Source organism: Scophthalmus maximus, chromosome 20, assembly GCF_022379125.1.
Source record: "Scophthalmus maximus strain ysfricsl-2021 chromosome 20, ASM2237912v1, whole genome shotgun sequence".
NCBI classification, from domain to species: Eukaryota; Metazoa; Chordata; class Actinopteri; order Pleuronectiformes; family Scophthalmidae; genus Scophthalmus; species Scophthalmus maximus.
Genome location: NC_061534.1, coordinates 2,122,966 through 2,262,648, shown reverse-complemented (window position 1 = coordinate 2,262,648; position 139,683 = coordinate 2,122,966). Strand labels below are relative to the sequence as shown.

The following is a 139,683-nucleotide window of genomic DNA, read 5'->3' as shown; positions in this document are numbered from 1 at the left end:
TTCAAGACGTCCAGTTGCCTTATTTATATATCACTTAGAAAATACCACCAACTGGAGGACTGACGGTCCTCACAGACATTTTACCAAACATCTTGTTGATGCACTTCCTTCCTGATGAAGTAAATTCAGCGACTTTGAACCCGCTGTTGTTTACACTCACGTCTTCCAGCGCCTTCGCTGACGCATCGCTGCATTTCTTGGCGAGTTTCCACCGTGACTCAGTTACTGGATTAACAGTGAAACTATTGGTGTGGCAACGGTCAAAAACGCCACATCCAGTATCTATAAACGCCCCCCAAAAACTACAAGGGCGTAAGACTTGAGCGCCACAAGAACATGGAACCAAAAAAAAGAGATACTGAGAGGCAGAATCTTTCATTTTAAGCAAAATGTTCTAACAGAATTTTAACTCTCATCTCCCTCTTCCTCCTCCTCCAGGTTCTACCGGGGCGACTACCACATCGACGTGTGCATCAACGACTACCTGGACGTCTACTGTCCGCACTACGTGGGCCCGGTGGCCGACGAGCGCGCCGAGCGCTACGTCCTCTACATGGTGAACTACGACGGCTACAGCTCCTGCGATCACACGGCCAAGGGCTTCAAGCGCTGGGAGTGCAACCGGCCGCTGTCGCCCAACGGGCCGCTCAAGTTCTCCGAGAAGTTCCAGCTCTTCACCCCCTTCTCCCTGGGCTTCGAATTCCGTCCCGGCAGAGAGTACTATTACATCTGTGAGTACTGCACTTACCTCCCTGTGTTGAATACAGAATTCATTGTACTTTTCTGGGTGACCAGAGTGTTGCCTTGAATATTTGGCCCAATTTTTGGACTTGCCTGGAACGGCTGCTTGTGTAGGACTTTTGCCACATTACCCAATAAGCATCCATCTTGGTATCAGCACTGAAACTCAGGTATTACATCGGGACTGGTGAGAAAGAGACCGGCCACAACACCAAGCTCCACCGAGGACTTCACATCGGGAGGATGTCGATTTTAATTCCAGAAGCCTGCGAAAAGTCGGCAGCGGTGTTTGGGTTTTGTTTTGAAAGTCCTTGGAAAGGATGGCTGAGCCAAAACATGAGCCCGGGGGGAGCAAAACATCTACCGCTGACTGGCTGAGCTCAGTTTCCTCCTCCTCCTCCTCCTCCTCCTCGTGAGAAGACCTGGGAAAACAAGCAGCTGGGGAGTCGTGTTTTCATAAGTGAAGTCAGTGCCCTGCAGCGGCAGAAGAGGGGGACTGAATGAGATACAAGCAAGCTCCACGTTAGATTTCATTTTTTAGCTCAACGCTTGTGGTCAGAGGAACTCCATATTTAAAAAAACCCCCCAAAAAACGGGAACCAATAAGAAAGACAGCAGGTTGTCAGCAGAAGCAAAAGTACGACGTCAAGGCACCACTGATTAAACCTTCGACCAATGATTTCCCCTTTAAAAATAGTTCATAAGTTATAAAACAAAACTCTTCCTGAAAGATTGGATGATTTTATTCCACATTTCGTGCACGTTTTCTACCAAAACCTTTCAATCAGCGCAAATTAAATGAATCTGTGGGTTCTTAACAACTGACAACATTTTTGTCTTTGGCCTCGTTGATTTTAGATTTTTATTTTAGATGCGTGAAATGAGCATCTGGAATCACGAGATCAGCAAAATTGTCCTTGACCAAGTCTTTACATCTCTTCACGAGGTGTTTCTGCTGGATGTCTGTGTTCGTTGGCCGGTTGCTAACAACAACACTGTTGCATAAACTGTTCTGGGAAGTGATTCGTTGTTCGCCTTGTTGCTGTTGTTGTGACAAGTCTTTGGTTGCCGATAAGAGAAATCATAGATTGCCTGATTCCGCATTGTTTGTTCATTTGGCCAAGGTTTATTTGAAACTTAGTGAAGATAATGTTCTTGCTGACTTTCATGACGATTGATAATCGACAGAGAGATTTTTCCGCGCGGCTTTGAAGAGTTTCAGGCCACACGGACATTTCTCTGGCTGACTCAGATTCCTGACTCATCCATCAGATCATTGTTCTCCGAGGACAAGCTTTTTTCTTCTTTCTCTCCTGTGAGAAACACGGGATCCGAGCAGACAAAAGGACCAAAAACACCTGAGGGAACATACCGCGACCTTGTACTCATACAGATCAACATAATACCGGCATTTGTCCTCATTGTGGAGAGTTTTGTAGCTGAAAGATGAACTTGGTTTCAGGGGGAGATTTGTTCCTGCCTACGTCCCAATGCTCTGAGTTTAGATACTATATCACCTTGTGTGATAATATGTGGAATATATCAAATAACTCACATTTCTTGTGCGTCTGGCCACGTGGAACACGTCAAACCCAGTATTCTCTCGTCTTTTACCTCTGCTTTGGTCTCCACCGAGTCCTGGGTGAAATAAGTAGCTGTGAATTCCCCACATTGGCAAGTTGCTAACTTTCTCTAATGTTTATTGGAGCTTTTTTCATTCAAAAAAACTGTTTTCTATCACGGCTGAAAAACACTAAATCGGACCAAATTAGCCAATCGAAGCTTTGGACCAGAAAAAAAGAAAAGTGTGCGTCTAAAAGAGGCCGAAATAGTCCGTAGACTCGCAGGCAGCTGCAGGAGGTCATAATCCTCTATAGGTTCCTCGTTACTGTATGATCCCATATTAATAAGAAATGTTGGTTAATGCTGCTTTAAGCTGCTGAATGTTTTTCTTGCTCACTTTAATCCGTTGGCTCGTCATTAGACTTCGGTGACGGGATGTTTTCATCCCAGCTCCAAATCTCAAAAATAGAGATGATAAAAAGCGAGACTCTTACGTGTGAACCTGCCATGTCAGGTTTCTCTATTTTCTGTCATCCGTCATTCACTCATTCAAACTCTTGGAATCCTGGAGTGTTTATTGATGCAGTAAGGAAATACATGGAAAAACATATTTATCTCCCAGATGGATTCCCTTGTTTTTCTTCCCATCGGCATCATCCTGCAGATCCGTGAAACTCTTCCCCGCGCTACAGTAAACTACTCTGTGTTGTATCAGCTGCCGGTACAGTGTCAGTGTCGGATCACGTGTTAACAGTGTCTTTCTTTTATTAACGGCACCAACGATAGCTGATAGTTAATACCTGTGTTGTACACACACACACACACACACACACAACAATACGGTTGGGGGGGAATCTGTTAAGTGGCCTCGCAAATGACACAGAAGGGAAGTTCACGTCTGCTCGTCTCAGCGGAGACACACACTCCTTTGTCCTCCGTCCTGGTGATTGTCATTTGCCCCAGGCAGGGCAGCGGGGGGGGGGGGCACGTCAAATCATCAAATAGATGACACCTGCGGTCGGCTACGGGCCTGTCCGTCTCGCAGACAGACTGACACCCGAGGGGAAAAGCCCCGGTGTCGGATCAGTGCTGGCGGCTGGTCCTGGGAGGACAAAGGTCGCCGGCGCTGCGAGGCCTCTCGCGGCCTCGCCAGGGCGGCATGTTGTTCTAATAGAGCCGCGGTGGAGCAGGGGGGAGCCTGATCCTAATCTCGGGGGATAGAAATCCAATTTTCAGAGGAGACAGTTGAGAGTCTGGCCCTCTGTCTCCCCCTCGCAAAGCCCCTCTCGCGCGCCGCAAGCGCCCGGGTCCCCGGCCCCTCGTACAGCCGGCGCAGATTCACATGGCTAATGGCGTGAACCGTCGCCAGCGCCCGTTTTCCCCCCTTCGGCTCTTCTCACAGCTGAGGCCGAGACAACGAGAAACCTATCGTCGCGACAAGAACATCAGATCAGCGGGTATTAATATCACAGTGTGTCTGATTCACCTCGCAGTGACAGTAAAGCCCGGGCCTCACACGCCACGCCGGGCAACTCCCGCAGCACATGGCTGGACCTGTGCGAACGGGCCCGTCCGTCGACTCTGCGGCGTGCGACCTGGCGGCCCGAGTTAAAGCGACGCGAGCGGATCGAGTTGCAGTCGGAGCTGGAGTGACAGTCGCCGGTGAAGCGCGGCTGCGTGGCTCGGGGACAGAGAAGCCCAGACTCTGACCTCGGTGGGCGGACGGGAGCGAGCGGCACGAGGAGGGAAGAGAGAGACAGACGGATAATTCTGGGAATCAGAGAGAGAGAGAGAGAGAGGGTGAGAAAGTGAGCGATGAAGGATGAGAGGGAGGAAATTGTCAAAGAACAAAAAAAGGATCATAATAATAATAATAATAATAATAATAATAAAGGAAAGACAAAAAGAAAAAAGCTTCTGCAACCAGAACATTTCACTCGAGACGAGTCAAACATGCATCTCATGTGGGAGACGTCCCATGACCAGTAATCCCTCCGAAAATACCCAGAATGTATAGAGACCATGTGACATAACTGATATCACATCGTCTCACCGAAGGAAAACAAAGAGCGCCTGTGTTTTATTCCTCTGGAGGCTTTTTTTTCTCCACTTCTTCCCAGTGAACTTTTAATTCCACCTTTTACCATCTGAATACAAACACAGCTACTGTGACAGGTACAGTCGGTGCGTCATGTGTCTTTATGAGGCACAGATCTGGGCTCGTTTGACTCCTGGCTAGGAAACGTTCAGAGAGGACTCGGCTGTGTAAGTCCTACATTTTGAAATCAACTCAAAGTCCCATCATACCTGAAATTCGTTGGCGGTGGCTGATGAGTGTGATTTCAAATTTCTTTGGGCTCCGGTCGAATGTGAGGTTACTTTAAACCTCCAGACAACACCAGAGACGTTTCGAAACACTAACTGTGAACAGACGGAAACGCCAAGAATGACAGAGAGCGCACGAGGAGCGGAACATGAGAAGTTCAAACTGAACGCTCGTCGCCCCGTTTGCTCGCGCTGCAGAATCAGCCGTTGGCCTCGAGCTCCGGCTCCGGACGCCGTGGCGGTTTTACACCAGTTCCCATCTGTCAGCGTTCCTCTTCCTGTTGTGTTGAAGGAGAACCGGATGGAGAATTGTTCCAGAGGAGCCGAAAGAGAACGATGCCGCGCGTCGGCTGATCGGTGACACTGAGGAGTCGAAGCTCTGCTCATCGACATCTGACACTTATTATCTGGAATATTGGGAGGAAATATTCTCCGTACCTGCTAATGTGAAAACGTCCGTTCTCTTGGGGGGGGGGTTTTCAGTGTAAACTTCGTGGCAGGTTGTTTTTCTACCCGTGGAGCGAAATTTGTGTTTAGCCACATTTCACATTTTTCATTGGAATATCAATCACGTCAGCAGCCAGCGCTGACGAATGTCTATCAAAACTGTGTGTGTGTGTGTGTGTGTGTGTGTGTGTGCGTGTGCGTGTGTGCGTGTCACATACAAATTCACCTCTAGACAGTAATTTTTCTCGTCTCCAGGAAGCATTTTCTTCTTCCTAAATGGCTTTTATGACAGTGGCCGTGGAAAATGGCAAAATTCATCTATCGAGAATCAAGTGTGAAGCACCGTTTCTATGGTTTCCTGCAGTTTAGTTATTTCACTAATAGTTATGAAGATATTTGTGTCAGTGCTGCAATGATGAACTCACGAAGACCAGCAGAAAGTGAATCACCGTGGTGTTTTTGTGATGCCGGACATCTGCTCTAGTTCCACATCTCTGGACTCTGACGAAGCTGCTGATCCTCTTCTCCTTCCCTCCTTTTATATTGTTGTAAATATTTTATATATTTTGTGGTTTGGACCGTTTATAGACTTTTGTGGACGTCTCCCTGGACGACGGAGACGTTTTACGCTCCCTTGTAGCTTTTTTAATGATAAATGAGGTTATAATTTGACCAACCGATCATCAGGAGATCATTTGATAACCATTTTCCCACACTGGAGCTCTGGACAGGTGTGTCTTTCTATTTTTGCCTGTAATATTTAATATCAGTATAGTTAGAGAGAGAGATAGCGACAGAGTGGAGAGACAAAGAGAAAGACGCTGGGTGACGTCCAGTGGAGTTCAGAGACAGAGAGTTCCTCTGTCTGTCGGGCTGTGAGGTAAGTCACTCGACACCCGCTGACACAGACGGAAGCAGCGTGATTGACAACAGTTCCTCTCCCTCTGCCGGTGGATTCTCATCTCGTCTCGCAGCCGCCGCCGCCGCCGCACGGCATCTGATATAAAGCGAGCCTTTTTGAAACGGGAGACGAGTGGAAACACTGACATTTTTTACTTTTTTTTTACCCAGAATCCATCACGCGGGAGCGTCTGGGCAATAGAGGAGAGAGGAGAGAGTCCGTGGACACGGTCTGAGCACAGATGCACATTCTCAGGAAACCACAACCGCATACATGCACGTATACATACATACCCAAACACACACGAGGTTGTGTGTGCGTGTGTGTAGACGTGTGAGTGTGTGTGTGTGTGTGTGTAGACGTGTGAGAGACTTGGCAGGCAGCAGGAAAAGGTCAGAGTATCAATGCACATGAGGTTAGAGGAAAATCTATTGCTGGATGAAGATAAGGCGACGGAGAGAAAACATTTAAAAAAATGATCTTTTCAAAAAAGTGAAGAGAGAAGTTTGAAGTCATCGGTCACCGCTGGAGACAGCGTCCGCGACGCGGTCCCCGAGAACTACAGTGTACTTCAAAAGTAATTAGTGTTGTTAGCTCTGCAAAAACAATCACAGCAACTCCCCCAGAAACATTAATAAGTTGTTTTAATCTTCGCCGTTCACAATCAGGAAGCAGGGGAAATGAGATTTTGTAGGTGAGCAGGGCGGCGTGCAGGAACGGCCGCCCGTGGCCACATTAGACTTGTTAATGTGAGGGTGACATTGAGTGATTTCATATCATAAAACAAGGAGCACAAACGCTTTTTTTTACCTAGGGACAAGAGGGGGGGGAGGGGGAGCTGCGGGCGGCGAGAGAGACGAGGCCCCTTCAGACTGTGATTACAGGACTTAAGTGTGGAATCCCTCTGATGAAGAAACAATCGACCTTGTCGGATCGTACGCTGCGGCCGCTCGAGCCCATGATTATGAACGAAGGTGGATTTCAGAGGGTGAAGTGGTGAAGTGACTGTGAACGGAGAATGTGGAGTTGGTTTATGAAAAAACAAAAACAAAAACAGGACCAGACGCAAGTTGCACTGGAATCAGACTACGTGATGTTGTTGTATCTTTTGAGATGCAGATCAGGCTTCGGACTAAAGACACAAACAAGCTGTGATTGGTCCAGGTCCAACAAGTACCTACCTACCTACCTATACCGACTTACTTACCTTCCTACCTACCTCTACCTACCTACCTTTACCTACTTACTTACATTCCTACCTACATACCGATACGTACCTTCCTACCTATACCTACATATACCTACCTTCCTACCAATACCCACCTACATTCCTGCCTACCCCGACCTACCTACATGTACCTACCTTCCTACCTACCTCTACCTTCCTACCTATACCTACATATACCTACCTTCCTACCTACCCATAACTACCTTCCTACCTATACCCACCTACATTCCTACCTACCCCGACCTACCTACATATACCTACCTTCCTACCTACCTCTACCTTCCTACCTATACCTACATATACCTACCTTCCTACCCATACCTACCTACCTACCTATACCTACTATATATATATATATATATATATATATATATATATATATATATATATATTACAGTAACTACAAGGGCGCTGAGAGAATTCCTACTCCACCGAGACGAATGCCCTATCTCGTAAAAGAAAGTGAAAGTAATTTCCTGGAACCGCCCTGTTAATCCGGACCCGCTCCAAAATGTCACGGCTTCTACCCCAGGTCGTGTCCCACCCACTCCACAAAAGTTCATGGCATTTGGTTCAGGTGTTTTTGAGTTATCCTGATGACAGACAGACGGACAAACGACACTGACAACATAACCTCCTTGGGGAAAGTGATAAGACTACGTTCCGTCCAACAGCTGGACATCTTCAGTAGATGCTTATTAAAATTCATGCGGCAAATCCAGAAATCTTTACAGTAGACAAACGACAAAGGTGCCACCTGCTCACGATTGGAGCTTCAGTAATAAGTATAAAATAATTTTGATTGCAGCTGATAAAGTGCGATGCTGAGAGTATTAACTTTGGCCCTAGTTTGATTGGTACTGTGTATGTAAAACAATTGTATGTATTGTATGTATTTAAGTAAACATTGTGGAAGGGAAGTCCCGTTTCTCCTGAAGTGTAGTAAAAGCAGCAAAACAGTTTTGTTTCCAGTGACGACAGAATCCTCCCCATCTCTTTGTTGTTTGTGTCTGAAGACGCAGCTGTGGATTAGATGAGAAAATCATTGTGAAGTGAGACGCTGTACAGTTGGTGACGTGTTGTGCTGAACCCTGCCTGGTTTCCTCCACAGCCTCCATCACCGACGACAAGGGGAGGAGGAGCTGCCTCCGACTCAAAGTCTTCGTCAGGCCTCAAAGTGAGTCGCGCCTTGTTGTTGTGTCTGCCTCTTGTCAGCGTTTTCTCCTCTTTCCCTTTTTTGTGATCAGACTGCGGACGAGTGACGTTCGACTCCACTAATCTCCACATCTCCTCTTCTCTCTCTCTCTTTCCTCTTTGTTTCCCAAAAAGACAATTGTGTGAAAAGCTCCGGCAGCCCGCAGGAAGGGGTCGACTTTGACGACAGCAACCACAACAGCCTGGAACCCAGAGGTCGGTGGAAACATGATCAGAATACAATGGTGCTTGTGTGCACGTTGAAGACAAAACGTCTTTTTCTTCTCCTTTCCTTTTGATTTTCTTTCATTTTAACACATTATGATTGATGAATACTTTTTGAGGAGCATTTTTTAGAATTGAAAAATTGAATGGCCAAGGAAAAAATAATAATGGAAAAGAAAAAGAATGTGAACTTCACGTACGTCATCAGTTGATACTAAAGCTAGTGGGAAAAAGTTAAATCAACAAAAGGAAAATCAGTGTGCGGATTAATTCAGCCTGTAATGGTGCTGTTGACGGACGATATGGTTAATATACAAAAACTGAATACTTTGTATATAGTTACTGGAGCCTCAGCGCTAAAGTGGCCAATGTATTAGTCATATATGGCTATTATGTATATGTGTGTGAGCCATATGGCTAATACACATGTCTTTCCACGGCTTAGTCATCATCACCTGATCAAACTGATTTTTCTTCTGTCGCTAGTTTTTGTAAAACAATTTTTTATATTTCTCTCTTTGTGTTTTGGGCTTCTTTTTATATATACAACGCCTAGTTTTCTATTTTTCTTTTAGAATAAATTTAATTTAGCATTATGTAAACGTTGTGCGTTCAATTGAGGGCTGCCCATTTTCATATCAGTTGTAATATTAATGTTGCATCTGCTCAACAAACGTCGTTATTCGGTTTCCGCAAAACCAACTGACACGTGTTGCTGCTCCAGCCTCGTCGTGCATGTTCTCCTGTGCTCGTTTCCTCCTGTGCATGATGAACCGTCGTCCTCGCCGCCGCCGTCTCATTTCCTCTCGTGGATCGTAACCATCATCTCTGTCTTCACCCCCCCCCCTCAGACGGCATCAGTCACGAGTCTCCAGAACCGTCCCGGAGGGACGTCAACTCCGCCGGTCGGCGCCACACCCCGGTGCTCCTCCTCAGCTCCGCCCTCATTCTCCTCGCCGCCATCTTGTCTTTATAGCACCTGGTTCTGAGGAGTTTGCGCGCCCCCCCGCCCCCCCCCCCCCCCCCCCCCCCCCCCCTCCCCCACCCACCTCCTCCTCCTCCTCCTCCCCATGAATGGACTGTCCTGATTGGACCACAGGCCGCCCTTAACCCTTTCAACCCCTCCCCCCCTGAAGGAGCACTTTTTAAAAAAGAAAATGAAAAAAATGAAACAAAAATAAAAACCACTGACAGTTTCTCTCGGTGACACGAGAGAGAGGAAGGGACTTCGACGCCGGAGCCTTTCATGTTTTTTGGGACTTTGGAGAGTGATTCATGACTTTCCGGCGGGTGCTGACGGTCGACGCACCCCGAGGGGGAGGAGCCTCTTCACGTGTTCGCCTTTGCTTCTGCAGATATCACACACACACTCATTTGTGTTCAATTGAAGCACACACACACACACACACACACACACACACACACACGTGTACTTACAATGCTTTCAAACACAAACACACATTTAAACACTTAAATTCACAATCATGGAGCGAGCGGCAGAGAAGAAGCACAGCAGGATGCCTCAAAAGTTTACAGACGTTTAACTTTTTTTTTGTGTGTGTGTGTTCGGACACGTCACCTAACATCCCCCGGACCCCCCCAGATTCCCCCGGACCCCCCCCCGACCCCCGACCCGACATGTAACATGATTAAATCTCAAGTTTTTCTTCTGGGAGCGACGCATCACGATGCGGGAAAAAGGTCCAGCGTAGACAAAAAAAGGAAAACAAGAAGGATGTTGTTGCTAGGAGACTGTTGCCAAGGGGCAAGTGGAGTCGTGGAGACCGGCCTTTGATGACTTTACCTTCCTCTCAGGTTAAGAAAAAAAAGAAGAAGAAAAAAGGACTGCGGAGGAACCGGGAAAAAGATTTAAAAGAAAAAAAAGATTTAAAAGATTTAAAGAAGCACTCATCGTTTCAGTGTTTGGTTGCTTAGGGGCGAGGTCATGATTGATTAATGTATTTGTTTCTGTTTTTTTGATAAATCACGTAATTCAATTGTAGCAGCCAACACGGGTGTACAGTAAAATATTTGAACAGAGCGTAGAAGTGGATGTGGAGTTTTGCCAGGCAAAATGTATTTTCCTATTTATTGTGAAGTCCTTTCTTTCCCCTTTCTCTCTTCTGTGTTTTTTCTTTTTTTTTAGTCTGTAAGTTGTAGTAGAAAGGCAATAAATTTAAAAAAAAAACCAACAAACAACTACACTTATCCATTTAAAAGTTAGTTCATGTACAACTTTGTTTGCCACAATCATACAGAAACACGTGAGTACAGTTTATGTATCTGCTTGGATGGAGCGCTGACGATGGTTTTTAATTGTTTTGTTTTTTTAACAAACTCCACGAAGAAGAAGAAGAAGAAGAAAAAAAAAACAACGTCTGATGTGCTATCAGGGTGTAGAAGTGGTAGAATATTTGTGTTTTTCGGATTTTGTCATTTAATGAATGTCACAAACGTAGTTTTTACTATTACACTATTGCTTTTCTTTTTGTGAATCACTGTCATAACACAACTATTGTATATAGAGGCAACTTTCCTACAAAGTTCAGGGATGTGTCCGTGCTTAACATGAGGTTTAAAAAAAAAAAGAAAAAGAGAAAAGATCTTGGTCTTTGTTTCTTCTCCGATGGAGGGGACTTTCATTCGCACAAGTTTTCTGTGGCTGAAGATGTTTTTCAGTGACGGAGTTACAGAGCAGGTGGCAGCAGTGTGTGTGTGTGTGTGTGTGTGTGTGTGTGTGTGTGTGTGTGTGTGTGTGAGTGAGATGCGGTCACATTCTTTGATGTCGTGTAAAGTGGCGGCTGTACAGAACATACACCAGGGGCCGCCACCGCCGCCGCGTGCCGGTTATTTCTGGGATGAAAAAAAAAAGAGATGGACCACCAGGCGAGACGGGAGTAGACGGAGCGAGGTGTCCGGTTCTCGCCGGGGCAGAGTGAAACTGAGACCGAGGAGCTTTGTAGTGTCCCGCTGTCCGATCAATACTCATGTCCCCTCTTTCTTCTTCTTCTTCAAAAAGTAAAACGAGAAACCGCCGCCCTCACGCGCTCACTGCCAGATGAAACCAGATGAAACCAGATGAAACCAGATGAAACCAGATGAAACCAGCTGGAACGCGACCCGCGTCTGTAACCCGCCCATTCCACCGTGCAACGCAGTTTAGGGCCACCTCACGTGGGGGAACGTCTCAGATTTAGATCCAAATCATCTTTTCTGATGTAAGATATTGATATCAAAGTCATATTTGCAGTCATAAGTTACATTTTACCAGATAAAGTAATAATATAAGACGAGATTACGCTTTATTATCAGGAATGGTATGAAACATCTAACCAAACAACAAAGCAAATACATATAAACACTTATTGCATCACACGTTATGTGGAGAGTATAGTTTTAATTTTACAAAGAATACTAAAAGGCTATTATAAGAGCAGGAAAGGGAATAATGATAACAATAGTGATAATACAATAATAAAATTGTAATTCTCGATAGAAAGTCAAATATAAAGTAAGAGTATAAAGTCATGCATTTACAAAAAAAGTTACATTTTAAAGAAAGTATTGTAATTTTACAATAAAAAGTCATAATAATATAACAATAAATCTGTAATTTTATGATAAATAATATTCAACATCAGATTTGTATTTCCCTCGACAGTGGCCCTAACACTCACACACGAGCGAACCTGCCCGGTGTCAGGAAGGTCAAACCCCCGCGTACGGGACATATTTAACCCTGATGATGTCACCGTGATGTCATTACTGCCTCCTTCTTCTTTGGTTTTACAGACTTTAAAAAAAAAAAAAACAACTTCCTCCAGAGCCACAGGCGACATCATACTACATGTTACAGTACAACTAAGGTGATAAGATAAAATTCAAACAACTTTATTTATGACGATCTATTATTAACATGTGGAGGGTTGTCGCTGAGTTTATATGAACCTCCTGACACCTTTCAGCCTCCGTACGTGTTCAAGTCCACCGTCGCTGCAGACGTCAGTGTGGATACTGTGTATCCAACAATCGGCCTGTTGTAACATACAGTTTAGATACTTTCCCTTTTTTCACACCTCTTTGCAATAGAGCGCTTATAACTGACACATTCATGTTCTTAGCAAGGAGAGAAGAAGCCAACGTTTGATATAAGAAATGCTTTTGTTTTCGTTTTGTATGTCTTTTTATATGAAATAGAAAACAACAGGCGGGATCCTCACTGCCCCCTCGCACATATCCAACAAATCGAAAAGTCAAAGGGCCCGAAGAGAGAACAGATGGATCCGCGAGAGCTGGAAAAAAAATCTGTTTTCCCTCCTTTTATTTACATAAAGAAAGAAAAGAGAAAGAAGCTTAAAACAAAACAGCTTTTGCTCATCGCGCGGTCGCAGCCGAACTGTCCTCGGGCTGCGGCGCGCTCTTTGTTTTTCCCGGATCTCGCCGCGCAATCTTCCGAGCCACGCGTCGTCGATGTTCAAGCGAGGGGCGTTTGTCGTGTGTGAGCTTGTTCGGGGAAAAGTCTGGTGTTTTTTTGTTTTTTTTTAAGGTTTTCAAGTTGTTTTTTACGAGAAGGAGGAGGAGGGAGGGAGGGAGGGAGGGAGGGAGGAGGATTGTGGGTAATGTTCACCTGCGTTTTGGTGCCACGTAGCCTGAAGCTAACGCCACCGTGTCCCGTCTCCATCCTCTGTATCTTTGTAAAAAAAAAAGGGGATGTGCGCTTGTTTCTTCAGCCACATTATGTTTTATTGTTTCTCCATCCAACGAGACGCTGCACATTGTAGTACCTGTACCTTGTGCCTACCTGAGCCCCCCCCCCCCCCCCCCCCCCACTAGACTTTTCTACAACAAGGCCATTTTGTTTTCTTTGTACATACACGTGTTGGAGCAGCTTTGACTAACAAAAACAAAAAATTGATTTAATAAATATTCCTTTGTCGCTGTAATTATCGTGTCTGGGTTGTTTTTCATGTAACTGAGTGACAGTTTGTGGACATGGAGGAGGAGGAGCGAGCGCTGGATGTTTGTCTCGGTCGTCGCTCGGCGCATAATCACACAGACTCGCCGTCCGGGGGGAAGTGGGCGAACAGCTGCTCCTCTGTAATCTGGAGGTAATTCGCGAGGCTGAAAAAACAGAGAGCAGCTTCAATTAATCTTGCGGGGAATGTGCAGCGCTCTCGGGGCGGGACGCTCTGCCAAGAGAACCGCCGCCTCGCACGCTCTCGTGCTCCCCGTCCCGCTCTGCCTCTCCCGCCGTCCGCTTCAGTTCCTCCACTTCTTCTTTCTTTGGTCTCAGTCTTTCTCTCCTGCCTCCTTCCAAGGCCTCCTCAGACCCTCTTCTGGCTCGTGTAGGCGGACGAACTGAAGAAATGTTCAGGGGGAAAAGGACGGAGAGCGCTCCGTTCCTGCCGGTGCACCGCAGCTCCCGACCGTCTCCATCGACGGCAGCAGACCGCGCCTCGCTCTGCTGCCGTCGATGGAGACGGACTCCGAGAGGCGGAGGAAACCAAGCTTCTCCTCTCGGCGAAGGGCCCCGTGTGATGTCGCTCCTCCGCGAAGTTCGGGGCCGTCGCAAGCGACACAAGCGAGAAATAAAAATGCTGCAAAAGATCTCGCCGGCAGTTTTGGTTTTTTCATTCCGCCGAAAGGAATCCAGATGCAAAACGTCAGTTCGTCATTTTCCATAATGCAACCTGACGGTGTCGCTCAGCAGACCACAGATATGTACTTTGAACACCTTCCACTGTAGCGGCGGACAATATCTCAAGGCTGAGAAACCTGCACATTCCAAGAAATCCAACAGAAAACCCTCTCATAACAGAATTATCATTATTTTTCTATGACATAAGAAGCTAACATGTCCCTCAGCCTGGCTCCCCTCCTGGATGAATGTCTGTCGGGTCACGGTCAGGGTGAACACAGGAAAAACACACACACACACACACACACACACACCTGCGGCTCAGGAGGAACAGTGGGTCCTCCATCAAAACCAGGAGGACAATGGTCGGAACCCTGACTCCCACATGAAGTATCGTCCTTGGCAAGACGCTGAAAGAAGTGCTTTTGTGTGTGTGTGTGTGTGTGTGTGTGTGTGTGTGTGTGTGTGTGTGTGTGTGTGTGTGTGTGTGTGTGTGTGTGTGTCCATGAGCCGAGAGAAGTGCCACACAAATACATTCCGTTCCATTAACTATGTACACGAGGTCGTGGTGGTGAAGAAAAGCCGGTTCGTCTGCTTTGACTTCATCCCAGATGGTTTTGTCCTCGCAGCTCCACGGTGACGCCGACGTGGAGCTGCGAGGACAAACGATCCCGAGTTAAAGTTCAAGCTCTTCGTGAGTTTGTTGATTTCACCAGATCTGATGGCTGCGATGCCGAAGACCTCAGCGAGAGGTTTGCGAAGCGAGTGTTTTGTTGCGGCTGCAGATGTAGATGCTAGAAGCTAAATCTTTCTTTCTGAGAAAATTATTCATATGACACAAGATACAGGAAAAAAGAAAGAAATTCTGAAAGACAATATGATTTTCTCTCCGATGATTTGATTAAATATTTGAAAGTGAAATAAAACCGTGTGTTCAAGATAAGAAGTGCAGGGAAAGTTTTTTTTTCAAATCAAATATTTTTGATTCAATTCTGGAATTCTTTTGAATGACTTGTTTATTTTCATTTTTCACTTTCACAAATATTTTTTTTATATTTGAGGTCTTATTTTTTCAGTTGCAGATTCTATGTTTTTAGATTCAGATCTTTTTTTTCAGTGTTGAATTAAATTTTCACATTTCACTTTTTTTTCACTTTCAGACTTTTGGCACTTATTTTTTCGAAGTTCAAGATCGAACATTTTCTTTGAATTAACAAAACATATGGCCCCAATTTAGCTCCGTAACATAACAAATACCATCCGACAAGGATATGTGTGAGCAAGTTGTTTTGGCTGAAATCTGTGGAGAGTATCATCATCATCATCATCATCATCGTCATCATCATCATCATCATCATCACTACCATCTGACGTCAGACGCCTCACTGAAAGTGAAGCAGTCGCAGCCTCCTCACTACTGACCTCAGTGTGATGAAGAAAAACATTTTGAAAGCTGGTAAGTTTACACCAACACAAAAACACACTATTAAAATATACATTTTAAAAGTAACAAAAAATTTAATTTTCACACATGAAAAAAGTGATAAATGTTATTAGAGGATTCTGACCTTTTAATCTCTCGTCTCCTGTTGTTGTGCTATCAATGAATAATAACGCACCTGTACAGAAGAAGTTGTGGCTCCTCAGAGATTGTTTGCTCGTTTTTTTCCCAGCTCGCTCCATGTTGACGGATCGTGGACTGTGGGAATGTGAGGAACTGATAACTGCTCTCCTGGTATCTGTGTTGTGGGTCTGAGGGAAGAAGGGAAAAAAAACAGAATATGTCACTTCCACTTCCCTCCCTCCCTCTCTCTCTAAATCACTCTTCTCCTCTTCTCTGTGCAGGATGTAACCCGTGTTTCAGACGGAGGGATGTTTAAGATCTTATTGCCAGATTACGGAGGATAAAACCCAGGAGCCCGTTCGCAGTAGCAGGATTATCTGCGTATCTGCTGCTGAGAGATCAGGCATAAAGCTGCCGATTATCATGAGCGACATATTCTTTAAAACTAATCTGGCTACTTTTTATGAATGAAAGAAAACAGCTTTTATTTCCCGTGGTAGATATTTCTGTTCCCATAAAACAAAACCATAAAAACCATATAGTCCTTTCCAGAATGATGTCATTTGAACATGCATGTGTCCTCGGACATAGAAGGGAGAGTTGGTTACATGCGTGTGATCGTGCACAGGCTCACATGTAATCTTGGTTAGGCCATCACATTACAAAAATAAGTAACTATAATCAGATTTGAGAAAATATGTTATTAGATTATAGTTACGTTGGCAAAGATCACTTGATTAAAGTCCGATTACGTCTTAACCATATGGCAATTTTGTTAATGTTAATGTTAATACCAGCATATCTTTGTGAGGCTAATTTGTATACATTATACATATACATACATACATTATACTGTATACATTGCTCGACAACATGTTATACATTACATTACATTTATTTTTGGCATGATTTATAGATTATGACAGTTGGGTATTTATTCCTTTTTATTTACATTTAAAATGGAGCTTTAAATGAGTTACAAGAAATTTAAAACTATTTCGGTTTGTTTTTGTAAATGCCGAAGTTGCCGAATGCATTTTGTTTGCATTGAAAAAGTTTCAATGCAAACAACTCGAAATTTTTGCGGCCGCGTCCACTTTTTGGTATAAAGTGCAATATTCAAGTAATCCAAAAGTTTTCATATTAGAGGACATTATTTTTGTAATCCAATGGATTTACGTTAGTGATTACAATAATTGCCATGTACTTTGTGTTCAGTAACTGACCCTGATGGTGCATCAGAGAGCTCGGCGGGAGGCGCGAGCTGCTTCAGAAACCCGCCACCCTGAGAGAAAACCTCCGCAGCAGGAAGTGGAGTCTGCTGCTTCGCTGCCGTTTGGTCTGAGAGACGCGGAGATGAAGCGAAGACGAAGCAGCTGCGACGACCGCTTGGTGTTTTTTCCCCTGGAGATTCACAATGTGGCCGAAACAACGTGGACGCCGTCTGCTGTCCGTTTGGTCTGCGGCTGTTGTTCATGGTCCGGGCGGATTTCAGTTTTGTCCAACTCAGTGGCGACATGTTGAGGAGGAAGACCAGTTCCTCCTCCGACAACAATGCCCGTGCACAGAATTCAACCGATCGGCACAGACTCCTGACCTCAACCCTCATCCCACATCGTCTGGACGAGCTGGAACATGGACTGCGAGCCAGACCTTATCAGCCGACATCTGCCTTGTGGCCAAACAGGAGCAAATCCAAAATCCTCTGGAAGCCTTAAAGCTGCACACCGAAGACTTTATTCTATTTAACTTTAATGTAAAATGAAGAATCTCATCCATCGTCTACCGCTTTATCCATTTAAGGGTCGCGGGGGGGCTGGAGCCAATCCCAGCTGACACTGGACGAGAGGCGGGGTTCACCCTGGACAGGTCTCCAGCCTATCACAGGGCCACGTTCAGAGACAAACAACCATTCACTCTCACATTCACACCTACGGTCACTTTAGAGTCTCCAATGAACCTGACTCCATTCTCATGTCTCTGGACTGTGGGAGGAAGCAGGAGAACCCGGAGAGAACCCACGCACACACGGGGAGAACATGCAAACTCCACACAGAAAGGCCCTGGTTGGTTTGAACCGGGACTCGAACACAGAAGCTTCTCGCTGTGAGGCGAAGGTGCTGACCACTACGCCGCCGTGCAGCCCATAAATGAAGAATCTAAGACGTAAAAATAAATCAGGTGCCGCCTGCGATGAAGGGACGCGAGCAGCCGTAATGTAGATCTGTCCCATACAGGGTGACATGGTAAAAAAAGGTTGGGGATCATCCGATATACTGTACAGTGTGGTTGCAAGGTTTGGGTGTCCACACACTTTTGGCCTTCTTGAAAAATATTTGGCATCAGGAGCAAAAATGAGAGTTGAGGACAAGGATGTGAGGATCTCACTGAGTCCCGACGACCACCAACGCTGCGGAGCAAAGAGGAATGATTCTCTCGGTCAAACCTGAAACCACTTGACTCCGACCCGGGTCACGGGCATTATACTAAATGAATTACGCCCGTGGGGGAAACGCCAGCCTCTGCACACATGTGGCAGTGGCATCCGATCGTGACTGGTTCCAGGTTCACTCTCGCGATGAGTGTGACACGCAAACACTGGTTGTTGATGCTATATTGTTATAATTCGTACTTATTATTTGAATCCTTTTAACCTTGTTTTGTTTTGTACTCTTCTCATCCGTAACATCTTTGCTCCAACAGATGCTCCAACTCTCACGACCAACTCTGGCCTGACGCCGTTACAAAGGACCAGATCGACCGCTTCCCAAAACAGCGCCTCTACTGGTGACGGGAGGTACGACACAAACTGTGTATCGGCACTGACGTCGACATGAGATTGGAGACTGAGCTGAATATCCAGACTCAACAGAGTTTTCCACTTTCGCACCTTCTTATATCACAATTCCTCATTTTCCTGATTAATATTCTCGTCATCCTCCGAGCGTCGCACGCGGCTCGTGTTAATTCCGTCTCACGGGGAGAGCCTCCGCTGTAAGTCCCAAACTTTTATCCCACTCCTCTTTGATTCTCTTCCGCTGAAGGCTCGGGCAGATGGAATCGCTCGCCCTGGGCGTCGCCAGAGACGTAACATCAGCCGCCAGCCAAAGAATCGCGCCGCCGTCTTCGGCGACGGCGACCTTCGAGTGCAAAAAAAAAAAAAAACGACCCCAAGGACGAAACCCATTTCAGAAATCATCGCTGGGAATCACGTTGGCCGTGAGGGGGAAAAGGCCGTATTGCTCCAACTCCCCCGTGTTCCCATAATGGAGACCACACAATGGCACGCCGGCCAATTCTCTGCCGTGCTGTTAAAATGGAGCCCTATTCAGTTTTTATGTAGGCCATCTGTAAGTCTACTCAAACCTAAAAATAAAAGACGAGAGTGGAATAGAACACAATTCATTGCTCTCTGCTCTCTGCTCTCTCTCTCTCTCTCTCTCGCTCGCTCGCTGTGGATGGCTCCGAGCTGAATGGAGCTCTCTGAAAGGGAGAGCGAGCCCGAGCCAGAGAAAACACCGTGATTGACTCGCGCCGGGGTGAAAATGGGCTAAATCTATTATTCAGACAAACGCAGGACTGCGGGGTTGAAGCCCAGAAGAAGAATCAATACTGGCAAAAATGGCGTGGTGGCGCGGCGCGGGAGCAATCGCGATGAATCACTCGTCTCCCACAACAGAGCCCCCGGAATAATGTTATTCCGTCTGTCATCGATCTGATGATTATGTACGATGGCGTGCGAGAATAATTTGTTATGTTAAATCGCGGGCCCAGTTTCTGTACAAATGAAGCCGGCGTGGCGTCTCCATTATTTGTCGGAGCAGCTGATGATGAAGTGTTATTTCTTAAGCAGCAACTTAAAGTCGCCGTGACGTCACAGGTGACGTTTGATTCGGCAGATTTTACACGTGTCCGGAAGAAACAACAGAATTTGGGCGTCGAGTCAACATGGGGAGTCATGGCGACGGCCTGCCCTCTGTTGTCGAGGACGACTCCCACCGCCGGCTTCTTTCGTCCTGCGGATTTAAAGTCCTATCCAACTAATTTTTCCTCGCGGTCCGCTAGCCGCTAACCTTAAGACAGGTACCGACCCAAGGCATAAGCGAGCTAAGCGGCTGCTTAGGGGCCCCCTGGCCACCAGGGGGGGCCCCAATGTAACTATAGGCACGACACAGCCATGTCGCAAAAAAGGACACGCATGACCAATTTCAATGTTTTACCATAAACATTCACCTGCTAGCTAGCTGTCGAACAAGCCTCTGGTTCAGTCGAGGTATCTTCAGCTAATGTTAGCTAGCTAACCATTAGCTAAGAATATATATATAACGATAGCTAGCTTCCACTCGGTGCCACGACTCTGTTGAATTGAATTGATAACGGGTGTGTTCGATTTACAGAAGGTGTGCGAGCGATCAAGCATTGACAATAGTATTGGTGGGCGTTGGAGGGGCCCAAATCGAATTCTGCTGAGGGCCCCATATAGGCTAGGGCCGGCTCTGCCTTGAGAGACATGCTAGCTCGCTCACTGCCCCTTTAACTCGTGCATCGGACAGCGGGAGATGACTTCTTTGTTTTTAATCCTGTGACATTGTCGTTTTTTGACAAAACTTTAACAACAAGAGATAAACGGACAATTAAGACACAGGATCAAAACTGAGAAAATATATATTTTTTTATTTCATGGGGCCTTTAATGCAAAGTGCAACTCGACCATTTAGGTGGAAACAGAAGCCGAGATTCATCTTTGTTCAGCTGTCTTATGAAATGCTTTTTACCAGAATCAGTTTAGCACTTTATTGAGACTTCTTCCCACAAAGCGTTCGTGAGCGCTCACACACTTTCAAGAAACACACTGCCGCGTTGTTGAATCTCATGAACACGTTAAACACAATCCCACTTGACGGCGGCAATAAATGCGCGTGAGGAGATTTATGGAAGCGGAAAGAAACGTGCCACAAAACAAATTCATCCGGGCTGCGTAGATTTATCACACTATGTTTCGTGGCCCAAAAAAAAAAGTTATTGAAAGTTGATTTCCTTTTTTTTTTATGTACAGAAATGAAATAATATGTGAGTTATGTACATCAGGAACATGCCTCCTAACTCACGAGCACAGTTCCCCCGTTATAGCGAAGCTCCATCGCTCGTTTCTCATTTTCACCCAATCACAACTTGACGCGCTCGTCCCGAGCCAATCGCCCGCCAGCTGTCACCGTTTAAAAATGTTCCCTCTTGTCGTTTCAACACAGCGATCGCTGGAGGGGACGTCCCAACTGCAGGCTCCTGTCCTCATCATCGCCATCACCTCCGTATCTGAAGCTCCTACAATCACAGGACACTTTTACTCTCATTTGTTTATCCTCAATAAGTCTCTCGCTGAAATGATGTGAAAGGATCTGCGTACTGTTAGTGGCAGTACGGTGGTTCATGTGGCTGCAAGTCAGCGACGCCTGCAGCTGCATGTTACAGTAACTGTTACACGACAACATGAGGCCGGAGCACACATGGGACGACACGGAGCTGCAGGCGCTGCAGAGGCAGGTGTTGTCCCAGCCCGCGGCCTCCCGAGGCCACCTGGTGCTCAGGTACACACACACACACACACACACACACGCACACACACACACACACACACGCACACACACACACGCTGCGGTTGCTGTAATGTAGACACACACCTCGCAACAATGTCACCGTATGAGATCCCAGGGGCCAGCTCACAGACAGGGCGGCTCTACAACACACACTTACTCCAAACACACACACACACACACACACACACACACACACACAGACACACACAACTTGTCGCTGAGGAGTTAGTTGACCGCTGCCCCGGAGCAGATTTAGTAAAAAAAAGCGGTGCGAGGTAACTGGAACAGTCACTGGAGTTCTGTCGAAATCAAATCTGGAGCAGCTGATTGCAACTTTGGCAAATAGTCAATATTTCTTTCGACTTATTTTGCAAGGAGATGCTTCCGGAGTCGCTTGGTGACAGAAAACAAAACAAAACAAAACAAAAGCACAAGCAACAAAAAAACTGTCCCTTTTCTTTCTTTTTCTTTTTTCTTTCTAAGCATCTGTCACAAATCGTCAGGTCGCAGCCTTCAGAAAGTTTCCATGTACAAAGTCGGGTTTTTTTTTTCAAAAATCGCTGAGGTTTTTTAAACGTTCTTCACATGGAGACAATGAACATGACCCCACTTGAAAGCGAGACAATAAATGCGTGACAGTTTTATTATTTATGAAAGCAGCACATGGAAGTGGAGGCTGAGGGGCACAGAACAGAGCCGTGTCCGTTGTTCGTTAGCGAGACGGACACGGCTCTGGGACGGGACGCCCTGCGACGGGCCCTGGGACGGGATGCTCTGCGACGGGCCCTGGGACGGGATGCCCTGGGACGGGACGCCCTGGGACGGGACGCCCTGCGACGGGACGCCCTGGGACGGGACGCCCTGGGACGGGACGCCCTGCGACGGGACGCCCTGGGACGGGACGCCCTGGGACGGGACGCCCTGCAACGGGACGCCCTGCGACGGGCCCTGCGACGGGACGCGGCTCTGTGTTTCAGTTTAACTTCAAAGTGCCGGTTTACGGCCCCCTGCGCTTCACTGTCACGACTGTTCATCGCTCGGCCCAATAATGAGTTTCACAGAAGAAGAAGAAAGAAAAGAAAAATGTCCGCGAGCCAACGAGCTACAGCTAAACTACGCGCTGTCAGTGTTCGTGGTTCTCTCAACTGGGGGTGATCACACTGGGGAAGCGTTTGGCTCTCATGAACTTATTTTAAGAAAAAACCTGATTAATATGGTGATAGTGCTGTTTGATGTCATATGTACAGCTCAAATGATCATAGCATGAAAAAATCCGTCTGCAAGTTTTATGCTGCGCTTGACGATCAGTTGCGTCGCAGCAGAACGACCCGGGGGGGGGGCGAACGTTGAATTGGGGGTTTGGTCTGACTAAGAGCTCGCCCATGCGACCACGCACCGATTGGGCGGTACCACCGCTGTCAATCACGCCGTATCCACGCTCCAATTCTTTATCGTCTATTTGATTCTGACTTAAGCGCAATGTACGAAATGAACATCGCGCTGTACTGAGGTCGTTCTCTCACTGACCGCTATAGAAGCGACCAGCGGAGTCGCCCCCTGCTGGTGATCCCAGAGAAGACAGGAGCACTTCAGCATTGGCTTCACGTCCTGGACGTCTGCGTCACAGTCTCTGAGTGGGACTCGGCTTCTGTCCACAAGCAGCTTCATGAGGACATTCGTGATGGAGTGGTTGATTTAAAACCCACGAACATCAGGTCCGACGGTCCCTCTCCAGCGGGGGACGTAGGAACATTCTGGCGGGCGGGTTAAGTGTTCCGGCCTCGATGCATCATGAGTTTCAGCCGGTGTTATTGTTAACGCGGGGGACGGGGGAATTGACGACGGGCCTGAAGTACCATCGTCTCTCTGACGCAGACTGGATGTAAACGCTGCGTTTCAAACATGTGAAGTGTCTGCAAAGGTCACGGATGCCACAGGGGAGGGGAGGGGATTCTGACAAAGTCCCGTTTCAGGAAGCTGTACGAACGAGGACGTGATTCTTTACACTTTGCCTCTTGTCTTTTCCTGGCCTGAAAGTTCATTGAAAACCTCAGGAACAGTCGGGATGATTCTAACGTTTTAGAATCCATCACTTGTCTGATCCTTTGATTCGTACGTCTCTGAATGTGCAAACGTCACTGGTGACAAAGTGGTTTCGTCCGTGTGGTTTTTTCGAACAGAATAAGAGGAACCAGACATCAGTTTGGGGTCGTGTGTGTCGATACACGCTCAGGAGCGAGAAGCGCCGACCCCCCGACTCCTCCGCCGGCGCGTCGCGCTTCTGTTTTTTAAAAAAAAAACGGGCAATTACACGACCGCAGCTTTGGACGGTCGTGTTTGTTCTTCTGTTGAAGCCTCATTAGAACCAAAACGCTTGTTTGGACTTGTGCTTTTGAGAGAAAGTGGAAACACTTGGGGGGGAACTGCAGGACCGCGGCGAGTCCACAGGTCGGTCGAACGGCGGCTTCCCTCCGAACCAAACATCATGACACATTTGAACCTTCGCTGCCGCAGATTGGAAACATTATAAAGAGAATGTGTTGTTTTGTCGGTCTGAAGAGAAACAGTTCTGATTGAAGTTAAACGTCAGAATTGTTTAGCAAATTGTGTCCAAGACAACAACAGACGAATTGTTCTGAGACTGAAGACGTCTGAGCGAAATGTTTCCAATGAGAAGAGCAAAACAAATCTAATGCTGATTGAAATATTATTTTTAATCATTTCATTTTTGTCTTTTTGTTTCCAACCAACGCGGACGTTACCACAATGCGTCCCCCTTCCTCCGACCCCCAATTTTCTCATATATGAAAATATGTCGATGACGTACGCGTATTCATTCTCGTTGCCGTGACGTCCGGGCACACGTGCTGCTCGTATGCGGCGTCTGACCTGTTGCCGGCAGGCCGCTGTTTTTCAGTCCTTTTACCCCGGATCTCATAAAATACTCGTACAACACACACGTGTGCCGGAATCTGGAAGTTGTTCCTGTTTTTTTTACAGTGGACTTTACTGCCTCACATGGAGGCAGCTGAGCTTCCTGAACAGAAACAGTCCTCCGCCGCTCACAGCTGCTCGCCGCGCACAATGTGATGATCTACGGGACCGGATCCCGATCAGGGTCGAAGAGGAGACGCACCTCGCGCCGCAGGGCCAAGGCGTTGTGGAAACTGGATCTTGAGCTAATAGTTGGATTCAATCCAAGTGCCGTTCTCGTGCTCTGAGATCAACGATGGTACCGAAGTAAAAACGTCAAATGTGCAATTGTTTTAAAATCACTCGGATTGAATTAGTTTCGTTTTAGGGAGGAACTTCGAGGGGTTTTCAGTCAGTTGGTCCAGACTTAAATTTCACCGCAACTGTTTGATGGATTGCCATGGCAACAGGCAGTCGTGGTCCCCAGGGGATGAACCTTACCGGCTGTCCTCAAGTGCTTCATTAAGCAAAAATGCAAAAAAATTAAACAAAGGATCTGAATAAGTAAAGAAACGTACAGTAGGTTTGTAACTGCTCAGACGCGTTACTCGTGATCACATTAGGTAATTGTTGACAAAGATTTGTGTAAAATCAGCTGGTTCCAGACGAATTCAGTGGCAGAAAAAAAAAAAGCGCTGGGAAAATATTCTCACTCTTCATCGTCTTCCTGGATTAACGAGTATCTCAAATGAAAACCTCAGACACCATGTGGAAGGGGCTGGATATTCTCAGACGCTGTGGCCTCCGACTCACACACACACACACACACACACACACGAAAATAAAATAAAACCCACGAAACCCTGCAGACAGACAGGAGCTCGTTCAGCGCAGCCCTCAGCTGGTGTTTGGTCTTCGACATTCCTTCCTTTGTGGGCCGCAGTTTGAGTTCCCCTCCTCCTCCTCCTCCTCCTCCTCCTCCTCCTCCTCTGACACTTTGACATTCCTTCCCTTCCACAAGCCCTTTTTGTTCTTAATTATCTCGCCTGTTTCTCTTTTATTGCTTTGCCTAATTAGCATGGCTTTACAGCGAGCTGACACCTGGTTCTGTTTCCCATGATCCGGTACGGTACAGTACGGTACAGTACGGTACAGTACAGTACAGGTGCGGGACGCTGCCAGCAGGCCCGGCCCGGTGGAGCCGGCGGTGTGTGGTTGCGCGGTGGCTCGCAGACGTCCTGCTCACATGGTTTGACGGATGAATAACCGCCGTCCATTAGTCACACGGTGCCACTAAGAGGCACCACTCCCAGGGCCAGAGAGGTCGGAGGCGGACAGCCAATTATTACAAATGAAAAATGTGACTGCGCTTTAGAGAAAAGGAGTGGGGGGTTTTTTTGTTTTGGTTTTTTTAAGTTTGGACATTTGGCAGGTCCTTTTCTTGAATCATGGGAGATCCACAGACGTGTGCAGTTTTCTTCTCCATTGTTCAGTTTCCGCGTTTGACTCATTCGTGCGATTCGTTGGGAGGAACCATCAAATATCATCCGTCACTTTTCTGTTTTAAAAAGAGAGAGAGGATCCATTATTACATTTGAGCGCCTCTGGGGAGAATTTGGGAAATGTTCAACTTTGGCACCCCCTAGAGGACGTTTCCGAAAAGTAGTAGACCAGGACCAGAGGATTATTGCTTTCCTTTGTACACGTGCTGCGTTTTGGACGTGGGGCACTCGAGAGGATCTCCAGAAAGAATGGGGGTTGTTGGACTTGTTGCCGCAAATCCATATAGATATAGTTATACTGGATATATTTCTATGTATTTCTATATGCTATAAACTAGTTTCAGCGAGTCACATTCTCGATGTGATGAATCCGACTGCTGCGCTGAGGCTGTTCGTCAAAAGGCAAAGAGACGTGCGAACCAGGAATCTGTCTTTGTCCCACAAACTCGGGGAAGGTTGTTATGGAAACTATGGAAAAGTTCACTTGAAGGAGAAACAGGATTGATGTGAATGTACATCTCCTCTCTTCCCGAAAAGTCCTGACTCACCGTCGTCGGTGAAGTGCTTCACTGATCAAAACAAGCGCACGTCAGCCGGACGATGCGTTTGGCTCGGTGTGCGATGGAGCGGGGGGGGGGGGGGGCAGATGTTCCGAAGGAATGTTATGGAAATGTTTATAGGCCCTGTTTTCATTTGCCGTCGTATCTCGTGTCAAATCAAAGCGGCCGTCCGCCGCCGCGGCAGCAACGTTCCACCCCGCGGCGCCGTCGCTCCTCCGGGGACAGACGGACAGAGAGCGGAGATTTGTCTTGGCTTCCGACGTGTGGCGGAGAGAATCAGCCGCGTGTTGGAATAACAGCGTCCTGCAGGAGCGTACAGCAGAGTGCAGGCGCTTCTCCTCGGGAGTGAGGGAGCGCGGCCCGAGGCGTTCGAAAGGGAAGCTGGACAAAACGCGCCGCGTGCTGTCAGCCCTCTGGCAGTGAAGGGAGCACGTGGAAAGGGTCAAAGGTCAACCAATGCTTCGCCTCCCCTGCTGAACGGAGACACGTCCCACTCCAACGAAGAGCCTCAGGTACAGAGGGAGGGACATCTGAGGAGGACGTGCTCAGATCCTTTCATTTAAAAAGTAAAAGTTTAATATTTAAATGTAAAAATTTTATATTTCAATGTAAAAATTCAGTTTAGGATAAAGTAGTTTTTCAGTCAGAAATAAATGAGGATAGAAGAAGAAAAGACACTGAACCTCACGTCGCTTCATGTATGTTGAACCTCCTAGTTGTTAGTTTCTTTACACACTCAGATTTTTCGTATCATTTTTTTTCTGGATTGCAGAAATCGAGAATTTCTTCATGACAGAAATGCTGCTGTTACCAAAGTAAAAGGTCGTAATGTGCATATGTGACAGCATCGACACCATAAATATAACTATCACTTGCTCGAGTTTCCTTAATCAGACGGTGGATTCGCTGGCTCGTGCCAAAATGCCATCACGCCGTCCTTCGGCTCTCAGCCCAGTCGCGTGTCAGTGTCTTTTTATCGCGAAGCAATTTGTGACGTCTGCTGTTGAAAGAAAGTCGCTGCATGTAGATGAACTCGAGCCAGACTTTGATTGACAGCTTTCACACCCGGCTCAGCTAACTGGAACCAGAAATGGGGCGAAAGCCCCGAGGTTAATTAAACCTGAACGTTTCCTGATTGAACGAGAGTGACTTCTTCTTCTTCTTCTCCTCCTCCTCCTTTTTCTTCTTCTTCTCCTCCTCCTCCTTCTTATTCTTCTTCTTCTTCTTCTCCTCCTCCTCCTTCTTCTTCTCCTCCTTCTTCTTCTTCTTCTTCTTCTTCTCCTCCTCCTCCTTCTTCTTCTTCTTCTCCTCCTTCTTCTTCTTCTTCTTCTTCTCCTCCTCCTTCTTCTTCTTCTTCTTCTCCTCCTCCTTCTTCTTCTTCTTCTTCTCCTCCTCCTCCTTTTTCTTCTTCTTCTTCTCCTCCTCCTTCTCCTCCTCCTCCTTCTTCTTCTCCTCCTTCTTCTTCTTCTTCTTCTTCTTCTCCTCCTCCTTCTCCTCCTCCTCCTTCTTCTTCTCCTCCTTCTTCTTCTTCTTCTTCTTCTTCTCCTCCTCCTTCTTCTTCTTCGTGGCGCGTCGTCCTGAACCTGCGGCTCAGGAGTATAATCTCCACAGATCTGAATTGCCCCAGTTTCCCCTCTTGTCCCCACAATATGTAACTGCTAATGTAGAAGTGTATGTTCACCTCTGGTCTGGATCACAGACGTCTTTTTTTTTTTTTTAGTGGGACAGGACTTTGGAGGCTCACCAGCAGATCTGGTGTCAGTCTCCGGTCGCAGCGAACTCGACAGCAGTATCGAAAACGATGCGTCTGGCTCTTTGTCAAGACGACGACGCTGACGTAATGAGGTCTGAGCCGCTCTGAGTCGCCCCCCCCCCCGAGAGTTCCCCGGGTTGCCGAGCCTTCGGGGGGGCCAGCCGCGGGTCAGGCCTCACCTCACTTCGTGATTTATGTCCTTCTTTATCGGACGTAATGAGCGTTCTCACAATTAGCCGGAGACACGCTATCAGGGCGCAGCTACCGCGTCAGCGCTGACCCCTCGCAGACGCAGCGAGGAACCCGGGGGGGGGGTTCTGTTTCTGTTTTAATGGGCGGAAATCGCAGCTCCGCTCGCCGCAGCTCGTTACGCTCCCTCGCGAGAGCGGCTCTCACCTCATCGCCGCGGAGCGTCGGCTGCGACCTTTGAGGTTTTCAGTGGGCCGTCGACGATAGTGGTTTAAAAAAAAAAGGAAATGTGATCAGACCACGCCCCCAATTCCACGGCAAAACAAGATGGCGCCGGTCAAAATGCCAAACTCCAGGCTTCTGAAGGGCAGCTCACACACTGACGGGCTGAGGTCAAGGTGGTCGGCCTCTGTAGATCAACACAAGCCTGTTATTTATTTTTTTTCCTTTTAGTAGATTTCTGAAAAATCATGGCAACGTGATGAGATCTATGAAAGAGGAAAATAAGAAATATTTCTTATTGGAGGGAGAATTTTGGACCTAAGGGGTTCTTCTTGAGAAGTGTTTTCAGAAAGACGAGCGTGATCAGATCAGATATTTCACCGTAACATCCGTCTCGTACATAAGCTCCAGAGAAACAGGAAGAAAGAGGATGTATATATATTTACATATAGTGACAGTGTTTGTTCTTCTCCACTCAGAAGAACAAACACTGTCGTCGTTCATTTTAATAACTCGCACAAACTATAATTTGATCGTCACACTAACCAGTCGAGAACAGTGGTCTCAGTCACTCTGATCTCGACGTAAAGCCTCATTTACTGAACATCTCTCTCTCTCTCTCTCACTCTGTGGTAATTCAGTATGATAATAATGTTCCCGTTTCAAAATCCAAATCCCCGACAGAAGATCTGAAATATTAATGTTACAAAATGTGCCTCAGTTTAAACTGCGCGGCAGATGAAAACATGATGATGTTTGATGTCGCCACACAAAGGATTTTCAATTAATGTTTGCTGCCTGATGGGGAAACCCCCTACGTGGCACGGCGCCACCCGCCACCGCGATACGTCGGAGAACAATTTAGAAAACCGGTGACGAAGACTCGTAGCCAGTTTCACCTTTTTCACACTTTGCTAACAAGCCCGTTTGAAAGCGGTTATCGTTGCTCGGCTCTCTGTTCGCCGCCCGTCTTATTGTTTCCTCTGGGCTAATTGATATCTCTGAGCCTCGGGCTCCCAGCATGCATCACTGCATGTTGCCCACAGAGCCAGACTTCCTGGTAAATTGGGACTACAGAGGGACACACACATGATCGCAAACAAAGCACTCTAACTCACACACACACACACACACACACACACACTCTCTCTCTCACTCACACACACACTCTCTAACTCACACACACACACACACACACACACACACACACTCTCTAACTCACACACACACACACACACACACACACACACACACTCTCTAACTCACACACACACACACACACACACACACTCTCTAACTCACACACACACACACAAACACACACACACGCACACACACACACACACACTCTCTAACTCACACACACACACACAAACACACACACACACACACACACACAGGTCCTCTCTCTGAGAAAAACAACCCCTTGTTGAAAACAGCATGTTGCTTCTTCTTTTTTTTACAGTGTGTTGCTGTGTTGCTGTAGATGTTCATGGTCCCCAGAGGAAGATTCCTCTGAGCGTTAGCGTCACCTCGATAAAAAGTCCACGTCACCCAGGATGAATCCAAGAACAAGGCCCATGAACTTTTACAAACACAGTCATGCTCCCCAGAGGATGAACCACTGTGTTTTGATTTACTCTCCTAACACAGGGTTAAACTTTGCTGAGTATTCCTGCTTCCTGTTTGCCCTAGCAACTTGTTGTCAACCATCACTTTCTGGACAAACTCGTAACTCAACACCAAATAATATTTTGAACTTAAAAAATAATACATATGTGCATAAAACTTTATTGTACTCTTAATAGACTTTAGATTTTTTCCGATTTCAACAAGTGTGTCCTCGGCATCTGATTCATTTTTCATAAAAAATATTATATCACTTTTTTATTAGTCTTTCAGGCCTTGATTTTTTTTTTTTAACAGTGGCCTTAAATCGTACATGAGATGGTCTCTGATGATTTGAAAATTAAAAAGTATATTGCTTTACCCCGACATTTCATAACTATGTGAAAAATAATATTTTTCTCACGAATACATTCTGAATGCTGGAGAGCAATAAAAGAAAAAGAAACAACAAAAGAGAACCCAGGAGAACCGCCTCTTAATTGGCCTCTTACAAAGTAATTTGAGGTGGACATGAGTAATATTAACATGACGTGGATCTTTATGATGTTTGTGAGGAGTGTGTGTGTGTGTGTGTGTGTGTGTGTGTGTGTGTGTGTGTGTGTGTGTCCTCCAGTGACTCACTGCCTCCTCCAGGTTGACGTTAACCACAGTGCAGAAACTTGCTCTTTAAGGAATCGACCCGAGCTCAACCATCAATTACAGGTCAGTCACAGTCGGACGCGGCGCGGACGATATTTGGTCATAACTCAGTGGAGCGGGGGCCGCGCAGGCAGCGAAGCCCCCTCCTGAAGCATTTAGCCCCCGCTAATAATGATTTAATGGACGGGGCCTTGGACAAAGATAAACAGTAACCTCATTCCTGACAAGGGGGGAAGCTACTAATTACATCATGCAGGACAGGCAGCGAGGGGCAGGCGCTCTCTACAAGAGCAAATAACCGGGTGCATATGTCTTCCATATGGAGGGGGCCGAGCCCCCCCCCCCCGGGGGCTGCAGCTCCGCCCCTGGAAACGACACCACAGCAAAAACAACGACTTTGATCGTCATGAACAAGGAAAGAAAGAAAAAATGAAAGTGATGAACAACAAACTCGTCCGAGGCAGCTCATCCCAGCGCGCCCGTTGTGCACTTGACAATAAAAGTCCATGTCGCATCGGAGGCGCAACATTATGTGCGTTTTAAAATTCATAGCAGGGGGCGAAATAAGCACTTTGGTGTTAAAGGGTCGATGCGTGGAATCAATTCTCCCTCTTGAAAATTGTGGTGATTGTACTTTTCCTTCTGGAGTGACGGCTGCATTGTGCAGAGAGATAATCTCTCCGTGTGCTGAGAGAAGATTATTGTTGATTTGCACAGATGATGATGATGATGATGATGATGATGATGCAGTTAGTTAAGTTCTTCTGCTTCTCTCACCGGTTTCCGAGAGGTCATACATTAAATGTTTCAATTAGGAATAAAAATTGGAACCATTTTTTCTTAATTTGTAAAAGCAAACATGTGAACCTCAGCGCTGCGGTTTGGTCGTTTATTCTTTTTTTTGTGTTCAACATGTTTCTGACATTCACACCGGCCGGACTGAAATAACCTCTGAGCAACGACCTCACTGTAGAAACATTAAGAGCACTGCAGCGGATGAAATATTATATTTTGATGCGTATTTATATTCTTTTTTTAAATTGATTTTCTGACTTTGTAAAGTTTGCGTGAAATGTTTATTGCTGTCTAAGTTCATATAAAAAATGTTTTTACTTGGCAAGCTAGTTAGTTATTTGGTTAGCTAGCAAGTTAGTAAATTAGCTAGCTAGTTGGTTATTTGTTAGCTAGCAAGTTAGTAAGTTAGTTAGCTAGCAAGTTAGTTAGTTAGCTATCTAGTTGGTTATTTGGTTAGCTAGCAAGTTAGTAAGCTAGCAAGTTAGTTAGCTAGCTAGCTAGTTGGTTATTTGGTTAGCTAGCAAGCTAGTAAGTAAGTTAGCTAGTTAGTTAGTAAGCTAGCTAGTTGGTTATTTGGTTAGCTAGCTAGCTAACTAGTTAGTTAATTAGTTAGTTATTTGGTCAGCTAGCTAGTTATTTAGCTAGCTAGTTAGTTAATTCGTTAGTTATTTTTGCAGTTTTCTTTTTTGGGGTTCCTGAATTTAGATTTTTTGGGGGGGGGTTGTAATTTAGATGATTTGGTTGTATTTGTGTTTGTGTTATGTATTACGCTTTATCGTATCAAACGTCTGATGAATATTCTTGTCAATGATTTGTTTGAATGGTTTACCTTCTCTATGGTTTCATTTTTGCGGAAGCTTTTTTCTTTTTGCACCTCCTGGCCTCCATATTTTCCAAATAAAAAACCAATCTAAACTCAAGTGCACTTTAAAAGCACTGATTCAATTATCAACCAGGAAGCCAGCGCGCACGTAACCTTTTACCCAAAAATGCATCACTCTGTCCACATAGCCCCCCACGGAGAGTCTTTCATTACATGTGACATTTTGCATTCATCGCTGTAGCCGATGTGGTCTTCGTCATAATTACGGAGAACAAAACACGGTGAGTCGAGCGCCGGACTCCTGTGCCTTCGCTCACATTCCTGCTTAATCCTGTCATGTCGCAGTGTTTGCCTAACTAACACGATTTAGCCCCGTGTGCACTGGGCCAGGGCCTGAGTGGCATCTTGACTTATACCTTGTGCCTTCCTGGACATGGTCCCGGACAGTTGTGTCTTTCTGCAGTTTTGGGTAAGAGGGGACGTGGGCGCTGGCGTCCCCCCGGGTGATAATTAAAATCAGGGCTTCTAAAGTGTAGTTGATTTTAAAGGGGCTTTCGCAAAAATAAAACCATGTAAGCAGGATTACTATGGTAACAAAGAACCCGGGACACCAGGGAGGAGTCCGACTCGCTCTAGTAGCAGGACGCGAGGAGTATTGTCTTACAGCTTTTAGCCACCACCAGCGGCGGAGAAAGGAAGAAACAGGGATGTGTGTGTGTGTGTGTGTGGGGGGGGGGGGGGGGGGTCTAATGCTTTTTGAAATATTACTCTAAGTGGAATTAATTCCTGCCTGCTGAGCGCCTGGACATCCCAGGTGTTACTGTGAAAATACCATCTGGATCATTAATTGGGAGTTATTCCAGACGATTACTGATTCCCCGTCCGCTCTCTCCCTCTCGGCACGCATGTTGAGCTTCACAAATAAGACGCCGCCACCGGTGGGCCTCGCCCCGGGGAGCGGCTCAGCTCAGGTTCTCAGAGATGGGGGGTGAACATTGATTATCAACAGTTCAAGGTGGTTTTTACACACACACACACACACACACTGGCCGAGGATACGACGCCTCCCGAGTGAATGTAACAAACGGAGAAACAAATTAAAGCTCGTCGACTTCCCCAGACGGTGTAAAAAACCTGTTATTCTAATTAAGTTCCACGCGTCCACAAAGGTCCGTCCTCTCTCGCTGGAAATGAGTTCTTTATGCACCGTTAAAAAACCCGTCAACAACAAATTATGTTTATATTTGGAACATGAAATGATTATTAGGCTCCAGGTAATTGAAAAGTTAGAGGTGATAATAAGAATGTTTGCAGTCATTTTCCTTATTTTGGCCAGACGTTCTTTGCAGTGACGTCTTAGTCTTCGTCGCCCAACTTATTTTCAGAATTTAGCAAAATCTGCCAACTTCTGACACCGAGTTTGACGGCGTCGGACAGATGGTTTATTGTTTATATCACCGACAATATGGCTGTCAGGGGGAAATCTCTGGTGAACTACGTCGCTGTTTTTATATGTTGTAGCTTTGACTGTTTTCGCTTTTTTTTTTCCACCTGCTATAAAGTTTCACATCCGGAAAAAAACATCTCTGCATACGAAAAAAAATTTGGTTGGAAAAAAACCCCTTCAATCCATTTCACGTGCCAATGACACTGTTTTAATGTGTAAATTGCGAAAGTCGAAACTTTGAATCAATTGAATCAAACTTGATTCGATTTGAATGACGGACACTTATGGTGCGTTCACACCAAACGCGTGTGATCAGATTGCATAAGGATGCGAGTAGATGCTGATTTCGCTTTGCGCCATTTGTGTCACTCAAAATTCACGTCTCCCTGCGTCTTTGCATTGACTTTGTATTTAATCTCAAGGACGATTGAAAACACGTGAGTGACAAGTGGTAAAGTCGATATATGAGAGAGATTAAATAACGCTTCATATTCTAGCTGCACATATTTATACAGTGTAGTTAAAGGAAGAGTCGGTTCATCTCAGCGTCTGTTTCCCGTCTTCTCTGGTTTCTGCTGCATCGTGTTGTCAAAGGGTCGAAATTAAAAGTATCACAACTTTTTAAAATCGAATTAGCCGATTCATTTGCAAATGTAAACACTGGATAAAGGCCGTGAAATTAACTCCACGTGAACTCAAAGGGTTCCACTTTTGTCTGACCAATCAGGGACCTTCTCCCACTCGACTCGTCCCGGCTCCTTCGAGGGCCGGTGCCCAGTGATTAGAGGAGTCCTGCCCCTCGGCCCCCTGGGAACTCGGGGGCCAGGGCACCGGGCCCTCTGCACCTCTGACCCCCGTCACTTAACCGTCACCTCCGACCCCGGGGTCGAGGGAACAGGCAACCGCACTGTGGCGTTCCTGCCGCGGACGGTTTGAGGTTTTTCGTCGCGCTGTCGTCCAGACAAGGATCGGGTTCACTGTGAACTTCAGCTGGAGACCTTGACATTTGAAAAACATCAATCATACCAAACATTCAAAAGACGATTGTGGTGAATTTAGTGGAACATAAATGACAAATTGAAGGTCCCCCCCCCCCCCCCCCCCCTCATTTCCCTTCTTCTCCCGAGCTCCTTGAAATTTTGCGACAGGCGACGGGAGGACGGATGAACTGTCCTCCAACCAAAGTAGGGAGCGTGGAGGGTTACGGCGATCGTTCCACGATAATGAAGTAACGTCTTTAATGAACGAAGCAGCTGAGCTCTGACGGCTGCTGCTCTTTCTTCTGCGGTGTCACAGTGTGACTGGTGAGAACAAGAGGGAAAAAAACCAGTGAAGAAGAACGGAAAGGCTTTTCCTTTTTTTTTTGGATAATGTAGTTAATGAATATTTTTTAGAATTCGCTCATGATTCATTTTCATTCGTGATAAACAGCATCGCAGTCAGTTGTGGTTATGGGTGAGTTGCCCATAACCACAACTGGTTATGGGCAACTATAACCACTTGTGGTGTATCATTGAAACATATGATACGTCTGTTCCCTCAAGGCGTTTGATAGATTGGAACTTCCTGGAGGACGGAGGAGAAAAGAATTATAGAAATCATCTGAATGGAAAATAAATAGATATTATCGCTCAAGTTTCACTATTACCTAAAAACCTCCGGAAAACGACAGTTATTTTTGAACAGCTGATCCACATTTAGCACCGCTCAGAGGGGGAAAACTGTCAGATTGATCAAATCTCGCTTCGTCCCTTCCTCTCTTCAGAGGCTCGTTCGCGAAGTGGCTGAGAGAAAGTGGACGGAGCGTTTCACCGATCAATGCCACCAAGCGGCCGGCCGGTCGCTCCGGATCCCTCGGCGTCGCCGCCCGCTCCCCGTCCAGCACCGCGAGCGATGGTGACACCTGTAATTGGATTCACTCTTGAGGAGCAACGGCACGGGAGGGGGAACCGTCCGGCGGTGGGGGCGGGGGAATAAATGAGACAATTACACACAACGGTCAGAGCAACTCATATTCTTTATTCTGAAGTGGAGCAGAAGGAGAAGGAGCGGCGGGCGGAGGTGTTTCATTGGATTTGTCAGGCTGTTTTCTTTCTCTGCTCCCCCCCCCCATCCTCTCCTCTGTCTGTTCTATCCATCACACACACACACACACACACACACACACACACAAACAAACTCTAAATGATGGGTTTCTCCCTGCACCCCGGGGCTCACTCGACCCCTGCACCAGATTAAATCTGACACTCATGACCAGCTCTTGACGGGGGGAGAAAATACTGCGATTGAGGGGGGGGGTGGGGGGGGTTTAGTTGACGGAGGGTGGACGAGGTGATGGGGGGGGGGGGGGGGGGGGGGGTCAACGGTGAGTTTGGAGTGACAGACTAATTAGGGCTTTCCCGCTTGAAGCTTTATTTTCATATTTACTCCAGAGCATCAGAAGGCCAAACTGCACTCTGACCGGACCGGCTTGGATTACAACGTGCACACACACACACACACACACACACACACACACACACATGATGAAAACTTAAGCATAGCTGTTGCACAAAACTGACAAGCTGGCAAAGATAAGATTGACACTTCCTTATAACACTGGGAAACTGGCAAAGAACAGCTCCCTCTGCTGGTGGAGGGAGAGAAAAATGTTTTGAATCTACAGGACTCATCTCAAAATATATGACAATGTGCTCTATGACTGGTAGGCGTATTGAATATTCAAATTATAAGATGAAACGTAATCACACACGTGCACATTTTTTAGAAAAGCACAGTAAAAAGAAAATGACAGTATATCACATATTTCACAATCACAGACCTCAATGTGTGGAACTTGAAAACTGTGCCGTTTGTTTCGGCGTCACAAATATTGTGAATCGCTTCAAAGTTTGATTACTAAGAATTCTACAGAACCGATTTCCATGAAATTTTGTGGAGCGGCGTGGCATCACACAAGGAATGAACAATAGTATTTGGACTGGATTTCCATAACAGGGTGGATTTTTATTATTTCTTTGACAAAATGGCGAGAAATCGGGGGCGTCAGCCTCGGCAGAGGTTTGTGCTCTCTGGTTTTTATTGTTTCGTCATAAAGACGTCAAGCGAGTTCCTGACACTACATTCAGACGAACAACAGTGAAGTTGAACAAATTAAGCAATTAAAAGGGTTTTTAATTACAACATGGTTGAGATCGTGGAACGGTTTTTCGCTAAAAGAAACAGAATTGTCTTCCTCATTTGCTCCTGTCATATTCACTACGACCACTAGAGGTTGCTGAACTCTAAAAAAAAATAATGATTATGCATTAATAAGCTTATTGCAAAGACAAACTGTGTGTGTGTGTGTGTGTGTGTGTTTTACAGGAGGTCCCTGCAGTAGCCATATACGTGATGAATAGCTCGTGTCACAGTGCCCCCACCTAGTGCAGTTGTAAAACGCTCTGTGGGCAATCAACTCGGCAGCGGTCTCCCCTACCAATACTCCGACTGAATCACGCGGAGTAACACAATCTCACGCGGTGCAGAAAAAGAAAAAAAAAAGAGCAACGTGCGTCATGCGGGACCGTATATCACTCCACAAACACGCCGCGCGTATTCCGCGTGAGGCCGCGAGGCTGCAGCTGCGCAGGAAGCGGTGGTGAGTGAGCAAAAGTGCGACGCCGGGGAGTGGAACTGGAGACGAGGTCATTTGAATAGTACATCACTCGGAGGGAGAGAGAAAAAGAGGAACGAATCCCCGTGGAGAACGCTCACAAACGGGCACAAGACGAGGCGAAGGCGGCGGCGGCGGCGGCGGCGGCATCACGGCAGAAGATTGAATGTTCGACATGTTACTTTGCCGTGAATCGTGATACGTCCACTTCCTGTGTTGCAGCTTTGCCACTGATCTCTCCCCGAGGATAATTACGGCCTCCACAGTTTAGTTTTTTCTCCGGTGATTTCCTGCCCCGTGAAATTAGGCCTCGCCGGGCCCATTAATCATCCCATTACCACTGTCATGATCTCTATATATAGAAGCAGGTCTGGTGGAAGAGGAGGAGGAAGACGAAGAAGAAGAAGAAGTGGAGAACGAGAGACAACGGTGCCAACAACGACATCACAGCAGCAATCACACACTCGCCCGCCGCCGCTTGATAACAGAAGGTCAGTCGACCCGCGGGTTTGACAACAAGCTGCGTCGACCTTCGTCTTAAAGGGGCCATTAGGCGATTTTGGAGAAATATTGTTTGCTGTTAAATTTTTGACCGTACTGGTCGGGGTGCGAATCTGCAGCCTCGGGTATGGGAGCTAACCAGGCGTAGCTTCCGTCGCTAGCACGTACGTGTCACGTGGTGCGGTCCGCACCATATTTTTTTGTTTTCAATTTACACTCTGACGGGAAGAAAAAAAAGGATTTCTTTTCAGCACACAAACCAAACCGACAGCTAGCGGACTGCGAGGAAACATTCGCTGAAATTTGCAAAAGGTGTATTGCTACGATACAAGTAAATTTTTTTCTAAAGGCTGCAATTCACATCCTACTGTACATAGCAAAGGCGAGCTAATAGCTAGACACAACAGTCTACGGACACACAAGCTAAATGCTAATGTCGCCGTGCTAACACCCTCACAATGACAATAGCATGCTGAGATGCAAAGTTCATAAAACGTTTATGTTTTTGACCAAAAATCAAATCCATTGGAAAACATGAACGTCTATAAAATTTGTTCAGGGGAGTCTCTAGGATTCATCCTCTGGGGGCCATGGACGTTCCTATTAAATTCTCTATAAATCCAAACAATATCACCGAGATAATTCAGTCTCGATAAAAAATACGTTTGCTTTGCCGTTGGTCCTGCAGCCGTGATGACGCACGTTCAGACGAAGAACACGTGTGATAACATCTACAAAGTCTGCCGCTCTTATTTAGTTCTTTCTCTTTTGTCACACGACGCCGCTGTTATGAATAATGCAAAAGGAGCAATAAGTACTGTGTGAGAAGAGCCGCGGTGATAAAACCCGGAGGAGAAAACACATTACTCACAGAAGCACGACGACGGCCTCCGACGCCGACCTGGGGAAACGTTCTGACGCGACTCTCCTGAGCTTCCTCTCTCTCTCTCGTTGCTTTGCGGTTAATGATGAAACCCTCTCAGGCGTTCAGATTAAACATCGCCTCGTTTAAAAACGAGGGCCTTTTTCTTTCAGGAGACATGTTTCATGAGCGGTCATTAAAATTCAGTTGCACATGTACGACGAGGCCTCCAGAGACGTGCACGCGACACACCGGTAGCATTACATACGGCCGCGCTGTAGTCTGGGGGGGGGGGGGGGGGGCGGGGGGCTAACACTTAGCCTGATGTTTATTTGACAAGGCTGTCACCTCCTGGACGGACCCGTAAACACAGTTCACCTGCAGTTTTAAACAATGTCGACGCTCCAACGCGTTCATTTTCTATCTGGGAAACAAGCGTTCCGTTTTATCCCCCCCCCCCCCCCCCCCCCCAACTCGTTGTAGCACTAAAACAGCAGGGAAGCGTTTATTTTCAAAATGACTCTGACCTGTAGCTCTCTGTTGACTTTAGATTAAATAAGGTGGCGCAACAAAAAATGGCCTCTGAGACCGGAGCGTCATTATGTCGGTGGGAAATAACGGTGGGAAGTGATGAGGGTCGCGGCGGGGTCGTGACACGAGGAGTGGGCCCCCCCCCCCCCCCCCCCGGAGGCCTCCGCTCACGTACGAACCAAACAATATATTTCATCCGACTTCTGTTCCAAAACACACACACACACACACACACACACACACACACACACACACACACACATGTCCAATACGGGGACTCCTAAACAAGTCAAATCACTCCGCGCCGCTCGGGGCTCGTCTGTGAAATGTGTTTTCAATGTCTGCTGGAATTATTTTTTTTTCAAACTTCAACCGCCGGTTCTTAACGGAGACACAGCGCTGAATTAGAATGTTAAATGAAAGTCAGCGGCCCCGTCAGGCCACATCCACGCTGAGGGGGGGCGATGTGGCCTCGAAATTATCACACGACATTTATGACGATATAGGGAAAAGATTCTGAACAGCATTATATTGCAGCTTGCGGCATTTATTAGTGCAGACAAAATGAAGGCCGTTTTCCATCCTGCTTTTCCAACTAGCTGCTGTACGATATCATCACCTAATACCTCATGCTCTGACGATGCTTTTTTACGGAATCTGAGCAGCACACGATCCGACCGCAGCCCCGGAAACTCCCCTGATGTCATTTCAAACGTTTATTCCGATGAATACGGAATAGGGAAAAATGACAGCGATTAACAGTGATGTGTAAAAAAATGACGCGATCGCTGATCAGAGCATCACAAGAGGCGGAGGCACATCCCGTCCCGTCGCTGGATTCAAGAGGCAGCGGGAATATGAAAAACACGTGGCCGAAAAAACATCAGATGATCGGAAACAACCAGACTTATGCAGCTGAGATCATCTCCACCGCCGCGTCAGCACAGTCGGTCATACGAATTTACTAGACAACAAAAATGATGACAGTATGAATGAGGAGAATATGAACGAAATTTAAAATCATCAAATCCAATGTGTGTGTGTGTGTAAGTCATCAGTCAGTTATGTTCCATCTGCACTGATCCTGCTCCTCTCAGTTTGATTCCACATCTAACGTCGACCCCTAAACCTGCTCCGACCCCCGTTCCCCTCCTTCCCTCCCGTAGAATGTTATTCCTGCTCCCCACTCATCGTATCTGTGTCGCCTCTTCCTGCCGTGAAACTAACTCAAAACATGTTGTCCCTGTGATCCGGGCCACACTGTTATTTGTTCATTTAAACAGAGTGTTGGCTTTTTTTTTGGGGGGGGGGGGGGGGGGATCAGGTGTCGGGTCAGTCCCGTGAGTACGGAGGAGGGGAATTCCTGAGAGGAAAATAATGTGTCCATGTGAACGGCGGTCGAGTGTGTCAGCTGATGAGAAAGCATGTTTCCTGTCACGCGCAGACATAATAAACAGTGATTAAAGGTCTGAGGATGATGGTTACGGAACGAAATGAGGGGAAAACTCTAGCTCAACTTTGGAATATGAGATACACAGAGGGAGAGAAAAAACTTTCATCCTGCAGAAATACACAAGACTTGACCCCTGAAATAAAAAACTAAACATGGCAACGGACATTAAGATATTATATCTGCTATTAATCAAGGATATTAGTTGGAATGGCTTTTCCAGATGGGGCGAGAGGAAGTACTCCCATTACAGAGCCACGAAACAATATTCATGAAGAGGAAAACAAGTTTTTTTTTGCTTTGAGAAATGGAACGCAATGACATACTTAATGGCAATAATAATCCTCCACCATTATGTAGCCAATAAATAGGGAATAGTGGGATCACATCAAGAACTCGTGCCGTTGTGCATTGTGAAGCACGTTGTGACCTTGTGAGTGCCGTGGAAAATAAAGTTTCATTATTTTTTATTATTATTGTGTAATCACTCATAAAAACTGAATGACTGCATGTCAGTGAACTTCCTCCTCGCCGCCCCGGCGATGAGAAAATCAAATCAGCTGCTGATGCTGATGATCATATGGGGTCATAATTAAGGCGATGATGATGATGATGATGATGACATTGTCGTTGACGACCCGGCGGTTAATGACTCGGCGCCATTACAGTAGCGACGACGATGAGGGGGAAACTGAATTTGCGGTTAAACTGAATGCATGAGAATGAAATATGCATTTACATATTTAATCGGATGAAACACATGCTCCACAAGTCACCTGAACAGCTGATGCTGACATAACTGCATGGTGATGTAATACATGTAAAATGAATCAGAACAATTTGCAACAGCGTCTGACGATCCAAAAACAAAAGACCGGTGAGTGCTGCGGGATTCAAAAGGTTTAACCGTCATTGAATATGACGAGGTAAAGATGCAGTGTATGGAAAATATATATTTACTTGTTGCGTTTATTCAACAACAGCAACAAGCAACTTTCCACTCGATTACAACACGAGAGAATCACCTCCGGCGCATCCTTTCCTCGCCGGAGCCTCGGGGCCCCCGCCGGCGCTCCCGGTCCTGATTGATTCTCCAATAAGGAATGAGCAGCAGCAGCCCGGTACTTTGGGTAATTGTCAGATTTGTCACCCTCACGCGCCGGCGAGCGGCTTCTGTCATCTAATTGGACAGAGTTATCAGACGCTGAGCAGCGGCGGCGGAGCGGCGGTGATCCATATCCTGCTCTGCAGCGAGAATGAGGAGTCGTTAAGAGCGAGACAGAGAGACATTAAGAGCATCACACACACACACACACACATCAATTCACTCACATCCTCGTAAACACACACGCACACACACATTCAGTGTATCATGTTGATTTTAGTGTCAATATGTCTGATCGGATTTATGGCCGAGGTTCATTTACAGATCTGCACGTGGATAATCGTGCTCACCTGAAACTCAAACTAAAAGCAACACAACCAGTGTCACAAATATATCAACAAGTGTCAACAAAATGTATTAATTCTTTCAAATTTTGCAGGAAAATTGGACATATAGTCACCGGGTCGGTAAAATGAAGCCAATGCGAAAGTGTCCTGAAGCCTGTATTCTCTGTAATGACCAGCAGAGGGCGACTCGATGAGGAAAACGACTCGACTTCTCCCTTGATGTATAACGTCAGTAAACGTTTTTTCCTGAGGAGTTCACGGTTCAATCTCTAGTTTCAAGTATTCGTCGATACAACATTATATGTTCATTTTGTAGGTTATGGTACATTTAGAGTTTTTAAATAAACACAGCGTGATTGACAGCTAGTACCGTCCAATCTGTGCACGGTTGCAGGTGCAGTGGACGAGCTCTCAGTCAGGCCACACCCCCAATTCTACATGCGGTTGCATAAAAATCACCACGATGGCGCTGGTCAAAATGCGAAGGCTGTAGGCTTCAGAACAACAGATCCGTCACGGCGAGTCACCACTCGGTTCACACGTCTGCAACTATTTCATCGGATGCCACGATAATCCACCTGTGACAGGTGTGACGTATCAACCTGCTCATTTAAACAACTCACAGGTGTTTATTATGATGTGGAGCGTTTTTTAGAGCAAGAGACGGAAAGAAATCCAACACGTCCATGATCTGAAAGCCAGAGCCATATGCAGTATATATATAAACCATATGGTCGCGCCCACACACGCTGATGCTGTTCATGCTGCAATGCGTTCACAAAGCACATGAGGATAAAAGATTTTGAGGGTGGGCGGGTTGTTTTTTTATTTGTTAGAGTATACGTATCTGTTCTGGGCAACAAGTCCTTATTCTCCGAGCTTTCCGAACGTTCCCATACAACTGCAACCCGGGAAAACTCAATAGTTTGAAGGTTAAACGTTTAAAAGATGGGGAACTTCAGGCCTCATGGTAAGACGGTGCTATCTGGTCCGCGACGCGATCATTGAATACACCAACGCGTCCTTCAGGGTGGTCTCCCCTGCCCTCTCCCCTCCGGCTGTCAGGTCACGGTCAGGGGGAAGGGAAACTCACAAACACACGTCACGCGTCATCGCCGGCAAAGATCGTGGCGAGTGTCAGGAGCTAACGACGCACGTCCAATGTGTTTGTAAAGACAGGAGTTTAGCGCTAAAGCTGTACGGGTTCTCCCAAGTTCAGGTTGTGGGAATGTCACGGCGTCGTCCCCTGGAACACGCAGGACGTGTTGTTGCACAAAAAAAAAACATCAAGATTCTCCGTTGCGACGGTGAACGCGGACGGCGGGCGACTCTCTGAGGGATTCCTTGCGCGGCAAACATCAGATCTCTCAAACTTCGTACTGTAAAACTGCACAAAGACGCAGAGTGTGAGAGATTCCTCCTCGACGACGTGCGCGAGGAGGAGTAGGAGGAGGCGGCGGTGGCGGCGGCTACCTCGTTTGAGAACTTGATGATGAAAGACTTGAACTAATGTCCGCTTGTCCTCGCCAATAATTTACGACCCCCTGCAGCTGTGCAAATACCGGCGTCGAGCCACATCCCTCACGGCGGACGACGGCCCGAGCCTCCGCGTGATAATGACAGATCAGCGCTGGATAATTCATCCGAGGGCCCTCAGATATGCAATTACTCCGCCAGTCGCTCCGGATCCATCCGTCACGGCGGCCGGGCCGTTCGCCTGTAACAGGGCGGCGATGGAACACGAAGGACCTGTGTACGTCTTGTTGTCGTCTGTTCGGCGTTGAAAACAGGAAATACTCTTTGACCTCTGAACTCGACAACGAGGAGCCAGGCAGTGTGCCAGACTTTGTTCCAAAACACAATCAATCCATCGCAAAATAAAGAATAATCCTTCCCCACAGGCGTGTGGTGTCCAGGTCTCGTTGTTCTGTCAACACAACGCTCTGGGCTCCTGCCATCCGCCGAGATACAGGCGTGATTTGATTTACTGCGATCGGTCACTGGGTCCAACTGCAGAGGCCAAATATCTCGGTTTGGAACTAAATTCCAAGGGTTTTGGATAAAGAGCGGACATTAAGAAAAAAAAAAAAGATCCTCCCGCTGTAATAAGATAAGATTATTAATCAATATGTTTGCCAGAAGATTGGTTTCCTCCTCCTCCTCTGTTTGACAGAGATGTGGAAACAAACTGATGAAATCTGCCCTCGTTGACCAGATTCGAACCCCCAAGACTTTACGGTTTGTAGCCACACAAGCAAAGAAACTACATTTTAGAATAAAGTTGTTGTTTTTGGCAACAGTCTGACAAGATACTGTTGAACATCGTCCTCATAATCTAATTCATATCTTCTCTCCCTTCATGTGTTTGACGTCACCCCGTCCAACTTCATCACGATTCAGTTCAGTTGTCCCATATGGAGAGATAGACCTGCATGCATCAGTTATTAAAACTTAAAATATTATATATACTATCAAATAGCAGTATTGTAAATAAATAGATAAACAGTGAAACAACAAACAAATATGATTTAAAAAACTGGTAACTACAGAATGTAAAGTAATTACTTGATTGCAAATTAAGTGATTTTATTCGTCTCTATTTGTATCTAACTCTGATCTCGGGGCATCTCAACAAATCGTGAAAGCCCCAAAATAAAATTCACAGCGGCCTCTGGTGGTTGTAGTATGTATGACATGGGAAAAAAATATTTAGGTCCATGTAGGCGAGGCATCACGGCGGATGGATGGATCAACAAAAAGTTATCCTAATATAACCATGACAATAAAGGTCCCCTTCCGCAACTAAATGCTTATTATAATTTTTCAGTCCCAAAAAGAGCTTCTACGTTGTAGAAGGGATGGACAATCACGACTTGTTGAACATTCAGCAAGGGAAGAAAAAAGAATACCTATTATTTCTGGAGTCTGCAAGTCGTCGCTCCATTTCACAATATTAAAAAACTAGTTTTACAACCGAGGAGGATAAAGCCAGCGTCTTAATTTCAGTTTCGAAACTCAGAGCATCACAGTGTCAAAGGTTGAGAGGTCAGCTGAGCTGGAGGACGAAACACAGCTCATCAACGAGCACATCAGAGTTCATTTACTCCTGCGAAATCCCGCTCGGCAGCATCTTTTACAAGGCTCCCTCCGTATCCATTGGGGCACCGTTCGCCGGTAATACCTCCGCCAGAGTTATGACTCTAATCATGACTGTCATTCAGGGCCCGCCTTTCGACGTAATTGAGTCGTGAGAAATTAGCTAAAGGCTAATTTGTTTGATTATGCGTGAATTCGGGGGGATTACGGGGCTGAGTGATGACGGCTGGGTGGCAGGTTGGAAAATGAGCTTTAATTGTTTCACGGCGCGCGACAGCGGCGGCGGCGGGGCCCCGCTTGTGGATGATGTGTCCGTCACGGCCGCAGATCACCGCCGTCCGGCCCAAAACACTCGTAAAAATCCAACGGGTTGACTTTCATGGTTTGATGGCTGACGACGGACAGCAAATCAAGCCGCTGGCGAAATGCCAAAAAAACCCTCTCACGGGTCGTCAGCGGACATTCTGTGCACAAACGCGAGTGCGGTAACCGCGCCTACATGAGATGAGCCTCGTGTAGATGCGGGCGCAATGATTCATGGGGATGCCCGAGGCATTGTGTAGCATTAGCCTTCGTAACGGTGCCGTGCGTCCTTTACCCACAATGCCCCAGACATACGTCATCTCTTGCCGAGCCGGATGGTTGCCGGGGCAACCATCAACACACTCTACACCTCTTTTACACAAGACCGTCACCTGTATTTCCATTTGAGTCTCTGCACTCACACCCATACCTTTCACAACCGGCCTTGTTTGGTCCGGACCTTCCCACTTTTCAGTTTGGTACAAACCAAAATTGCAGGTGTGAAAGGTTCCTATAGGAAACACGGTCCGGACCACCGGACCAACATTTGGTACGACCAAAATTCACCCTTTTTTTCGTGACACTCAACAAGACAAGCAGTTTTTTGGATAGTTGGTACTTTCGGAGCGGTAACAGGAAGTTGAGGCAGCTAGCTAGACAACAGCAGTGTAGAAATGAGCCGCGGTAGCAGCTGGGGGAGAGGGACGCATACAAATTCCAAAATGTGTAACTTATGTTCTGAGAGGACGAGAGAGAGAGAGAGAGAGAGAGAGAGAGAGAGAGAGAGAGAGAGAGAGAGAGGGAGAGGATATGTGAGGACAGCAGAGCGGGAACGCTAGCTAGCAATGTAAGCTAACGTAGCTAATGTGGCTCCCCTGCTGGGGTTCGTTCCTTAAACTGAACATTAATTGAATGGATGTATGGAAATATCCAGTTAAAAGAACATTTCATAAGCAGAATATTATTTTAAAAATAACACACTTGGTTTATTTATAGAAACACAGTCCTTTCCAGTGACTTCGTGACCTCGGCCTCACCCACGTCTCCTCCCTCTGTATTGATTTACTGCGTCTCCGTGTTGAAACAAAGGTCTTTTCCCAACAAAACGTTATTAACATTAGTGCTGCGGGGCAACAAATTCATGATGGAACACATGACAGCGTTACAGGAGGAGCGAGATGATTTAGATTCATTCTTTTTCACCGCAAGGGAGAATTTACGAGACTCTGTCCAACTCAATTGAACTAGTCGTGACTCTGAGCCTGAGTGTTACGTATTTGTGCTCTTTATTTATGGATCCATAAATTTAATTTAGTAATAATACAAAAGACGACCATGAACAAAAAATTGGTGATTTACTTATCCCAAAGATTTTATCCCAATACGACCCTCCTGAAAAAACTGGATCAACTCAACATTAACTTATTGAAGTTGATTTTTTGGATTACAAGTTTATCACATCGAAACCAAATTAAGAGCTTCACGGTTGTCGGGCCACAACACGGTAAGAGAGCACAACGTGATGAGGTTGTACAGTAGATTCATATTTTCCGTTTCCTGTGACATTGGCAGATATTAAAAATCTGGCGGGAAAACGAGAAGAGCAGAGGAACCTACATTGAGGTTGTAAAGATTTAGTGATGATTTGTTTTTTAAACCAATATATTCTATATACTGCTGGACGAAGGTCCTTTCCCAGGTTTATCATGACCCCCTGACCTTTCAAATCAAATCTATACAAATAAATACAACTCAAAAGTATGTATTATTCTACATATATTATATATATTTTTCTGATTCCGTCTCCTTCCCCTCGTCTCTCCTGCCGCCTCTCTCTCCCGGGCGTGTGCACTGCACAGGGAAACACACTGGAAGTCATTTCAGAAAGAAATTAACACAGGAGTCAACTTTGCTCTAATACTCCCACACAGCAAATTGGATTCGTGCGCTCCACTGACTCCGAGTATCAGTGTGTTGCAGGACACAAAGCTTCACTGCAGCACGTCGGAAACACAGACTCCAGGGAAGAGACACGGCCAAACTCCTCAGACTGGAACAAGTGGTCGTATGTGGCCAAAGGTATGTGGACACCTGGACGTTACACTCATATGCTGTTATTAAAACATCTGAATCTGAAAACACTGGATTCAAATCTAATGCTATTACAGCCTCCGTACTTCTGGCTTTAGTCTTTCCACCAGATTTTCTCCAATTCATCCACAAAAGTTTCTGTGAGATGATTCCCAGTCGATGTTTCACGATTAAGATGTTAAATGAGGTTGGGTTCAGGACAATTAAGTAATTCCTCACCAAACTGGGAAAAACATTAATGTATAGTAAGGCAAAATTGAAATCTGTTTGAGAATTTTAAAATCTACAAAGCTATTTTCTGCCTTCACATAAACTGATATGAACTAGCAATTAAACACTTGCTTGAAATTGACTAATTGTTGTAGTCAAACACCAAATTCAAAATGCTCTTTGAACTTCTGTATTATTATTATTGGACAAATCCTATTCAATAACCTTTCAGACGTGGAGATAATTCAAAGACCTTTTTTAAGGCAAATAGTTGCAATATAACATTCAAACTCACAATGAAGAGGAAAATAAAATCAATGAGAATCAATGACATAAATAAATATAATAGACATTAATACATTGCCCCAAAATTAATATGAGAAATAAACCGATGGAAGAGAAAGTAATAAATCCAAAGCAAAAACTGGTTGTGTACCTGTTCATGACTTTTGTCTTTTAAAAAATGGCAGCTTCTTTATTTTTTAATTACATTATGATCTATATCTATTTGAAGATAAAAATGAATCAAACCAGATTGTTCACTTCATTGTAATGCAGGAGCGGCTGTTGACCACTAGGTGGAGATATGATGCTGCACTCGTCAGAATTATGGGAACATGTAGTGTCACCGTCACACCGCTGGAGGGCGCCAGACGATATAATTTAGATATGTTCAGTCACTGACGTAAGAGTGGGACGTCAGAGTTGCTCCTGAAGTTAAGATCTTCAAGGTAAATCTGACAGGTCATGAGATGATGATGATTTCTATCTGTATATAAAATCTATAAAATATAATTTTTCTTGAGTTATTGGCACTTTACCTCCTGAGGTCCATCAAACGTCTGTTTTTTACTGATGGATTAACTTATTTTTGCACATCTCATGTACATGATCTCTTGGAAAGTTTATATTTTAAAATTGTATTTGTTACTGTAAAGTATATTTTTCAAACTCAGCTCATTATTATTAAATTGTATTCATCACAGTAACGTTTATTCTGTTGTACTGAATTAGATATATATTCACCAACATTCAGTAACTCACTGCGTTGCAAAAACCTTGTCATGAAAAGAAGCTGTTGAAAAATTAAAAAAGTTATGCCAATATGGAAAGATGATCAAAATAACATTCTTGTTGGTTTAAATGTAATTTCGTCAAAACCGTAGAGTCATTTCCAACTAGGCTGCGGTTTGTCCTTTGATTTTGAAATGAACTAATTAGTTTGAGTTGGATATTGATCCTGCGAAGTGCATTGATTTACCTCATTGATTATTGTCATTGGAGAGAACCTGGCAGATCAAAATGTCCAGTTCTTTATTTAAAAAAAGAAAAAGTGATACCTAATATCATTGTTGGACAAATATGAGATTATTAGGAAACTGATATGTCTCCAAAACTATATGATATAATACGTATCAAAGTTGTCAAGAGAGAGAAAACAAATAATCATTTTAACACAAGACCTTGTCTAATCAATGATCGTCCTGAAGATGCCTCCTCCTACCTGTCCTGGCTAATTGTGTTAATGTCTGCCAGCCCCCCCACAGCCAATCAGAGAGCAGGGCTGTGTTGTCTCTGGGCAGATGAAGTGCCTGCTCCATATGGCAGACCTCTGGGACTCCTTTGTCTCTGTGACTGATGTGACTCACGTTAACTTTAAAGGCTTCCTCCTTCACTTAGAACCCCCCCCCCCCCCCCCCCCCCATCCCTCTGCTGCTGCAGGGTGGAGGTGGGGGTCAGCTCCATCATGATCAGGCAAAGTGTGCCTTTACGTTTTGTATCCCCCCCCCCCCCCCCCCCCCCCCCCCCCTGCAGCCCTGCACACTCGCAGCTCCAGACTTTGTTGTGTTTTTTTTCTCTCTTTCTGGTGAAAGGGGGCCGTCTCGAATGTCCCGTGCAGCAGCAGCAGCAGCAGCAGCAGCAGCAGCAGCAGCAGCAGCTGCTCCGGGACCCTCGCCATTCTCCTCTGCACAAAAGAGGAGGAGAGAGCGCCGGGGTCTCGGTGCACCTTTGTGGCCGGGGGGCCCCCTCCCCTCGGTTCGTCTCTTTCTCTTTGTGCCCCATTGATGAGCGTATAGGAGTGTTGGCTGTGGCTTTTGTCTGAGTTCTGTGTTTTCTGGGGGTGAGGGTGCTCAGAGGACGGGGGGGGGGGGGGGGCACATGTAGCCATCTGATCTGTTTCTGCAGCACACACACTCAAAGTTGTTGTGATTACTTTGGTCTCAGTTTAGACGATAATTTGCATGAAGAGCCCAAAAAGTCCTGAAAGATGAAGCCGCTTATCTTCACTGTGGCTGAGAAGCTGCTGCAAAAAGCTGAAAAGTGGATTTTGAGTTGAATTGTCTTTTGTCAAGTTGCTATTTTCAAGAATTAGATTTTTATGCCAACAGTTCATATTTGGCCATATTGGTAAAGACAACACACACACACACACACACACACACACACACATTGTTGTGGTTGTAGAGTCAGAACGAGGCCCTTGAGGGCCCCTTTCTGACTGGAGAAGCATAATAGTGTTTTGGCAACAGCTGGCAGTGTGTGTGCTCGCGTGTGTGTGTGCTCGCGTGTGTGTGTGCTCGCGCGTGTGTGTATGTGTGTGTGTGTGTGTGTGTGTGTGTTAGAGTGTGCTTTGTCTGCAACACAGATAAAATAACTTGACCATCACAGTATTTATTTATTTACAGTCTAGTCGCTTGTTGAGTTTAAAGATTAAATCTGATGCAAACAAACAAACTTTCACTTCTGACTGACGACGAATAAACTTGTAAACAAAGTGTGTCGGGTAAGAAAATAAATCAAAAGAGTTGATACACTAATTTCTTCTGGAGCAAAATGCTCATGCAGGATGAACATATGGATTTTGTTTGAAAACAAGAAAGTATTTAAATGAGGAAGGATTTGTTAAGTTCACAGTTCAGTGGACCAATCAGAGAGCAGGCTGCAGGTTGGTTCATGTTATTACTGATTAGATTCATTATGAGCAGAATCAGGCCTGACGGAGATCAGAGGCAGGAATTAGCATCAGCAGCAGCTGATGTGCGTATGTGTGTGTGTGTGTGTGTGTGTGTGTGTGTGTGTGTGTGTGTGTGTGTGTGTGTGTGTGTGTGTGTGTGCGTGTGCGTGTGCGTGTGAGTGTGTGTGTGTGTGTGTGTGTGTGTGTGTGCGTGTGAGTGTGTGTGTGTGTGTGTGTGTGTGTGAGTGTGTGAGTGTGTGTGTGTGCGTGTGTGTGCACGTGTGAGTGTGTGTGTGTGTGTGTGTGTGTGTGTGTGTGTGTGAGTGTGTGTGTGTGCGTGTGTGTGCACGTGTGTGTGTGTGTGCGTGTGTGTGCACGTGTGAGTGTGTGTGTGTGTGTGTGCTGACCCCCGAGCCCATCCTGACCTGCAGAACGACAGCAGCGGCAGCAGCAGCAGGGTTATGGTGATTATGCAGGACGACATTAGCATATAGTTAAAAAAAAGAAGTATATTTATATCTATATTAGCATAGTCATCAGACAGTGAGTTTGCAGACGTTCGCCTCTGAAACTCTTCTTCTTTAGTTATTATTAATATTAACAACATTGTTCCGACAAACGAAATTACAGGATATTCCTCAGATATAAAAATTTGAGTTTGACAGAACAAATGCTTTTATGGTTTTAGATACTTCGATTGGATGCTGTTATCGGGGATTGTTATGAATATGATTTTGACAATAATATTAAGTGACTATGTCGTAGTCGTTTTTTTTTTTTTTTAATCAAATGTGCCACAAACAAATAAATAGATAAATAAACAAACTAAATCTAGATTCATTTTAGCGTGAACGGCCATGGAGGAAAGTGATGCTTGTATCCTAGGCAACCTGTCCGACCAAAACGTCAACAAACTAAGAAGATAGAAGTCACACACGCGCACACCACACACACACACACACACCACACACACACACACACACCACACACACACACACACACACACACACCACAAACACACACACACACACACGCTCCTGCCTGCGGTCCGTCACTACCATCTGCTGCAGGTCTCCTGGTCACAGAAAAGGTTTCTGGGAGGAGCAGGAGGCTTCTTCTGTTGAAAGGACACTTGAGAGGCAGCATGTGGCTCTTTATGACCTGGGGGTTGAGTCCGAGGGCAACAAGGGGCTGATCAGGGTGACAGAGTTCAGAGAGACAGATATTAAAGTACATATATATATATATCTGTTAATACGTATAAAAGTGTTTTTACTTTTCTGTTTGTGAGCAGAAGAAACATCTGTGACCTTTAGAGACGTTCTGAGGTCTTTGGACAGACAGGCTAGCTGTGTCCCCCTGTCTCCAGTCTTGATGCTAAGCTAAGCTAACTGCCAGTCCTGACACAGGGGAGGGATGTGGATGCTTCTTGTCTCAGTGATGCAACAGTCTGATGGATTCATGGCTCGTCCTGCTGCTGCCGTCTGATCGCTGCAGGGGGACGGTGCTCTTAAGTCGGGATTTGCCTCTGAATGGATGAATGGCAGCAGGCTTGTGCCAGGCACAGGGTCACCCACACTCCTCCTCCTCCTCCCCCTCCTCATCTTCCTCCTCCCCCCTCTCTACCTTTCTCCTCGTCATTAAATTGCACAGCAGATGGAGCGAGCGATGGCTCGGTTGCTGTGGAGATTTAAAGTGCTGATTGTGTTTCGGCCTGGTCCTACTTTTTTTTTCTACCCTTCCTTTCTTTCTTTGACACGAAGGGTTCATGTGTGTGTGCGTGAGTGTGAGAGTGAGTGTGTGTGTGTGTGTGTGTGTGTGTGTGTGTCTCAGTGGGGGGGGGGGGGGGGGGGCTGCAGCAGCTGTTGCCTCCTCCTCAATAGCCGGCGGTGACATGCAACATGCAGCAGGTCTGAGTGAGTGACTGTGGAGTTTTAAATCCACGGACACAAAAGACTCTGAAGAAGCTTCTGAGTCATAAGTGAGAGACGGAAAAGAAAAGAAAAGACAACAGCAGCAGCGTGTGTCAGGAGCAAAAGATCAACGTATTCGCTCTGCGGCTTCAGTCCGGCTGACGCTTCTTGACTTTTGAAGAGATCAGGCTCAAGAAACACAAACTTCTGCTTCCGCTGACGGTGAATCACCGAGCTGCACAAAGTCAGAGAACATTTCACCAGCTCAGAGACATAAAAACTAAACTCGCTGTGCATCAGTCTGACCAGGAAGCTGAAAGAGAAGGAAACAGCTCACGAAACTGCTGCAGGAGCTGGATGCAGGAGTTCACGACTCTTATTTTGCTTTTCTGCAGGTCACAGCATCATTAGCATGATGCTACGTTGCGTGGTTCATCCACCTGGTGTGTGTGCGTGCACGTTCTGGATTTTTTTTTTCTGTGCAGGAGCCCTTGAGTCAGCATGAAGTGTGTGTGTGTGTGTGTGTGGATGTGAGAGCTGCGTCAAGCTAATGTCGACATGGACCAGACTTTGTGAACACTTAAAGACGTCGGGTGACATGTTGGGAAACACCAGCAGGCGACGAGCCACGAGCTACTTAGTCAAGTCAACTTCATTGTCAATTCCTGCAGTATTGTTCCAGACATACAGAGGAATTGAAAAAATGTTTATCTCGGACCCACGGTGCAATAAGTACGAAACCAAAAAAACTAAAACAGAAAATAAGAGTAATATTTACAATAAATAAATTCTAAATAGTGCAAAAGTAAGAGTAAGGCAAAACCACCCAGGATAGAAAAGCTAAAGAGATTGAAAGTGTGCAATAGATGCAACTAGTGTTGATTGTTGTCGCCTGTAGGTGGACGACGTCTGACATCGCCTGTAGGTGGACGACGTCGCCTGTAGGTGGACGACGTCTGACGTCGCCTGTAGGTGGACGACGTCGCCTGTAGATGGACGACGTCGCCTGTAGGTGGACAACGTCTGACATCGCCTGTAGGTGGACGACGTCGCCTGTAGGTGGACGACGTCTGATGTCGCCTGTAGATGGACGACGTCGCCTGTAGGTGGACAACGTCTGACATCGCCTGTAGGTGGACGACGTCTGACGTCGCCTGTAGGTGGACGACGTCTGACGTCGCCTGTAGGTGGACGACGTCGCCTGTAGGTGGACGACGTCGCCTGTAGGTGGACGACGTCTGACGTCGCCTGTAGGTGGACGACGTCAGACGTCGCCTGTAGGTGGACGACGTCTGACGTCGCCTGTAGGTGGACGACGTCGCCTGTAGGTGGACGACGTCTGACGTCGCCTGTAGGTGGACAACGTCTGACGTCGCCTGTAGGTGGACGACGTCTGACATCGCCTGTAGGTGGACGACGTCTGACGTCGCCTGTAGGTGGACAACGTCTGACGTCGCCTGTAGGTGGACAACGTCTGACGTCGCCTGTAGTTGGACGACGTCGCCTGTAGGTGGACGACGTCTGACGTCGCCTGTAGGTGGACGACGTCGCCTGTAGGTGGACGACGTCTGACGTCGCCTGTAGGTGGACGACGTCGCCTGTAGGTGGACGACGTCGCCTGTAGGTGGACGACGTCTGACGTCGCCTGTAGGTGGACGACGTCGCCTGTAGGTGGACGACGTCGCCTGTAGGTGGACGACGTCTGACGTCGCCTGTAGGTGGACGACGTCGGTTTCCTCGTGCGTGAAGAAGCATCGTCGCCCCTGAACATGAAATCAAAGCTTCGTTGTTGTCCGGGAGGGTTCACATCAAGGTTTTTCTAGCATAACTTACCAAACTCCCAACGCGGACGATTAAAGGTAAAAGTCTGAGGAGATTCTGAACGGTGAAACACGTCGGCCTCACCTGAACCGCGGATCCGTCAGCCGCCCGTTGCCTGGTCGGACCACTGAGATCTACTTTCTTTTAATTCTGGTTTCTGGGCATTTCTGAGTCAGAGAGACGGAGAGTCGGAGAGTCGGAGAGACGGAGAGACGGAGAGTCAGAGAGTCGGAGAGACGGAGAGACGGAGAGTCAGAGAGTCAGAGAGTCAGAGAGTCAGAGAGTCAGAGAGTCGGAGAGTCAGAGAGACGGAGAGTCGGAGAGACAGAGAGTCAGAGAGTCAGAGAGTCAGAGAGTCGGAGAGTCAGAGAGACGGAGAGTCGGAGAGACAGAGAGTCGGAGAGTCAGAGAGTCAGAGAGTCAGAGAGTCAGAGAGTCAGAGAGTCAGAGAGACGGAGAGTCGGAGAGACGGAGAGTCAGAGAGTCACAGAGTCGGAGAGACGGAGAGTCAGAGAGTCGGAGAGACGGAGAGTCAGAGAGTCACAGAGTCGGAGAGACGGAGAGTCAGAGAGTCGGAGAGACGGAGAGTCGGAGAGTCAGAGAGTCACAGAGTCGGAGAGACGGAGAGTCAGAGAGTCGGAGAGACGGAGAGTCAGAGAGTCACAGAGTCGGAGAGACGGAGAGTCAGAGAGTCGGAGAGACGGAGAGTCAGAGAGTCACAGAGTCGGAGAGACGGAGAGTCAGAGAGTCAGAGAGTCAGAGAGACGGAGAGACGGAGAGACGGAGAGACAGAGAGTCAGAGAGTCAGAGAGTCAGAGAGTCAGAGAGTCGGAGAGACGGAGAGTCAGAGAGTCAGAGAGTCAGAGAGTCACAGAGTCGGAGAGACGGAGAGTCAGAGAGTCGGAGAGACGGAGAGTCAGAGAGTCACAGAGTCGGAGAGACGGAGAGTCAGAGAGTCGGAGAGACGGAGAGTCAGAGAGTCGGAGAGACGGAGAGTCAGAGAGTCAGAGAGACGGAGAGTCAGAGAGTCAGAGAGTCAGAGAGTCAGAGAGTCAGAGAGTCAGAGAGACGGAGAGACGGAGAGACGGAGAGACAGAGAGTCAGAGAGTCAGAGAGTCAGAGAGTCAGAGAGTCGGAGAGTCAGAGAGTCAGAGAGTCAGAGAGTCAGAGAGACGGAGAGACGGAGAGACGGAGAGACAGAGAGTCAGAGAGTCAGAGAGTCAGAGAGTCAGAGAGTCAGAGAGTCGGAGAGTCGGAGAGACGGAGAGTCGGAGAGTCAGAGAGTCAGAGAGTCAGAGAGTCAGAGAGTCAGAGAGTCAGAGAGTCACAGAGTCAGAGAGACGGAGAGACGGAGAGTCGGAGAGACAGAGAGTCAGAGAGTCAGAGAGTCAGAGAGTCAGAGAGACGGAGAGACGGAGAGACGGAGAGTCAGAGAGTCGGAGAGTCAGAGAGACGGAGAGACGGAGAGACGGAGAGTCAGAGAGTCAGAGAGTCAGAGAGTCAGAGAGACGGAGAGACGGAGAGTCAGAGAGTCAGAGAGTCAGAGAGACGGAGAGTCAGAGAGACGGAGAGACGGAGAGACAGAGAGACGAACCCGACAGGATGAAGTGAAACGTGAGTTGAAAAGGTCAAAGAACAGTCGGAGAGCAGAACTTCCTTCAAATCTTTTTATTTATCGGCTTTAAATCCCACAAGAGAATCAAACACGTGGTGAACGAGTTGTTTCATTCGACAGAGAGAAAACAAACAGTGAAACCTTCAGGAAGTTTCATGTTTTCAGTTTTAGCTTCTTTTTTCATTATTATTTTTCAGTTTTCAACAATCAATCAATCAATTCTTTCTTTTTTTTCATTTAAAAAATTATTTTTTTCTCCAAGTTAAACATCCAAAGTGAAACCTTTAGACACTTTCTTTTTTCACTATTTTTTTTTTTTTGTCATTGTTAAATTTCTAAAGTGAAACCTTTAGAGAATTATAAGACAATTCTGGAAAGTGGGAAACATTTCCGCTGATGATGGCAACGTTGTCGTGGTGTTGCTCAGCGAAGAGGACGCCGTTTGAAAAAGTCTCTTTTCATCCGGCGCCTCCTCCTCCGCACCGCTTCTTCTCCTGCTGCGCGTGCGTCAACGATGCGTCGCTCCTGCTCTCCGGGGGCTGAACCCGCGGGACGCAGGGAGCGTCGCTTCTCCTTCCTCTCCAGACCTCATCCGCACAAAGAATGAGGGTCGACGAGTCGCCCCCCGTGGCATGCCCGACCTCGTTCACATAAAGAATGAGAGTCATCTTGGCATGGACGGGACGAGAGGCGACGGTTCACGGGAGGGGCCCCCCTCCTCCTCCGGGAGGGGGCGGCCCCGGCGCCGTGCAGCCTGGACGGGGAATCCTCCTCAGGAGCGTCCAGGGATGAGCAGAAACAAGCCTCGTCCTGTTCGTCAGGATGAGTTACATTTCCAGATGAGAAGCTGCGCAGCATCTCGAGCGTAAGAGAGGAGCCGAGTCCCGGCGGGTCAGCGGCCGGGGAGGCTGACCTCCGGGAGGCTGACCTCCGGGACCCAGTCGTTCAGACGGCGGCTCTCCTCACAGAACAGGTGCAGCTTCTCCAGAGCGGGGTCCTCCCACGAGCCGTCGGCCGGGTTCTGTTCACACAGGAGGGAAGACGAGTTAGTCTCACGTGTACATTTGAAAACACGCACATTGACAACGAGCGGGACGAAGGGACGCGTCCGGTGCTCCGAGCTCCGCGTACCGTGATGAGGACGCAGTGCGCGTCTTCCAGCTGCTTGTCGTCGCCGACGATCTGGGCCAGACGCTGCACGTCGCTGACGCGCACGATGCTGATGTCGTTGTCGAAGCAGAACGACTGGATGAGGGTGAAGTGGATCTGCAGCGCGATGTCGCACTCGAACCGCCCGTCCGTGGCCAGCACGCAGAAGGACACGCTGTCCGGGTCACTGTGGAGACAAGGAGGGACACTTCCTGTTAGCTGCTGTTCTTTGCGCACCGGTCAGTTTCGGTCAGGGTTGAGTTACCAGAGAACTTGCCAAAGTCAAAAGGGCACTTACTCAGTCATGATCTTGGCGCTCTCGTAGACGCCGACGGTGAGCCGCTCCTCGCTCCGGGCGCAGAGCAGCGCTTCCGTCAGAGGTTTTCCAGGAGACTGCATGGTTCAGCTGAGGCGGTCCGATGTCAACACACTGAGGCCGAGAGGAGAGGAGTTTGGTTTGTGCTGCTTCCAGCAATCTGACAGCCTTTTATACTGCAGACCCCCGGCACGCGCTCACTCCCTGATTGGCTGTCGAGGGGAGGGGGGGCACAGTGGCCACAACAGGCCCGCAGCCTGCCCCCCCCCCCACCCTCAGGGACGCGTGCCTATAGAAAAGTCTTAGAGAGTCGGGGGCAGCTCAGGTTGAAAGGATCAGATGTAGAAACTCTCTGACCCTTTACATGATTGTCCTGAGCGCACAGGGGGAATGGAGCCACACAGGAAGACGACTCCGGCGACTCCGGAGGGTTCACATGGAACACGCAAACCGTGTCACACGTGCTGCTGTAGTTGTTGTTGTTGTTATTGATTTCCATTCGTTTCGGTACGAAAATCTATTATTAGACTTTTGAGAATCACGTCGCTGTGAACGTCAAATGTGAATTCAGGTTTTGTCAAATCACATTTCTCTGTTGCTTCAGTTTCTTCCGTCAAGACTTTTTTTTTTAAAAAGTCTTGTGCTTGAATTTTGTTACAGTTCAATCAGTCGATTCAATGATCAATAACTATCGAGAATGACAGTGAGCGATGACAGTCAATAACTTCTCCCAAGTGGATCCCAAAGTCGCTGCACTCGTGTAACAGTGGACTTCACATCTGTATTAATGTTGGTGCAAATTTAAATGGCGGTTATGGATTTATACTTTGCAGACCTTTGAGTCAATCTGCATCTCCTCATAAAAAAGATAAAGACTCGGTTCAACACAGTTCGAACAAGAGTTGATTGAGAGTCTGCTGATGGTGAGTGTGTTGGAGAACACAATTTGAACTCTGACCTTAAATCTTGAAACATATATATACTAATAAAGAATACACAAAATGTCAAAAGACATCACTTGTTCTCTGCTTTGTGCTTTTACCTTTAAATCCTTCAGAATAAAAGTCTGACTTCAACACTGATCCTCTGAGTGGCCAGGTTAAGATGTAAGTTGGTCAAAGTTTGACATTTTGCTCTTGCGACCTGCAAAAATCGACTTTTGATATTTCATTACATCTCTATTGTTTTTGCCCCCTTTTTTGGGAGTTCATTAAAAAAGTGATATTTGACCTCGGAATGTCCAAAACTATGATAAATAGAAATATATTTGTAGTTAAAAACCTCGTACAAACATCCCTTAAATGTCTCTTGGCGAATTTTTGCAGAGGTCCACTTTTCCGGAGCCTCTTATCAGAGACATAGAAATAAATGCTGCATGATCAAGTTTGGAAACTGCAGTATTTATTACTATAACACTAATACGTTTTATTGACGTGTGCCTGGGAGTTGCTCCTGTTCAGATATTGACATTTCTAAATGCCCTACATGTCACGTATAGACTTTTTATTTGAGCTCTTGCCCAGTGTCACTGTCTGAACTCCTGTTTTCTTTTGTGTTCTTGTGTAGATGTGCTCAATGTGGCACGCGCCGCTGCTTTGCATGCGTAAAGACGCCCGGTGCCGGACTGGAGGCGCGTGGCATCTGGAGATGACTGCGCGCTTTATCTGTCCCGTCTGCATCTTCTTTTATTTATCTCCATGGCAACAAGAGAGAGAGAGATACCATCTGCCCCCCGAGGGGAAGGTGAAGGGAGGCAGCCGGGACAAAGGGGGGCCAGGCAGGCAGCACCTGCTGCAGCCAAGAGGGCTGCACCTTTATTCTTTTTTTTTTTCATTCCAATATGATTTTTTAAGTTTTGTGGCCAAACAAAAATCCGAATGCAGAAGTTTTGCGAAATCACACTTTGAGTTATAGAGTGTGTTTCTGCTTTAAAGCTATAAAACACTTATTTGACTCACGAAAAGGCAGATTTACCAATGAAACACTCGCCTATTTTCTCCAGATTTAGCTCGCGGCCCAATTATCTGCGCAACTTCGGTCTGATCCAGCAGCTTTGCGACACTTCCATCCTCACAAAAGAGGGTTTTAGCGCTTTATTGCAGATTCGCCGCAGGTCACCGGCGAAGCAGCTTTAACCCACCGACACCTGTCGCGCGCTGCCTCCGTCTGGCAGATGTGCTCCGGCAACAATGGGGTCGGTATCGATTTGCACGCGCCTGCCCTGTGGCCACGCATGCAAGCCGATCCGAGTCTCCATCAGCTGGATGCAGATCGGACTCCTCGCCCTCCTCCTCCCTTCACGTCCAGCTGATGGTGTTGATGAATTTACAGCACGCAGATCAGAAATAAACAAATGGTCCTGTTGCTGCAACACTGGGCAGATAAGGGACAACAAAACACACACTTTCTTTCTACATTCACACACACAAGTTGTTTACAACCCAAACCCGAAGTGATTCTGATCTGCAGTTAGACTTTGGAGGATAACACTTTGAAAGTTTAGACCATATACTCTCTCTCTCTCCTCTTAGGCATTCAAATGTAATCAAAACTCAGACAACAGACCGTCGGATGTGGAGACTCGCTGACAAAGGAGCGGCGCGCCCTCGGGTCGGGGTTGACCCGGGTTTAGGTCTCCTCCCTCCCTCCCTCCCTCCCTCCTCCTCATAGCGACAGTTCTCCATCTGCCGCTCTGCCTTTCCACAGAACAATGGGGCTGCCGAATCAATCACCGCCAACCTGTGTCTCCTGCACTCCAGACCCTCTCCCCACCCTCTCCACCTCTCCTCGCCCCCACCTCCTCTGTTTACGCAGCAGTCAGTGGCAGCAGGTCTGACCCGATGCAAACTGTGTTCGGGATTATTGTGCAGCTTAATTAAAAAAAACAGAATAAGCAGGAAGCATGCTGGGGGAGAAACTGTCCCCGTTTAGTGAAATTAGACTCGTGCGTAAAAGGCTCTGTTGCGCGTAAAAGTGACCGGGAATCAAGAGAGAGATCTCCAACTATTCTGATTATTGATAAATCGGTTCAAGTAGTGTTTATGGGGAAAAAAGATTCTCTGATTTCAGCTTCTTCAATGTGAATATTTCAGTTTTTTCTTTGCTCCTCTGTGACAGTAAACTGAATATATTTGGTGTGTGGGGAAAGACGATCGACATTTTTCACTATTTTATGGACCAAACAACATAAAATAGATTAATCGATGAGATTAATCGAGGGTAAAAAAATCGTTATAGTTGCAGCACTAACTGAACACAGTGCAAAAAAACAAAACAAATGCTCACAAACTAGGGGAAACCTGCATGATGATGAGGAATCAACAGGAAGTTGCCAGAAACTGGATTAAGCATTTTGTGCAACAAACTTTCTTTTTTCTTCCAACAGAATTCCGTCCTCGTGGCCCCTGAACTCCCCCAAATTAAAACAAAAAAAACGCGAGCAAGGATTTTGTGGACAGCTGATGATGTGCACGTGGGGGCCCAGCAAGTGCAGATTGCGCAGCAGCACGCACAGCGTTCTGGCACGCGCTGCTCATTTGCATTTGTATGGTGGAGGGGAGGGGGGGGGGGGGTGGACCTTGATAATAGAGGGGCTTCTGTGCGCACAATAGAGGCCGTTTTATGGGCAGAGCCTCCCCATATCACAGATGGCATCATCCCCACCTGCCCTTTCTCCCTGCTGCTGCTCGGGGGGAGGAGGGGAGGGGGCTTCACACTTTCTCCATGTTGTTGCTACAAAACTATATCAACAAAAGTCCAAAATGCAATAAAAAATATTGAGAGTTTGTAGATTTTTTTCTGAAATAGTTACTTTATTTCGACAAAAGCATGTTTGTGCTTTCGAACAACTCAAATATCTGCATGTAAAACGCGGAATAACTTTAAAACTTCATATTTTTTGCATGCAAAAAAACAGAACTATATATATATATATATATATATATATATATATATATATATATATATATATATATATACATAAAGGAGTTCTTATACTAAAGTAAAATAACTTTTAGAGATCTTTATTTATGCACCTGCTGTGTTTTCTTTCATTGAAGCAAAAGTGCTGCAAAGTGAACCAACTTATTATTATGATTGTTTTTAAGAAGCTATTTTTAGTTTCAGGCCATGCAGCCTGCAGCCTGCTGCTGCTCAGAGAGGAGGAGGTGGAGGGGGGGGGTGGCACGATGACCCCCATCAATCTGCCACGAGCCGGAGTGTGACAATGGACATTATCATACCAATACACCATTCAGGCCGCAGCCAATCAGGGCGCAGCGCTTTCACTGCGCCGCACGAGCTGCGGGGTATAAAGCAGAGGGAGGCTGCCGAGTTCAAATCACTCTGCTTCTTCTTCGGACTTGGCTCCCTACGACCCAAACCCTCTCTAAACTCCCTTTGAGGAATATCTCATCGTCTTCCTCTTCATCATCATGACTCTCGAGGAGGTTCTGATCCAGAAGCCCGCCGAGCGCGCTCAGTGCAGCGGCAAAGCCCTGGAGGAGGTGCTGGTGTCCGCCAAGGACAACGACGCGCTCACCGTGGGCGTGTACGAGTGCGCCAAAGTTATGAACCTGTAAGTTTGAGACTCGGCCGAAGAGAGAGAGAGAGAGAGAGAGAGAGAGAGAAAGTTGACGACATGTTTCAAAGAAATTCAGATTCATCGACTTGTGTTTTTGTGGATGAAAATCTCATGCTTCTCGTGTCCCTCCTTGTCTCCACAGTGACCCGGACAGCGTGTCCTTCTGCGTGCTGGCCACGGACGAGCAGTTCGAGTGCGACATCGCGCTGCAGATCCACTTCACCCTCATCCAGTCGTTCTGCTTCGACAACGACATCAGCATCGTGCGCGTCAGCGACGTGCAGCGTCTGGCCCAGATCGTCGGCGACGACAAGCAGCTGGAAGACGCGCACTGCGTCCTCATCACGGTACGCGGAGCTCGGAGCACCGGACGCGTCCCTTCGTCCCGCTCGTTGTCAATGTGCGTGTTTTCAAATGTACACGTGAGACTAACTCGTCTTCCCTCCTGTGTGAACAGAACCCGGCCGACGGCTCGTGGGAGGACCCCGCTCTGGAGAAGCTGCACCTGTTCTGTGAGGAGAGCCGCCGTCTGAACGACTGGGTCCCGGAGGTCAGCCTCCCGGAGGTCAGCCTCCCCGGCCGCTGACCCGCCGGGACTCGGCTCCTCTCTTACGCTCGAGATGCTGCGCAGCTTCTCATCTGGAAATGTAACTCATCCTGACGAACAGGACGAGGCTTGTTTCTGCTCATCCCTGGACGCTCCTGAGGAGGATTCCCCGTCCAGGCTGCACGGCGCCGGGGCCGCCCCCTCCCGGAGGAGGAGGGGGGCCCCTCCCGTGAACCGTCGCCTCTCGTCCCGTCCATGCCAAGATGACTCTCATTCTTTATGTGAACGAGGTCGGGCATGCCACGGGGGGCGACTCGTCGACCCTCATTCTTTGTGCGGATGAGGTCTGGAGAGGAAGGAGAAGCGACGCTCCCTGCGTCCCGCGGGTTCAGCCCCCGGAGAGCAGGAGCGACGCATCGTTGACGCACGCGCAGCAGGAGAAGAAGCGGTGCGGAGGAGGAGGCGCCGGATGAAAAGAGACTTTTTCAAACGGCGTCCTCTTCGCTGAGCAACACCACGACAACGTTGCCATCATCAGCGGAAATGTTTCCCACTTTCCAGAATTGTCTTATAATTCTCTAAAGGTTTCACTTTAGAAATTTAACAATGACAAAAAAAAAAAATACTGAAAAAAGAAAGTGTCTAAAGGTTTCACTTTGGATGTTTAACTTGGAGAAAAAAATAATTTTTAAATGAAAAAAAAGAAAGAATATTTGAAGAAAAAAAAAGTCTTTTCTCTAAAGGTTTCACTTTAGAAAAATTACTAAGATAATGTTTTGAAAAGAAAAAGAAAAGAAAGATTTGTGAGATGATCTTATTGAGGATTCATTGTATAATGGAGACGTCAATGTTTAAGATGATGAATATTTTCTGCTCCTCTTGGATCAATGTTGGAAACAAACTAATTTATATTTTTAACACTTTGGAAAATTGTAAAAGAGAGAAAAATGATGCTTAATAAACGACAAAAAAATCATATATTTTTTCGGTGTTATGTTTTTCACTTTCTCTCACGTGTGTGTGTTTGTGTGTGTGTGTGTTTGGATGGAGGAGGGAGGGGGGATGAGGAGAGGGGGCGGGGTTATGAGTCCTAACAAAAGTTATACACTCTGCAGAATTTGCATGCAGGGCGCTACCGCCTGTCATCTGCTCTGTGTGGAGACACGCACACACACAAAAAAGAAAACGCCCCCTCCTCCCCCTGCAGAAGCTCATCTGCATGTGTATGGGCGCGGGGCCGCGGGGCACAATGGCGGAGCTCCGGGGGCCTGTCAGCTCCAGCGGTCCGCACAAGAGGGCCCATTGTCTGCGGCCCGCAGATGTCCCCTCCGCGGCCACGCCGCGCCATCTGCCGCTCCCTGCAGGTGGGGGTCGGCCAGGGCAGGGGGGAGGAGGGGAGGGATGGAGGAGTTGGGTCCGGACTGGTTTGGGCCGGTTGCGCAGGGCCCCGAGTATCATCTGGTGTCCCGCCTGCAGCTGCTGCTGCTGTCGGGTCCATTGTTTACCAGCAGGCACTTAGTGAAACTTTGGCAAACAGGCCACAGAGACGCGAGACGAGCAGCAGCAGCTGCAGCATCTGCAGCAGCATCGACCACCTACTCGTCACTCAGAAGGGGAAAAGAAAGGCATGAGCGCAATATTATATTTTGCATGAAAGAGTTTATGCAAGAGGGAAAATAAAGATCACTAATGTTTTGTTTGGTTTTATAGGAATTTTAGCTGCAAGAACTTTTTGCATAATCCCCCCCCCAACATTTTTATAGAATGGTTGTCAACTTAAAGGGGCAGTAAGCGATTCTAAAGCGATACACGTTTTGTAAAAAATCTGCGAATATTTCCTCACCGTCTGTTAGCTGTCGGTTCTGCCCAGGTTTTCCGGCTCAGGCCAGGCTCTGTAAATCGAAAACAAAACGAATGGTGCCGACCGCACCGCTCAACACTGCGAGTGCAGTTGGTAAACATCGCTCGTCGACACGTTAAGAGATGGCCTTCTGCCTTCTGCCCCTTTAAGGGGTTAGGACCTCCACTTGAATATTCAAAGGAGTAACATAACATAAATAATATAAATGTTAACGAATATTTTTTTTCTTCTGAATAGGAAAATCACTTGCTGATGACTTGCGTCCAAAAATGCACAGAGGAAAAAACCTTCACTGGGAGGACACAAGTCACTTTGTCGTTTTATTTTTAAGGGATCACAAAAAAAAAACCTAGAAAAACATAACAAGCAGAGTAGCGGCCACAGAATATACAGTATGTCCCTGCTGCAGTAGTTAAGACAAGTTTTACAAGATTAAAATTAAAACTATTACTGTTGTTTTCCTTTCATCAGGCACTTTCTCACTCGGTGGCTCAGACTATCACAACAAGTTGCATTGGAAGCAAAAAAACAAATACATGAAATTGTGAGGAAGAAAAAAACTGCACGGTAATGTACATAATGTAAAAAAAAAATCACTGGTTCCTTGTCGGTATAAAAGAAATGTGTATAAAAAGCGTCTCTGACAGACTGTCATGACAGAACGCAGAGCTTGGAGGTGTGTCTGAGGCCCCTGTAGGCCCGGAGCCCCTCCCTTTTGGGGTCCCTCACCACCCCTCGCACCACCGGGGAACAGTCGCAGCCCCTCCTCTTCTGGGCTCGGTGCAGCAGGATGCGGTACACCCCGGTGACGGGGTTGCGGCTGTTTTTGGGCTGATGGTTCTGCAGGCGCTCCGTGGTGAAGCCGAGCTCCTCCAGCGAGCTCCTGACCTCCTCCTTCTCCTCCTCCTCCTCCAGGTCCCAGCTCTCCGAGCCCAGCAGGCTCTGCAGCGGGTTCGCCGGCTCGTGACGCACCAGCGACCAGGGGAACTCCACCGGCAGGAGCCAATCGCAGCCCATCATCTGGTCGACGGCGTAGCGCTCGGCGGGCACCGTCTTCAAGATGCCCCTGATGAGCCTCTGGCAGGGGCCGGCCACCCAGGGGGGGATGGCGTAAGCGGCGTCGATGATGCAGCGCCGCAGCTTGCCCATGGTTTCGGCGCGGAACGGCATGGTGCCGGTCACCATGAAGAAGAGCAGCACGCCCATGGCCCACACGTCCACCGGGGGCCCCAGGTAGCACTCGTCTCGGAAGAGCTCCGGGGCGGCGTAGGGCGGCGAGCCGCAGAAGGTGTCGAGGGCGTCGTTGCGGTTCGAGACCCGCGTGCTGAAGCCAAAGTCGGCCACCTTCACGCAGCCGCCGCTGGTGAACAGGACGTTCTCCGCCTTCAGGTCCCGGTGGATGATGTTGATGTTGTGCTGCAGAGCAAAAGCAATCAGTTTTAAATTTTGAAATATTCAAACAGATCTGAGGATTGGCAATGATCAAGACATGTCAGGACTTTAACATCTGGGTATATATATATATATATATATATAAATGTAAAAACAAAATGTCCCCACTAACAATGTACTTGATGGCAGAGAGGATCTGGGCGAAGGTGATCTTGCTGGTGTTGTCGTTGAACTTGCCCTCGTTGCAGATGCGGTTGTGGAGGTCCCCGCCTCCCGCGTACTCCAGCACCAGGTAGAGGCGGCTGGGCGTCTCCACCACCTCGTACAGACGCACCACGTTGGGGTGCTGCAGCTGCTCCATGCTGCTGATCTCCCTGGAGAGCAGCCGCTGGGCCTGGGCGTCCAGCTTCGTCTTGTCCAGGACCTTCAGGGCCACTTTGTCTGAGAGGGGGGACGGGTGGGGAGACGTTAGACAACAGCAGTAGTTGGTTCAAGTTTCTTAAATGCAAGGATTTATTATTTCTTCTGTATCTTCTGTTCTGAAGATGCCACGTTCAGCCTCTGTAGCCTGTACCAGTTGTGTTCTGGTGGAGTCTAATAGAAGCAGGTTCAGGCTGGTTTGCATCTCAGTTCTAGGCTCAACAACAACAAAGACCATCGGTTTCTTTTGCTATTCGTCGTCATGGTTTGCCACCATAGTTTCAGGCACAGCAGCAGGAATCCTTAAGGTGTGTGAGGTAGACAGAAGTACTCTCTGTTGTTGTTTTTTTACCTTTAGTCAGAGCGTGGAAGGCCAGTTTGACCCTGGAGAAGGTCCCGTAACCGATCTCCCCCCGGACCTTGTAGAAGCCCACCCTGCGGCCGATGATCAGCTCCTTGATGGTCTTCTCGTCCTTGCACATGTCCGTGCTGAGCTTCTGCAGCGGCGTGGGGCACGACGGCGCCTCGGCCTCCTCGTCATCGGAGGGGGCGACGGAGCTGTCCGTCAGGCTGTAGTGGCTGTGGTGGAACTTTGGGCTCGGCACCTGGTACTGGCCCCCGGGCATTTCTGTCGCAGGCTGCGAGACGAGAACACGATCATTGTACTGCAACTTTCACATTACATTACATTCATCTAGCAGATGCTTTTGTCCAAAGCGACTTAAAATAAGTGCTTTCAACCATGAAGATATTACCTTGAAGATACTACCCAAAAAGTATTAAACTTTCTCTAATAACCGCCTGACGTGTTATTCTTCCAACGTTTCACTGAAACCTGACTATGTCAACAAATTGAAATTCTCATGCAAAATATATTGGAATGAAAAAGCTTAAATGGCTGGAGGAATTTGACAAAATACATAAAAAAAGACAAGATTCTCGTGTCCTTACCGAGTTCCCAAATCGGCGCTCTTCATCAAACCGTTGCCATGGAGTCCATCGCGAGCAAGAAGACGCTTCTTTTGGCCCAACAGGAGCCAGAAATATGTATTTTCTTCATCCTCACATCTGACAAATCAATTCACACAGTCTTTTCCCACAGAGCAGGAACTCCGTCGTGCTTCCTCTCTCTCAGACGACTGTACTCTGATGGCGAGGAACACACAGGAGGGGAGGGGGAGGGGGGAGGGAGACGCTATGTTCCAGTCATGAGGCAAGTGGACAGGCTTCCCATGTCTTTCAACTTCTCCTCCTCCTCAGGGACAAAGGACGAAGGATTACAGTGGTGTCATGGACACTAATCCCGTTTTAATTAAGGGCTCTCTCTTGATCCCTGCAAATGGTTAACATCAGGTCACGGGTTGGAAGGAAATGAGACCAGACACGTGCAACACGAGGACGAATGTGCATGTGCACCTATTAGCATCTGCAGCATATCTGCAGTCAGTGTGAGCGGGACGCGTCGGGCTGCAGGTGAATACAGGACAGAACACACTGAGAGAAAATGTCTTGCCTTGTTTCGTAGCTCGGCTTGATCTCTCTTGATCTTGGCTTCTGTGAAGATTGACGTGTTATGCAACGGTGTTATCTAATGTTCCCAGAGAGATTAGCTCGCTGTCCGCCCTCCGACGCAGGCGGGGCAATGACAGATAAAGAGATTAGAAAAGCAGGAGGTCATCGCTTCTTCATGCAGGTGTGTCGACCCTGCGAGCAGCAGTGGCGGCGGACGGACGGATGGAGGGAGCGACGATCGCAGGACAACGAGGACAACGTTTACTCTGAATTGTATTTCTTCTATAATAAAATGAATAATAATAATGGTAAAAATTTGATTTGGTTAAAAACAAAAAACCCTAACCACAGTGCAGGAAGTGACGAGATTCAAGTTCATCTTTAATAATTTTAATTCGGTCCGATCCGATTGTTGTTTCCAACTATTTACAGTTTTCATGTAAATGATAAGCTAAGATCCAGATTTTCCAGACTTTGCCGTGTTGAGCTCATATTTAATAACGCAGTAGTGCTGCTGTTCAGAATCCCTACCTTACTCTGAATACAGCGAATACAAACACATTCTTATTATTGCAGAGAAAGGGAAATGCTGTCCCTTAATGTGAACAACAGGAAATCCTTGAACACAAATTACAGAAATTGGATTTTTAAAACTCTACTTTTACAAAAACTTTAAATCAGCAGAAGAGAAGTGAAAAAGTGAAATGTGTCCTTCGAATGAAAAGGAGATAAACAGGTTTAATTCCTTGAACGGGACTGAACTACCTCCCCCCCTCCCCCCCGCCTCCCCTCCCTGCAGGCGTCTGATTGGATTAAAGCATTAGACAGGTATACGGCCTGTCTAAGTGTTTTCTCTGCACACTGGTCACCTGACGGTGACACTGCCGGGTGTGACTGTGCATCAGAACCAGTGGAGGTAAAATAAATGATCTGTGACATGAGTCGACACTGAAACTACAAAGCTATAAAGTTGAAAACACTTTGGTTACTTCTGTTCCCCGCCGGGCAGAGGTCAGCAGAGCTCGTTGGCGTCGCTGACCTCGAGGCAACCTAGACCTTCCTCCTCTTCAGGCGGCTGTCGTTGGTGCGCTGGTTCTCTTCCAGCTCCTTGATTCTCTGACGCAGGGCCGCAATCTCCTTGTTCTTCTCCTCCTGGAAGAGCTGCAGCTTCTAAAGGATCACACACACACACACACACACACACATTTCTCAGAACTAGACAGCAATAGCTGACCGTGACGACCTCTACACATACCATCCACTGGTTTAAGCCATTTCATATTTGGTGCATTGTTATTATTGTGTGCACAGACTGTTTGAGTGTGTTGTGCTATTTGAATAATTGCAAGTGCAACTTCTTCCAGGTCTGCAACAAATGTTTGTTTTTTTTAACATCGCCACAATTTCCCAGACCTGGCGGTGATGTTGAAGATCCATAAAGAACAAAGAGAAGGAGGACGTGGATGCGATCGGCTCCGTGTTGAGCTGCTCACCCTCTTGAAGACGCTCGGAGGAACAAGACTGGATCCTTGCTGCTGCAGCTGCTGCTGGCTCCACTGGGCCGAGCTCTGAACTCTGGCTAACTTCGTACCAAACTGACAAAACGTACAGAGCAAAGCAGCAACGCACTCAGTGAAGCGGAAGAATACCTTTCGCCAAGAGACCTCTGCAAACTTATCTGGCAAATTATTACATTGTGTTCAAGAGAAGAGAAAAGGAAAACAAACTGCAGACCACAGAATAGAAAAAGGGAACTTGTGTAGTTGTTGTTGTAGCTTCTTTCATTCACCTCCATTTGTAACTTGAGGATCTCGCTCTGCCTCTCCCTCTCCTGATCCCTCAGCCTCTTCTCCATCTCCTCCAGATCCAGATCCTTCTTCTCCAGCAGCTCCTTCACTTCGGCGTCTTTGGCTTCCACTGTCAGGGAAAAGACAAGGGAAGGGAAGGAAAAGAAAGAACAGGACAGGGAAGTGAAGTGAAGGACGACAACAACAGGCACAAGGCAAACGAAGGCTTTTGTTTTTCTCTTTTTTTTGACTAATTCCATTTCAGAGGTCAAGGTGAAGTTTTCAGGAATAATTATGAAACTACAACTATAATGTCGCTTGATCAATGTTTCACTGAAAACCGGACTCAGCAGGTGAACTGTGCATCATATAGAAAACACACTGTGACGTGTGACGTGTGACGTGTGACCTCTTACACTGACTGAATCTGTCCCTGTGAGCGAGCTCCACCTCCCTCCGGCACCGCTGCCTCACGGCCTCCAGCTCCCTCTGGTGTCCGTCTTCTTCTGTCGCCATGTCCCTGAGCAGCCGACGAACCTCGGCCTCTCCGTCCTGACACACACACACACACACACACAGACACACACACACACACACACAGACACACACACACACACACACACACACACACACACACACACACACACACACACACACACACACACACACACACACACACACACACACACAGACACACCACACACACACACACACACACACAGAGAGAGGTCACACACCACATCACTGTAACACTATGGCGACTTGTGTCAAATCTTGTCTCTGGCTTCATTCTGTCCTCACCTCCGCTCTCCTCTGGTTCTGTCTCTTCAGGTCCATCGTGTCCTTCTTCAGTCTCTCATTCTCCACTGCAACATGAACAGAATCTTTATAGAATATTTACTCAATGAAAGACACTTTACTGTATAAACATCATCAGTACAACAGCAACACCCTTATATCCAGAAGAAGCAGAAGACTCTTTATTCTTCTGTAACTTCACTGTTCGCTTCAGGAACATATTCTCTCTTGCTGACAAACACTAATGTGTGGGTTTTATGTTTTATGTGATTTGTGTTCAGCTGGTGATTATCTTCACCTCTGAGGTTGCACTGCTCCTGCAGAGTCTGCTGCAGCCGGTTCACCGTGACCAGGAGGACGTCTCGCTCTGCAACAGGTCGATCCACAGAGTTGGCAAACGTACCTGAATGAATTAACTCAAGAGGAGGCAGAGAGTTTATACAACCACTGAAATGTATTTTTAAATGTTTTATTTTCTATGGTTAGAAACTTACTTATAACCGTATATGATACTAAATCTTACCCTTACAACCTACCTTACAAATTATTGTAAAATCTGTCTGAGCAAATAATAACCAACCGCCTGACACAGTGAAATTATGTTTTAACATGTATTACATTACATTTTGTCCAAAGCAACTTCCAACTATCGATATTTGACAATATCAGAGCATTAAGAGCCATGTCTAAGGGGCCCACACTGGATTTTAGCCATGCCCTGACCTGGAATCAAACCCTGACCTTCTGTACCACAGTCAGTGGTGTAACCCACTAAGCACTACATGCATCAGCCCACTTTTTCACTTAAGAAGTGTTAATATATTCTTTTCTCCAAGCATCCAGGAAGTAGCAGGCTAAAATTCATAACTCTGACACAACAGTCAGAACTGTGGTGTGGTGATGTCACCAGCAGAGGGAGACAAATAGTCACTAAACCAGTCTCCACAAGGTTCAAATCCAAAAATTCTCTTTTTAACACAGATACTGACACATTCGCAGCTTCAGTAAGTGATTGCACATGCACTTGCACTATTTTATGCACATTTTTTATATTTATATTCCTTATTCTTTTATAGTTTTGTAGTGCTGATATTTTTTAAAAATATTTTGTAAGGTGTGTTTTGCGACTGATTCCCTGCTGCTGCAACACCGCGGTTTCCCAGTGTGATATTAATAAAGCACATTCATCTGGCTAGGAGAAATAAATCACACACCGTCAGTGAGACTTTTCTCTTTGGTCTGATGGAATTTAAGGAGTCGCGTCGCCTCCTCCAACGTGACCTCCAACAAGTTGTTTTTGCCGTTGACCTCCGTGATCGTCTGTTGGATTGAAAATAAAAATAATAACACAAAGTTATGAATGCACCATCAGTGTGAGTGTATTCATTCAATACATCAGTATTAGGTCAGTGTCTATTAAACAGGTTTTCATGGTTAGCTTTGTTACGCTATGGGTCTTTGTATTGTTACCTGTGATTTGGCAACTGTAACGCAATAAATGTATTGTTCATCTGTCTAACTGTTGATATGGAAAAAGAACTGTACAGTTAGAAATGGAGAAAAATCAGCAACATCAAGTAAAATACTTTGATTGTTGTCTGGAAGGAAACAACAGCAAAATCAAATATGCCATTGATTAGCTTGCACGCTAGCTAGCTAGCTAGCTAGCTCACCTGCTCCAGCTGAGCGAACTCGTCCAGGAACTCGTCCAGATTCACACAGTTTGACTTCAACATCGCGTCGGTCCGACGAACAGAAACTTCCCGAAAGCAAAAGAAGTGATGAACGCTCTGGTGTTGGAGCTCGTGTTTCGTTAATATCACATAAGCGCTGAGCTACAATAAATGAGAAGTCCTCTGTAGCTGCTATGGCTAAAGCTAAAGCTAGCTCGCATGTAGCTACGTGAGCTCAGGAGGATGAAAATATTTGATTATATTCATTAAAATTCAGAGAATCTATTAAAAATATATTATTAATAATTAATTAATATGTTGAGCTGGTTACATTTTTTGATGTTGTTATATTTTCATAATTAATATTTACTTAACGTTTCAGCGCAAAATATGGAAAATTAGAAAATATTTTCACAAAACAATTTATCAAAACATCCCTTTAATTAATTTTATTTAGATTTAGATTTGGATTTAGATTTAAATGTATTAAAATGTGTATGTACATGTAGCCTTGGAGATTAAAAGGTTTTTACAATTAACCTATTCATTTTCACTTCATTTACATTTGAACGCAGTACATTTATTAAAAATGAAGTTCAATTTACTACTGCCAGTTTAATCAAGCAAACATAGTTTTACTTATTCCTCCTTTAAAGAAGGATATTCCTCTATTTACAAAAATCAAATTCAGACATCTACAGTCTTTGTGGAAACTATAAAACTGGCGGAGATTAATTACAAGACAAGACGAGCAAAAGTATGAAAATTGTTTATTTGTAACTAACAGCTCGAATGCAAATAACTGAATAAAATTCTAAATGACAATGTAGTACTACCATTTAGTGTTAACCAGAAAGCAAATTTAAAAAACAAACTTGAAAAGTCCATGCATTAAAAGATAAAATATAATAAAATAAAAATACTGTCTGACGTAGCTGTTACGATTTCCCCAGAAAAAATCATTTCAGCTGTCAGCTCTGAAAACATTTCACAGTTTTCACCATGAATGAAGAAATCTATGTGTAACGGGAATAAACTACGGCAAGCATTTCAAAATGTTATGCTCCAGTCGATCATTGTTACATGCAGCTCGTGCTTGATTTCTCTTTTTCACGTGTCGGCGACAACACGATAAGACCGAGTATTAAACAAGCAATGGCTTACTCATTAGTCACATTGCCACTGTGGCAATATTGATGTTAAAGCATGAAAAGGAATGAAAAAAAACACACGTATGATTCATTGAAAAAATACGGTGGCTGATTATTTTTTCCTGATTGAAAAAAAAAAGTACAAAATGTTAAGAACAAAACACGTGAAAGTATATTTGAAGCTGCACTTGTCAATACTTTTTTTTTTAATATCAAAATGTGTTGAAATGACTATGTGAAAGGGAACTCTCTTATCTCGACTCTACAGACGTGGTTGTTGAACATAGTGGAGAATTTAGCAGCTAAGAGTCCGTCTCGTCCAAAAGTACCTGGAACCTTTTTCTTCCCAGGGAGAAGTTTCCTGCGGCTACGACACGCTGTTCCACTCTGACCACCAGGTGGCGTCGATGGCACTTTCATAAAGTTCTAATCCCCTGAGCAGGAACGTTTGGGTGGGGGGCGGGAATAAAAAGATTTCCCTGGAACTAAATTCTCTGCAGTGGAAACACACACTTCCTGCAAAGGTTCCTCCTCGTTCCTCGGGTGAAGCGAGATTTAAGAGCCAGGTATTTTTTTTTAATGGGAGACCAAACCTCAGCTAAAAGAAATAACAGACATGCGACTGCAAACAGTGCAATTGCTCATTGGCCTGCAGGAAGTGCAAAGGCAACGGTTTGCGAGCACCTCAGACCCCGAGACCACTTCATGAGGTGTTGATACGGATTGTTCTGTCCTCTAGTTGTCGCCGGCGAAGATGGTTTTTCGTGTCGCGTCGCGTTGCAGTCCTGTTTTTGTTTGTGAGTCAGGGTATTTGAATGTTTTACCTGATTTCCAGCCTCCACCTGTGTGTTATTTCCCTTTTTAATTTCCTTTTTTACAACGGCAGTAAAACACATTCTTGTGCACCTCTTGGTCATAAATACCAAACTTACTGCCATGTGGGGGGGGGGGGGGGCTGCCCCAGATGGGCTCCCTCAACTATTTTGGGGCGAGCTGACGTTCACAAACACAACCTCGGGAATATTAAATTTCCAAGACCCTTCCTGAGCGTATATCTCTGCCTTTTGAATTGAATGGTCTTAATTATTTATTTTCACGACCCCACCTCTGACCTCTACGGCGTCACGCTTCCCATCAGCTCGGGGGTCAGGTAGCCGTCTGGCACGGCCACGGCCTTTGGGATTATGAGCTGCGGGGCCGGTGTCGGTGTCAGCAAGAGGCTGTTCTGTACGTCGACACCCTCCACCACGGTGTAGACGGGGGCGGAGGCGAGCGAGGACACGGCGGTGGCGTCTGATTCGTGGTAAGGACACGGCGAGGAGCTCGCGCGGCCTCCCGCCGGGTCCGCCGTGGACAACTTTGCGCTCAGCTTCCCCGCGTTGAGCTCAGAGGTGTAGCCGCCGTGATCCGCATTTACCGCCAGCAGCTGAAAATCGTTCTTTTCTTTCCCCTTGTCCGCCGTCGTGTCTCTGGAGGCGGTTCCCTCCGCCTCGGCGCGATCCTCGGGCGACAGCAGCACTTTGCCGGAGGAAATGACCTCGCTCACCTGGGTGTACAAGGCCTCCCTGCCCGGAGCCACCAAAGGAGGCTCCGCCGCGGTCGGGCTGCTCGGCTCGGACGCCGCCGCCGCCGCCGCCGCCGCCGCCGGGCACGACGGCTCCCCGCCGAGGCTTCGGTTCGGGATGAGGGGGAGGAAGGGCGACACTTCCGGGTCGACGGGGAGATCCGGGTCGCAGCAGCTGGCGCGGCCCGAGTCGTCGTCCCTGAAGCCGACGGAGAGCGGCGAGCAGTTGGAGGACAGGGAGCGGTCCACGAGGCAGTCCGTGTCCCGCTCCGTCAGCCGGTCGCCCTGCTCCTCCATGTCCAGGTCAATGAACTCCACCCAGGGGTCGCTGTTGTACAGCTCGGGCCTCAGGTCGGGGGGGGCCCCCAGGATGGACGTCAGCTCTCTCAGCTTCCCTTTCTGATGAGATGCAGGAAAATAAGAGACAACAATCAGCTGATGAGTAATGTGAGCACCACTTCACACCCAGCCTGCTCACTTCAACCGGTGTGTGTGTGAATACCTTAAGTAGCTCCGGATCAATTCCTCTGATTTTAGGTCCGGGAACAGGAGGCAAAAGAATAAACATCAACCTGAGGGAAGAAAAAAAACACAATTTCACATGAATAAGACATAAACGTAGACGTTCAGACTATTTCACTGATGAACACGTTTGAATACAGACACATCCTGTTCACAGTCACACAGAGACACTTGTCACCGAGCAGCCGACAATCCAGTTCAGGCACAGAAAGATAAAATGAAAGTACAGTGAAAATGACTTACTTTTCCTGCTGCGATATGAGGACCAACATCAGGATGGCCACTAAACACAAGGCACCGAAGATGAGCAGAGCCAAGACCGGGAATCTGGACACTGAGAACGGAACAAATACACAAATTCACAACCGTTAAATCAAACTGAAGAAGAGAAACTCAAGGATATGATCATGTTTTAAATTGATAATGTGCAACTCACAAAAGTAATGTAACCATTTAAGACTTTAAAGCCCCAGTGTGTAATTTTTGTAATTTTTCAGGCGGCACCCGGTGGTAAAGATGCAACACTGCAGCCAACTGAGCGACCGACAGGGGACACTTTATGGTGGCGCGCCGCTGATTCCATTTCCGGTTTCCGGCAGCGTCCGATAATTCGTATTCTGGACCGTTTGGTTCAACAACCGTATTCAACACGGCGTAGAAACGTGGAGACTCACACGGAGGTCGGGTCACCTCATGGAACTGTATTTAACTCATATATGAACACAGAGTTATGGACAATATGTTCAATTTCTGTGAATAAGTTCTTTTCAATATTACACACTGTAGCTTTAAAGTAAAGGAACCTTTTCTTTAATGTCATGCACCTTGAGTCAGATTCAGAACCGTCCCTGGTTGTGTATCTTGTGTAATTATCATTTTTATTATTTCCAATGATGATGATGTTACAGAAGCACAATGCTGCTTTTGTCCAAAATAACTTTGAGACACAAAGTTTTTTCTGTGGCCAAATTCTCAAATATTCAGGCACAAATTGGGCGACGGTGGCAACGGTTGCGCACCTTCCAGAAGATCACGCAGATAATGAATACATAATTAAGACAGTGATACATTCGACCCAGTCTGTGGTCGTTACCTTTCGACGGGACGTGGACGAACACGGAGTCGCTGAATTCTCCGAAATCTTTCCCGGCGAACATCTTGCACCGGACCCGCACCTCGTTGTCGACGTTGGTCTGGAGCCCGTACAGGTAGCGGTGCGTGCTCCTCACCAGGTCCACCTGCGGTGACGGAAACCAATTCACGTTCAGACACCAGAAATTACACGATTTGTTTTACGAGTCCTGGATCCGGAACGAGAGAAGAAGGAGAAGAGACACTCACGGCCTTCCACCGGTCGGAGGCGACGTCGCGGTGTTGCACCTCGTACTGCAGCCTCATCCAGCCCGTCTCCACGTCGGCCGACTGCGGCGGCGTCCAGCTCAGCAGGACGTCGTAGTGAGTTCCCGTCACGCTCACGTTCAGCAGCGTCCAGTTGAGGTTGACCGGAGGATCGGGCTGCACTGCAGAGCGGGGAGCAACGGATTAGAAGTTTCCCGCCTTCCGGGGGAGCGAAGACAAACGAACTTTGCCAGCGAAGAGATCAGTGGAACGTGACAAAGACTCACCGATGTCCTGAACGTCCAGCTGGATCTCGTCGTAGAGGACGGCCCGGTCGGCCGAGCGGAGCTGCACCCTGTAGTTCGTCCACACGTCCGTGTGGTTCTCGTTGAAGAAGCACTCGTTGGGCCGCTCGGTGCTGTAGTGGGGACACTCGCTCCAGGCCTGGGCGAGGAACGGCCTGCGAGGCGGCAGGACAAGACGGCGTGGATGAAGGGGCGGAGCACAACATGACCATTGCACATCGAGGGTTGACAGTGAGCTGCGTGATAACTACTCCGATGAGAGTGTTTGTGCAGTAGCCCGATAAAGCGTCTCATTCCATATGTGTAAAGAGTAACTTCACATACAATCTACTTATTCTGTTATGTTTGTTGCAAAGGAACTTTTTCTTTCTATCCGTTGTCTTCAATCTGGGTGCCATGCTTTTTTGTTTTTTCTCCGGAAAATGTCGGGGAAAATTGGTTCCGGACGTTTTCCGGAGTTTGCGAAGAACGCAGCAGGAAGTCGTCGGAGTCGGACGCGTTCACACCGACAGCGGAAAAGTTCCAGGACATTCGGGCGAGGGGGGCGGGGCCTGGGTCGGCGAGCGGCCCCCCCAACTCGCTGGCCTTAAATCTCCCACAGATTTAGGTCCCGAGCAACGTTTCTCACAAACAGCCCCTCGGGAAGAGCTCGGGGGAAATGTTCGGAGCACGTGAAGATGTACACTAAATGTACGTTACAACTTCAGATCATCGTTTGTTTTCTGTGATTATCTCATCATGCACGTGAATGTTAACGCCCACACACACTAAACACTACATTTCATGTATCATTATATATTTTTTTTCCCCCTTTCTAGTAATTTTCCCTCTGTGGTTTAAAAGAAAGAAACTGCAAAGCCAGATTTCCTTGAAAGCACAGAGGAGCCACATGTTCTCCTCACAGCACTGGCCACGTCCCCGTCCCCCCCGTCCCCCCCCCCCCCCCCCCCCCCCTCACTTTTTGTTATAGTAGAATAAGCGCAGGGCTCCGGGCTCAGACAGGTTCTGGAAAGCGCCGACATTCCATCTGCAGCGGAAAGTCTCCATGTTGGTGGAGACGCAGCCGGCGAGGTGTGGGCGTCTCTGGGCCAGATCTGCAGGGAGAGACAATAATTACACATCTGATCCCCCTCCCCCCTCCTCCTCCCTCCCTCCTCCCTCCTCCCTCCCCCTCCTCCCTCCTCCCTCCTCCTCCCTCCCTCCTCCTCCCTCCTCCTCCCTCCTCCTCCATCCTCCCTCCCTCCTCCTCCCTCCTCCTCCCTCCCCCTCCTCCATCCTCCTCCTCCCTCCTCCATCCTCCTCCTCCTCCCTCCCCCCCCCCCCCCCACCATCCTCCCTCCCCCTCCTCCATCCTCCCTCCTCCTCCTCCCTCCTCCTCCTCCTCCTCCCTCCTCCTCCTCCCTCCCTCCTTCTTTCTTTCTCTCCCTCTTTTAATGCCGCAAACATCTGTTTCGCTCTCTTGTGCAGCTGTTATGGCTCCACCGCTCGCCCGCCAGGGACACGACGATAAGTGTAACCCAACTCCAGCCACGGGGCAAACTTTAGCGTTTTCCTGGAAGTCTTTTTAACTGCTGGAGAGTTCACTGCCACGGCTGTCGTGGAATAAGGCTTTTTGGCTTCAGCCCCCCGTTCTCAGAAACAGTTCTCAGTTTTACTGGCTGCGTTAAACTCAAACAGTGTGTGTGTGTGTGTGTGTGTGTGTGTGTGTGTGAGTGAGTGATTGTGTGTGTGTGTGTGTGTGTGTGTGTGTGAGAGTGTGTGAGTGAGTGATTGTGTGTGTGTGTGTGTGTGTGTGTGTGTGTGAGAGTGTGTGTGAGTGATTGTGTGAGTGATTGTGTGAGTGTGTGTGATTGTGTGTGTGTGTGTGTGTGTGAGTGTGTGCGGAGAGGTTCTCTTCAGAGCTGTGTTCACACTCCTACCATAAACGGTCGGTATGCAGGATCTACAGGAGTGAACCGTTGATTGTTGCACAATTCATACAGAGAAAAACACTTTGTGGCGGATGTTGAGAAAGCTCCAGAAAGATCGAGGAAAAACCAAACAAGCAAAGTATTTGATCTCTGGGAAAGGATTCTTTTTTTATTTCTTAATCGGCAGTGGCGCCAAACTGTCGGACTGGAATATTATGTGATGATATATTACTACAGTACCAAGGAAACCAGTCTACAATAATAATTGTATATGATAGTATCTCGTATAGAAGGGGAGTTCTTCTTTTCCAAACACTTTGTCCTCTTAGAACTGCTGCACTCCTCTTTTACGAATCCGTGATAATAGCGTGTACGTAATATGTCATAATAGTATGAATGCACATTTAATTTTCTCCTGAAAAGATGGAAAAAGGCCTGTAATGAGTTTAATATCATAATTTCACTCCGTGCTCTCTCTCATTATATCACCACCTCAAAGGGTCGAGTCACCCAAATGAACATATATTTTTGATTCAGACTATTGCGATTTCTTTCGTGGTCATTATCTGCGTAATTTACAGAAAAACACCATGAGCAGTTTTCACGAGGACAATTTCATTGGTGAAGAATGGATAGATAGATAGATAGATAGATATACAGATATATAGATATAGATAGATAAATAGATATACAGACAGATAGATAGATAGATAGATAGATAAAGATATATAGATATAAAGATATAGATCTTTCAACCACATCTCACAGCCTTGAGGGAAAAGATAAGTAGCTTTAATGTGGAAGAACTGGTCCTTTAAACAAAAAATAAACAGAGAACTTTGTCTTCTTCGTCTGTTTTTGATGTTTTTTCTCTGAAACGCTGCTCGTTACCGGGAGCAGTGATCGTCGTGATCAGTGATTCAGAGGAGACGAACACAACAACACAAGCCCGGGCTGGCCGAGGTTACGAGATGTGTCAGGACTGAGAGGCGGCACCGGGAGGCAGCGGATGATGAATACCTCTGGCCCGGCCCGCTCGGGGCGCTTCGCGGAAGGGGAGAGTTACAAGGGTCCCTATAAATAACCTGTTTACCATAACACCCCCCGACTCCTCCTCAGAACTGTGCTCGGCTCAGGATTTAGCGGAAAAATCAATTTGACACAAAATGCTGGAGCCAATCCCAGCTGACGTCGGGCGAGAGGCGGGGTTCACCCTGGACAGGTCTCCAGCCTATCACAGGGCCACATACAGAGACGGACAACCATTCACACCTACGGTCAATCTAGAGTCTCCAATGAACCTGACCCCATTCTCATGTCTCTGGACTGTGGGAGGAAGACGGAGAACCCGGAGAGAACCCACGCACACACGGGGAGAACATGCAAACTCCACACAGAAAGGCCCTGGTTGGTTCAAAACGGGACTCGAACCCAGAACCTTCTTGCTGTGAGGCGAAGGTGCGAACCACTACGCCACCGCGCAGCCCACGGCACGAGACCAGCGCAGGTAAATCACGGATGAAAGACTGAGTCACCGGGATATTGACATGTATGGTTCTTGACCTTGGGGAACAGCACAGTGGAACAGCGCTGGACTGGGACCATGGAATTTATTGGCCCATGCAGGACGTCCCACCACAATCAGTCGGGACAACACCCACCAGTCCACCGTCCTCGTGCTCCCCCTTAAATATACACACACCTGCTGTGCTGTTCTATTGGCCCATTCTCTGAAGTCAAAGTATCATTTCAAATGACACACAAGTGTGTTCATATTCTGGAGGAGTTTGACTTCCAAATGGACAGTGTGCTCTTTAAATTGTTATTATTTCATCCATAACTCAGCAATACAAGCCTCTTTTACTATAATTATTTCTTTCTCTCTTTTAGACAAACAATACAAATGTAAACAGTTCAGTTGTGGAGGTTCAAGTCACTGTATTAATATTAAAAACTGGGGAAATACGTAAAAATACATTGTAGGGGAATATTTACCGATGTATACATATATATAAAACGTTGATATATATATATATATATATATATATAAATATATATATATATATATATATATATATATATATATATATATATATATATATATATATATCAACGTTTTGCAACTGGTCAATGATGTCGACAAAAGGTGTAATCTTCCATTATGAGCATGATTTCTGAGATGCAGGGTTGTTTATCTGATGATACAGTTACTACTCCACTGCAGACTTTACAATCACATATTGTACAAACATGCATTTAAAATATAGAAAATGTGATGTTACACACAAATGACAAACGGACATGTTGGACGTTGTGTCGTCAGAATTCCCTGCCTGTACTTTCTAGTAAACTCAGGACGTTTTTTTCTTTTTTTGACGCTGTGGTTTTGCCACTTTGCAGTTTAACATCTGGTTGGGAGTTTTTCTTCCACTGGGACAAAGAGCGACAAAGGGAACAATAAGGGAAAGTGTGTTTTTGTACCGCGGTGTCTAACTCTCACATAGTTCCCGCTCGACGAAAACACACACACGACGACGACGACGACGACGACGTGTGTGTCGTGCACAACAACTTGGTCCTTGCAAAACCTGCAGGCTTTCATTTTTCGTGTGTGTGTGTGTGTGTGTGTGTGTGTGTGTTTGCTCAGCAGCTGCCGGGCAGAGTTCACTGCCGGTGTAAGTCAACATGCGAGCGAAGGACGTGGAGCTGCGTTCTGACACACGGTCATTAGAGCCACGGGGAAAAACACGTCGGACACACTACTGTCCAACGTGGATGTATCAATTTACAGAGGAGCAGAACGGGACCCCCCCCCCTCGCTCGGAGGAGGCGGCGAACCAACGCAACCCCGAACCGAGTAAACATGTTTACGGCACGACTCGTCTATTTCAGGGCGAAGCAAAACATCCTCGGTCTGTTTTCATGAGGCCAGATGTGTTTCCTGTCGGCGGTGTTTTCAATGAGAGCGCGGGGGGAAAGTACTTTCCCTTAAAAAGGGGGGGCCGACCCGTACGATCAGCAGGTAGACGAGCCGCGGCCTCTCCGCGATAATGAATGTGTGTTTTCCCCTTCGCAGCGTCCATTAACATCTGCACGGGGGCGGCCATTAAATCTCTGTTCCTGTGAGCGAACGTGGACATAGTCACATGTTCGGACATCAATCAAGCAGCGCTCCCGGGGGGGGGGGGCTCATCCTCTGCATTCATAAAAGCCATTTCCTTCCTTGGCTAAGTGCCACGGTGCTCTCATCAGCGATTCCACGTCTCTCACTGACCTAACACGCCTTTGATGGCAAAACATGGACAGAAGAAAACCCAGTTGTTTACAGATGAAAGTGACAATATGAGCGCTCTACTCGAGTAATGGTCCCCGGCAGATTCAAACCGTCGAACGCCTAATGATTGTTTTCATTATCGCATCATCTGTCGATTACTTCTTCTCGATTTAATCGATCATTTGTTTGGTCCATAAAATGGTGAAAAATGTCGATCGTGTTTCCAAAAAGCAGCAAGATGATGTTTTAGTTTTGTTCACACGCCAGAGATGTTCAGTTCACTGTCACAGAGGAGCAAAGAAACCAGGAAACATTCACATTGAAGACGCTGAAATCAGAGAATTATGACTTGAACCGATTAATCGATTATAGAAATTGCTGTTAATTGAATGAATTCATTCTGTGTTTGCACCGGCAGGGGAGATCAGACAAATGAGCCTTACGGCTACGACGCGCTGTTCCGCTCCAGTCCACCAGGAGGCGGTGACGCGGGAAAACTACAGAACAACGATGACGCTTATACGTTCAAATTCAAATCGCGCCAAAGAAAAGAAACGAGCAAGAGTGAACAAGCATGTTCAAAAGAAAAAGACGTAAAGCAACGAAAACAGATTTCACGAGCTCTCACGGAGATTGACGGTCTGAAAGTAAAACGCAGGAGCGCTCGACCAACCGGGCATCGTCAGCGCTGGAAGCCCCCGCCTCAGAGGTTCCTGTATTGAGGGGACGCCCCCCCCAGCCCAGCTTAACAACGAGCGGGAACTCTCCACAAAGCTCCATCAAGCCAAGGGGAGATGAAGATTCAGGTACAAATGCTAATAAGTGGGGGAATGTATGTGCTTGTAGGTATTAAACATGATCAATGAACATCCGTGAGATCCTGAACATGATGAACTAATATTTGTTCTTCGGCAACACGTTGAAGTTGCTCCTCCCAACTTTGGGCGAGCAGCCAGACCCCCCCCCCACACACACACCAATTTAAATCACTCGACAAAATTGGAGACGCAGGCAGCGATTCAGAAATCTGCAGGTCGTTACACGTTGGCAAGCGTCGCTGCCAAGTTCGCGCGCGCGCGGGAAGTAAAAGAAAAAAATAATTAAATAAAAAATCCCACTTGAGCCGCCTGGCGCTCAACTGGATTTACACAAACAAGCTGGTCGGCTTCGCGAAACAGGCACGAGGACGCACACACCTGCCGGAGCACGGACGCCGCCTTCCATCAATCAACTAGCACGAGAGAGAAAAACAGAACCACAAGAAGAAGAGTTGGAGTTCAGCTCGCGGCTCCGCCCACCGTCCCAAGAGCTCGAGGCCGGGCGCCAGACGCCGAGGCGGTGCCGACCTTGTTTACTACTGTGGATAAAACATATGAATCGTGTATGCAAATACACCAGGCCTTTCCCATTGCCGCCGAGGCACTGTTGAGTTTCTAAAGGAGGTTGGAGGGGTGTGGGGGGGGGGTGTGGGGGGGGGGGGGGGGGGGGCGCCGCACAAACAGCTTTGCATTGTTCGCAGCGCTCTCTGCTCTCTGCTCTCCAGAATTCCTGGGAAGCCACTTCACTGGAAATGTGCTTGGCCGTTGGTTCTCGTGTGTGTGTGTGTGTGTGTGTGTGTGTGTGTGTGTGTGTGTGTGTGTGTGTCTCTCTCTCTGTGAGAGCGCCGCGCTGTTGTGCAACACATTTTCTTCAATATTCGGCGACTGCGCTGCAAGCTGCTCGTGGGCTTTTTCTCTGGCAAACGCGGCAAACGTTCTCCTGTGGCCCCCAATGACAAAGACATCGACATAAAGATCCATCTCAATTATTGAAGTGGAAGCCCGGGGCGCCGGGGGACACCACATGTCAAAGAGGAGCATCGGCAGACACGACAGACAGAACACAGACCATCTTCTCGTCACGTACCTCGCTCCGCGGCGGAGTCCAGCGCTGCGGCGGCGGCGGCGGCGGCGGCGAGGACGCGCAGGAGGAAGACGACCACGCCGAGGCCGGCGGCAGCAGCCATGGTGCCGAGCTGCGGAGGGAACATGTGGTGAATGTTAGTCGGTCCGTCCACACGGAGCCCACCAAGGCCCTGCCCACCACCACCATGAGAACAGGGACACTCCACCGCTCCTCAACCCTTCTTCTTTTTTTTTTCCCACACAAAAGACGAGAGGTCGACGAAACCGCGTGGACTCGTGGAACTCGTATCAATGTGCTTCAGATAAAAGGCCTTCAGCGGAACTCAAGTGAACTCTGGTCCCACTTTGCAAACGTTTACTTTCAATTGGACCACTTCAGGACGGAACCCCAAGAGACCCCTCGACACTCTGGGTGACTGGTTACGCAGGATTCGACAATGTGCTGATTTTAAAAAATCACCTGGCCTCAGAGTTTGGGCCCAGACTCCGCGGCCCGTCGGATGGACACTAATTCTTTAGAGGACGTCGGTGCACTTGACACGTGGAATCACTCACACCTCCATCATGTCCGCCAGCACCTGCCTCCACTTCAAATCACTCATTTCATACTTCCGTCCGAACTGCTGTTACCGTAAAGGAATTCAACTTGAACCAGCACAAATTCAAATGTGGGGACTTCTCCCCGACCGCCGTGGCCCCGTCATTGTCTCACTCGTCCGGCCACAGTTTCCCTCATTCTTTTCTCACGATGACATAAAAAGATCTATTATGTGGAGTTTTATCGCCGTTGCCAAATTGTGCGTAACGCCCTCTGTCCGTCCCGACGGCATCGCACCTCCGTTTGTGTGCCTGCCATGGGGGCGTGACGAGGGTGAAGTGCGTGCTGGTTGACTGGCGAACCCCAATCAGCCAATCAGAGCACGTTCCCACTTCAGTTCCCTCCGCCCTCCTCCATCTCAAGCGGCTCCACCGCTTCGCCTCCTTCGAAGACTTCGCTCGTCGTCGCCTGACACTCTCCGTTCCAACTTTTCAACCTCGTTTCCATTTCATACTCGTGAAAAGATAAATTCGGTTTACATCCACGAGCGCGTCCAGATCGTTCCAACATCTAACACCCGAACTTTAACTTCCACTCCAGAGTCTAAGTTTAACCTGCTGGACACTAACTCCCTTCAGGACTTCACACGGACACTTTCCTGCCATTTCCTTTTTTAAAAAAATCATACTTCACCTCCTCCTATTGTTTTCACCACCTTCACTTCAACTTGAACCTTCAACAACTGACACTTCATTAATGATGTTCAACTGCTTTGACACTAATTCATTCTCTTTATATATATTTACTATCATATTTTCATCTTACCTAAAATCTCCTCAGACTCATCATGAAAAGGCAACAGAAGGATTTCAAATGTTTCCAGCTGCTATTCATCCAGAAAATTGTATATTTCAATATTTCTTCCATTTGAAATACCATCAATACCATCAGCAGTGATACGACTGCTTAGTATACAGTAATACTAAGCAGTAGTATTACTGTACTAACGGCTATAAATTCGAACCCGAGCACGTTTTAACCATCTACACGATGGTGATAACCATCTTCCTCCTGCAGAGGATTCAGTTTTTGTTCTGAATATGAATATGACATCCGCCGCCCGGCAGCATCTCTGGGTTCCTGTCCACACGTGTGAAATCCATCCCGACGACACTCGGGGCCTCGTTTACATCTGGATCACTCATTTTAGGGATTCATATTCATATTTGTCTTCTAACGCAGAGCCTATGGATAAAATAAGTTGCACGAAATCGTTGTGGCTGCTCTCTTAGTGAGATAAAAGCCCAATAAAACCAGGCGAGGGATTTCCATAATCATATCCACCAACCGATGGACACAAGTATTTTAACGCCATCACGTCTTCCCACACGCGTTCTCCCACCCGGGCTGCTGCCCCTCCCTCCGGGGGGAAACTGTGCCGATGTCCCAGGCTGATAAGACCAAGCCACAGACTCAACTTACCGCTCAGATAAGCAGGTGTGGGCTCGGCCGTGCGGCGGTCGACGCTCAAGGTCAGGACACATGAGGTTTGGGACGAAGATTTCAGAAAGCGTTTCACTGCCACGTGGAATCATTCGCTTTCTTTTGTTTTCAACCTTTAATTCGGGGAAATACTTGTCGGAAGACTCCAGAGATTGTTCATCGTGTTAAAAAACAAAAAAAAGAAGCTTTAAATACGCAAATCAGTGTTTTCTATCAAATCAATATTCTCCACAAAACTGTCCCCGATTACTTTTGTATTCAACATATCACCCGTTCTCTTTCTTAAAACTTAAAACACCACAGAATCTGCATTTGCTTTCGTGACATATTGTCGTTACTTCACATCATCCGTGTTCAGTGTCACGTTGACTGTCGACGGGTTTGTAGAAGAAGAAGAAACCACGTGTGTGTGTGTGTGTGTGTGTGTGTGTGTGTGCGCGTGAGACCACCACAGCGTGAGAATGTGATATTATAAACAGATGTTTCACTTTGTCCAAACAGAAAAATAAATTCCTGGATGACGGTGGAAAAAAAAGGAGAGAGAAGCAGTTACTGTAACGGCTCGTGTGATATAAAGCTGTTGTCACGTTTTTTCACTCCTCGTTCACTGCGGAGGTTTATGTAATATTCATCTGATAATATGTCTCCATGTGCGTTTGTATCCATCGCAGGTTTGAATAGATGTTTGATTGTAAAGTGTTGTTTGTATCCAACATTAAATTAATCTGATTTGAAGCCATAAGGTGGGAAATTTTAAATATTTCAATATCATATTAGTTCCATAAAAAATACACTATGATTGTCAAAAACAACAAGGTAAAGCTGCGTTTTTTTTCTCCTGAATTTTCTTTTCTCTTTGTGTTGTGGCCATGTGAGGACAGAGGAACACGATGCAGCTGAGAATTCAACGCGTACGCCGGAGTGTTTTGACGGAGCAAACATGGCGGCGTACGCGTTAGTCGGGTCCACCTACGTAACTAGGATTAACTCATTCAAAGTTTACAAAAGAAAACATTGGTTCTTTGTTGCAGGTGATTATACACATATGCACATTATATTTAATTTCTGTGAAAAAGTTCTTCTAAATGTTACACACTGTAGCTTTAACGGTTCAAACTGTTCCAACCCCAAATGAATCCAGACAAAGAACTAATCCTTACCATCGCTACATGAATAAAAAATGTTTCAGCTCACTCCCTTGAAAGATAGATAGATAGATAGATAGATAAATACATAGATAGACATATAGATAGATAGATAAATACATAGATAGATAGATAGATAGATAGATAGATAGATACATAGATACATAGATAGACATATAGATAGAAAGATAGATACATAGATAGACATATAGATAGATAGAAAGAAAGATAGACATATAGATAGATAGATATAGAGATAGATATACAGATATATAGATACACAGATATATATAAAAAGATAGATAGATAGATATATAGATATACAGATAGATATATAGATATATAGATAGATAGATATACAGATAGATATACAGATATACAGATAGATAGATAGATAGATATATATATAGATATACAGATATATATATAGATAGATAGATAGATAGATAGATAGATAGATAGATAGATAGTTATATATACAGATATATATATAGATAGATATACAGATATATATATAGATAGATAGATAGATAGATAGATAGATAGATAGATAGATAGTTATATATACAGATATACAGATATATATAGATAGATAGATAGATAGATAGATAGATAGATAGATATATAGATAGATAGATAGATAGATATATAGATAGATATAAAGATAGATAGATATATATATATATATATATATATATATATATAGATATAAAGATAGATATACAGATATAGATCTTTCAACCACATCTCACAGCCTTGAGGGAAAAGATAAGTAGCTTTAATGTGGAAGAACTGGTCCTTTAAACAAAAAACGCAGAGAGAGCATCTACATATAGATATAGATACAGATAGATACTAGTTATTAGTAGTTGTTCTCCACCTGCAGACAGGTGGTTCAGACTTCAGACTCATTCATAGTAAACCGAGTGTCAGTGAAACTTCATCTGAACTCTTATTAATCAAACGAGTCGTTCTCTCCTCTGTTGTTCTGAAGGAGAGAACTGAGAACACACACACACACACACACACACACACACACACACACACACACACACACACACGCGCGCGCGAGCAGAAAGAACGAGCTGCTTGTTCAACCGGACTGTCAGACAGCGACCGGACAGAACCGCTGAGAGAAGAGACACTCACCGCTCGGTGCTCCGCGCTGCGTCCGACCAGCTCCTGAGTGGAGCTCCGTGTGTCCCCGCTCACACACTCTCTCACACACTCTCACACACACTCTCACAAACACACTCACACAACCAACCAACCAGGAATCTGTTCACACCAGATCCGGGACGCTGTCGAAGAAACGACGCTCCTGCGCCCTGTGCGGAGCCGCGGCAGCGCAGGGGCGGCAGAGGCGGCAGCGCAGAGGCGGCAGAGCAGGGGCGGCAGGAGCGGCAGGAGCGGCAGGAGCGGCAGCGCAGAGGCGGCGGAAGCGGCAGCGGCGGCAGAAGCGGCAAAGGCGGCAGAGGCGGCAGCGGCAGAGAGGTGAATGGCGCCATCTGCCGGCGCGTGTCTGAAAAACACCCAGCAGAGTTAGTTAAGTTTCCAAAAATGTGTTATTTGTATTTAAGTCGAGTCAAGTTTATTTATAAAGTACATTTCAAATACAACCACAGTCTCCTTCTCCTGAATCATCGGAGCTGAGATTTTTCTATGATTCAACATGAACTGTGACCTGTGACCTTCCTATCTGTAGGTCTTTATTAGGGCCCGAGCCCTTTTTTTTTTACCGATGCATCTTTATTTTTTACTTTGCGTCTGTGACTCGACACATCTCCCTGTTGTTGTGGGACCGATCGAGGTCGAGCTCATCTTCTGAATGTGGAGACGAACGGTGTCAAACTCTGCTCGTACGTCATCGAGCACAATGGAGCTCAAATGTCACGAGAGGGAACAAAAGAAAGAACACTGTGCACAACCTGCCCAGCGCACAACTGCAGATAAAGTTATGGCAGCTGCATTATGAAGAGAGAGGGTGTTGGACGTGTGTTCATCAGGTGAACACGAACACGACGGGTGTTTACTGGAGCAAGTCATTCTAGAAGTCGATGATGTGTGAGTCGACGGCCTCGAGCAGTCGAAGTCGTACAACAAGACAAACAGGACGGGAACTACTGTACCAACGTGGCCTCTTTGAAATCTAAAGAGTGTGTGAACCTTGTGTGTGTGTGTGTGTGTGTGTGTGTGTGTGTGTGTGTGTGTTGTCGACATGTGAGTGGGCGAGACTCACACGCACCATTGTGTCTGAACACCCACGGTAATGTGACACCACAAGCATCGAGACGCCTCCGACAGTTTCATCACACGTCAACCAAATAATATTTAATTTAATGTTACACAGTGGAAACAGAAAAAAACTGTCGTTGACCTCAGTTTTACAAAATACATGAATCTGTTATTGTACACACACGCAGACAGACAGACACGCAGACACGCAGACAGACACGCAGACACGCAGACAGACAGACAGACAGACACGCAGACACGCAGACAGACAGACAGACAGACAGACAGACACGCAGACAGACAGACACGCAGACAGACAGACACGCAGACAGACAGACAGACAGACAAGCAGACAGACAGACAGACAGACACGCAGACAGACAGACACACAGACAGACAGACACGCAGACAGACAGACAGACAGACAAGCAGACAGACAGACAGACACGCAGACAGACAGACAGACAGACAGACACGCAGACAGACAGACAGACAGACAGACACGCAGACAGGCAGGCAGGCAGGCAGGCAGGCAGGCAGGCAGGCAGGCAGGCAGGCAGGCAGACAGACAGACAGACAGACAGACAGACAGACAGACAGACAGACAGACAGACAGACAGACAGACAGACAGACAGACAGACAGACAGACAGACAGACAGACAGACAGACAGACAGACAGACAGGCAGGCAGGCAGGCAGACAGACAGACAGACAGACAGACAGACAGACAGACAGACAGACAGACAGACAGACAGACAGGCAGGCAGGCAGGCAGGCAGGCAGGCAGACAGGCAGACAGACAGTGAAATGATACTGTGGTGGTACTTGACTTCCATTTTGTGTCGCAGCGACTTCGCAGATTGAGATAAGGCAAATAAAATGTTAACCTTCGATCAGCCACGAGTTTTCAAATGGACGAGCTTTTCCTCTTCAGACCTGAAGAGTTGGAGGTCAAAAACTTATGATTTCAGAATTACTGGGGTCCTAAGAAATATTGGACCGGCCAGTAAATCCATACGTTAATTTTACTTTATGTGATTCTGACTCAGGCCGGGTGTCAAGTATTCAATATATCTCTTGTACTGAGTATGTAACATGTGTACGTGGAAATATACAGTACACGTGTGTGAGGACTCATGGAGATGATGGGAGGTGCAGGTGAGATGGTGGATGTCGCCCCAGGGGGAGACGTTCTCACTGCAGAGGCATGATTTAGCATTTTGCATTTTTTTCATTCTTGGATAGAAGAAGTCTCTCCACACACGACGACCCGCCTCATGTGGAGTGATAAAAACAGCATGAAGACAGGTCTGAACACACAGTGGAGCGACAGCTTGTGTCCTGTTCATGACCCATGCATGAGAAGTACACTAACACAACTACAGGCCTTTACACTGTGATCCAGATCCAGATGTGTTACTTTGACATCTGTCGCGAGTTTGAGTAAAATAATTTAAAGACTTTAAGACACTAACACATTATGATGTACTGTACGTATTTCATTCTGTCTTTGTTTCTAAGAGTTTGACAAACATTTTTGCCGTTTCATTTGAATTATTTTTGCCCTTTGTAGAGATAAATAAACTTTATTGTTATTCCTAATCTTTTATCATTTCGTGGAGAGATTATATAAACAAGATTGAACAGATAAAATACAAAAGGAGAAAGTGAACAACGACTTCATCTACGATTTGAGTTTATATTTTCAAATATAAATCAAACAAAAAATATGAACGACTTTGAATAGCACATCATAAATAACTTCCAATGACTTACTAGTTTTACATTTGCATTAAACCAACACTAATATCGTCTTGTTGATATTGCGGCTGAAGAAGTGAATGTTATTTCCATGTCTATTATATATTAATAAGGTCCTTTGCAGTGGAAAATGGGCCAATGGGGGATTTTTCTGACCTTTGTCTAAATCACTGCGGCTCCAAAAATCCTTATCAAGGACAAACAGATGTGACGCAACAGCTGCTGTCTCCAAATCTGATTCATCATTAACCTCCAACTCAAAGTAAACGGGATTCTCTCTCTACGTTTACCGGACGTGAGCTCCGTGTGTTGCTGCAGGTGAAGGAGCAGAAGGAAAAACCCAGCTGGATTTCTGGCCGAAGCTGTTGGGGAAAGACAAAACCTCGGGTGTCTCAGCAGTTCATGACTCGCTGTGTGAACAGACACAGAGTTCTGCTTGTTGGGTTTCTTCATCGTGTGGATTCCTGAACCCGAGGGTTCTGTTGAGTCATCGCACCTCCACAGCTCCTGGCACCAGAGGAGAAAACGCTGCACTCTGAGGGACACGTCGCCATGAAGGTTCTGTGAACACAGCCACACGTTTATCAGATTTTGATGCAATTACCCAATCATTTTTCCAGTTTCATGTCAATTTTCCCCTTGTGTCGTTCTCACAGTGGGATTTGTCTGCAGCTCTGTCGTCTTTGGTGCTGCTGCTCGTCTCGCTCGCTCCAGTCCGGTAGGTTTTCTGATCTTTCTTGACTTCTTCTCTCTTTTCTAAATCATATGTTATTACAGCTTTCCTTTGTAACATAAGGAACAGTTGCATGAACTGATATGTCTCTGGCGTCGCGTCGTTCTTGAACGTGCACCGAGGACGATCGTTCTGTATCTCCACGTGCCAGCGTTTTATTAATGTGCGCACCCGATATTAGAAGTTTGATTGAGATAGTTGGGGTTGTACGATTTAACAACGTCTTGACATGAGGGTGAAGCAGTTTTTTAAAAATAATAAAGAGGAGGGATCAAAGGCAATGTTGATAAAAGTAAAACATAAGGTTCTATTTTCATACAGTCATTTATCTCATGCCAACATTGTATCTATTGCTATTTCGGCAATAAACCTCAGGTAACTCTCAAGAGAGGAATATACCATGAAGGATTTTAACAATGTCCGTGTCCTTCGTTCTCAGCTGTCAGCAGCCTGTGACCTGCAGATGGGGGTCGTACGGAGAGTGGTCGGAGTGTGACGGCTGCACCAGCACAAAGGTACTTCAGAGTAAAGACACACACACACACACACACACACACACACACACACACACACACACACACACACACACACACACACACACACACACACACACACACACACACACACACACACACACACACACACACACACACACACACACACACACACACACACACAGTTTTACTCATGATAACATTGTGTATACGTACAAGTTTGAAAGTCTGAAAGTTTTGGCCAAAACATAACCCTAAATGTTCAGTAACCTGAATGATGTAACCCTTACAGTAATACCAATTCATAACTATAAAAATATTTGTTTTATGTGACGTTTGAGACCCCACAATGCAGATGTGTAAATATTTAACTGGTCTACATATTCATGAAGTAGCTGATAGTTGCATTTGGTGGTTTCTCCTTCAGTGTGAACTCGTTCAATTGCTTCCTTGTCAGGTGCGCACTCGCCACGTGGAGGTGTTTGGACAGTTTGGTGGTGCGCCGTGTTCAGGAGACGCCGCGCAAACACAGCCGTGTGTTCCGCAGAAAAAATGCCCCCTGCAAACGGGCTGTGGAGACCGGTTCCGCTGCACCTCAGGTTGGTTGCAACACACTCTATTGTATGATTGCACAAAAGAAAGCCTTAACGACTCGTCACTGACACCCGGCTCCAGGTCAGTGTATCAGCCACTCGCTGGTGTGCAACGGAGACCAGGACTGTGACGACGGTCTGGACGAGAGAGGCTGCGAGCAAGGCGACAACCAGTTCTCATGTGACCTCGACAAAACGCCTCCCAACTCCGACTTCACAGGCAGAGGGTGAGTAGGTGCGGTACAACGTCACCGCCAGAGAGCCGCGTCTGTACTGAACCCTACGAAGTCTAGACGTCCATCAAGTCCATCAAGTGAACTTCTTGCGTCATGTTTTGCAGGTATGACGTGCTAACGGGGAAACTGAGGGCGGGCGTGATCAACACTCTGAGCTTCGGAGGCCAGTGCAGGAAGGTGTTCAGTGGTGACCACAAAGTCTACTACCGGCTTCCGCAGAGCATCCTCAGGTACAACTTTGAGGTGAGTTGACCAAAAGAAATGTTCGTCAGTCAAAACCCTTCATTTGTACAAACGCTGCCCCCCACCCATCTGTTGTGAGTTTGTTCCAGGGTCCTGGTGTGGCGCGTACTTGCTCAACTTTGATGGCTTAAAACTTAAAAACCACGATCCATCCAATGCTTGTTGAGTGTTGAACGTTGTTGCCTTGCAGGTGAAAGTAGACAACGAAGAGAGCGACGAGTCCTACGACAGTTCCTGGTCCTACATGCAGCACATGCAGTCCAACGCCTTGGTGGGACACGACCGCCGCACCTTCCACAAAGAACTCACTGAATTCCAGGTAACGATACGACCCCCCCGCCCCCCGTTTCACTTTCTCACTGTGAGTGTGGGACAAACCCGTTTAGAGGTCATCCTCTCATCCAGACCCGCAGGTTGATAATCCTGAAGAACAAGGTGGAACTGGCGCAGTTCCAAAACTCCGCCCCCCAGTATCTCACGCTGTCCGAAGGCTTCTGGAAGGCCTTGTCCTCGCTGCCGTTCACGTACGACTACTCTGCGTACCGCCGGCTGCTCCAGACATACGGCACACACTACCTGTCCGAGGGCTCACTCGGGGGAGAATACCAAGGCCTTCTGCAGCTGGACCGCCAGGCGCTCACCTCAACCAGTAAGAACCGGTTGTGAATATTGCTCCTATCACCCAATCTAGACACTAATCCACCAAGACAGTTTTATAAAAAGAAGCATTTTTTTCTTGTGGCCTGTCAGCTGATAATTTGAGCTGTTGTAAATCCAATGTGCCTGCGTTGCTTGTGTAAAGGTACAACAGATACCGAGTACCAGAGGTGTTGGAGGAAGGTGAAACGCCGTCTCTTCCGAAAGAAAGTGACAATCAAATGTGAAAAAACGATGCAATCTTTATCATCCAGCGACGGTGAGGGAAAACCTGCACATATAACTTTCAAACCTCGCAGTGTACCCTGGAATATCTGATTGCCAAGTTTGGATTTCAATAGATGTAATCAAGCTCGACAATCCATTGTCATTTGTCCACAGGACACAATGTTAACAAGATGCCCATTAAGGTCAATATCTTTGGGGGAGATCCGTCCTTCATTGGCGCTCTGACAGTTCTGGATCTGGAGAACCCGGAGGCTAACGGAGAGATCTATGACAACTGGGCCTCATCCGTCAAGGACTTCCCTGAAGTCGTCGACCAGAAGGTACGAGGGTCAGAACATCTGGTTGTTTCTCACCGATGGACTCGTTTTTTCTCTTTCCCATTTATAATCCAGGTCAAGTGAGTTAGAAGGAGACAACCCAAATTTTGCAGGTTGAAATAACTCCTGCTGACAGATCTGACAGGATTAAGCGAGGTATAGCTAATAGATGTGAACTGGTTGAAAACTAGCTGAAGGCTAAAGGCTTCGAAATATGCAGCTAGCACATATATCATGCCAAAGGACCAAAAGCTAAGTCCAACAAAAAAAGATGCCATTCAGGGGAGAGGTTTCGCAAACTAGCTTATCATAATGTATTGATCGTAAGAAGATGTCAATATGACAAATGTATGACTTGATCATCTTGGCCAACTTGCCCTATAATTTAAATATCAATAATTAATAGGAAAAAAGATGGAAGAACTCAAAGGTTAAGGACATTTCACTTTGGTCAGGGTGTCTCTAAATTTAGGATCAGTTTCTGCTCGCTATACTGTATATATCTTTCTCCACCATCTTCTACAACACTCAGAATGAATAAGCTGTCAACTGTTTTCCCAGCTGCGTCCTCTGCACGAGCTGGTGAAGGAGGTGCAGTGTGCAGGCTTGAAGAAGCTCCACCTGCGGAGGGCCACGGACCAGTACCTGGCCGAGGAGCATCCCTGTCACTGTCGGCCCTGCCGCAACAACGGCCAGCCGCTGCTGTCGGGCTCCGAGTGCCGCTGCGTCTGCCGGCCGGGGACCTCGGGGGGCGCCTGCGAGGTCGGAGCTGTGATCGGAGAGCAACCAGGTAGACGACAAACAGATTATTTTCAATATCTGTTGATATTTTTTCCTCTTGTATCAAAGACGAACCAACATTACAGGACAATCCAGATTTAAAGATAAGGCAAATTGGTGTCACCTAGATTTAACCTAGGTTAAAGGGGTCAAGTTCTTTGTTACCGTAGCATTCCGTCAACACGCCACTCTCAAGACGCATCATGAGACAGAATCTGTTTTTGTGCCCTCCTCTGAGGGGTGACCCACGGCAGCTGGAGCTGCTGGTCCTCCTGGGGAACTTGCTCCGGAGGACGAATGTCCAGAACTCGGAGCTGCAACAATCCCGCTCCGAGCGGCGGAGGCCACCACTGCACCGGACTGCGGGTGGAGCAGAAGCCTTGCGAGGACCCCGAGATCCAGTACTTACAGTAAGGACGGTGATGTCGGAGAGGCTCAATAAGCGGCAGGTTCCTGTAACATGTAACCGTCTGTGTGCAGGACGATGGAGCCTCAGTGCTTCAGTCTCTCGGTGACTCCACCAAAGAAATGTGGTCCGCCTCCGAACCTCAGGAACGGATTCATCCAGGTGAGTCTGCAAAACGTGATATTCCATTATTCTTTGGTTTCAGTGACTTTGAAAACTTCTAGTTCGTTTGAACGTAATCTTTACTGGACGTAGTTCTTATCTCATTCTTAGCAACACATTGTGTGTACATGTTGAACAAGTGCAGCTACTGGCTGTTGTTTTTCTAAGAATCCCAGAGATTTTTACCTGGTTGGAAACACGGTGGAGTATTCCTGCATAGAGGGACATTACCTCAGTGGGAACGCTGTGGCTCAATGCACGGAAAACCAGAGGTGGACGACGGGAACGATGGTTTGTAAAAGTACGTCTTCACTTCACGAACAAGACGACGTTGGTTTTCTCGTCATATCGTTTGTCCTGCTCACTGTAAAAAACAATGCCTTTGTTTCCCCTCTCTTCCCGTCGCAGGCTCCACGTGCGGGATTCCCCCGCTCGCCAGCGACGTTATAGCCACGCCCGCCAACACAACCTCTCAGATTGGCGACAGGGTGTCCTTGTCCTGCCCTGCGGGGTCCGTGCTGGAGGGCGAGGTGTCGGAGGTCATGTGCAGTCCCAGTCTGCAGTGGTCTCCGTCTCCGGCCGACGCTCGCTGTAGAGCAGGTGCGTCGAGACGTCCATCTTGATTTACAGTCTATGGTTATTTAATCACTACAAGATGGATTGTTATTGATAGTATTGATTAAAGCTGATTTAAGGTTGTGTTCTCAGCGCCCACAGCTCCCTCTCCTCCGTCCGGCCTCAAGTGCAAACCGTGGGAGAATGTCGGAAAAGCCGAGTGTGTGTGTAAAATGCCATTTCAGTGCTCGTGAGTATGAATTATTTCTATATTTAGAGGAAATTTTCCAGTCTGTGTGTTTAGAGCGCAATAATAATTGAGATTCTGCATTTTTTAAAACTTCATTCAGGGCTTCTCTGCAGTTGTGCGCCAGACTTGGCTCGAGTCAAACGCGTGTACTGGGCGTGTGTCAGCTCGGCGCTCTGCAGTGTGTTGGGCGGAGCTTCACGCTGACCAATGACAGCGACTGTAAATGGCCCGAGGCGACGTTCACGTCCTGCGAGGACTGTGAACCGGGGACAGTCTGTCAGGGTGAGTCTGCCGGACTCTCTTAAAGTTTTAAAAACCAAAAAGAAATAAAATATGGGTGTGTTTATAAATGCATCTGTACATTTATAGAGCCGGAGAGAAAATGCGTGTGCCAGAACGCGTCAGAATGCCGTTCAGACTCCGCCCCCCTGTGCGTTAACTCCAGCGCTGGCAGCGTCGCCACGACGACGATGACCGAGTGCGAGGTGGGCGCCCGGAGGTGTGCCGGGGAGCAGGTGAACGTGATCGCCATCGAGGCCTGTCCACAATAAAGACGACCGATGTTTTAGAATCAAACTGTTCACAACAACAGGGAAACTTGTTTTTCTTTTTCCCTCAATGAACGAATTGTAAATAGAAGCTAATAGCTTTTAAAATGATGTAAATAGATTCTGTAGTTTTATATTTGTCTCGGACGACGGGTAATTTGGCGACATTTGCTTGTACAGTGAACATAGTTCTCTGTTCTAAAGGTTGAATGACAACAAAAAAATCCAAAATAAAAGCTTTTACTTTGGATATTGGAAGTTAATAAAACTCATTTCAGAATATACTTTGGTTCTCTTTTGGTTTTTGTTCAAATATCACATAGGAGGATTCTTTTTCTACCTGTCGCCATCACATTTATGAACCAGACAGTTTTGAAAATAACTTCTAATGAGCTGAAATTACCTTTACTTCAAAATACCTTTTTACCTTGTATTGATGATGTAAAGTCAAATAAAAAATTCCCAATTCACAAGGTTTATTAGGCTTTTCTTTTCTTTTTTTTTTTTTTACATTGTAGCCTTATAATGTTTATTTATTGTATTTGTTTCACGCATTACCTTTGGACATGTCTCTAGTTTAGTGTCAGTCTCGAGTATCTGGATGTTGCTTCGTCACATTAATTTCATGGTTTGAAAAATAATAACTAGAAAAATACATATTATCATATGCAGTAAAAGGTCCACACTATAAGAAATAAATCAGAAAAAGTGTTTTTTTTAAAAAACGTCTTTATTAAAAGTGAAGAAGATTTAGCGGTGTGACTATTTCAAACTGTTCATGTAATTAGATTTAACGTGAGCCACTTTTTAAATCAGCGTCTGTCCTAAAAAAAAAGCGTCTCACATCAGGCGAGCGAACGAGTGAGTTAAGGTGAAGCTCCATCTTGATTTATCACCAAGTGTGTTGATCATCAAGTTGTCCGAGGCCTCAAATTCATGATTTTCCCTTTTTGGGCACATCAGCTACAAACCCTTTTAAAAAATACTGTCATTGTGCGGCAGACAAGAACAAGCGTCTTGTTTTTTGATCGATTTAATGTCCAACGTACTAAAACCCGATTGTCAAAAACCAAGTCAAACTACATTATTGAACTTGGTTGATCTCTGGGCGATGCGGCACAGGGACGTTTTTTGAAAGTGTGGATTCATCTGGACTCACACCGGCCTTCGTTGAGAATCTCGAGCTCGTAGTTGGAACACTTGAGAGCCGCCAGGGAGCAGAGGTCCAGAGTGCGAGTCCTCTGGCTCCTGGTCAGCTTCACGCAGAACACGTGCTCCTCGGTTCCGGGGCAGTCGCGAGCGGCGCGGCACTCGCACTTCTTGAGCGCTGGCGAGTCTAGTGAGGAAACTCATATTCAGACCTGATATGAATACGACTGATGCAGTTTTAATACATCAAACAGGAATGTGTTGGCTGTGGATGATTGAAGCAGAGATTTAAAGGAATAGTTCAACCATTCAACAATAATTCAACAATTTAATACAAAATAGGCCACTGAAAAGTAAACGTTTATATGCCTTAGTGTAAAGATGTGGCCATAAAATCATTGTGTCAAGGTTTTTATATATATAAATTAAAATATGTGGAAAATGTTTTCTCTTCCGGGGGAAAATCAGTTTTAAAAAGTAAAAAAAAATGATCATAACCACCAAAATCTGGGTTGTGAAAGAAATAAAATATTCTACTTTGCCGTAAATCAATACAAATCATTGTAGATGATCTTTCCTGTTGAACTCACCGGAGCAAGTCTCCCACTCGTAGCAGGTGTCGAGGTCGCAGGGCACCCGGACGGAGCTCTTGGCGGACATCTTGGCTCTGAACTTGGCCCACTCCAGTTGCCCCGCGTGGCACTCGCCGTCGCCGACGAAGAGGAGCGGATCGCCGTGGCAGCGGCCGGCGTGGAGGGAGCAGAGGGACATCGGCACGGTGAGGCCGACGTCCACGTTCAGGACGCAGATATTCGCGGGGCTCGTACTGCACACCGGACACACACACACACACACACACACAAAATCTCTTTAAAGTGTCATTTCAGTACGTACTGTACGCATGCAATATCTTGAGAGAGAGGAATTGATAAAAACTCACGGGCAGCTCTCCCGCTGGATACAGACACACCGAGAGTCCTGAAGTGTCTGTCCCGGACCACACTGGGCCTCAGGAACAAACGGCTCCTCTGCACACAGGAGATATTACAGCAGCTGATATACAGTAGATACGTTCTGAATGATGAGTGACTACAGAGAGCCACCGTACCGTCGGTGCAGCGCAGGTCGGCGGGCGGCGGCGGCTCCCAGGTGAGGCCGCTGCCGCATTGGAAGAAGCTCTGCGGCCGCGGCACCAGGCCCGTCTCGTTACAGCTCAGACCCACCGACTCGCCCACTCTGTACTCGTCTCTGTCGGGGAGCAGCGACATCCCATCGGGGACCTCCGGAGGAAGACAGAGCTTCCCTGGAGGAACGGGAAGACAAAGTTTTAAACTGGAACGATGGGAGATTTGAAGGTAGATCTTGACTAGTGATTTACTCAAGATGGTCGTCCGGTGGTCCCTTACTGATGCATTTGCCGTTCATCTGACTCCAGGTTCCGTCGGGGAGACAGTTGATGAACTGGAAACCGTCCAGTTCGAATCCAGTGAAGCACAGGAACTCCTCGTCCTCACCAAAGTTGTAGTACTGCTTCGCTTTCTGTCAGAATCAAACCAAAGGAGGCGGGTTAGAGAGGCTCTAAACACAAACCCCTCCACAGCAGCTGCTCCTGCTCGTCCTCCACTCATAGTTATATCTCTTTTCTTATTCATTTTTTTTCCTTTTTTCTCCTGCACAATTAAAAAAGATATCATATCATTTAGTCACGACTATGGGTCCATCTCCAAAAACATTGAATCCTACAACTCCCACAATGCAGCTGTGTCTATGTAGGACATGGAATATGATAGACTTTACATGAATTACATATTAATGAAATTCTTTTTTTTTATGTTCCACATTTAAAGATATATTAAGGGAAATTAATTATTTGGCAAATGTGATTATTGGTTAGTTTTTAAAGTTGGTATTATATAAAAAAAAATTCTCATAGATATATAAAAGGTAATAAAAATTTTAATTTAATTCAGCAATTGTGATATTGTTTGTTCTTTATTTGGTAGTAAGTATAATTAATCACTGAAAGAAAACAGTATATTTCAGAAAGTCGCACACTCCGATAAATCTCGATGAATTAGATAGATAGATATCTAACACAGTGCCCCCAGCACGATGAGAATCAGGTCGGTCATTGGTTCACCACTTGCACATGCGTATAATCACGTCTCCTGTAATTCTAAGAAATGGCGGACAATCGATCTAACTTCTCGTGTATTTTTCGTTGATTTTACACGACAACCAATCACGTTGCGATCTCTTATCGGTGTTGTGGCCCCGGGACTAGACGGTCCTTTACCCTGAGGAAGCTGTTGTCCGGCCTCTGAGGCCTCAGGCAGCCCTGCACACCAGGAGGCAGCTCGTCCCTCCAGCCCACGGTGAAGTCGTCGTCGCTGTCACAGGTCTCCTGACTGTACCAAAAGACATTGATCACAAAACAATCAGTAAATCCAAAGTAACACAGACAAAAATAAAACCTTCAAGGGGTCAAAGTAGCAATCTTGAAGATTCCAGTCCCAGTTGACCTGTACAACTTAAAAGTTTCTGTCCTACCGTTCAAAGATGGAGATGTGACACGGATCCTCCTGTCGGTCGGGACCGTCGCAGGGTTGGCCCCCTCGCAGGGGGGCGGGGTTATCGCACCGCCTAGTCCGATGCCTCTTCATGGAGGCTCCGCAGCGACTCCACGGCCGCCAGCTGCTCCAGTGACCATCCACCGCCTCTGTGGAAGTTACACAGCAAACCACATTTTCCGATGTGAACATAGAGACAAGAGTTCTCCTGACACAATCGCTTGACCGCAGAGCGTTGTGGTGTTCGGCACCTGAAGTGAAGTCCGGAGCCCGTAACTCACAGTTGGTGCCGAAGGTGCCAGTCTGGCAAACGCACTTGCACTCCGTGCCGGAGAGGACGGGCCTGGCGTTGTTGGGACACGGGGCACACTTGGAGGTGTCGAACTCCTCCAGGTACTGCAGGAGGGCCTTCCTCAGGTGCCTCCTCTTTGTGACGGCGCAGGGAATCCCCCGGACCAGGTCTATGATGGGCAGCAGCTGGACAAACACATAGGTGAAAGCGGGATCAGCTTTTATGCACTCGGGGTTGTTCTTCTTTTTCAATTTTCTTCAAGGGCCACTCAGATGTTTGAGTAAGGATCCACAAGGGTGTTGAATCAGGAGCAACTGGACTCGGTTTACTTCAAGAAACTACAGTTCAGTCCAAGAAAAAGTCTTCAAGAAACTACAACCAAGTCCAGTTTCTTGAAGACTTCAAGAAACTACAACCAAGTCCAGATTCTCTTGAAGACTTTGAAGACTTCAAGAAAGTCTTCAAAGTCTTCAAGAAACCACAATGAAGTCCAGTTTCTCGTGAAGACTTTCCAGAAGACTTTCTTTAAAGTCTTCAAGAAACTACAACCAAGTCCAGATTCTCTTGAAGACTTTGAACACTTCAAGAAAGTCTTCAAAGTCTTCAAGAAACTACAAGCAGGTCTAGTTTCTCCTGATTCAACGCCCTTGTGGACAACTATGACCTGGACGAATGAGAATCTCAACAGATGGTTGAGTAAGGAGTGTTAAAATTCCACCTTGTATTCGACCACAGCCGGGTTGTCGAGAACAGACTTGGCCCAGTTCTTGTAGGACGTCCGGTCCGGAGCCGGGCCCTGCCTCTCCCAGGCCAGAGCCGCTGCCTCTCTGGTTCGGCCTCCCTTCACCGTGGAGAAAGACTTCTCCGCCGCCTGAATGTACGAGCCTGGAGCAAAGACAAGTGGCGGGAGCGAAAGACCACGGTGAGTTATGAGCAGTCAGGATTACCAATAGGGAAAAAACCAGGGTGTGCTTCCTCCTGCAGATTTTTTTTGTTGATGTAACCTTTAAATTTCTGCGTCATCGTGCTGTCAGAGCACGGGGCTGCGCTGCCGTGCGCGGGGTAGAGGAGGACGGACCAGGACGTCTCCCGGCCCAGGCAGCCTCTGATCTGCTCTTCAGTTTCACCTGGCAGAGAGGAACAGTGAGGAGCAACACCACCACCACCACGGACACAACGGAACGGATGAATGTTGTTGGATTCAAAAATGTTTTGTTTCATTCCAGGTACAACGGAGATTGTGAGAATATATGCCTTTGCAGCTACAACTTGCTGCTTTAGATAAACGTTAACATTTTCCATTTCCGTTCCAAAACATTTCACTGGCCTTTTCCAAAATTGCTCAGGACGTTACATCTACACCACACTGTTTGTGTTCTGAGGTAATATGTGATTGGCCGCAGCAACAGGGTTGAAGTCTCTACGCGGTGGTGAGCAGGTGAGAGCGAATTCCATCATTCACCATGTCGAGACTCAAACGAAAACGCCACGGACGCAGAATTCTCGGCGGCCCGATACCGAACGCTTCTCCGATGATCGGTTTTAGCGCACGTTTGTATTCTGAACTTTGCCCGCCAGGCCGCGCCGCTGTACCTGAGCTGGTGAGCTCCTCCCGGCTGTACTGGTACAGCAGGTCGTAGTGGCCCCCCAGCGTCCCCGAGCTGTAGTAGTGCGTCCCGAAGCGCTGGAAGATGTCCCTGTAGAGGGCGAAGTTGTACTGGAGGGGCAGCGCGTGAAGGAACTGGAGGAAAGGCTGCGACAGGACGAGGTCGCCCGGTTCCCTCAGCCTGAACGTGGACACGGGCAGAACCTGGTGCACCCGGAAAAACTTGGAGTCCTACGGAGGGAGCGACGAAGACATTAACTACGAAGGTGAACGCCCACCTGTCAACGCTTCAGACCGTCAGTGTGGGGACAGTTCTGTGTGCGCGGGATCTCGTTTGAGTCACTTGCCAGTTTCTTCGAAGCTTCAAAAGCGGCCTTGTTCAACGTCACGGGTCTCAGAAACAAGAACAAAAAGTTGCGTCGATTGTGATCGGTGCCTCCGGCCGAGCTGGACTGCTTCACACTGACGGACTCCGAGCGAAGCGGCCGCGGCTCGGTGCTGAAGTCCTCCAGCGCTCCGACCTGATCAAACCACGACCACATCACCACAACAGGAACAGGAACAACGAGACAAAACCCCGAAGACCGTGAAGCATTTTAAAATGCTTCAAAACGTAATGTAACGAACTTCACTGAGATGCCTCATTGAAACTAAGTAGGAACTTTGACGTGGTCCGATCAACAACCTGGATTGTAATTCGTTTCCGACGGCTGATTTCTTCGTCGGAGTTGGGTTCTTTTGTTCTATTTAGCTTAATATTTTTCACAGATGCAATTTCACAGTTTGGAAAATGTTGATTTAGGTTCATTTATAAAAAAAAAACAAGCAGACCAATAAAGGGAATTAGAATCACTGATCTAGTCCCGGATGTGGCCGATGGTTGAGATTTCTAATCCATCTTGACAAAGCTGCTGTACGATCAAGCGTTTGAAGATAACGATGACACCACCTTGATGTCGAAGCTCTGGAAGTTGTGAGGGATGCGGTGGTAGAGCAGTGTGGTCGGGGGCCTCCGGATGACGCAGCTTCCGCCCATGAACATGTTGTCCAGCACCGCTCCCCTCGGCTCCGCGGCCAGAGCGTCAAACCTTCGGAAAAAACACAAGTCAGGGAAAATTCACAGTCTGTTCTCCAACGACGCAACGACAGGCTGATGGTCTCATACAAGGTTATTACCTATTGGAAAAAGAAATCACAAAATATCGATTTTTATTTGTTATTTCTGTACTTGTGAACAAAATGATTTGGAATAATATGATGTTTAAAGATTCCAAGTATCAATATCAGAACAATGTAATGTTTTTCTTTGGAGCAAGACTCTGTAGTGAGGAATGTGACCCGCGTCAACATGTCAGCTCAGCGTTGACCCCTACGACCCCTACGACCCCTACGACCCCTACGACCCCTACGACCCCTCCACTCACCCGTTGCCCACCAGGTCGGCCCCGGGGGCCACTCTCTTCTCCGCCGGACACACGACCGTGGTCTCGACACAGTCCCTCTCGTCCGAGTTATCTCCGCAGTCGTTCTGTCGGTTGCACGTCAGCGTGGCGTTGAGGCAGCGTCCTGCGGCGCCAGAAGGAAAGGGGAATCTTTCGGTGTGACACCAGCTGAGACCAGATGCTTGACACATTTACAGTTTCGCATGAGAAGAGAGATTAACACTCTACGCACCGTTGTCACACTTGAAGTGGTCTCTGCAGTCGAGGGGGGGTAACTTGCACTCTGTGGAGGGGTGACAGGGCCGCTCCTCCGTCAGCTCCGCGCTGCAGTCCGACCCGCCGAACTGCGACGGCCTCCGGGCCGAGCGGGTGCGGAACTGTTGGCAACGACGACACGACAGGAAATGAGAGAACCGTGAGCCCTGACAGACTCCAGTTTATCAAGTTGACATTTAATTATTATAATTTTATTTATTTTTCTGTCTCTGTATGTACGTGGGTATGTGCTTATTTTATTTATTTGTTGAATTGTTTTGTATTTAAGAATCTGCTCGAATCGGCGTCTTTTTGGGACCTGTCTTTGTTTTATGTTTATATGTTGAATCTATGATTATGATTTATATATATATATTTTAAAAAAATAAGATTTTTATATTTAAAAAAGAGGATTTTTATATTTAAAAATATAAGATTTTTATATTTTAAAAAAATAAGATTTTTATATCTAAAAATTCAGATTTTTAGATCTAAAAATTCAGATTTTTATACGTAAAAAAAATGCATCTTTAACTCAAAAAAAAAAAGTTGCCACAGAAACCGGTTACACACAGAAAGAAAAAAGAAAACAATTGTAGAAGAAGTGAAGAGTGGAGTTTTCTTACAGAGGGTCACACATGGAAAAGTTGGGAAAAAAATTGCCCAAAACTTAAAAACTAGAGAAGATTGTGTGTGCGAACATCAGCAAAAATTGGTTTTTCTGAAAAAATACACACAAATACATGTGTTTCTTTAAACCTCCCTGGAGCTGTAACACTGGCATCTGCACATTTTTGGGGGATGATTTTCTTTGAGCATTGCATTGTGGGGAAAAAAGCAACGAACAGCGCCTTCTTGGTCTGAGCACACGAGCACTGAGGCTCTGAGTCAGTGTGACCTCTGAGTGTCTCTTGCCTGTTTCTTGGCGCAGGGCGAGCAGTCGGACCAGGGCCCGAACTCCGTCAGCAGGCAGTCGATGGGACAGGCCTGCTCGTTGCAGGCCCTCCTGTCGGTTGTCTCACACAGCTGACGGCAACTGCTCCTCCAGTAATACTCATCGGTCTGCAACTTCCTGTCGCCAAAAGAATAAAAAGTACGACAATCGCTTGTTCGTAGAGCGGTTGTCTTGATTCTTACAGACGAAGTGCTTCGCGCCAGAGGTCAACTCGTCTCTCACCTTGTCCTCCACTGTGTCCCGTGGTTGCAGGTCCTGGAGCAGGCGGACCAGGAGCCCCACGGGTACCGGTCGCAGAAACAGGCCAGACCGGACGATACGCAGCCGAGGAGCTGCAGCAGCAGCAGGAACATCTGGCTGGAGGGAGCCATCACATCTGGAGGAGAGTCGCAACGGGTTAGACCTCTTGATGAGATGAGAGATAAAATATCACATATATATCATCAATATAGTCCAAAATTGCTGCAGAATCAATATCTTGCATTGTTTCCCAATAAAACATTTAGTTCTTGAACACACAAGAACTTTTAAAACAGTTTTTTAAAACAATACATTTATTTTCATTTTTCATTTGTACAAAATAATTTGTACCTTTCAGACAAATTGGGTTTGATTTCATGAGCAAAAGTTTAGGAAATTTTACATTTGGCATAAAAAAAAAAAAGTGGACATTAAATTAAGGCAGTTTTTATTCATGCATAATTTTATTTCCTTTAAGTTGAAAAGGAAAAAAACACAGATGTGACTCACCACGTTGACTGACGTCGTCCTCAGCAGAGAAGCTTGTAACTTAGCGTTTGGTTGAAGATCCAGTCGAGGTCCTTCGCTCTGCAGGCGGAGTTGAATCTGACTCCGAGGTTTGTTTGACAGCAGGAACATAAAAACCTCCGTCAGTGTTTTCTCAGGGGTTCTGGGACTTGATGTTGCCCAATCAAAACACCCCCCCCCCCCCTCCTTTTTTTTGCTGATAATAACACCAGTTAAAGCACAAAGTAATAAATTAAGATCTTACATAACCCCTCTCTTGTCCCTCGTTGTTACGGGAAGCAGAAGAGCTCTGGAGTTTCCCGGCTGCAGAAACATGAACCAGATGTTTGTGTTCTCCAGACTGGAGATGCTGGACGAAGATCCAGCGTTTGCACAATCTGGCACCAAATCTCAAACAACTCCTTCTTTTTGGTCCATGTTTTAAAAAAAAAAAGCACAACTGGTTCAACTGAACAGAAACTCACTTAGAGCATTTTATTTATTTATGTTATATTTTATTAGCTACATAAATCTCTTCTCAGGACGGGGATGAATAGAATCAATTTCCCAATATGCCCAAATAAAAGGGAAAAGAAGTCGAGGTATTTGGGATGGGTTAAAAATGGCAGCTCACGACGTCACGGTGTGTTTCCACAAAACACGTCAAAAACATAATCTTATTTGCATATAAAACTTTATTCACATTATAAAATGTCATCGGCTGTACACACTAGTTATAGCTGCGGCTTGTCTACATCGCAGGACACACTAACTACACGCGGCTGAGCCGGAGTCACATACATGCCCAAGACAAAGAACTCAGCAGGTTGAGACATCACCACAGTAAATCACATTATTGAAATAAATAAAAAAACTTCACGTACACAAATTTACGAACTACACTGCACTTACGTTCAATGGGAAAATGGCTCCAGTGGAATTGATCAGCTCGAGAACCTTGTTCGTTTGAATGATTTAAATTTGTGTGTGCGGCGTCTTCACATTGTGTGTGGAAACATCTGCAAAGCCCTTGTGATGGAAAACAAGCGCTTCCTTTCCTTCAGGGAAGACGTCGCTGATGATGTGCGCCTTGTTACTTTCCCCCTGGAGGCTGCAATCGTCATTACACCCCGCTAAAGAACACCGAACAAGCAATGTTCTGGTGATTCAGGGCGTTTTCACACCGACCTCGTTTTGGTCCGGACATTATCTGACTTTTCAGTTTTGGTCCGAACCAAAATTGCAGGCGTGGGGAGTTTCCTCGGCCCCCGGTCCGGACCAATGGACCACAAGTTTGGTCCGACCAAAAGAAGGTGGTCTGGGTCAAACTGACCCACGGTTTGATTCCGTTGACAATTTTTTGGGATGGTTCAGACTTCCGGAACAATGACAGGAAGTTGAGGCAGCGAGCCGTCGTAGAAGGAGAAAAAAGAACCGGGAAAAGAAAACGGAAAAACGGATTGAATGTGAACAATGTAACAAAAACACGAGGGTTGGTTCGGACCTCAAGTGTGAAAACGCCCTCAGTCGTTAGATCAACTGTTCAAGCTTGAAATGTAAACTTTGTCCTGAAGGTGGCGACAGAGGACAGGTCAGGGGGGAATATCTTTTTGATATTTTCTAGATATAACACTGCATGTTTAGATTTTGATGTTTCCTGTGTAGAACAGCTGCCGATGTCGCTGATGTCAGTCACATTCTGAAAGTTCATCCTCTGGGGACCATGAATGCAGTTTACACAGGAGATTTCATTAAAAAATATCATAAGGGCAATCGTTTTTAAGTGTTGAGCAACGGAAACCTTTGACATGTCGCAACAGAAAACATCTGGAGGTCACGGAAACATCGTTCTGTCCCAAACTAATCTTTTTGTTACTCAACTGAATAACTGACGGACACCTTCATGCACCACTGACACAATCGGGGGCAAACAAACAAAACAAAGAGGGTTTAGGCAAAGCTTGGAAACTGTCATACGGTTTAATATTATTATACACGTTCGCTTCTTTTTCTACAGTGAGAGAAATGTTATAATTATAGGAGTCAGTTGCGTGTATGCACCATAATACTGTTATGGTTTGTCTCTGCGTGGTGGTTGACGCAGGCGAGCAGAAGCTCAAAGACGCTCAACGGAAAACGTTCAGACGTGGAGGTGTGACACAGTGAGACACCCGAAAACTACCGAATGCCTGTGCATAGCCTGAATATATACATTTCTTATATTTTTTTTCCGTTATATAAAATAACATAAACGTGTTTTAAAAGAGGTTTAAAGATAAAAAGAAGAAAAAAGATGTCTGACACTGAAAAGCACCTTGAAACAAAAGAAAAACTGAGACCAGAACCGGGACGCTAGCTGGAGAGCTAACGTAATCTCAACCGCAACAGTTCGTTAGCCCAGCAGACTAATGCAGGTTAATCCTTCTGGGACTATGTGAGACTTTACCTGACAAAATACACGTGAAAATAACTGAACCTGGTCAAAGGACTCGAGAAGGAAAAAACGGGATATTTCATTCATTGTATAATATTGCAAAATGAAGATTAAACAATCTAAACTCAACTGAATTATTGAAAATGAATGTGTACTCATATGTGTGTTTGCTGTGTGGCCGCGGTCGGACTCTCAGCCTGAGACCATGCAGCAGAGTCCGGGGAAGCGCCTCTTCCTCTGACGGACCAGCGGGTGCGGAGTCAGATTCAACAAGCTGCTGTCGTCTGGAACAAACACAAAAAAAACAAATAAAAAATTAGGAACGTGACACGTAGAAACAGATTTAAAACTAATTGTGAGATTTAGAGGTGGATTTTGGACAAAGACAGGCTAGCAGTTTCCCCCCGCTGCCAGTCTTTATGCTAAGCTAAGCTAACCGGCTGCTGGCTGTACATTGAATATTTAGTAAATAAAATTAGAGCGATATCTGTGTTCTCATCTAGTTGTAAAGAAAAGACTATTTCCTTTAATAATTCTAATTATTTCAATACTGTATATGTTTACGGATTTTCAGGAAGAAGAAGCAAATATTAATGTGTAGGTAGAACTGTTTTTAGGTAGAACTGTTTTTATTATATATATATATATATATATATATATATATATATATATATATATATATATATATATATATATATATATATATATATATATATATATATTAATAATAAAAAATGTCAAATATATATAATATTCAGATTGTATCTCTAGATGTTTGGGGAGATTTCTTTGATAAATGTGTTTGTCCCGACTATATTTTTGTTGACCTTTGACCTACGAACAATCATCAGGGTGAAAACAGATGAATGTTCCAACAACTCATTTTGACAAAATCTGTAATAATGAACTATCCTCTAATCAATCACCACAGCTAACTGGAGTTTCCTGGATATCAGATGTTTAATTAAATCATCTTCAGATATTCCAATAATCATTTTATGCTTCTCTTTCTTTCTGCATCACTGCGCTCCGCGGTTCTTCTTATTCATCCTATGTAAAACTTCAGGATTCATTTGCCCGGTCACATTAATGATGTCATGAATATTTCCATACCTTGGTTTTTCAGTGGCAGTGGCATTGTGTCCCTGAGTTTGCTGAGTAAGTTCCTCATCTCTCTCATGTCTCTGTGAGGACATAGACACGACGAGTCGGTAGATATAAAGATATTTACACTTTATTCATGAGTTTATAAAAAGCAGACGCGGCCGGTCACTGTACCTCTCTATGTTTTCGATATCGATCCCCACCAGCCACTGCTCCTGAGGGAAGTCTATGGGGGAGGAGGATCGGTCCTCCAGGATGGGAACGTCGGAGCTTTCGTCCATCCTGAAGTCAACCTTCGGCTCCGGGTCCGCTCCTAAAGGACGGAACACAGAAAACAACCACATCCAAACCATGACATCACAAATACGAGCTGTAAATTTTATTAACAAGTTAAAACATAAAATGTTCTCTCCTCTCAATCTAATGAAGTTTTAATTTAGTGTTATTTAAAGTAAATAAATGTTCAATGAAAATGAATGTGTTGTTCACATCAGCAGCTCTCTGCTGCCCCCTGCTGTCTGCACTCTGTGAAGGTTCTATGACCACATGGCATTTAACTGTGTTTTGATTGAATGGTTATAAAATGTTATGAAGCCACATTAGTTATTATAAAGTTTTAAATTAATGTCGGGAGCAGATCACAACGAAAACACAACCGATCACTTTTATGGACCGGACGGTTGTTGTATTTCAATTTTTTGGGCTTAATCTGCTTTTTCCTATATTTTCATTTTTTATCATATTATTCTAAATGTACTTATTTATTTATTTCAACTTTGTCTTTTTGACTTATTTCTCTCTCTCTCTCTCTATATATATATTGTTTTCTCGGCCTTGACACTTGTTAACGTCCTGTGTTGTTAGTTTGTATCATCATCGATCTAATGTCTAATCCAGGACTTGCAGTTGAGGAGCGGCAGAGACTTTTGGCTTTGCACAAGAATTTCAAATCATAAAATCAATTTAAAACATTTTTTTTTTTACAACCAACCTGTGCAGGCGGTCTTCCGGTGCAGCTGCAGAACCCCCAGCAGACACATGGACTTCAGCATCTCCGTGATGAACATCTCCAGGCAGCACTGCAGCTGGATGAAGAGCCGACAGATGTCAGGGTGGATCTCTCCGTCCTCTGGACTGCAGGAGGAGGAGGAGGAGGAGGAAGAGGAGGAGGAGGAGGAGGAGGGAGGACACAGAAATAAGTGTTTTATATTAGAGCTGAAGTTGGAAAAGATTCAGTAAATTTGGGGTTTTCCAGTTAATTTTTTCACTGTGACAGAAATAACTTTTTGTTTTTAAATCACTGCAAATGGATGTTAATACTTAAAAAAACAAGTATCTGTATGAATTACTGTTTCCAGTCCATTTCACCAGAGTTGTTCCCTGTTTTCTTTTAAAATTCAGCTTTTTTAAAAAACTTTCTCATCTCTTTTTTATTTTTAAATATTAATATTTTTGTAACGTGCTGGTTTTTACAGTCAATCACTTTATAACTTTAGTAAAACAGCCCAGATATAATCTGCATAGATTTTATATGAGAAAAAAACCCCAGCGTTCAACAGCTGAAATGTTAAAATTATTTTTTCTAACAATCACAATCCATCCATCCATCCATGGCGCTCGGTCCGCTCACCCCGACACGGAGATGACGGCGAGGTCCCGGTGCGCCGCCCGGGCCATGGAGCAGCCCTTGGACCGCGTGTGGTGCATCTGCGCCCGCAGCGACGGGCAGTCGGCGGACACCTCCCCGACGGAGATGACCTGCTCCCGGTACAGCGCGACGAGGGTGTTGAACTCCTGCACAGTCTGGAGGAGGAGGAGGAGGAGGAGAAGAAGAAGAAGAGTAATGCACCTGGATGACGGAGAGGATTCTGTCCCCTGCTGCTGGATCGCATCGTCCGTGTGCTGTCGGTGTCCCGGGGGGACTCACCATCCTGCTGCCGTCCGCGGCCTCCTCCGCGCTCTCCCTGCGCTCCGGCTCCGTCTGCGCCACCCTGCTGACGGGGAAGATGCTCCCTGCGGATCGGGGGCGCTTTTTACGCCCGCACGGTGCAGAACACATGCATGCACGGACCACCTGCACCACCACGACCACCGGAGCCCACGGACAGACGCAGACTGGGGGGGGGGGGGCTCCCCTCTTCTCCCGGTCGCTGCTGTGTCCTCTACCGGGAGGACGACGAGCCGCCGAAGGGATCAGAAAACAGGGGTTTGGTGATGGAGGTGGGGAGGAAAAGGCTCAGAGCCCCCGCGGGAGTGCGCGGTGGATCCCCGGGAGCAGGACGGTGTCGCGGGCCGCACGGAGCCCCGGCAGCTGCCCAGTGTGCAGCCCCCGCCGAGAGGAGGAGAGTCACCTTCAGCCCCTCCTGAAGGCCGAGAGGGGAGGAGGCTCCTCCGTCTGCTGCCGCTTCCGCCGCGCGCGCGCGCGCTCGCTCGCTCACGTGTGCGAGGAGGATTCAGACACGAGCCAACAGCAAAACAAGTCGACGGTTACCGGACGGTTAATGGACGGTTACCGGTTTCATCATCACAATTATATCATGATTACATGACATTAACTTCATGCAGATGTGAACAGGTTCAGATACAAACACAATGTGTTTGTTTTTCATTTGTGCCATAACATGCGTTTTTTCTTTTCACCACCAGGGGGCAGAAAAAGTCAAAAACACGAACCTGACACTTCTTTATTTAATATTCTCTCGTTTTAGCTCAAGGGTTGGTCTCCACCAACGGAGGTAAAAAATAAATATATATATATATATATATATATATATATATATATGTTCAGCAGGTAGATGTTTAACTGCCTCACGAGAATGATCGAGGTTCTGGTTGGAGGATTATTGTGAGAGCTGAGGGAGTCAACTCTTCTCTGTTTATACAGAGACATACAGATTAGTACAGGGAGAGATTGTCTTCATCTGTAGAGGAAACGAAACAAGACAATCCGTGATACAAACATGCACAAACTCATATTGTGATACAGGACAATGATTAAACTTGTATCACAAAATTATTATTATGTGTTTGTTAAACATTACACATTATAACCTGCAGTGTTGGAACATTTGTAGACTCTGCCCCCCCCCCTCGCCAGTAAAACAAAAACAAACTCAAACTGAGTTATGATCTGAGGCTCAAGATTAAAAAAAACAAAACAATTATCAATTTATATAGATTTTTATTCATGAATCATTTTCACTGATTCATTGATGTTGTACCAAATCAAATTAACTATTTACACAAAACAAACGTTTACATTTTCTTTTAAATTTGTCTTTTTCCTTCCAAATAAACTCAGAAAATATCTTTAAAAGGAAAGAGGATAAAAATAAACCTGCGATGCTAACTCTCGACTTCTCTCCTGCGTTTGTTCAAAAGAAGAAGTAGGACGTGAGGAAGCCGAGCACGAGGCAAACCAGGATCCAATTGACGGAGTGGGTTTGGACGAGGCCGACGTCGAAGAGCCAGTCGCGTATGTCGCTGAAGTCCAGGGCGACGCCTCCGTGGGCCGAGCGCCGGCCTCTCCTCGTCCGTCTCTGAAAGCCTAAAGGTTAAAACAGACAGAATTATATCCTGACGATGGACCGAGCTTCTATGTTATTTCTGAGCAAACACCCAAATAAAGTATTCAATCTGTTACCGAGTCACAAATATTTTTTTTTAAAACTTGGAACTATAAAAAACCTGAATAAGAGAAACTGTGTGTATTTGTGTGAAAAAGATCTTATAAGGAGAATAATTAAAACAACATAATAAAAAATAGAACCTATGGCTGAATGTTATGGAAGTTCAGCTGATATTACAATAACAAGGAAAAATACTTCGTTCGTGTCATTTTCACGAAATAAATAAAGGACATAGTTAAAAATTTTAAATTCAAAAAGGAACTTCATAAATGAAAGACATTTCTCATTAATGACCAATATCATGCGCACACAAGAATTATATCATTAATTATTAATAGTTTTGTCAGTAAAATGTTGTGTAACATAGTTGTAAAATGTAGAATATGTATATGTATAAAATATATCCCATCATGTACTGTGATGCAATTTGGATCACGACGTTTTAATGTCAATAAAGTTATTCGCTGGACTAAATCAAGAGCAGCTGTAACGATTAACTGTACCACTGTCAAGAAATACAAGGGAATAAAAAAGTGCTAAAGATTATTTTATCTCACGGCAAGACGAGTTAACAAATTTGTCGTATTTATTCAACATCCACACAAACCTTTCAAAAATTCAAAAACCCACTTCCGGGCATTCCTGGTTGTCACAGAGAATCCAGATGCACGTACGCTCGCGTAACCACACGACTCTCTCACACTTTCTCACCCCAGAAGCTCCGGAAGCATTTGCGGCGGCTGGGCAGGGGCCACTTTGCACACGGGGCGTTCTGGAAGATCCGCTGGCGGCCGTGGACGACTTTAGGGAAGAGGGTCTCCGCCGTGTGGCTGAGCTCTGAGGACCAAACAAGAAGAACCAGTGAGCAAAATAACTGCAGATCCTTCCTTACTAACTGGGCGTCGCCGACTACCTTGGTGGAGGTCGGTTTGTGAGATGAGGGCGCGGCAGAGGGGGCAGGGCGTGTTCGCCGGTCGGTTCCTGGCGAGCGTGCGGAGACACGGCTCGCAGAAGACGTGTCCGCAGGGCTGACAGCTGTGAGGGCGGACGTAGACCTCGAGGCACACGGCGCAGGTGAGGCGTTCGCTGTCCTCGTCGCCGTCCAACAGCGACGCGCTCACTCGCTCCGCCTGCACACAAACACATGAACGGCGTATTCTGATATAAAGTTTTAATATTTCTCGAGAGCAATAACATTTAAAATCCAGACAAAAAAAATGTTGCTTTTATTTTAATATGTCAGATTTTCTACAACTTTTTTGAAGTTACACTTTTAAATCCTAGTGAACTATCAGATTCATGAGAGAAACTGTTTTCTACAAACTTTTATGTTCTAGAAAAATTCTGAAAGAAAAAGAAAATAATTTCCAGGTTATTTAATTTCTTGTTTTTTAATCAAATTCAAAGAATCTACTCACAGAAAGTTGTATTATTTATCTAAATCTACATCCATCTCAGTATATTTAAAAAATAATACATTGTTCTTGAAAAAAAAAGTTTTTTTGGTCATAACCTACATAAATCTTTGTCAGGGACAAAATGTGCTAATTTTTTTTCCCCCTCTAATTTTTTTCCATTCATTACAATTTCATCTAAATGCAGTTTCTTAAATTTTTACTTTTACAAATAAATACAATTAATTCTACTAAATTATCATATTTACATTTTCTCTCAGTTTTTAACAGATTACATATTTAGTTTTCATGCATTACACTCACACTTTGCCTCGACGAGTCGGTAAAAGACCTGCGATTACATTTTTTTTCAATTAGACCCCCGGTAACACACACGAGACCTGAGCTTCATGAACTCTGACCTTCTCCTTCTGCAGCTGACGTTGCAGCCATCGCTCTCTCCTCCGCTGTTTCCTCCGCAGTCTCTTCAGACGGTTCTTCTCTCGTTTGCTCAGGCTGCTGGAGGCGACAGACGCTCGAGGCTACAAACACACACACACACACACACACACACACACACACACACACACACACACACACACACACACACACACACACACACACACACACACACACACACACACACACACACACACACACACACACACACACACACACACACAGACTCAGTGTGGAGGAGGAGACATCTAAAGGTTCAGCCTCTGGGGAATCTCAGTGTCGTCGTCATTAAATTTAATGGAATTGTGCCCTTTTAAATTTTGACACGTTGACAATTATGACCTGATGGTTGTCCTGCAGAGCTGGAAGCTATGGGATGCATCCTCTAGGGATCATGAATCAGGTCATTACTTTGTAAGATACCTCTTCAAGAATTAAAAAAAATATATTATACATATGATTTTATTTTCTCAGAATCATTAGTGACCCGATCCAGATATTATAGATTTTTACTAATGGGAGCCGTCAATTCGTCCATATTCATATTCCGTCTGTGGTAAGATCTGATTTAAAATTAGTTTTGAAATAAAATGGTAGAATTCAATATGTTATACAATGCGATAACATACTAAATAATCATCGGCTACTATTCTAAAGAGCTGCGACCTACCGCTGTGTCGTCTTCCCGCTCGGCTACACCGTCAGAGGCGGTTCTTCCTCTGAGGAAAAACGTCTGATCAGAAATCTCCTCGTGGACTCGCGCCGTCTCCCCAGAAGACTCCACAGCTTCCAGCAGCTGTTGATCTAAGAGCGACCGTCGGCCCCCAGAAACAAAAGAGCGGGCGACCACGGCATCACCTAAGGCTTCAGCGACTGTGTCAAACTCCTGACTCGTGGGATCTGAGATGCGAGACCACGGAGGCTCGTCATCTGTCCCCGCCCTCGTCGAGTCAACGGCAGCGGACCTGTCCGCAAGAACCGAGGGGCAAAAACCTGACAAGAGCTGTAAACTGTCCGTTGCGGTCCGGTTAAACTCAGGCCTCCGCTCGCTGATCTCAGTGTGGTCTGTTGGCAGAGCGGCCCGTTCCCCCGCAGGCCTCGTCGTCGTCCTCATCCTCGGCTGGACGATGAGGACGTGGTGCTTGCAGTCGGGATCCACGCGGCTTTTGTTGAGGTGGACGGTGGCGTCCTGGCCGCAGGGACACGAGCTGCGATTGGTGAAGTTGAAGCCGCCCAAACGAGCTCCGCAGGTCTGGCAGTTCAGTTTTCCTACAGTCCACTGGGCCTGGACAGAAACCACAGATTTATGAATCACAACATCTCGAAATCGAATTTTTATATGGTAGAATAAACGTCTGCAAATACTGTTTAGTGCTGCCGAGGAGATGCTAAAAACTTAATGGATGTTTTAACAGGCCACGGACACGAGCGGTATTTCTACCTGTACTGCCGATGGTCAGTCTGATAGCGAAAGACTGTCAATGTCTTGTGTAAGTGAGAGAGAGCACAAGCGAGTGACAGCGGGGCAAAGTGCGCCGCACACAGCTCTGCAGTGAAGCAAGCAACGGTGCAAAAGAAGACGTTACAGATCTTTTATGTTGTGTAAAAAAAAATTACTGTATCATTATGAAACTGTTGCGGGACAAATAGTTTATGTAGTAGCCTATATACGATGCAGGATGCATCGTCTCTCTAAAGCTTTCCTTTTACAATTAAATCTCAACAAAGTGTAGAAAGTTGACGGGGTCCGTGTGCAACTTCATTTTCATTAACCAAAATACAACCAAGTATTAATTTATCTTAGTACAAAATATGGATCTCTTATCAGTGGTATCCACATTTTTAGTGGAGATTTTTAGTGATTTGTTCATTTTCACACACGATCACTTCTCAATCTCTGACACTCGCACTGTACCTGCTGAACTGAGGTCAGTATCCAGTCCGGCAACGTGTCGACATTCACGTGCCAAACACTGCAAACGGCACATGGGTTTTCATCTGCGGCCTCATCCTGTTTCAACAGAGAGGACGAGGAGTCATCGCACAGTCGTCACTCTGAACCCTGACGGCAAATCATGTTTTATGACGGAAACATGCTCCGTTATCTCTGAGGTCGCCTAAAAAAACACTTCACAGCCTGATTAGCGCTGCAACTTAAGACTATTTTAATTATTTATTCAGAAAATAGTCAAAAAGAAAAAGTTGATCCCTTCAAATGTCTCGTTTTGTCTGATCGAAAAAATCCTAAATATATTAAATTTCGAAAACAGAATCTGGAAAATGTGTTTGACATTTTTCCTTTTTAAATGGTTTAAAAAAAAAAAAAAGATCTTTGTTGATTGATTGACAAACTGTTTTAATCAGCTCAGAAACAAGTGTACTGGACATAATATATATACTAAAAGTGAGTTGACAGATAAAACAACTTCACACCAAACTTTCAGATGTTCAAAGTTTTTACCCACCGAGGTCAAACGCGCCAAGTCTACGACGCCTTTCCGACACTTCCTGCAGCGGAGCATGGTTCCCTTTGTCCGGGTTCATCAGCAGCAGGTTTTCAAGTCTGATGGTGAAGATGAATAAAAAAAAAAACAGTCAAGAAATGTAGTCGAGCAGTAATATAATATAATATACGCTCTGGTGAGAAGAACTTTACAGTCCTCACAGGTCAGAGCCTGAACCAGGTCTCAAAAATTGGAGGTTCTATATATTATATATTGAAGTGTTAACGTCTATAATCTGTATTATAGACTGAAGCCGATGTTGATTTTTGTGGGCCGATATCGATATCATCAATATTGGAGAGAACAGTTCCCACTTTTTCCCTGCATTGTTGATTCTTTTTTTTACACCATGGTATCAAATTTGGTATCAAGTATCGTGGTACTTTTGGTGGTATAGGTACAGACTACTAGACTTTTGGTATCGTGACGTCCCCTACTACTACATTTAACAAACATTAAAGCTGCGAGACTTCAAAGCCATTTCTCCTAAAGCGACAGTAACATGCTCACCTCTTTAACACATTATCCTTAAACTGATATAAAGTACCAAACAAGATATGAACTGCACTCATTTTAAACTGAGCATGAAAACATGAACATGTGGAAGTGTAACTTAGCTCCAAAGGAGGTACAGTGATGTGACAGAAGTATGTGGACACCTGGAGGTTTCAGCCGGTGATTGTTATGAACGTGTTATTTTTCAAAAAGTCGCTGTTACGCCTTGTTAAGAAAACGATCTGTACAGTTTCTGTAGATTTTCTCTCTCGTTCACCATCAGATTCAGAATCATTGGTTTTCACATACAAGGAATTTGATTTTTGGTGCTTTTAGTGCAAAACAGATGAATTTTAAAAAGTTCTGCAGGTAAAAGTAGAAAAATAAAGGCAGGAAGCTGAAGAGCAATAAGTGAATGATGTTCCTGGACAGTGTCATGATGAAACTACAGTAGTAGTTGGAAGCACAAGACTCTCTTAAGTATTATATTTACATTTTGTTGTTATTTTTATTACTATTATTTGCTGGGATTTTTTTTTCACATGTATGAAGCTGTGAGGTGGAAAATAAATGTGATGCTGATTCTGAAGCAGTTCGAGAAGATGTATCGTTTTTAAATGACACTTTTCAAACTGTACAAGGGAAATGACCGCTTCACTTCCAGTCACAACAACTATCACAGCTGTTAGCTTAGCTCCGTTAGCTTACAACAACAACAACAACAACAACAGGCTTCCTCACGTTCCCGCAGACAACGACAAACATGGCGACAGTTACATGAATGGCGTCGCTGTTGTGAAGTGTCCTACCTGACAACTCGACGGAGGTTCAGACTCGAGGAGACGAAGAAACCCGGAGAAAAACAACCAAGTTTAACGGCTCCGTCGCTTTGCACCGGGCCGTGACGTCACCGAGAGTAGGTGAACTACGGAAGGTGGTGAAGACCAAAAACGCTCACCACGCTCTTTCCCGCTACCGCCTCAATTAAAAAAAATAAAAATAAAACATTTATGATAAAATAAAAAAAAATAGAATAATAAATTTGTATTTAAGAAAAATAAAATTTAAATAAAACTTCAATAAAAATATTTAAATAAAATAATTATTTTCTGTTATTTGACCATTTAAAGAAAAAAGGAGTTTGTGAACTTTTTTTGGGCACAAACTTTTTTAAAGTTCGTGCATATTTTCTTATCACTCCGTCCCTTTTTTCAGAGGTGTAGTGAAATATGTATTGTGCTTGTTGCTTACAATAATTTGACATATTATCAAAATTTGTTTTTCCAAAATAGTGATGATAATCATGGAGGGCGCCAATTGTTGTGACAGTGGTCTGACGCCAGGGGGCAGTGTTTCACCTGACGCTGAGCTCAGGTGCTGAGAAGAGAAGAGATGAACGTTTGACATGTAGCCGGAAAATCTTATGTTCATAAGATTTGGGGGATGAAAACATGTATTCCTTTATTCATGAAGTGTTTGTTTTTTTACTTTCCAATTATAACTTAATGTTTTATCAAGCTATAAGAAAAAAATATAGATTCATAAAAGTTTGTCTCATTTAACACTAAAGGAAATGTGTGAAAACTCCATCAGAAACTTGTTTTTCTCACAGAAAAGTCAAAGTCCACTTCAATTCTTAAAAATAAATAGGAAAAAAAAGATAAGTTTATTTATTGTATTCAGAAGTACAACACTTCTTCAGAGCCCGAGCCGGACTGACCGGACACTGACGGTCACCGTCCGTTACATCCTCACCGGCTGCAGTGACGCGTTTTCCATCACCGGTATAAACGCGCAGCATCATTCTCCGTGTAGCAGCCGACACTCGCAGTTCTCCTGACGGGGTCTCCGCAGCTCCACGCTCTCTCCACACTATGCGCCCCGACGCACGGAGCGACGGTGTCCCGCGCGCCGGGCTGTAGCCGAACCGCCTCCGAGGATCGCCAGCGATGGAGAGCACGAACAACAACACGACGACGGCAGCAGCAGCAGCCTGGTCCAACCGAACCGGCACCACCCAGCCGGAGGACGAGGAGGTGAAGCTGAGCTACCAGGTGCTCACCTCCTTCCTGCTCGGCGCGCTCATCCTGTGCGCAATCTTCGGGAACGCGTGCGTCGTGGCGGCCGTCGCCCTGGAGCGCTCCCTCCAGAACGTGGCCAGCTACCTGATCGGCTCGCTGGCCGTCACCGACCTGATGGTGTCGGTGCTGGTGCTGCCCATGGCCGCCCTCCACCAGGTGCTGAACCGCTGGACCCTCGGGCAGGTGCCGTGCGACATCTTCATCTCGCTGGACATGCTGTGCTGCACCTCGTCCATCCTGCACCTGTGCGCCATCGCGCTGGACCGATACTGGGCCATCACGGAGCCCATCGAGTACATGAAGAAGCGCACGCCGAGGAGAGCCGCGCTGCTCATCGGCGTCACGTGGCTCGTGGGCTTCTCCATCTCGGTGCCGCCGATGCTGATCATGAGCTCGCAGCCCGGCGGCGCGGCGGAGCTGAACCCCACGCAGTGTAAGATCAGGCAGGACCCCTGGTACACGATATACTCCACGTTCGGCGCGTTCTACATCCCGCTCATTCTGATGCTGGTGCTGTACGGGCGCATATTCAAAGCGGCGCGGTTCCGCATCAGGAAGACGGTGCGTAAAACGGAGAAGAACAAGAAGGTGTCCGACTCGTGCTCGGCGCTGTCGCCGGCGCTCTTCCACAAGAAGAGCGGCGCGGACGCGCAGCAGCATCAGCAGCAGCATCAGCATCAGCAGCAGCAGCAGCAGCAGCAGCAGCAGCAGAGCAAGAGCTGGAAGCGCAGCGTGGAGCCGCGGCCGCGACCGCTGCCGAGCGTCAACGGCGCCGTGAGGCACGCGGAGGACGGCGAGTCGCTGGAGATCATCGAGGTGCACGGCGGCAGCTCCAACCGGGGCAACCTGCCGCTGCCCAACAGCACCAGCACCACCACCACCGGGAGCTCCGCGCCGCTGTTCGAGAGCCGCCACGAGAAGGCGACCGAGGCCAAGCGGAAGATCGCGCTGGCGCGGGAGCGCAAGACGGTGAAGACGCTGGGCATCATCATGGGCACCTTCATCCTCTGCTGGCTGCCCTTCTTCATCGTGGCGCTGGTCATGCCCTTCTGCCCGGACTCGTGCTACATGCCCCGCTGGCTGGGGGATGTGATCAACTGGCTGGGCTACTCCAACTCGCTGCTCAACCCCATCATCTACGCGTACTTCAACAAGGACTTCCAGAGCGCGTTCAAGAAGATCATCAAGTGTCACTTCTGCAGGCCGTGATGCGTTCAGGTGCCACCGCAGACTCTGCGGGTGGTTCGAAGGTTTGATCCAAGAGACTGTTCTGAATGAAGAATGAGAAAGTGAGGACTCGCAGATTCCTGTCCGTAGTCGATCCGTCCGTCAATGAAACTTTATTCCCAGAGACACTCAGATGTCTGTAGACTATAAAGCTGTGGTCGTCTGATTGTAGCTTCCACGTTCCTCATCATGTTCTGTAAAATGTTCAATAAAAGAGACAGTTCTTAGTCATTGTTCCGTCGTCATCACTTTCAACTGTAAGAACTTTCTCTGTTTTACATACTTGTACAGTGAATATAATAGGATAAACGTTGGCAGGACGAAACCAGGAATCTGTAGATATAACAAATATCATATTTGTGGCTTAGTCTCAGCCTCCTTGTCTTCTCTGAATTCTCCCAATTCTGGTTTAAACTTCCAATACTTCATGTGTAGAAACAGGAAAATTCTAAATTAATTGATCCAAAACAAGCAGCGTTCCTGCTCTTTATCCAGGACCATATTGAATAATGTCATTTAATAATGACCCATTTTACATTAAAATCACCTGCTGTTGTTCCCACATCTCCGTCTATATGAACATGATTGTCACTCAGGATCCTCCAAACTATTCATCCACATGGAAATTATGTCATCAAAACATCTGAAATCTATCTACTGTTGCCCTCAAGCAATAATATGACACTTTTCCAGTGGAAATCACGATTATTTCTGGCTAAATAAAAGCTCCAGTCTTGTCTGTTGGCGTCAGTCTTAGCAAACTCACACCAGGCAGGTAAATATTGTTTAAATCTACAGAACTTAAATCATACAGGAGATCCCAAATATGTCTGGATTAATTTTTTGGGGAGAAAACTGACACTGTGCTTTTGGAATATTTACATTTGTTGGAAAGATGAAGCTATACAAACGTGATTCTATACAAAAGTCTCAATGCTTCAGTGAAGAGCTGGAGCAAACTGAAGCAGAATATTTAGGGTGGAAAGAACATTATTTTAATAGCATCAATAAGAGGAAATCTTCATGGGGTTTTAGTTTGTACGTGATGTTTGTAAAAATTACGCTTTCGAGTTTAAGCCTCGTGACAGAATCTTTAATCCGCTGAGACAGAAAATGCGTCGCTCTCCTCACAGCATCTTGATCCTCCAAACTCTTTTTCCTCAGAGATGTGGATCTGCGGATGTGGAGACAGACAGACAGACAGACCGACAGACAGGCAGGCAGACAGACAGACAGACAGACAGAAAGGCAGGCAGACTGACAGAGAGAGAGACAGACAAAGAAGAGACACAAACCTCCATCACCTTACACGAGCAGTGATAAAAAGGCTGCCGTTAAAAGGGGTCGGGGGTTTCTTCTCGCTGCCCCTTTCTCCGCCGTCACTCACGGCTTCGTAACATCTAAGTCCATCTTTTTTTTTTAAAAAAAGGGCGTTGAAAGGGGGCAACCACACAAACGCATGCTGGAGTGGAGAGGTGGTCGCCATAGCGACATATGGGGGGGATGCTCGCTAACTCCGGGGGCCGAGGGGGCAATTACCTGATCAAAGGCCTGCGGCAACGCAGGGATACAGAGGTGCCCTGTGAGGGGCCAACAGCTGGCAGCCACCGCAGACTAGTAACAGCTGGATTCATCCGGCCTGTAACTTTTAGTTATGTCCCTAATGTTCCCTTTTAAGTCAAGTAAGCTTCTATTACGGTTCAGCTTTGTGTTCATGCTGACGGTTTGTTCAAGGTATTTGTTATTTACATTGAATAACAAATATGCAAACCATTGAATATTTATATAACCACCTATTCAAACCACAGACTCAAGACTCAAATGTAAATACTCTTGATTTTTTGTTCATTAAGTTAAGACACAGAGTTTGTAATGATGATACTCCCAAGAGGCATTTAGGGTTTTAGATGATATAGGGCAATTCTGTTTTATTGAACAGTTATTACTTACCACTGAAACTGAAGAAGCCGGAGATGTTGCCGAGGCTGTAGCTCTTGGCGTAAACACTATAGTATATAGCGGTCGGTGAAAACTAGAATTATAAACTGGAGAACAGCGACAAACGATGGTTTTAAGTTTGGACAAATGATACTTTACTCTTGTGAAAAGCTTTGCCACAGCTTTTGCCCTCATCTCATGGTCTTCATCATCATCAGATGTAGTTTGCTCAGATGCCATAGCGACGGCTCAGTCGGCATCACAGGACGTTTGGTGGTGGCAGCTTTTTGTTTTCTTTTGTAAAAATATATATCAATATTATTTGATTATGTTGAAAATTTAGAAATGAACTTTCACACTTACCAGTTCTGAGACGTTCCTCTGTGGACGTGCGTCAAGTCTGATGATGTCACGGTGATGTCATCGGTTACCTCAGCAAGGCTTTGTGACAACAGGTGTGTCGAAGTCAGAGCGCCGTGCTTCAAACAGGGGAGAGAGTCAGATGCATTATGGGAAGTGTCGGATCCAGCGTTTGTTAAAGCCTGACACGTCTTAAAGACCAAAAGTCAGGACGTCTCTGCCTCCGCTGCTCGGAACTGTTTTCAAATTTGTCTCTTGTAAGTCAGCTTTGTGGAAGAAAAACTTCTCAGGGTTGTCATGAAAAATGTACTTAATAAACAGATATAATTCAAAACATAAAAGATTGTGATAAAGTATTAATGAGTATTATGATGAGTCAACCATGACCACATTTAAATCCATTAAATTCACAGAAAAAAACTGTATTTATGTAACTTTTAATTATTCGAACTTCTCTTTTTCTTTCTGCAGTGTGACACTGTAACTTTGTGCTTGTCACATCAGGACAAATATAAAATGATAAAAACAAAGTCTGAATTGATGTTTTTCTTCTACAGCAATTGTTATGCCGCCTCTTCAACGGCAAATGCCACGAGGATTTATCAGTCACATTTGCCTTTGTCTTTTTTTTTTGACAGGAGACATTTCAAAGGATCAACAACAGCAAACAACAGCTCAAGATAAAAACACGACTTGCTGACTAGAGCGTTGAGATTCCCCCCCCGAGAGGAATCAAATTCTAGGACGAGATTAAAACCAGTAAAATGCTATAACAAGATTTTGATAACTTTTGATCCCATAGGTGTTTAGATGGCACAAACCAAATCTGAAAGTTGCTGGTGTGAAGTCTGTCGGCGGAGGAGTTCGTTGAAGTAAGACGTGCGAAAAGGTCCAAATTTGCGTATTAAAATCAAAATGCCGGACTTCCTGTTGGTCGCAGGTAATGGCATCCACAGTGTTTTTTGTAGGTCTTGATATGATACGCGTGCCTACTAAATTTCATTTATCTAAATCAAATGTAAAGGGAATTTTTATTAGTTGAGTAATAATAATAATAATAATACACTCAATTACAATAGGTCCTCGCTCTTTGTCAGTGGAGCTCGGGCCCTAACAGAAAACACTGGAGTGCGTCACTTGCAGGTGCCGGTGTTTTCTCCAGGTCTGTTGTACGAGCTTCCTCGGAGACCGACGCCGAGTGCACTTGGCTGTAAATCAGCCTGCACATTGGAGGAGCTGAGGAGTGCGGATTCAATTTCATCCATATACACTCTTGAACTGTGCAGTCGTGTTCCCCCTGCGGAGGGAGGGAGGGAGAGGGTGTGTGGGGGGGGGCCCTCTGGTGTTCTGCTGTCAGATACAATCACGTTACGGACTCTCACAGGCGCACACGACGCAGGAGACAGAACGAAGCCTCGTCGTCGTCTTCTTCTTTGAGCTGTTGTTGAGGACGAGCTCAGAGGAGAAGGGCAGAACGGGAGCTGTTGAGGATTATCCTTAAGAAGGAACCTTTCACTGTGGATGGTTAAACAGGATATGTGAGGGATGTTCAATGGGAAAAATACATATTGATATATATTTTAAATCTGTGTGTCGAGTTTTTGTTTGTAGAAAAGATTTGAGAAAATGAAATTTGGTGCAGTCTGTGGGAGATTTAATTTTAATTCCGTACTTATATGAATTTCCATATAAATTGAAAAGCTTTACTGGATTTGATGTTCCCTTTTTCATACATTATCATACTGTTTTGTTTACTGTCAAACATTAAATGAAAGAAAAGTATTATTGCAATCTAGAATATTAACTAGTGCACAAAAGTTCTAAAGCTTACTTCCTTACAATCTGTTTCAGTTCATCCAACTTGTTACAGACGGAAGTAAAGAGAGGCGTATACCTCCACCGTGGCTAACACCGTATCTCGCCATGTTCAAGAAAGTGAAAAGAAACAACCACATTGTGGATCCACCTGATTATCCAGAACCGCTCCAAAGTTGAATAGGTTCTTCCTTGGTTCAGGCCCAAGGTTGTTTTTTTTGAAGTCTGACACGAGAAGATCGATATTGTGTTTATGTGTTAAGCACAAAGTCGGCGGTGACTGAAAGACGCAGCAGCAGTGGACTCCGTCCAAAGTTAGGCTCATCGATCATATCTCATTTGTCTAAATGTAGAAATGACAGCTCGTCGTTTGATGGGGATTTGGCCCCTGGTGAATGATTGTTCGGTTCTTTTGGTTTCTCTTCCCTCTCGTGTGTTCGTGGCCCACGTGAACTCGTAGCAGGTGTCACTGCTGCCGCTTGGTTTTGTTCTATGCACTCAGTCACTTTAAGTGAGACATCAAACAACGCTACCGTCGGTTGTTGTCTCGCTGTCTCGATTCTCTGCGCAGGTGTCTTTTCCCGCTCTCCTCCCCTCGGGGTTAAGCACTCGGAAGATAAAAGTTGGAGCTGAACAGCGTCATCGCTGGGTCTCGGTGCGCCGGCGAATTGCATTTTACTATAAATCTAAGAAGTTGCAAAATGGAAAAGGCAAGAAGAGACGAAGAATGTGTTTCTAAATGATCAAGCCAAGGACGTTAAAATCTAATGATGAATTACGCACAAGTTTGTCTGATGAGCAGCTCAATCCTCTGAATGTCGTTCGTTCTGTCCGTCTCTTTCATACAGTGGGTGTAATGAATATTGCAGCCTCCAGGGGACACTAGTAGGGCTTCAATGTTCTGGTCAGGTTCCACTTTGATTTCTTTAATTCTGTTTACGGCAAATTAGTATGAGTGGACATGAATGCTTTCAAATGAAGAATAATAATATTAATAATAATAATAATAATGTTGATTTAATCTCTGTAGAGGTAAATGACTAAAATTGTTAAGCAAGCAGTGATTCATTCACTCACTGTCATTTCGTAAATAGTAAACGGAAACTACAGTTTTTCAGTCACATAATATGAAAACAGCAAGGTGTGCAAAAATGTTGTTTTACTTGTCAGGGCCGTCGTCCAACTTCTTAGATGTGTAGAAAGATAAATAAATAATAAATATTCCACAGCCATAAAACTATAAATAAACAAACTGTACTACTACTACTTTAATACTTTCCGCTATAGGGCACTAACTAGCTCTTAATGATTGTGTAAAAAGTCTGTATTTAGTTTTCTTGAAGAGAATGGTTTGATGTATTATTTAGTGTGTCTTTGTTTTTTTTACGGCTCTAGGAAGCATTTCGAAGCATTACAATTCTCGGAATTAATGAATAACAATTGGGAGCAAACACCCTATCTCGTTAAAAGACAGAACATTGTATGGGTTCTTCCTTGGGCCATACCCAGCTCCTCCGCAAAATTCCCAGAAATCAGTTCAGTGGTTTGTTGCAGAATCGATTGGCTCACCTTCTGTGGAATTTCCCAGATTGCGATTGATAAAAAGTCTATTTATCTTTCTAACTAATAAACTAACAGACAAACAAACGCCAATGACAACCTCCTTGGCAGATTTAATAAAAACCTAGAATTAATACGAATCAAAACCAGAGCACAAACGTATTCATATTCATCCCGATCGCTCCCTTGTCGCCTCCGTATACAGTTTCAACCGTCTCTCATACTCAGCTCATCTCGGCACCATGGACGAGACGATGCTGCTGTTCATGGGCAGATTGAATTAACAGGCTCTTAGTATGGAGACAGTGGCCTCACTCGAGACGCGGGAAGGACTAAAGAGACATGTCACACGAGGTCTCGCTTTTCACCCTGGAAAGCAGAAAACAAGAAAACCTCAAATCAAACGCGCAGCTTCTTCCCCCTCACGGATTTAAAAAAAACTGCTGCTGAATTTTAAAAGAGAGACCTGTTGGGTAAACATATATTCAAGGAGAATTCATCTCCGCAGCTTGTTTGGGGGGAAGATAGACACTAAAGGTTACGACTACACAAGCAACAGATACATGGAACGGATCCGACAAAGTGCTACTCCAGTCTAATGGACCCACTCAAAGCCATTTACCCATTCTGAGGACGACCATCAGGGGTATTTCAGGGTTCATTATCTTGCCCAAGGACACTTCGACATGCAGACCGGAGGAGCCGAGGATCAAACCACCGACCCATCCGATTAGTGGACGACCTGCTCCACCTCCTGAACCGCAGCCGCCCTGAGATGTCGCCCGCGTTGGCAGCGCGGCTCTAGAGAGAATAACATTCTGTGCTCATCTGTTACCGTCTCGGTTTGGTTGCTTAAAAAACTGAATATATATCCAAAAGTTGCACTTGCAGTTGATTATATCTTTGTTGATTGCTGTACTGAGATTCTTAATTTATTAAGAAACAAAGATTTTGTTAAAATTAAAAAAAAAAACAGGCTGATATATAGAGTGAGAGACTCAGAGGAAACAGCCGCGGAAAACCAGCTCAGGAAGTTTCCTCCCATCTGTGGAAACAATGAGCTCAGCTACAATAACCGCACTGTAAAAAAATGCCAACTTATATTCTTTGGCATCAATAAGGATCACGAGTGGTTTGGACTCGGGAGTCTTCAGCTACGGTTCATTATTTTTTAGCGGCATAATGCTGGAAAACCCAACATTCTCCACCGCTTAAGTCGCTAATACATATAAATAATCAACTAATGTTTTTTTCAGGCCTCACTAAAGCTGCTTTCAGACATGCACTGAAGTCCGCACATTTTCTTGGAAATTTTCCACGTCAGCCCCCCTGTAGGAAAATGTCCGAGTGAGCCTTTGTGAGAATACAGCAGTAAAAAATTTTGGAAGATAAATGGCGAGCGAGTGGGCGCCCAGATGTGCATCCAGAATATTAAGAATCCAAAAGACGCTGGTGATGATCGTGGACATTGTGAAGCTCTGAATGGATGGCGAGCGCCGATGAACTTGCGAATAACTTTAGTTGAAGTTGAACTTTAATGTTTACCTCAAAAAAACGTTTTCAGAAAACGCAGACGTGCGTAAACGTAAGGAAAGAAATGCCCGGTCACACGGCGCTTCCTCCTGCTTCCTGAAATATGCGACAGCCTCTGCTCTCCAATGGAAAAAAACATTGCGATAAGTTGTATATCCCTGAAAGCATTTGTGTAAACAGAATGTATACTCAGAATCATGTACACATCATGTATTTGGTGTTTTCCAGTCAGTTTGTATGTCAGAGGTCAGAGAGACGAGTGTTCAAACAATATAACCTTTGACTGATTGGAGAGGACGGAGAGTCTGGAGGTCCTGAAAGCTCCGATCCGCGAGTAGACATCGACGTCCGAGCAGGCTCCCCACGACAGGTGAGGGCTGGGCGGGACAGTGTGGATCACGGGCAGGGGGAGCGGGAGTGTCAGGACAGGGGGAGGCGTCGGAGGCAGAGAGGGAGGTGGGGGGAGTGGCAGTGGGGGTGGACCGGATACAGGAGGGGGCAGAGGGGTGACGGCAACGTGTGTCACCGTGTTTACGGTTTGGACCGGCGGCAGAGTAGCCTCAGGGACGGTCCCGTTCTTGGGGGGTGGCAGGTGATGACATGGTGCAGCGGGATGTTTGAGAGTGTAGGTGGCAGTGCGGTAGAAGCCGTGGTACTCCAGAGCGTGCCTCGCCCTCGCCACCCTCAGCCTGCAGAACGCCAGAGAGAAATAAGTTTCATTTACCAGGTATTCCATCATTTCAGATAAGATGAGAATATCCATATGAATCACTTGTTTGCATCAAGTATGGAGCTAAAATCACAACGTGGTTAGCCTATATTAGCATAATGATTGTACAGAGAAAGCTACCGCAGCTAACAAGCTAACATATTTAACAGTAGCCAGCTGGGAACATGCAGGCGCTCGTGATGCTACTTCCAATTTGTATTTTTGCACTTTTTCTTGTTTCATTTTCTCTTTTCTTCATTGAGCGTTATGCAGCAGGTAAGAGGCTAACGTTGGCCAACAGGAACATTTGTTAGCTCGAACAATACATTCACACACTTTATTCAAAATACATTTTTGGGACTTTTGATTGCTGCCTCATAGCTGTCTGAAAACTATCTTCTGTGGAGTTTACAATCCAAACAAAGCTAATAAGCGACTGCTTGCTCCTCTGTGGCCCCTCTGTAAAGACGGTTAGCTATATTATTGGGATTTTATCTAGACAATGTGTATTAAGTTTTCCTCTGCGACGTGCACACACACCTGTGTCTCAGCTGTAGGAGTCTGTACAGCAGCAGCAGGATCAACGCTCCAGCCAGACTCAGCAGAAGCACGGCCACCCTCACATCCAGGCTCCTGCACGACGCCCCAGCAGCTCCGGGTGAACCGCACGTCTTCGGAGACGGTGTCTGCGGCTGGAGCGATCCCTCCATCCCCCGCTTAGGATTGATGATGGCTTGGACCAGGACGGTGTCCAGCAGGATCGGGTGCAGGCTAGGCTGAGGGGGGATCTGGAGAGGGGTGCTACCTGTGAACTGGTGACCAATCGGCATCACTGCCAGGTTTGATCCAGTGGGGAGGAGAGGTGGAGTGTGTAGCTTGATGTAAATTATTTCCCCATGTTGAACAGACAGCAGGTGTCTCCAAAGGTGGCGGCTTCAAGCGGCTTTATCCGTCTTTACGATGCTCTGAAACATACACTTCTTAATTACTACATGTTTCAAGAAGACAAATGTAGCCTTGCCATCACTTACCATATTTTATTATCTGTCTTTTGCATCTATTACACAACTAAGTGTTAAATATTGTTGTTTTAAAGGATTTAATCCACTAAAAGAGCAACTAAACACCAACTAAAAAAAACTTTGTCAACCACTTGGCAGATGAACGTTCAATATTCACTCTCTTTTAGCTCAATTTTTGGTCTCAACCATCTCCTGAGTGGAATGTCAGTCTCTTCTGCTACAGAACTAGGACACGTTAAAAGAAAATAAGTTTATTTAAAGTAAAGTAAATATTTAATTTCACTGCTCCGAGTAAATATTTAAACATTTTGTACATGAGATTAGTGGCATATAAAGTAAGTGGGTGAATATAAGAAATCCTTTTTTTATGAATATTAACTTCACATTTGTCTGAATATTTTACGGAAAAAAAAATTTCAACTTACGTCATTTGAATTTGATGGTGTTGTTTATGGGTAAAAACGATTCGAAAATTGAAAATTAAATGAAATAAAACCCAACAAGAGCTCATGTTAAGTAGCTTTCCAGGACCAAATGCAGAATCCTGATCACACACACACCAATGGGAGTAAGCCAGTGAAAACAGCAGGAAACGGTGCATTTCCACCAACACACAATACAGAAATAGGATTGGAGAGCACTTCCTATCACCATGGTTACAGGAAACTGGTCAAGAATGTCTTCTTTTTTTCCCAGGGACTTCATACTGTGTGGAGTGCGGGCAAAAGACAACGTAAGCTTTAAAGCTTCATCTATCTATGTAGGATTGAAAAAACAAAACAAATGAATCCTCTTAACACACGTCATACACACTGATATAGTAAGATGAAAGTAAAAAAAAAAATTGAAGGTACAAAAGTCTTGTCAGCAAACAAAATCAGGAAACAAAACAACTTTTATCTGATGGAAAATCAAAGACAATTTGTATGAAAAAGAAAAAGAAAAGCTGTTTCACCCGGAGCGGCCCACATTATTCCCGGCCGTGCCAGCGTGGGTCAACAGATGCAGAGAGATGGTGGCATCAGTGAAAGAGCTGGCCGCTATCTGATCGAGCCAGTATTCAGGGGACGAATAAATGACACAGGCTCAAAAAAGGGGGCCCAACTCCTTCCGACGCTCGTCCAGCTCTCATTTATCTGTCTAATAAGTTTTGACGGCGGGCCAAGCTCGACAGAGGGAGAAACTCTATGCTCTCGACTCAATATCCCCTGCCTGGCACACCACTCACCGTCCTCTTGATATTGACAAAGACAGTAATATTAAAAAGATCTGTTATCATAAGACCAATTGTGATTCAGGATCCGTACGGTGGCTTCTTTGAAAAGACGATGATAGAAATAAGTGTCTTCATTCTAATATCGTCAATTAGTTTTTTTTATTCCAAATGTCTTTTTGATGGACGGATTAATTAGGCTAAATAATAGACTGTATGTTGAAAATGGACGGAGAAGCCGAGTTCGGAAAGTGAAGCCAATGCAGAGGGCCTCAACAAACCTGTATTCTCTGTACTGACCAGCAGAGGGCGACTCCACTTGTCGTTTCTATATAAGTCTATGAGAAAATGACGCTCACTTGATGTAGAACGTCAGTAAACATTTTCCTGAGGAGTTTATGGTTCAGTCTCTAGTTTCATGTCTTCTTCAATACATGATGCTCATTTTGTACATTATGGCTATAAAGCACTGTATGAACGGGTGCATGGATACAGTGTGATTGACAGCTGGTACCTTCCATTAGGTGGACCCAGGCCCCCGAGCTCTCAGTCAGGCCACACCCCACTGCTCCTCCAAATATAGTTACTTCTAGTTTTTAAAAAAACAAGATGGCGCTGTCAAAATGCCAAGCTGGCAGCTCCCCAAACAAATCACGACACAGTGAGTTGATACTTGGAAGCTACAAGAAAAGAGCACGACCTTTGTCATGACTAAAGGTGAGGATGCGGATAGGGATGTGGGGTGTGATGACGATGTTGAGGAGGACGATAATGATTTTGCAGATGAAAATGTTGATGAGGAGGAGGAAGATGACGAGGTAAAACTGATGCAGCGCCGTTATAATGACATGAGCGGGGCGTGAAAGGCGGTGGCGGAGAGAAATCCTCCGGTTTAATGTTCACAAAGACGTGAAGTGATGTGAAGAGCCACTGCGGTGACAGGCCGACAGACGACTGAAGTAGAAGTTTAGTGATTGGACTCGTGTATGACTGAAGACGACCAGGGCGTCTGTTGAGAGCTCTTTGACTGGCAATCCACTGTTCACCCACAACACTGTTAAATCATCATTTTGCTCAGCGCAAATGTCTAAGTATGACGAAGTGTGGGGGAAGAAAGAATAATGAGTCTTTTTATGAACAAAATCACATAATGAACCGTCTTGTCTTCAAAAAGTTTAAGGCGATTGACATTTTTGGGGAAAAAATATGTCATTTGCTATGAATAATGATCTCGCAGATGCATTTAATTGCTCATACGTATAATGTTGCTTTGAAATAGTTCATTTCGGAAATCAGATTCCTAGACGTTCAAAAAAATATAATGCTTGTTAAGTTTGTATGTGCGAGAGCTCAATAGCGCTCGAAACAGATATCATACAAATCGTATAAACTATGACAAACTGTTTTTTATTCCAACAGATTTTTCTTCTCTTCTCATTTCTCCTTCAAAGTTCCTGTGGAGCGTTGAGGCCTTTTTTCCATCCAGTCAGCCACAAGAGCGTAACACGACTTTACTGACAAGTATTTATATAAATTCCACTCAAAATAGAATCCAACCACGGCAAACTACTGCGACGGCGGTATCAGGCACCAAGCGCTGAGTTCTAATTGGCAATAATATCATGGACAGACAGTCCACGGACAGAGAAAGTGTTTGTGGAAGGAAATTATTCAGTGAATGATAAATTTGTTATATTCATATCAGGAAATTGAAGGAGCAGCTCAGGCGCAAAGTGGTCATTAATGTTGATCTTAATAACGCAGCACTGTGGCTAATACCTGAAGGCCGAATGCGCCTTGTGGCAAATTTGTGATTTGCGAATGAGGGATATATATATATATATATATATATATATATATATATATATAAAGTAAATTGACTCTAGTTGCCATGAACAGATGTTTATCAAACAGAACTGGCACATTTCAGTGAAGCAAAGTTATTTTTGGGACTGCTTGCAGACCTGTTCTGTGTGACAGACAGGAAATGGAGTTTAGGGGAATCAGACCAGGGCCCTTTCTGCTCAGGGGACAGGCACCCATGTGGTCTGTACCCTGACCATTCAGCTATCGGGCCACCCCCAGAATTATTTAAATATTTAACTCAGAGTCTAAATTTCACCAGTGCAGCCTCACACATGAGGAAATTTAACAAGCCACTGGAAGAAAAAAACATTTTTTTATAAAAAATTTGAAATAAAGGGTGTTTTTTTTGTTGTTTTTTAATTACATCTTCCGTAACTTTAATGCACCATGATCTAAATTGTGTTCCTCAACAATGCCAGGGATGGAGCTTTACTAGGTACGTGTAGATGCCTTTAATAATTCATGTAATTTATTCAGTTTATCTCATTTTTTTCTAATTGGGAAATAAATCTAACATGTTGAATATTCAAGATTGGAATATCTGTTTGACTTAATTGAATAACTCAGATTCCCAGAAATCAGCCAGTCTACATGACCTCATTGACAATAACACATTTAAATCAAAGTAAAAGATGCAACTGGTCAAATCACAAACTGATTTATATTAATATCAATGTTCATTATAAAAAAATCATCATTACTGACAGATTAGTTGACACAACAAGCTAAATTAAGCTAAATCTAAAAGTGCAGGTTAAGGACAAAAAAAAATGTTTTGATATTTCTCATCTCCATCTCTTTCCATGTGTTGATGGGTGGGAATATGTCCTCAGGAGCTGAGGATGCAGCTCCGGGACATCTCCTCCAGGGACTGAGCTCATGTGTCACAGTCTCAAACACTCACCAGACGAACTATGCACAATTCAAAAGAGAGGAAAAAAAACAGAACGCTAATTGCCTTAATTGACGTGCAAACATTAGCTGTCTGGATGCCTCCGACAGTCGTCCTGACACCTCGTCTGTCGGTCGGTCCTGGTGGCTATCTGCTCGCCGCCACATGTGCGTCCTGCGGCCTCGGGGCCTCGCGCTGTCAGATCAGCTTCTACACGGCAGACAGCACAAGGTCATCAGACAGTAACCCTCGGCCGGGGCGGCCCCGCAGTCGCTTAGCCGTCCACACTCATCCCCAGTCAGCCGTCGTCCTGCCGCCGCTCACCAGCTGTCAGGGTGGCATCGCCCTGCATGGGGGGCCAAGCCCTTCTCCTGTCCACACACAGACACAATCACACTGAATATATCTATATCTAAAAAGCAGGACTCCTGACATTTAAAGAAATTCTGTGGTTTGCCTCCGTACTGACTGTTAAGATATTGATATCAGGTTTGTTGGGTGATGACAGTTTAACAGCGGCTTGCCATGCAAATGCCTTCATATTCAAAGATCCAAATTGAAAGGTTTTCTTAAGGGTTTTAAGATGTGGCAGGCTTAATTTTTTTCAACTAAATGCTAAATGAGTTGATCACATTGCAGCAGTGAAGTATGAACAATGCATGGTTGGTTCCAGTCTCTGGGATTTTTCTTGCAATATTAAAATGTCAGCCTCATCCTGCAAATTAAAGCTACGCCTCGGAATACAAGAGGGATGACAACTGGTGGATGAAGAGGGAGAGAGAAAAAGGGAACCGCGAGATGACAACAGTCTAATGAGCTGGAGTCATGATCCTTTACACTTCCAGCCGTCTGTAACGCAGACGTCAACACAGCTTAAGGGTCCTCATTTCACGAAGCCACCGTCCTCTGACCCCCCCTCCCCCCGACTTGAGACAGCACACACCTAAAGAACGAACAGAGTCTTAATAGACAAGTAGAGGACAAAAATGCGAGTCGTTAAAGACCCTTAAACGCAATCATCAGACGGCGTGGGTGGAAATTGGTGCTGCCGTTAAATGCGTCTTTGTGTCAGAGAGACGGAACTGAAGAGCAATGACGAGTTCCAAAACCCTTCAACTCACACTGAATGTGGTGTGAACACAAGGCGAGCAAACGGCATTACACCACAAGAAACAAAATGAAAACGGTTCAAAGTAAATTTCTTATTGTTCAACCAATTTACAATACTTAACATTCAGGGGGATGCAATTTGGTGCAAGTAGTCTATTGCTGCTTTCAGGACATTGTCCTGAACGTTTTTTATCCAGAGGAGCTGTATGACGCAAATGTCTGCTGATGTTGCTCCGGACATTCTCCGGAGTTTCTCCTGCAAGGCCCCGAGTATAATCTCCAGAAAATGTCCAAGTGAGCCCATGAGAGGATACAGCAGGAAAAAAATCTCCAGTTAATTCACAGGAGGTGATCAAGATGATTTGGCTTCGCCGTCATGTCGTCCATCTTTTTATAATGTCTCTGGTACAAAACTCCCTAAGAAGGTTTATCTCCACAGCTTGTTACGACTACTTTTGGGAACTGGCTGCATATTTTAGGACCAGTATTCTCGCCTCCGGATTCAAAGTGGACAGACGTGTCAGACGTGGTTTTGTCTTGAAAGCGGAGATGAGATGTGGGCCAGCTAAGAGGATTTCATTAGTCTCCAATCAAATGCTTAATAAATGTGTCACACTAATCAAGCGATGGTTCAATAGACTACATTCATTTCCAGGATTATTTCCATATCCATGCCGGTGACGTGGAGGGTCAGAGTTTGAATTACCGTCGAGCTACGTTTGAATAGATTTTATTTTTGAGCTGTGTCTGGTTCATCACTATTTCATTCTTGAATGTACATACGTGACACGTTGACCTGTTTTCCATTGACCAGCAGCTGCGTCAAGTTTGGAGGGATTGTTTAAAATAGAGTGTCTGGTACAATTTTGTGCGAGCCACCAACGACAAAGAAATGTTAGAAAGAGTCTGAGTTAAAGAGTCTGCTGTTGGCTGAATTCCAATCTGTCACGTTGTGATGGAATTCTCTATGCAGCACCACCAAGGGATAGATTCTAGCACTGAGTCTAGACAGTTTATTTTCAAATGGTTATAGGCATATTGCTTGCCTCGTAACTTTAGTCAGTAAGGCGAGGGTTCTTTACAATTCTGCGACGACAGCAGTCCTGACCGCTGAACATTCCCCTTCACCGTGGGAATAGACAGGGGCCATCCTCTTCAGTCCGTAATTCTTGGAAGTTGCTATCGAGCCACCGGCCCAAGCGAGGATATAAAGACAGAAGTATCTGGTATCCTTCTTGGAGCACAAGGGAGCACAGATAAAGTATTGATATTTCTCTGAAGGCACATATTCCTCTATTCCCTGCCTGATCCAAGCCAATTCACATTTGGCACTTTTCAGGGTACAAAATTAATCTATCTTTAGTGTGAGGCAATGTCTCTAATATCTGCACTTTCCTTTCCATTGATCACCTGGCTTTGTTTACTTGGGAGTGTATATAACACCCACATTAAGTCAGAAGTTACAGGCCAATATCTATCCACTCCTAGACGCCATATAGAAAGATTTAGAATCGCTCCCCCCCTTACCTCCAATCCCAAGGATTTCTCTCATTAAATTTGAACATCCTACCAAGACTAATCCACCCAAAGAAAATTATCCCTATTTTCTTATCTAATAAGGTTATAGAAGTGCTCAGGGGCTGGCAGACAGTTCCTTTATCTGCAGCAAAAGGAAACTTTTGATCGAAGTTGGCAAAACTCCAAATGGCCAGCTCTGATTGGAGGTTGTTTAGATGTTCCAAAGACTCTTATCAGTTGGCAGCTCCCCTCCGGGTGATGGCAGATAGATCAAATATGACCCTGTCACGATTTCGCTTGACATTGAATTCTTTCTGTCGTAATGTCCTTTTGTGGAATTGTGGGAGAGTACAGTTGATGACCAAGGCTTGGGGGGTTTCATGCAAAGGACATGTAAAGGTCTATGGTTGAGGCTTAAACGGGATCAAGTCCTACTTTATACCTACCTACTGGCTTATAAACATATGACTTGTAAGAAATCATGCTTAACTCCTACTTAGAATATAGTGTCACGTTTGAGCTGTTTTTTCTGTGACATGACATATGTTAAATATATTCAGATCCTTGCAGTGCTCATGTAAATATAGCCTATGTCCTGTGTTAATTGCAGAGAATGACAGATTGCAAATGAGTCGTTCTATTCCATCGGCTCGAGAGAACCTTGGGGAGCCCTTGACAGGACTTAACATTCAGCAAAATGCCCCTAAGTAGTACGTTTTTTAAAGTTATGTTCTGTGGTTGCTTTTATTTTTGCTTCTCTGCTGTAATCCATTGTCAACCTAAGACCAAATATTATCATTGTACACATTTTTCTTTCAGTTTCCTCACTGACAATAGGGAAACGTGCAGAATCCAGCACTATTTTGATTTTACGCTTGAAATGCTTCTGATCAAATTCACTTTCAAAAGATTACATATTCATAACATTTACTTTCCTCACTGATGGCTTATCAACCACCAGTTTCCAAATTTGGATACAAGGCGCCCGAGCAGTTCAGTTACATAAACCTAGGCAAGATGAGGATCTAAAACTGTATTTGTCTTACACTACAGGAGTTCAAGGCCACTCGTGTCTCAATATAAACTATGAAAAGGAATTGTACACAGTGTTTACACAAAGCGGAGTGTTGTCCAATAATAATGTGGTTTCCATCTAGGCAGCCTTGTGATCTTAAAATATGCAACTTGTCCTGTAAGGAGTGGAGCATGTGTCGTAAGCACTCTGAGATAAAAGCTCTGACAAAGACAAAAAGTCATATGCTTTTAGTCGCCATGGTTATGGCGAACGGCGTGAACACGTGTGTAAACAGACATTTCGTCATATTTGGGTCAAGCGGTAAGTTGATAATGTTGTCAGAATGGAAAATAACCCACAAACATGGGCCCAGTGGGAACATGTAGCGGAGTACATGGTAAATGCATTAATTTAGCTTTATTTAGTCACCTGAGAGTTGAAAACATGACCTCAACGACACTTGGACATAATGGGGGGGGGAAGGAAGTCGACGGCATGAAGAAATATGTTTGGTCTGAGGACAAATGGAAAAGGAGAATTAGATGAGCGAGAAAGTGTAACAGGGCGAAAATCTTTTTTAATACTAAACAGATGTAGATGAAGGAAAAATAGATGGACTTAATAACAAAAAAGATACAGCTGCAATATAAAAGTCAGAGAGTTATATAGTGTCGCGGGGTGCTGGTGTTTAAAAGTGAGGTGAAGTGCACCCATGACAAAATAGGTTAGAATAAATAGTGCATGGCTTGAACAATGAATTATGTATTGATGTGGCCACATATTCAGCAATTTTTCAGTAATGTAAAGGGGTGTGAACAACCAACCCTGCTATAGGCAGCTGCCGATGTTGCTTAGGACCTCCAGTCACTGGATCAGCGATCTTCACGTTACATTGCCATTCATAAGGTTGACTAAGGTTTCGACAGCTGTCCACATAGGCAACAATATAAATTATTGAAAACCTATTCATCATCAGTCTCACTGAGCTTTTAAATCCAAATTTTTAAATTTAAGTAGTAAAATATAGACCCAAAGGGGCCATGAGCAATTT

At 45.8% G+C, this 139,683-nt stretch overlaps 11 protein-coding genes and 1 long non-coding RNA gene across 23 annotated transcripts in view; 4 read left to right on the top strand and 8 right to left on the bottom strand.

The window, feature by feature from the left end:
- Positions 1-9,646, top strand: part of LOC118285262 (ephrin-A5-like) — a 66,020-nt gene extending 56,374 nt beyond the window's left edge. The window contains exons 2-5 of the mRNA XM_035608775.2: positions 439-731; positions 8,317-8,382; positions 8,535-8,615; positions 9,476-9,646. Of these exons, the coding sequence (XP_035464668.1) occupies positions 439-731; positions 8,317-8,382; positions 8,535-8,615; positions 9,476-9,600 (565 nt within the window). The 3' untranslated portion in view covers positions 9,601-9,646. The remainder of the gene's footprint in view (positions 1-438; positions 732-8,316; positions 8,383-8,534; positions 8,616-9,475) is intronic.
- Positions 9,647-13,458: 3,812 nt separating this feature from the next.
- On the bottom strand, positions 13,459-17,597 carry LOC118285264. Its single transcript, XR_004785063.2, has 3 exons — positions 17,053-17,597; positions 15,882-16,014; positions 13,459-13,745 (listed from the first exon to the last, which is right to left on the bottom strand). It is a non-coding gene; the product is annotated as an uncharacterized LOC118285264 (long non-coding RNA).
- Positions 17,598-56,386: 38,789 nt separating this feature from the next.
- Positions 56,387-58,034, bottom strand: LOC124849746 (growth arrest and DNA damage-inducible protein GADD45 gamma-like). The gene is made up of 3 exons (XM_047329658.1): positions 57,796-58,034; positions 57,480-57,684; positions 56,387-57,369 (listed from the first exon to the last, which is right to left on the bottom strand). The coding sequence occupies exons 1-3, from the start codon at positions 57,894-57,896 to the stop codon at positions 57,241-57,243; spliced, it is 435 nt and encodes a 144-aa protein (XP_047185614.1). The 5' UTR covers positions 57,897-58,034; the 3' UTR covers positions 56,387-57,240.
- A 4,000-nt stretch (positions 58,035-62,034) lies between these two features.
- On the top strand, positions 62,035-63,925 carry gadd45gb.1 (growth arrest and DNA-damage-inducible, gamma b, tandem duplicate 1). The gene is made up of 3 exons (XM_035609012.2): positions 62,035-62,389; positions 62,538-62,742; positions 62,853-63,925. The coding sequence occupies exons 1-3, from the start codon at positions 62,247-62,249 to the stop codon at positions 62,979-62,981; spliced, it is 477 nt and encodes a 158-aa protein (XP_035464905.1). The 5' UTR covers positions 62,035-62,246; the 3' UTR covers positions 62,982-63,925.
- A 1,198-nt stretch (positions 63,926-65,123) lies between these two features.
- On the bottom strand, positions 65,124-67,754 carry nim1kb (NIM1 serine/threonine protein kinase). Its single transcript, XM_035609009.2, has 4 exons — positions 67,567-67,754; positions 66,968-67,253; positions 66,368-66,636; positions 65,124-66,219 (listed from the first exon to the last, which is right to left on the bottom strand). The coding sequence occupies exons 2-4, from the start codon at positions 67,239-67,241 to the stop codon at positions 65,455-65,457; spliced, it is 1,308 nt and encodes a 435-aa protein (XP_035464902.1). The 5' UTR covers positions 67,242-67,253; positions 67,567-67,754; the 3' UTR covers positions 65,124-65,454.
- Positions 67,755-68,926: 1,172 nt separating this feature from the next.
- LOC118285386 (coiled-coil domain-containing protein 152-like) lies at positions 68,927-72,598 on the bottom strand. Of its 2 annotated transcripts, none has more exons than XM_035609010.2 (8): positions 72,386-72,598; positions 71,927-72,032; positions 71,011-71,115; positions 70,716-70,780; positions 70,331-70,466; positions 69,917-70,044; positions 69,621-69,722; positions 68,927-69,297 (listed from the first exon to the last, which is right to left on the bottom strand). In XM_035609010.2, the coding sequence occupies exons 1-8, from the start codon at positions 72,446-72,448 to the stop codon at positions 69,178-69,180; spliced, it is 825 nt and encodes a 274-aa protein (XP_035464903.1). In that variant the 5' UTR covers positions 72,449-72,598; the 3' UTR covers positions 68,927-69,177. The 2 variants fall into 2 exon arrangements, with proteins under 2 accessions (XP_035464903.1, XP_035464904.1); XM_035609011.2 differs by having other exon boundaries at positions 68,931-69,297; positions 71,011-71,079; positions 72,386-72,595.
- A 540-nt stretch (positions 72,599-73,138) lies between these two features.
- On the bottom strand, positions 73,139-88,869 carry ghrb (growth hormone receptor b). 3 transcript variants are annotated; one of them, XM_047329545.1, is made up of 9 exons: positions 88,689-88,865; positions 84,355-84,463; positions 78,224-78,359; positions 77,248-77,420; positions 76,964-77,142; positions 76,716-76,860; positions 75,866-75,956; positions 75,603-75,672; positions 73,139-75,499 (listed from the first exon to the last, which is right to left on the bottom strand). In XM_047329545.1, exons 2-9 carry the CDS (start codon positions 84,452-84,454, stop codon positions 74,651-74,653), a joined length of 1,743 nt encoding a protein of 580 aa, XP_047185501.1. In that variant the 5' UTR covers positions 84,455-84,463; positions 88,689-88,865; the 3' UTR covers positions 73,139-74,650. The 3 variants fall into 3 exon arrangements, with proteins under 3 accessions (XP_047185501.1, XP_047185503.1, XP_047185502.1); XM_047329547.1 differs by lacking the exon at positions 84,355-84,463 and having other exon boundaries at positions 76,964-77,137; positions 88,689-88,869; XM_047329546.1 differs by lacking the exon at positions 84,355-84,463 and having other exon boundaries at positions 88,689-88,863.
- Positions 88,870-91,764: 2,895 nt separating this feature from the next.
- c7b (complement component 7b) lies at positions 91,765-98,213 on the top strand. The gene is made up of 18 exons (XM_035607174.2): positions 91,765-92,094; positions 92,193-92,254; positions 92,709-92,784; positions 93,221-93,362; positions 93,439-93,583; positions 93,697-93,835; positions 94,026-94,154; positions 94,241-94,484; positions 94,638-94,751; positions 94,874-95,040; positions 95,599-95,827; positions 96,056-96,227; positions 96,298-96,385; positions 96,554-96,686; positions 96,794-96,985; positions 97,094-97,190; positions 97,291-97,472; positions 97,560-98,213. Exons 1-18 carry the CDS (start codon positions 92,089-92,091, stop codon positions 97,739-97,741), a joined length of 2,499 nt encoding a protein of 832 aa, XP_035463067.2. The 5' UTR covers positions 91,765-92,088; the 3' UTR covers positions 97,742-98,213.
- A 236-nt stretch (positions 98,214-98,449) lies between these two features.
- On the bottom strand, positions 98,450-112,692 carry c6 (complement component 6). 3 transcript variants are annotated; one of them, XM_035607173.2, is made up of 21 exons: positions 112,220-112,692; positions 111,923-112,095; positions 111,284-111,426; positions 110,467-110,605; positions 106,230-106,364; positions 105,968-106,124; positions 105,030-105,174; positions 104,780-104,921; positions 104,305-104,443; positions 103,703-103,876; positions 103,343-103,586; positions 102,754-102,876; positions 102,468-102,634; positions 101,709-101,934; positions 101,438-101,606; positions 101,184-101,295; positions 100,294-100,426; positions 99,996-100,190; positions 99,828-99,915; positions 99,478-99,713; positions 98,450-99,074 (listed from the first exon to the last, which is right to left on the bottom strand). In XM_035607173.2, the coding sequence occupies exons 1-21, from the start codon at positions 112,349-112,351 to the stop codon at positions 98,884-98,886; spliced, it is 3,363 nt and encodes a 1,120-aa protein (XP_035463066.2). In that variant the 5' UTR covers positions 112,352-112,692; the 3' UTR covers positions 98,450-98,883. The 3 variants fall into 3 exon arrangements, with proteins under 3 accessions (XP_035463066.2, XP_035463064.2, XP_035463065.2); XM_035607171.2 differs by lacking the exons at positions 110,467-110,605; positions 111,284-111,426; positions 111,923-112,095; positions 112,220-112,692 and adding an exon at positions 106,758-106,911 and having other exon boundaries at positions 106,230-106,383; XM_035607172.2 differs by lacking the exons at positions 110,467-110,605; positions 111,284-111,426; positions 111,923-112,095; positions 112,220-112,692 and adding an exon at positions 106,758-106,903 and having other exon boundaries at positions 106,230-106,412.
- A 764-nt stretch (positions 112,693-113,456) lies between these two features.
- On the bottom strand, positions 113,457-120,665 carry rnf180b (ring finger protein 180b). 3 transcript variants are annotated; one of them, XM_035607175.2, is made up of 9 exons: positions 120,529-120,659; positions 119,583-119,752; positions 118,240-118,337; positions 117,690-117,785; positions 116,445-117,059; positions 115,738-115,857; positions 114,835-115,051; positions 114,633-114,758; positions 113,457-113,839 (listed from the first exon to the last, which is right to left on the bottom strand). In XM_035607175.2, the coding sequence occupies exons 3-9, from the start codon at positions 118,294-118,296 to the stop codon at positions 113,667-113,669; spliced, it is 1,404 nt and encodes a 467-aa protein (XP_035463068.2). In that variant the 5' UTR covers positions 118,297-118,337; positions 119,583-119,752; positions 120,529-120,659; the 3' UTR covers positions 113,457-113,666. The 3 variants fall into 3 exon arrangements, 2 of the variants coding, with proteins under 2 accessions (XP_035463068.2, XP_035463069.2); XR_004784883.2 differs by having other exon boundaries at positions 113,702-113,839; positions 114,529-114,758; XM_035607176.2 differs by lacking the exon at positions 119,583-119,752 and having other exon boundaries at positions 120,529-120,665.
- htr1ab (5-hydroxytryptamine (serotonin) receptor 1A b) lies at positions 120,594-122,308 on the top strand. Of its 3 annotated transcripts, none has more exons than XM_047329633.1 (2): positions 120,594-121,514; positions 121,551-122,308. In XM_047329633.1, the coding sequence occupies exons 1-2, from the start codon at positions 120,723-120,725 to the stop codon at positions 122,061-122,063; spliced, it is 1,305 nt and encodes a 434-aa protein (XP_047185589.1). In that variant the 5' UTR covers positions 120,594-120,722; the 3' UTR covers positions 122,064-122,308. The 3 variants fall into 3 exon arrangements, with proteins under 3 accessions (XP_047185589.1, XP_047185591.1, XP_035463070.2); XM_047329635.1 differs by having other exon boundaries at positions 120,594-121,525; positions 121,562-122,308; XM_035607177.2 differs by having other exon boundaries at positions 120,594-122,308.
- On the bottom strand, positions 122,144-132,600 carry LOC118284468. Of its 3 annotated transcripts, XM_047329636.1 has the most exons (6): positions 131,444-132,600; positions 130,537-130,961; positions 129,565-129,976; positions 124,383-124,498; positions 124,032-124,313; positions 122,144-122,275 (listed from the first exon to the last, which is right to left on the bottom strand). In XM_047329636.1, coding segments are annotated over exons 2-5 (819 nt in total). In that variant the 5' UTR covers positions 130,827-130,961; positions 131,444-132,600; the 3' UTR covers positions 122,144-122,275; positions 124,032-124,312. The 3 variants fall into 3 exon arrangements, with proteins under 3 accessions (XP_047185592.1, XP_035463077.1, XP_035463076.1); XM_035607184.2 differs by lacking the exons at positions 122,144-122,275; positions 124,032-124,313 and adding an exon at positions 129,300-129,402 and having other exon boundaries at positions 124,416-124,498; XM_035607183.2 differs by lacking the exons at positions 122,144-122,275; positions 124,032-124,313; positions 124,383-124,498 and adding an exon at positions 127,339-129,402.
- Between the last annotated feature and the right edge of the window lie 7,083 nt (positions 132,601-139,683).

Coding starts and splice junctions, on each gene's coding strand:
- rnf180b (XM_035607176.2), bottom strand. CDS start 118,296: ATGCTCCGCTGCAGGAAGTGTCGGAAAGGCGTCGTAGACTTGGCGCGT. Junction 117,786..118,239: donor ACTTGGCGCGTTTGACCTCG/GTGGGTAAAAAC, acceptor CTGTTGAAACAG/GATGAGGCCGCAGATGAAAA. Junction 113,840..114,632: donor ATGCTTCCGGAGCTTCTGGG/GTGAGAAAGTGT, acceptor TTTAACCTTTAG/GCTTTCAGAGACGGACGAGG.
- LOC118284468 (XM_047329636.1), bottom strand. CDS start 130,826: ATGCCGATTGGTCACCAGTTCACAGGTAGCACCCCTCTCCAGATCCCC. Junction 129,977..130,536: donor CTCCTACAGCTGAGACACAG/GTGTGTGTGCAC, acceptor GGCGTTCTGCAG/GCTGAGGGTGGCGAGGGCGA. Junction 124,499..129,564: donor TCCTCTCCAATCAGTCAAAG/GTTATATTGTTT, acceptor CCCTGTTTGAAG/CACGGCGCTCTGACTTCGAC.
- ghrb (XM_047329545.1), bottom strand. CDS start 84,454: ATGGCTGCTGCCGCCGGCCTCGGCGTGGTCGTCTTCCTCCTGCGCGTC. Junction 77,421..78,223: donor TTATTCTACTATAACAAAAA/GTGAGGGGGGGG, acceptor GCCGCCTCGCAG/GCCGTTCCTCGCCCAGGCCT. Junction 77,143..77,247: donor GCTGGACGTTCAGGACATCG/GTGAGTCTTTGT, acceptor CCCGCTCTGCAG/TGCAGCCCGATCCTCCGGTC.
- gadd45gb.1 (XM_035609012.2), top strand. CDS start 62,247: ATGACTCTCGAGGAGGTTCTGATCCAGAAGCCCGCCGAGCGCGCTCAG. Junction 62,390..62,537: donor TGCGCCAAAGTTATGAACCT/GTAAGTTTGAGA, acceptor TTGTCTCCACAG/TGACCCGGACAGCGTGTCCT. Junction 62,743..62,852: donor CGCACTGCGTCCTCATCACG/GTACGCGGAGCT, acceptor CTGTGTGAACAG/AACCCGGCCGACGGCTCGTG.
- htr1ab (XM_035607177.2), top strand. CDS start 120,723: ATGGAGAGCACGAACAACAACACGACGACGGCAGCAGCAGCAGCCTGG.
- LOC118285386 (XM_035609010.2), bottom strand. CDS start 72,448: ATGTTGAAGTCAAACTGTGTGAATCTGGACGAGTTCCTGGACGAGTTC. Junction 70,467..70,715: donor AGAACCAGAGGAGAGCGGAG/GTGAGGACAGAA, acceptor TGTGTGTGTCAG/GACGGAGAGGCCGAGGTTCG. Junction 69,298..69,620: donor CTCCGAGCGTCTTCAAGAGG/GTGAGCAGCTCA, acceptor GTGATCCTTTAG/AAGCTGCAGCTCTTCCAGGA.
- c6 (XM_035607173.2), bottom strand. CDS start 112,351: ATGTGTTCTGCACCGTGCGGGCGTAAAAAGCGCCCCCGATCCGCAGGG. Junction 105,175..105,967: donor CGCCCTGCGCCAAGAAACAG/GCAAGAGACACT, acceptor CGTTGCCAACAG/TTCCGCACCCGCTCGGCCCG. Junction 100,191..100,293: donor GATGAACGGCAAATGCATCA/GTAAGGGACCAC, acceptor CCGTTCCTCCAG/GGAAGCTCTGTCTTCCTCCG.
- c7b (XM_035607174.2), top strand. Junction 96,228..96,297: donor CCCGAGATCCAGTACTTACA/GTAAGGACGGTG, acceptor GTCTGTGTGCAG/GACGATGGAGCCTCAGTGCT. Junction 97,473..97,559: donor ACCGGGGACAGTCTGTCAGG/GTGAGTCTGCCG, acceptor GTACATTTATAG/AGCCGGAGAGAAAATGCGTG.
- LOC124849746 (XM_047329658.1), bottom strand. CDS start 57,896: ATGCAGTCTCCTGGAAAACCTCTGACGGAAGCGCTGCTCTGCGCCCGG. Junction 57,685..57,795: donor AGCGCCAAGATCATGACTGA/GTAAGTGCCCTT, acceptor TTGTCTCCACAG/TGACCCGGACAGCGTGTCCT. Junction 57,370..57,479: donor CGCACTGCGTCCTCATCACG/GTACGCGGAGCT, acceptor CTGTGTGAACAG/AACCCGGCCGACGGCTCGTG.
- nim1kb (XM_035609009.2), bottom strand. CDS start 67,241: ATGCCCGGGGGCCAGTACCAGGTGCCGAGCCCAAAGTTCCACCACAGC. Junction 66,637..66,967: donor CTTCCACGCTCTGACTAAAG/GTAAAAAAACAA, acceptor CCCCCCTCTCAG/ACAAAGTGGCCCTGAAGGTC. Junction 66,220..66,367: donor TCTCTGCCATCAAGTACATT/GTTAGTGGGGAC, acceptor TTTGCTCTGCAG/CACAACATCAACATCATCCA.